General features: G+C 41.7%; 28 non-coding genes and 1 pseudogene across 28 annotated transcripts; all 29 read right to left on the bottom strand.

The window, feature by feature from the left end:
- Nucleotides 1-51,970: 51,970 nt before the first annotated feature.
- On the bottom strand, nt 51,971-52,043 carry trnaa-agc. The gene has a single exon. It is a non-coding gene; the product is annotated as a tRNA-Ala (tRNA).
- Nucleotides 52,044-52,182: 139 nt separating this feature from the next.
- Nucleotides 52,183-52,264, bottom strand: trnas-gcu. Its single transcript has one exon. It is a non-coding gene; the product is annotated as a tRNA-Ser (tRNA).
- Nucleotides 52,265-52,886: 622 nt separating this feature from the next.
- trnaa-agc lies at nt 52,887-52,959 on the bottom strand. The gene has a single exon. It is a non-coding gene; the product is annotated as a tRNA-Ala (tRNA).
- Nucleotides 52,960-53,098: 139 nt separating this feature from the next.
- On the bottom strand, nt 53,099-53,179 carry trnas-gcu. Its single transcript has one exon. It is a non-coding gene; the product is annotated as a tRNA-Ser (tRNA).
- A 2,352-nt stretch (nt 53,180-55,531) lies between these two features.
- trnaa-agc lies at nt 55,532-55,604 on the bottom strand. The gene has a single exon. It is a non-coding gene; the product is annotated as a tRNA-Ala (tRNA).
- A 139-nt stretch (nt 55,605-55,743) lies between these two features.
- Nucleotides 55,744-55,825, bottom strand: trnas-gcu. Its single transcript has one exon. It is a non-coding gene; the product is annotated as a tRNA-Ser (tRNA).
- Nucleotides 55,826-56,423: 598 nt separating this feature from the next.
- On the bottom strand, nt 56,424-56,496 carry trnaa-agc. Its single transcript has one exon. It is a non-coding gene; the product is annotated as a tRNA-Ala (tRNA).
- Nucleotides 56,497-56,635: 139 nt separating this feature from the next.
- trnas-gcu lies at nt 56,636-56,717 on the bottom strand. The gene has a single exon. It is a non-coding gene; the product is annotated as a tRNA-Ser (tRNA).
- Nucleotides 56,718-57,339: 622 nt separating this feature from the next.
- On the bottom strand, nt 57,340-57,412 carry trnaa-agc. The gene has a single exon. It is a non-coding gene; the product is annotated as a tRNA-Ala (tRNA).
- A 139-nt stretch (nt 57,413-57,551) lies between these two features.
- On the bottom strand, nt 57,552-57,633 carry trnas-gcu. Its single transcript has one exon. It is a non-coding gene; the product is annotated as a tRNA-Ser (tRNA).
- A 604-nt stretch (nt 57,634-58,237) lies between these two features.
- trnaa-agc lies at nt 58,238-58,310 on the bottom strand. The gene has a single exon. It is a non-coding gene; the product is annotated as a tRNA-Ala (tRNA).
- A 408-nt stretch (nt 58,311-58,718) lies between these two features.
- On the bottom strand, nt 58,719-58,791 carry trnaa-agc. The gene has a single exon. It is a non-coding gene; the product is annotated as a tRNA-Ala (tRNA).
- A 215-nt stretch (nt 58,792-59,006) lies between these two features.
- Nucleotides 59,007-62,921, bottom strand: LOC111226149 (annotated as a pseudogene).
- Nucleotides 62,922-63,355: 434 nt separating this feature from the next.
- trnaa-agc lies at nt 63,356-63,428 on the bottom strand. The gene has a single exon. It is a non-coding gene; the product is annotated as a tRNA-Ala (tRNA).
- Nucleotides 63,429-63,640: 212 nt separating this feature from the next.
- trnaa-agc lies at nt 63,641-63,713 on the bottom strand. Its single transcript has one exon. It is a non-coding gene; the product is annotated as a tRNA-Ala (tRNA).
- A 139-nt stretch (nt 63,714-63,852) lies between these two features.
- On the bottom strand, nt 63,853-63,934 carry trnas-gcu. The gene has a single exon. It is a non-coding gene; the product is annotated as a tRNA-Ser (tRNA).
- A 605-nt stretch (nt 63,935-64,539) lies between these two features.
- trnaa-agc lies at nt 64,540-64,612 on the bottom strand. Its single transcript has one exon. It is a non-coding gene; the product is annotated as a tRNA-Ala (tRNA).
- Nucleotides 64,613-75,042: 10,430 nt separating this feature from the next.
- On the bottom strand, nt 75,043-75,115 carry trnaa-agc. Its single transcript has one exon. It is a non-coding gene; the product is annotated as a tRNA-Ala (tRNA).
- A 139-nt stretch (nt 75,116-75,254) lies between these two features.
- Nucleotides 75,255-75,336, bottom strand: trnas-gcu. Its single transcript has one exon. It is a non-coding gene; the product is annotated as a tRNA-Ser (tRNA).
- Nucleotides 75,337-75,955: 619 nt separating this feature from the next.
- On the bottom strand, nt 75,956-76,028 carry trnaa-agc. Its single transcript has one exon. It is a non-coding gene; the product is annotated as a tRNA-Ala (tRNA).
- Nucleotides 76,029-76,167: 139 nt separating this feature from the next.
- trnas-gcu lies at nt 76,168-76,249 on the bottom strand. Its single transcript has one exon. It is a non-coding gene; the product is annotated as a tRNA-Ser (tRNA).
- Nucleotides 76,250-76,868: 619 nt separating this feature from the next.
- trnaa-agc lies at nt 76,869-76,941 on the bottom strand. Its single transcript has one exon. It is a non-coding gene; the product is annotated as a tRNA-Ala (tRNA).
- A 139-nt stretch (nt 76,942-77,080) lies between these two features.
- trnas-gcu lies at nt 77,081-77,162 on the bottom strand. Its single transcript has one exon. It is a non-coding gene; the product is annotated as a tRNA-Ser (tRNA).
- A 619-nt stretch (nt 77,163-77,781) lies between these two features.
- trnaa-agc lies at nt 77,782-77,854 on the bottom strand. Its single transcript has one exon. It is a non-coding gene; the product is annotated as a tRNA-Ala (tRNA).
- A 139-nt stretch (nt 77,855-77,993) lies between these two features.
- Nucleotides 77,994-78,075, bottom strand: trnas-gcu. Its single transcript has one exon. It is a non-coding gene; the product is annotated as a tRNA-Ser (tRNA).
- An 819-nt stretch (nt 78,076-78,894) lies between these two features.
- Nucleotides 78,895-78,976, bottom strand: trnas-gcu. Its single transcript has one exon. It is a non-coding gene; the product is annotated as a tRNA-Ser (tRNA).
- A 628-nt stretch (nt 78,977-79,604) lies between these two features.
- Nucleotides 79,605-79,677, bottom strand: trnaa-agc. Its single transcript has one exon. It is a non-coding gene; the product is annotated as a tRNA-Ala (tRNA).
- Nucleotides 79,678-79,816: 139 nt separating this feature from the next.
- trnas-gcu lies at nt 79,817-79,898 on the bottom strand. Its single transcript has one exon. It is a non-coding gene; the product is annotated as a tRNA-Ser (tRNA).
- Nucleotides 79,899-80,716: 818 nt separating this feature from the next.
- trnas-gcu lies at nt 80,717-80,798 on the bottom strand. The gene has a single exon. It is a non-coding gene; the product is annotated as a tRNA-Ser (tRNA).
- Between the last annotated feature and the right edge of the window lie 63,381 nt (nt 80,799-144,179).

Genomic DNA, 144,179 nt, shown 5'->3' with positions numbered 1-144,179 from the left:
GTGCTGAGCAGAGAAGCTTCAGAGGGAACAACATGTCCAACCTACAACAGCAGAAGACCACGTCAGGTTCCACTTCCTGTCACCAAGACCAGAATCCTGAGGCTGCAGTGGACACAGACTCACCAACACTAGACAGTTTAAGACCTGGTCTGATGGATCTGGATTTGTGCTGATGCAGCAGATGATAGAGTCAGAGTCTGAATCCTGAGTGTGCTGCAGCACCCTCTTTTGACAAGGGGTGGAACACAAATAGTCGGCTATTTTAGCATAACTAATTGCCTATCTGAACATTCACTTTCAATTTTGAACAGTGTATGAGAAGGTGCCTGTTGGGAAATATATAAAAAGAAGTTTAAAAATGTGCACGTTTAATGAAATCACATCAGGTCTAAGTGTAAGTGATGGGGTCAGATTTTGGGAGCTAATCAGTGGCGCAGAAAAGAACAAATATCACACTTACTGACAGACACGGAGGAGGTGAGAGCAAAGCAGTGTGTGGAAAATGATCAATGCCAGTCTAGACCTCAAGCATGGGCAAAAATGTAATATTCATGTAATGTGATTCAGTTTCCTCTGTTGTCTGAACTGCAGCTCACACAACTTAATGTTGTCCATACCAGCAGGTTTTGTTGTACTGTGTTGATATCAAGCCACCAAAAAAACAGACATCAGGAGCTTTTTCACCTCCCAGAGTGTCAGTAACAGGTAGTAAACTAGCTAGCCAGCAGCCACGGTGATTTAAAATGAAAACCTGCTATAGCTAGCTAACTGTTGTAGCTGGTCAAGGTAGTTTTAAATGTTAAATCAAGTGGAAAAGGGGAACTGTAACACTGTTTAGGCCTACTGAATATAAACATGTTGATGTTGGATGAAAAAATATTGTTAGATTTTTTTGTAGATTTTTTTCTGTTAACAAGTAATTTCCTAAAGTTTAGTTTCAGCCCTATTTAAATGTAAATACAGATCTTATATGTTAATAAACCATTCGGTTGACAACATTAAAAAAAATTGTGTCCTCACTAATGTTGGGACCAAACGTGCGCCCTTGTGGTACTTAAGAATTTAAAAACTATTTGATTTTCTAAAAACAATTTAATTCATTTGACAGTTAAGATGTATATTGTGTTTTGTATTTTTCATAGTTCATAGTTTCATTTGCATCTTGGTTATGCTGATAAAGTTATTAGTTCAGATAATATGAGTGACAGGTTGTTGACAGATTCCAGGTTGATTGTGCATTGATTTATTAGTAATGCCTTGAGGCTGCAGTAGGGGGAAGTCGCGCTTCTCTCCCTCACTTAATACACACGAGTGAAGACGAGAACAGTGCAGTGTTTTCATCCCTCTTCCCTTGCTATTCCGCCTATTTTAAAGGTAATTACCATACAGGAAACATAAATGTAGCGACGTGTTGATAATTGTTCATTTGTCATTGCTTGTCATTACGAGAGAAAGGCTGTGAGTTTTATACACATTTATTTTGCTTAAGAGTTTCAGGCTAACTTCATTGCTGTGTAAGCTAGCTACTGTTATCTTCCCGCTCGAGCGTCAGACGGTTGTTACGCCATTGTTTGTATTTGAGACTCTTGATATATTGAGATATGCTTGTACTGTATGTAATTCCTCACTTAACACACACGAGTGAAGACAAGAGCAGTGTAGTGTTTTCATCCCTCTTCCCTCGCTATTCTGCCTATTTTAAAGGCGCAACACCCTTGTCTGTTACGCCTGCTCAATCTTCCTCCACCAAACAAAAAACAGAAGCATCAACCTTCGCTGATGGAAGAGACAGCGACTCAGGCCGCATCTATGAATCACCCACTGCTGGATTTAAGAAGCCATGTCAGCCAAACTCAAACTTTCTAGGTAGGAGATTTGGGACAGAAACATTTAAAATGGTGGCAGTGGCTTCACTGTGTGTCAGATAAAAATTGTGTTTTTTGGTTTATTTGCTGCAAGCCAAGATAGAAGGGTTTCCACCACATTGACAGAAACATCAGTCCCTTCATAGGAGACCACCGAGTTTGCCCACCATGATCGATCTGACATGCATCTGGAATCAGTCAGAAAGCTGTCATCTCTCAGCCACAAACCTACAGCTGCATTGTTTTCTGAGCAAGCTGAAAAAGATAGGAAAAATACCAGGACGGTTTTGGAGCTCCTTTTTAGATCCATAAAACGTGTGTAGACAGAAAGTGTGAAAGTGTTCACATACATAATCAACAGGCTTTGTAACCTCATCAAAGTGGCCAGTAAAAGTTCAGGGAGGAGTAAAGTCCAGCTTACAGACCTCTGTAACAGGCAGGTGGTCTGAAAGGCTACTTCCCTTCCGGAGGGGCCAAGACCTCCCTCTTCAGACAGAGTTTGAACTGTTACCCACAGGTCGTTGGTTTAGGGTTCCTGTATGAGAACCAAGAGATCCAAGTTTTCCTTTGTTCCCGCAGCTGTTCAGTTGTTAAATGTTCAGATAGGATTTAACTGTTGTCTGGAGATCACTTATTTCCACAGACTGCTTACTTGGCTTTTGCACTTTGACCTTGATGAATGAACTCCTACTCTGATAAATATGCCATAAGTGTTGGTGCTGTGTGTGTCTTCGTGTGTGCGTTTTTGTGTAGGCTGTCTGCAATCAATTTCCCTGTAAGGGACAATAAAGATGCTTTGAATGGTCATGCACACATTTATTCTGCGCAGCATCTCAAGAGAAAGTTTCCAACATCTTGTGGAATCCATGACACGAAGATCTGAGGCTGGTTGAGAACAAAGCAGACTTGGACTCGAGAAAGTTAAAATAGACTTCCACCTTGACTTTGACTTTATCATCAAAGACTTGTCACATGGCTGAACCCAGAAATCCCCTGGTTTCCATCATCACTGCAATTTATTAGGATATTTACTGAGACCTCAGATGTAAATGAGTTCATCTGATTTACATAAAGAGCAGCTCATTAAGACCTGATGCCATGCTGTTTTGACATGTGTTTCACGTGTGTGAAAAGGTATGGAGCTTTGCTGATGACCTTGAAAGCTTTCCTCTGATGGTTTCTCCTGTAAACAGATATTATCATGGTTTACTTAATGAGCCTGGAGCTTCTGTGAAACATTAAAATAACACACTGTTCCTGCACTTTTGTCTTGTGTCGTGGTGCTGAACTGACAGCTGCTCTAAAATAGCTTGTAATATAATGGCATGTGTTGTCATGCATTTTTCTGTCTTTCTCTGTCCATCTCACTCCCTGTCTGTTCTGACCTGGCTGCTCTCCCAGTCTCTTCCTCTGTGGTGATGAATTAGCTGCAGCCTCAATGTAATTATGTTTCCAGTCTCATCTCCTGGGTTTTGTTCCTCTAAACAGGAACGCCTGAAACTACATGTTGAATGAGACCGAACATGTGATCATCAGCTCTACTGCTTTCCTTTTTTTTCCTTATGAAGCTGGAAGTAGGAACCAAGGTGCTTTGGGCTGAATGCCGAACTTTGTTTAATTATTTAAATATTTACCTCCTGATGATGGTGCTTGATGAAAAGTCAAGGGATCAATAAAGTTATTGCAATTCATCCCAAGGGGGGCGAGAACATGTGTACCAAATCCATCCAGAGGGTTGTTTTGACATTTCACTCAAAAAAAAAAAGAAAAAGAAAGAAAAAAACTCACTCATTTTGTAATTCAAGCTGTGAATAATATATTTCTTTCAGATTCAATATATATCTGCTGGGCTTTAGCAACCACAGTACAGAGCTGTAAATTTTAGCCACCCCATGCATAATCCCTGTAGCACCACTAGCAGCCCCTACAGGCTATAGTGTGTACTACGTGATGAAACTGTTGCCGGTGAGCGTCAGTGGCAGGGATCAGAAATGTAAAATGCCTCCTATGGATGACACTTGGGGAAAATGAATGTGCTCAGTAAAGTTTGTCCCGATGGTGGTACTATATGAAAAGTAACAAGGTCACCGAAATCAGTAGCATCCTCTGGGGATACATTCATCCATCTTCTTCCAGTTATCCGGGGTTGGGTCGTGGTGGCAGCAGGTTATGTAGGGGAGTTCAATGGATCCCCCTCTCCAGCAACATGGGGGGAACCAGAGCCATTCCAAAGCCAGATGGGATATGTAATCCCTCCAGTGAGTTCTAGGGTCTACCCCGGGGTCTTCTCCAAGTTGGATGTGGCCAGAGAACTTCAAAAGGAAGGCACCCAGCAGGCATCATTATCAGATGCTACCTCAACTGGCTCCTTTTGACGTGAAGGAGCAGCGACTCTACTCTGAGCTCCTCACCCTATCTCTAAGGCTGAATCCTAACACCTTACGGAGGAAACCCATTTCAGCCACTTGGATCCACAATCTCATTCTTTTGCTCACTACCCAAAGCTCATGACCAGAGGCGAGGATCAGAGCAAAGATCGACTGGCAATCAAGAGCTTTGCCCTCCGGCTCGGGACGCAGGTCAGCACCTCCCAGTCTGAGGCCATGGTGCTCAGCCAGAAAATGGGGGACTGCTCCCTCCGGGTTGGGGGAGAGTTGTTGCCCATAGTGAGAGAGTTCAAGTATCTCAGGGGTCTCGTTCACGAGTGAGGCTGAGATAGAGGGGTAAATCCTCTGGGGATCATGAACGTATACCACAGTTTATGCACAGCCAGGCTGCCCAAAGTTGCCTTTGTTTTAGATTCAATTGAACAAACTAATACTGAAATAAGGGGGTGCCATTTTAATTTGGAGTCAGCCAGAGTTTTATCTTGAGAAGCCTGACCTGACTGCTCTGACAGTCCTCACATTATCTCATTAAAGCCTTTATCTTGCTACACATCTCCTGGACAACAAGATTAACGACATAAACTCCAAAGACAAGCAGCAGTTTCCCTTCAAGACATTTCACCAATCAACACTGAGAAATTCTATGAACAGTGGAATGGACACTATAAATAATCGTTTGAACCAACACATCATTAAAAATCTCATTATGGAAACTTTTGCCAGGGACGTCTTCTCCCGTTGGGCTCAAAGGGGCAAGGTGTGCTCCCGATGGCTCATGGGAGATGCTCATCATCAGTGGGCTTACACTCATTCTGAGGTCTTTCAAGGTTATACACACTCATACCAGGTGGATATGGCTGGGGGGGGGGGCTGCAGAAGCTCCTCACATGTCAGTCTGACTACGGGGGAGAGGACAGTAGTGTAGTGAAGTGGAGTGTGTGTGGCATACAGTTATAGTGTTTCAGGGTGCTTTCACACTAAACCTGGTTCAGTTGAGATTTTTCTATTAAATGTATTAATATTTTATTTATTATCATTATAAGCCAGAGGGGGCTGGGGCCCATGCATGCAAGGCAGCCTGACTCCAAGTTCCACTGGTGCTGGCAACCTTCTCGTAATTGCTCAGATTTTTTTTTATTTTTCCATTAGTAGAAATGGTCCAGCAGCATTCTGTACACTGTAAAAGTTATGTACCACCAGCAGGTGGTGCTGTAATCAAGGTAAGGGTGTTTTGGCAAGAGTTTAGCTGAATCTCGTGATATAGGCCACACCCATCATTTTATTTTTCACCAAATTGCAAAATCTACTTCACCGAACTTCTCCTCAGCTGAAAGTCCGATCTGCATGAAGCTCTACATTCTGGACTCTCATTATCACTTGTTGTAAAAAGAAATGTGATTATCCAAAATATGTGCAAGTTATAAAGGAAGAACAGGAAGTGTTCCATGTCTTCTATCTAATACTTCATTAGGTTATATAAGAAAATTGCAACTGGTCCTGAAGCAGTACGTGAAGCTCTTTCTTGTGGGTTGAGAACAATTATTAGCAAAATGCACAAATGTCTGTCTCAGTTTGAAATAAAAAATAAATTGATGTATTCATTAATGGTTTTCATTAGGTCTGTCATTACATCAAGGATTATATTTATTTCTTATGAAGAACGATCCTTGTTGGAGCCATATTAAGAGTTTTGAAGTTGAATGAAAAAATCTGTAGATCTGTGGATGAAGAATTTTAAGTTGGAGTTTGAAATATGTTATTTTGACTTCTGAAATTCCAATATCAATTTCAATAAACTGGCCATTGGGACCCTGGATGATGTGATTACTGGATACTTGTCTGTGTAGGTGCTCATTACCTGACATGATACTGCTGTGTTTCTTCTGCTCTAACAGCCTATAAGGTTTGGGGTTTGTTGGCTGTCAGGTGAGAGGACAGAGAACAACAGTTTTCCGACCACGCACATGTTCAATCATGTCAAAATCCTGTTTTGAATATTATTTTCTTTTGGAAAGTCAACTGGAGTATATTATTTAATAAAATCCAGTTTCAGTTATTGGAAATATTATACATCTGTGCATGCTTTATAAGTGTGTGTTGTTTACTCCACCTAAGCTCCGGTTGTCATCAAATCATTTTAATGGATTAGCCATTACTATTCTTTAGTACAAGTATACATAATTATTCAACAAGGCATGCTACTAGAGGTTGTTTTACTTTGCCAAAATCTAAAACAATATCAATTCAGTGTACAGTAACTTACATAGCAATGCAGGAATGGAATTCACTCCCAAATCATAATATTCAACAAAATAATATATATGGTTTAAAACACCCAGAGTGCATTACTTAAGAAGACATTTTAGTAAGTAATCAGTGCACTTTTGTGTTATATTTACATGGGCATGCCATGTTGTAAGATATTTATCTGTTAGATAATGATAGGTTTTGTTGGAGTTTGCTCATTTTCTTTGTGTTTGTGTTATTTAAATTGAGTCAGCTGTCATTGTCATGTGCATTGTTGGGTCTGAGCTCTACCTCATGAGCTGGACACCAAATATGTTGGATTTCGGTTGTCTATCAATTTATTGGCTATCATAAATTAAGAAAATATTAATATTAAAAATATTAATAGTAAATAATAACTCTAAAATTAATTAAAGTCCTCGGGGCACCAGCCTAAACTAATAGGCAAAATAGCCAATATGGTTTTAGTCTCAATTTATTACCATTAATCTGGAACTCTGATTAACCAGTATCTTACTAACTATAACCAAATTACCATATCAACAGTAAGTTAAAGTTGAAGGATTGGAATTCTACCAAGTAGAGGTTGGCAATATTCACGCTTGTGCAACATTAAACACACCAGTAGTTATACTTACGGGCATTTATTTACAATGGAGCAGAGTAAAACACAATGTCTTATCTAGTATATACAGGTGTGTGTATGTGTGTGTGTAGGGGTATGTGTGTGTGTCTGTGGGGACACAAACAAAGGCAAGATGGCCGATTCAAAGTGATCACTGTGACCACATGACCTGAACAAAGAAGACTACACAAGATGGCGGTAAACAAAGAAACTACTCAAAATGGCCGCTGAGACCACCTGGTGTGTGTGAGAGGGAAGGTGTGAGTTTCTTTGTTAGCCTAGCTCATGTAATCTAAAGGTACCAGGTTAGAGGGAGGAGGTTAGCTTCATGCAGGTTCTAGAACTGAGACGTACTACTATGTGTGTGAACATACGAGTACCTGATTAACTGTATGACTGACCACAACCTAAGCAAACATTACAACAACAAGACATCAATCAACAAGTACATTAACAAAGTTAAGACTTCTGCTGCTTAGCTATGCTGTGCTGTGCTGTGCCATGCTGTGCTAGGAAAGGTTAGGCCCAGTCAGTTAACGTTACCCAGTCCTTGGAACAAACAAAGAGGTCCTTTCCAGTGTTGTTGTAAAGTCCAGTGAGTTGGGAGGTTTCCTGGTGGAGTAAAGTCCTGTCTGGCTGTGTTGCTTTGCTGTTATCTCCTTTGTTCTCCTCACAGAGCTAGCTGTTCCCCACTATCTCTGCTATGACTCCTGTTGCTTGGAAAATCAGCTGGCCTTGTGTCGTAGCTGCTGATTCTGAAGAGAACTTGGTTCACTCTCAGTTAATCCGAAGCAGGTCGCTGCTGTTGAGGAGAAGAGTGTTTGCAGGCTGCTGTGAGCAGGCCGGGCGAGAGAGCTGGTTTCTCAGGTAGCAGGGCTGACCTGGGCTGGGGCCTTGTTGCCCTTTGAAGAGCCGAGAGGAGAGAGCAGGAGCTGCTCTCCAGAGCAAGCCGAGAAGAGAAGAGAGAGAGAAGAAGGCCAGAGGACTGGTTTTGTTTGGTGACACCCTTGGGGGTCACCAAACAAAACCGTGGGGGGAAGGGTCGTCCCCAGGTGTGAACGGTGAGGAACTGTGGAGTGTTAGTTCCTTTGTCCAGTGGAGCAAAGAAACATCTGGTCTCTTGAATGATGAGTCCCAACAGCATTATTGTATGTTATGTGTGTTATGTGTATTGTGGTGAGTATTGTCAACATCAAACGTGTATAGACACCTATAGATCTTACTACTGAACATAACATCTATGTCCTCTCATCAAGAGTTGTGATACTTCAAAAAGTGCAGAAGTTAATATAATATATAATAAAAATATAACAAAGAACAAAGGAAAACTTGCACTCATACAAAGGAAGCAATGTCGTATCTTTGTATAGGTTTGTTCAATTAACATGAATATTGAACCACTAGTTTGTCATGCCAAACTGAGGCTCTGTACAATATTCTCAACCAGTCCTCCAACCTGAGCAACCATATAGGTTGTTTTGTTATTTGTTTTGTTTTTTGTTGTTGTCATGGTTACAATAACAAACACACTGACTGGACTAACAGCGGCATACCTACTTTTGTTACCATGGTTATTATAATAACAGTCATGGCTTGGTTAGAGTTGGGAAAAGATGGTGATTTGGGATAAATAAGTACTTCCTCAACATTAGACCATCTTTGTTGGTTGGTTACAATATAAACAGCTGGTTTTAAAGGGGAATCAAACACCACTCTCCTGCATTATATTCATCCATCCGCCACAACCTCCTCCTGACGTGGACTTTGTCTCTCATTATACTACATAACCATATTTTCCCTTTACTCCTGTCATAATTACTACGACCACTAGATGTCACCTAGCAACAAAACCTAACTATGAGTCATAATAACCTGCTTCACAGATGACCTTTGGGCTTGAGGACAGTCAAAGTTGAAAAACATGCAAAACCTACTTCTTCGAACACTTAGAGCTGCCACCTTGTACTCTCTACAGGGGTCACTTTTCCAATCACCGTAGAAGCAAATGACGGCATATGACAATTCATAGAGTTCATCTTCAAACTTAAGACCTGCTGAGTCCATGGTTGGTTTGTACTGTCACCAATGACCCAAATGCAGACACGATTCAGGATAATGCAGTGAAGGAGCTGTTACTAGATGACAAAAGGCCATTGAGCAGGAACAAGCAGGTAACAAAATTCAGATACATGTCATAAGGGAAAATACTAGGAAACTGTGTTAGTGACAATGGTAGGTATAGTGCCTAGGTGATGAGGGAACCGGGTGGAAGGGGAAGCTATGTGATTACAAATGAAAACAACTGAGTAAGTGGAACAAGAAAAAAGTGCGGGAACATCTGGTGGGAGGATGGAAAATAATTGTTTTAATGACCCTGTGGTGGAACTTGTAGCAACACCCTCAGGACAAATCTACCATTCTGGTAAAGCTCTAAGAACAGCAAAGTGATTAGCATATTATTAATTATTCTATCCACAACTTTGGTGTGGTGAGTATAATGATCAGTGTAGCCTCTAGGGTCAGTTTTCATACACAGTGTATGTCACTTTCATGAACTTCAGTTCTATGAGCCTTAATATCTGCCGCAGTCTGTTATGCAAATACAAAAAAAAAACTTGGGTAAACCGACTTTAGAGTCGGGCTTCCCTCAGATGCGTCGTTGGAGGCACTCGAGTTCAAAGGGAATAGAAGAGTTGTATGGCTGAGACTTGTGGGGAGCATCCACCCATCTCTTCAATCTGAATTCACACATGTCTAGCAGACACATCTGCTACATACAGCACATGCATTCAGAAATCACTGCGTATAGCTCCTGCTCTTGCTTTGTGAATATTGAAAACCCCTTTGAAGCACAGAGTATACTTCTCCAACAAGTTCAAAGATGTGTTAGAGGGTTCTACATGTGGTCAGGGATCTACATGTGTAAAGCACTCTAAACTTACAGTTTGCCAGAAATATATAAAAAGTGTACACAAGCCTTCTACAATCACCAAGCACCTGTCCGCCTTCTTATCCGTGCCATCACCCTGTAGTATAAGTGTCTTCAATAACATGTTGAGTGCATACAGGTAAAGTCAAGTCTCTGGATATTCATCATATACAACAAGTCTCAAAGTTCCTCCAGACATGTTTTAAACTCTGTAAAAATCCTCTGCTATGATTAATATTTTGTTTAACATGGTTTTCCCACATAAAAAGAGAAAAATGGATAACTGGGGCTAGAAGCTCATCTATGCTTATGCTAGGTTGATGAGTGAAAGAGCAGAGAGTATCAAGATAGTTAGAGGAGGGGAACATCAGAGAGACTTTATGTATGTTTATGTTGTTTGTAACTATCTTGATAATGCACTACTCTTTCGCCAGTCACCAAAATCTTCTCAGTACAGAGACGAGAGTTTTTATTAGCACAGCCGCTAATACTGTGTCAGCAACTGCAGGAAAAAACATCAGCTTTGAATTGATTTTAAGATCCTACTGTTGACTTTTGAAGCTCTTCACAGCCTCTCTCCATGCTTTATATCTGACCTCTTAACAACTAATGAACCAGCTCATAGCCTGAGATTATCGGGCAGAGGTCTGTTAGTTGTTCCTGTGGCAAAGCTAAAAACTAGAGGTGACAGATGTTTCACAGTCAGATCTGAAACTCTGGAATGAGCTGCCTGAGGAAATAAGGTGAGCAGAGTCAGTGACTTCTTTAAATCTCTTCTTAAACTTTTATCGTAGAGCTTTTCCTGATTTTACTTTATGTTATTGACTACTTTTCCTTTTACTGACAACCCTTTATTTTTTGATGTTATTGATTTTTTACTAATTGCCCTCTTGCTGGTGACACTGCCTTCGGTCTATTTGGACTAAAACACTTTAATTGTATTTCTCATTTGCGTGTTTTAATTGTTGCCTTTTATGACCTGCATGTTTTACTTTGCTGCCTGTAAAGCACTTTGTAACATGGATTTAGAAAAGTTCTCTATGAATTAAGATTATATATATCTATATGACCATGTGTGCTGCAGACATTTAGGAGGAGAACACACATGCAAAAAAAGTTACATTTGCAGTAGGTGATCAAGGGAGGCAGTGGACTGACGCACTGGCAGGGAAGCACTTGGAGCACTGGCATGGGCCCGGAATGACAAGGGATATAGAACAAATGGTTGAGAGTTGTGGAAACATTTCAGCAGATTCAGCCCAGGAACCAGAGGGAACCATTAATCCTTTCACAACATCCCTGAGCTTCCTTGGTTTAAAGTGGGGGCTGATATTCTTTGAAATAAAAGACCAGCCATTCCTGCTGATGGTGGACTATATCTCGAGATACGTTCTGAAGAAAGTGCAACAAACACAGACCCTCCATCTCGTACTGTGCTCACCCTGAGGAGCACACCTAACGCTCATGTGCAGAGTCCTCAGAAGCACTGCTCTGAGCTCCAGCTCTGTTCTCCAGCCTGAAGATGTTTACTCAACTCTCCAAAATCTGAAAACAGAAAACACAACTTTTTTTTATTATAGCAACGGTAAAGCTTCACTTTCCTGTTGAGAGAGAAGGATTTGGTAAAGTATATAGTGTTCTGCACTTATACTGATGTGATGTAGTTACTGAGATGTAGGGGGAGTAACAGTATATATGTATATATATATATATATGTGTGTGTGTGTGTGTGTGATCCAGTGTCTTCTATAAATTGTGGAGCACAGCTGAAGTCAAGTCTCTGGATATTTATCATATACAACAAGAATATCACTCAGTAGAGCATAAACCTCCACCAAGGCTAAACAATACTACACATGTCCCAGTGTTCCTAATAAAGTGCTCCCTGAGCACTACACTACACAGTACATAAACTATGATGAAGTGTAATCTCTGCTGAATATACTGTTGGCCCAGTTTCCCTCGTGTTCCCTGTTGTTCCCTTCCCTCATGTGTCCCCAGTCTGTTCTCTATGTCTGTGTGTGTGTGTGTGTGTGTGCAGCTGTGGGCGTGGCCTCCTGAGTCCCCTGCTCCCACCAGTCTCCTTCCACACCTGATCTTCATCTTGCCAATCAACACCACACCCTGCTGCAGCATTTAAGGTGGGTTCACCCACAGTGGTGTCGTCCTACAGCCAGCTCTTGTTTTTTTGGATTCTAGTCTTGCTGTTATGGATTTTTGAGAGCTGGGACTTTCTCCTGTGCTTCAGGTTCAGTATCCTGTCTCTCTGCTGTGTGCCATGTCCAGCTCTGCTTTTTGTCAGCCTGTTTAGTTTTTGTGCTCATCTGTCTGTGCAGTCAAGTGATTTCCAAACTCACTTCACCTATCTGTCGGGACTCGAGTCACCTGCCTTCTCTGCTCCAGTGACAGCATCGTCCTGCGAGGAATCCCCTTCACCGCCTGCAGCCAGCCACAGCCCAATCCTCTTCCCTCTCCAGCATCCTGCCCTGTGCCCCGAGCCTTTTCTTCCCCCATCATCAGCACAACTTCAATAAAAGCATATAAAGCGATAAAGAACCTATTTTCACCTTTTACTTGTGGCTTGTGCTCTGCTTTCGGGTCCAGAATTACAAAAACCCTTATACATATACAACCTGTGTCATGTGATCACAGACAGTTGGATAGTAAACCTGATTAATAATCAGCGCACAGTAATTGGTGTACACTATGTCTGTCACAGGACTACTACCACAAAATACCATGTGAGATATAATACATGTGAGAAAACACTGTAAAGTGATGATGCTTCCTGTAGCGGGACTGCTGGTTCTGTATGATCTCACAGCCCCAGCTGGAATATTCAACCACAATATTCTCACCAGCTGTGACAAACAATCAGATGCCAACATCACAATTTTAACTCAACCACTACTTGCAACATAAAGACCAGTGATGAGGACCCTCCTACACAGAGTACTACGTCTTAAAGGTGCAGACGGTTCAAGGAGCACTCTGAGATGAGATGATGAGAATCCCACCCAGACTTAAGACCAGGACCGAGACTGCTAACGCAACAGGGACCACCAGAGGCATCTGAGGGGGGGAGACACCGTTACATGCCTGACAATGAGACCATGTGACAGACAAGTGTCAGTGCACCACAAACCATTCAACACTTTAATCTCTATTCTGGTACACCCTAAAACACAGGACCCCACCCCCCACCCCACCCGGTCCCCGAGAGGAATCCTCCAGTGGTGTCTGACATCATAACCTACATGTGACATCTCAATATCCGCTGATCAGAGGTCATTGACAAGGAAAGACGATCACAGATCATCACTGAGCATAGGTGAGTTCACCTTCTTCCCCTATACAACCACATATCATCTTACCAAAGGTTCATGGTGTAATGACACCTGAGATACCTCCAGCTAATTCCATCTGCTAATGAAGACCATGACATGTGGTTGAAAGCTCCACAATAAACTAGTACCTGTATTAAGAATATTTTATCAAAGGATCTTGGTAGGTTTTTTTTTAATCTTTTTTTACAAAAATAAATGTAACATTCATCAATTTAAATTCTTCACAGGGCTGAACTGAACAGAACATATTACAAAAGAAATACAAAATTCAAAATAAAAAAATTATGGGTTGTGCATCTTTATTTTAAGGGCAGAATCCAGCCTTTGTTTTCCCTCTCAACTTGGTCCAGGCTGAGAGCAGCGATCTTCCAACGTAAGATCACGACATCAATGCATTAGCGTCAGTTAGAGGGAGTGTGAGCTATAACACAGAGTTAGCAGAGTCTGAGAGAGAGAAGCTGCAGGATGTACTGGTTTGAGTCATGTAGTGTAAATATTTTACGTCTTGGCTCCTTCTCTGCTCTGTTTTGTGTTTTATACACAATTAACAACAGCACTTTTTGAAGAAAACAGTTGGCGCAGAACGAATATGATACAAAGACTGAACCTCTGTGTTTCATCCTATTCAGCTCATATCAAAAGAATTTAGATCGTAGGACTGAGGGCCTTTGTGAGTGTGTGAAAGCTTGGATTACTCCACTTTAACAGTCGGGCTCGAGGAGTCGATCAAACGTAATCCAGACAGTGTCGACTCTATATGTGTAAAGAACTTCTTGCGCTTTGATCTCGGCGCTTTCGTGACAGTAAAACACAGAGGACAAAGACACCACCACCTCCTGAGAGCTGAAAGAAGTCACATCTCACTGCGTCACACACATATCATTACATCACAACACTACCAGCAGAGCCGCGCTGTCTTATCTGTGCACTATCTATTCTGAGGGGTATAATACCACGCTCTGGGCTGTCACTGAACCATTGTACGGCGGCATATTTGCTCTCAGCGACGCCTCTGTGTTTCCTCAGCCGAGGTGTGAAACCGATTCCTCCTTAAGACGCGGCGCTGCATCAGACTGCACAGATAAACTGCTGCTCCTATAGAAACAGGCGTCACACTGTACATCTTACAAGAAAAAAAAGGTCAACACAAAACAAGGATTAAGGACACGGTATTCTTCTTTTCAGATTCATCGCAGCGAAAATAAACCAAAGATGCAGATCTCTGCAGTCCCAGAGCTGTCGAGTGTATCGCGGGCTGAGTTCAGTTTAGAGGTTTTATATAAATGTTGCACATGGTTTGTTCCTGATAAGAGACAGAAATGCTTTAGAGTGTGTAAATCCTATTTATCAGGAGTTATTATTATAAAGAAGAATAACAAACACTCAAAGCCCTGAGTTCTGTCATGAGGCTGTTTTCTAAGGAAACACTGGGCGATTCGACATGTCACAGTTTACAGCTCAGAAACAAACCAAATGTGGAGCAAAGGCTGCATTTCAAAAGTCAAAAAAATCTCCTCTCTAAAACTTCTCCTTTGATCTCCATGGAAAACGTGATGAGGTCAAGGAAAGATGACTTAGGAAAAGACTTCTACGGTGTGAGAGAATCGGACTGCACTTACAGTAAGCTTTTCCTTTTTTTTCTAAATCAACTTTATTTAAAACACATGGACGATAAATACGAATAATACAAACAGGATTGAAATGTTGAAATAAGATTACATGAAAGGATTATACAAGAGGAGCCATTTTAAATAAAAACAAGGAACTGAGCAAAGGATCAGAAAACATGATATTCAGACATGAGTATATGGTTCCTGGTCAATCAGACAAGGATTTCCATCAGTTCTGGATGGTGTCACAAACATAAAACAGCTGCTCTGATGTTTCTACATTTATGTGGGTCTGCGGTGGTGAAACTACAATGTTGCTGTGGCAAGGAATTGTGGGATGGCATTTCTCCTTTCCTTTCGTAAAGGAAGGTCCATCGTCTCCTATACTGAAGGAGATAAGATAGGAAGCATTGAAGCTTCTTTCCTTATCACTTAGAGAAATGGTTTCCAACCTTTTCCAAATCATGGCCCACCAAGACACCATCCGCCGACTCATCAGTAGCACGCCCAGACGTTGTTGGGAGTGTATACAGGCACACGAGCCATACACACTACTGAGTCACATTATGAGATGCCATGATGAAATTCATGCAAGTTGGATCAGCGTATATATATATATATATATATATATATATATATATATCAGTGCATATTTGACAATAGTCCCGACCTGAAGACATGTATATGCTAATATTCAGTTATCATTATAGTGCCACCTAATGGCAACAGGAAATGACTTGTTTTATTAATAAATGTATTCCTCCCAGAGTGTTGACCACACCCACATCAAACCTGGTCAGAAAATGCTTAAGACAAAACAGGAAGTTGATTCAATTCAAATATACATTGATAATATACATTGTGCTTGATTGACAGTCCCACATGGAAGACATCTGTATGCATGAAAAGAGGAAGCAACCGTTGAGTGACAATCATCATTTCATTTGCAATAAGTTTTCATAGTCTGGTTACACTTGATATACAGGAACGTAATGCATGTTGGCTACGTCAAGTCCCACCCAGCACCTCCAATGTGTGCGACAAGGCAAGGGCCTGCTCAGCGCTGCTGGCAGCTTTAATTAGAGCCTGAGCACCGTTAACATACCCAGACTACATTTGAATACCAGGTGTAAATAAGATTTTAGTTTGACTAGAGAAATTATGTTGAAAGAAACTAAGAAAAAAACCCTGCTTCCATTTGTTGTGCCCCATTAACTTGAATAAAAAGCTTTTCATGTCCTTTTATGTGTGTGTGTGTGTGTGTGTGTGTGTGTGTGTGTGTGTGTGGAAACTACATTACACAATTTCATCTTCCAAATCCCAAATCAATAGCACACAATCCACTTGCAATCTACTTTCCAAATGGCCTCCTGAGGACAAAGAAAACAGGAGGTGAACTAAGTGAAGTGGCTGCTGGAGGAGTCCCCGCAGAGGAAGTTTTTTTTATTTCATTTTCTTTATCCACAGTCTGCTTTCTACAGAGTGTGTGCTGATATGTTCTGCAGAGTGGGCATTTGTTAAAAAACAGTTAACAAATCATACACATACTTGGATTGGAGGGAACTGCAGAATTACTGGTAATGTCCACTGTAATTCATATGGTTGAAGGTAAAGATGATGCTTTATGCTTTATGCAGTACACACTCACTCAGTACACAACCAGTGACCCACAACATCCCCGCTTCCACTTTAGTTTCCCCTCAAGTTGCTTCAGAGTTTCATAAGACTGTTTAAACATATTCATGTGTTTCCGTATCAACTATAACCATAGTGACAGATTCCAACCCTCTTCATACTATATCCGACACTGATGTTCATGAATATATAACAGACCACTCTGTCCCCAGTGTGTGTGTGGCTCTGCAGAAAGTGATGTTAAGTCTAAATCAAGAAAGGTAAAGAAGATTTTCTCATTCAGGAATCTGATGTGTATGAAGACCAGGAGACACAGGTCATTTTCAAAGAATATACTGTATTTCAATGATATTTAAAAAAAAAAAGAAAAAAAGGAAAAACACAGAAACCAAAATCAAGTCATCACTTCATTTTTTGAGGTATTCAAAGTTACTTTGAGAAGGGGAAAAAATAGTGATAATAATACAGTTCAGTGCAGTATTTATTCACCACACACTGTGGAGATCAGTTCATTGACTCCGCTCCTACCATGCTGTGGAAGTGGGGTTCCTTATCTAGGGCCATCTATTTCATTTCTAAAGTTTGCTGTACACCACGTTCAGATTCTCACTTAAAAAAGTCAAAATTATAATTGGAGATAAGGGATTACCTTTTTGTTAAGGTTTACACACAGCTGATGATACAACTAATCATTCAGTCACAAACAACAGAACAGAAATACACACAGTTTAAGCCCTACACAGGTTTCAGTACTTAATACATGATTTTACAATCAACTACAATTATACCTGAGTACCTTAAATCGGCAGTTTCCCTTCGGGAGTTCTGCATTGCTGCCATGACGCTAATTAGCACCAAGTGGTCTATTGTTATGCTAGTGGGAGCTATTTAATGACATTTTAACCACATTGCGCAAATACAACTCGCTGTTGAGTGTAGAAAGTTTACCAAAACACCAAAAGTCACGTTGGGAAACCACACAGTGTGTTCAGCTTTGCTCTTACGGTTGAGTGAGAGGAAGAGAGGACGTCACCTTGCCTAACCTGGCCCTGGCCGCTGTAAATGTGCAGGGCTGTTATACACATACACAACGCAATGTTCCTGTTGTAATGTAAGTAGGTAAACTTTATGTATAGAGCACCTTAACAAACTCGTATCACAAGGTGCTGTGCAGTGGAAACATTTGAGAAAATACAAAGTTAAAAATAGGAAATCACAATATAAAAGCAATAAAAGTTGCACAGAGGACAATGGCACATTACGGGATAAAGTGCATATGAAACAGGTGAGTTTTTAGCAGCTTCTTAAAACTGTTGACTAAGTCAGCAAATAAAGAGAGTGTAGGAATGTTAATACTTGATTAATATTACATCATTAAACAGATGGCTGCACTACATGGGGGGAAATAAAGGTTCAGGTAATCATCTATAAATCCACCAAATGTGAAATAAAACAACAAAATATGCATCAGTCCTTACCCATAAAGATGAATCATGTCTTGTAAACAAAGGTGGATGCAAAGGCTTAAACAGAGAGCAAGACAAAGTGGCCAGTCTCTATCATTTCTGTAATGAAACAAAGAGGGACAAGCAGTAATGCAACTTTGTGCAAAAAGCTCACAAATGTTTAAAAAGTAAGTGAACTTTAACTGCACTTTAATATTTCATAGGAATAAAAATACATTTTTATTTTACATTATGTTTGGATTGAGATTTTGTGAAATGATCTTACTTTGACACTCTCAGTGTCTTTGGACAGACGACTCATCTCCTCATCTGGCTCACTGGAGAAGGTTTTAGTGGTTAACTATAGCCATGTTATTAACAGTCATGCATCATTAATGTTATGTTATGGTTTGGCAGGTCCCTCCTCCCTCTCTCTTCATTCCCCCCTTCCTTGTGTTTCTTGTTATCACTTTATGTTCCTCTTCACCTCTTCAGACTTCTTGTTCTCAGCTGCTGCAAAAGTTAACTTCAACTAAGTAAAAGCCAAAATCATTTGCTCCATGAAATCAATTTTACTTTCATAACTCTCCATTAAGTCCTTAAAGATATTTGTCTGCTGCAAAGAACTGACCAGGGACCGGAAAAGACCCAGTGATCTGCCAGCATGGGATCAAAATTCAACTTTTACAGCATCATGTCCTTCCAGTTTGTATTTAATGATGCATTTCTTCTGATAAATGAAAGAAGCGATGGAGTTTGATGAAGCCAAGAGGTAATACCTGCAGGGTGTAACGAGCCCCTCCACACAGCACTCACACATTCAGACTGCGGTCAGACAGAACCTCTACATCCAGATATATATATTTTTTTTTTTTACCAAAGCCTGTGTCATAACCAATTTCAGACACAGACTGCCTCACCTGTCCACTGTGATCAACACAAACGTCTCTGCTCTCACTGTCGGTGTGAATGTGTTCAGGTCCACCTGCCACCGTTGTACTGGGGGAGTATAACGCATATAGCCTCTCAGCTGGTGGATTTGTCTACAGGGGGCTCTGTACCCTGTATTTCTGAGGTCTGTGTGTGTGTGTGGCTGTTCAGCTGTTGGTCGGTCCAGAGCAAAACAAAGAGGAGGATTCACATTAACATGGTGAACCCACTAACCCTTTACATCACTGGTCAAACTGAATATCAGGGGGTCAACTACGTATTTCTCCAGGGTGAAAGTGAACCCAGTGCAGCACAGGCTCGTGCTTCAGTGAACTGAGGTGTTGGACACACATGTATTTTAATACATTTTAATATTGTTTAATGATGTTCAAACATCATCATGACATTTTATATTGGTAATGAAAAATGACAAGGCACGCTATCAGCTAGCTAACAGTAGTTAGCTTAACTGTAACTTAAGGTAAAGTTAGAAACTAGCTAACATTACTTAGCTGAACTGTGACTTAAGGCTAAACGTAGAAACGAGCTAACCTTATCGTTCATCTGTAGATAATTGACACAATGTAATTCAGAAACTCTGATGGTAAGAAAGGGTTAAGCTACTGTAAGCTACTGCTACTTACATTTACCTCTGTCTGTGAGACAGAGGTAAATGTCAGCCCTGCGATGGACTGGCTGCCTGTCCAGGGTGTACCCCACCTCTCACTCATAATCAGCTGGGGTTGGCTCCAGCCCCCGAATCGACCCTCGAGGATGAGTGGTGCCGCTAATGGATGGATGAGAATGGGAGAACTGGCACGAACCTTAGTGAGCACATTTACTGTACGGACATCAGAGTGTTGTGTGCAAGTCTGTAATGCGGGATGTGATGAACATTATGGCTTTTAATTTTTGTCTTATTAAATAGTTAAAAACATTCCTCTTTTCACGTAACCACAGTTACAGGCAATGAGTTCATATGTTCTTCAGGGTTTCCTGAACGGCATTCTGGGAGATTAAGGAGATCACTCACTGAAATATAAATATAGAGTATATAAGTATTTCTGATTCTGATTCTTAAATTCTGGATTTGTGCAATAGAAATACACTTCCTGGGTAAGGATATATTAAAACGTGTTGCACAATACTACACTGTGCTATTTTAATATTTAGAGTAAGTTAGTGGAGAGAGAGAAGTTGTAATCAGTGTAGCAGCTGCACACATAGTAAAACAAAATGCCTCTGGATGTGTGTGTGTGTGTGTGTGTGTGCGTGTGGCTGTGGTGATGATATGTGCTGTGAGCAGTGTGGTGTGAAGTGGATGGTGGTCTTGCTGGGTACTAATCATCCCCCTATGGAGGGAGCAGCCAGCTCCAGAGCCAGGCAGCCCACAGTTACGAATGATTAACCTCCCAAAATCTCCCAAACATAAGACACAGTGAGAAACTGTTCCCCTGCACCATCCCTCACCTCAGCACCACGCATGTTTTAATATTAGTCGTTTTTCTTCCTTCACTGCATCTTTCTGTGATAAAACTCAAGAAACCAAAGGTATACATCTTCATCCTACCGAATAAACTCAGACTGGGTTCATGTTGTCTTCTACCTGCTGTGCATTCTGTCAAACTGGACTCACTGGGAGCTGTAGTGGGAGCTGTGGCCCTGAACCCACACGCTCCACCAGAATTACTGCCAATAGCTGCACAGCTATTTGAGGCATTAAAACAAGTCAGCAACAGTCCACTGCTGCCTCAAAGGTTCAATTTGTTTGAGTGCATTTTAAGGCTTGTGTCGTACAGAAAAGGCTGTTCCTCTAACAAACTTGACCAGCTGAGTCGTGGGCGACGCCACCAGCTGGCTTGAGTTGAGCTGAGATGGGCCAGTATACACCACTGCAACTTCTCCCTGTGGCAGTCTGAGATGGTTTGGTCTCATAGTGAGTCTTTGGTCTGAAATGGCCTCTGAAGAAGACTAGAAAAACACTATGTTCCTGAAAGTAAATCTACTGTTTACCTGCTGAGCTCTGTTTCTCTGTTTCTCTGTCCCTCGTACTTTTATGTTTAAAGCTATTGATATTAGATCCATTTCATCATCACTTATACTCTCTACTCTCTGCCTGAATGCATCCTGTGTAAACACAGAGGGACCTTTTGAAGCTGCTGCTACACAGGTACAGTATCGTCTTCTTACTCTGAGATGTTATCATGAAGTTGTCACTGTTTATACCTGATTGTACGTTATTGTTTTTTTTCATCTGTATAACAAACCCCCAAGAGGCAAGAGAATCTTTTTCCTGTGATGAAAGAAAAAAAGTTTGAAAAATGAAAAAAACTTTTTGGTTGTTTAGACAGATCAGAAAAAGACCTCCAGGGCTTCCATACACTTTACTGTCATTAATGTTTGTGTTTTTCTTGTCTGTTGTCTGTCTGCACTTTACTTTATTGATGTGATAATTGTGGGGTGTCAGGTCCAAGCATCAACTTCTGAAAAAAAAAAAGCCAACACTGAAGAACTTTCCAGCAGAAATAAACATGTTTACAGCCTGGTACAAAAACTGTTTTGGTTTCTAGAGCTAATTTCCTCCTTCATGACAACTGGTTTATATAACTCAACCTGTTTACATTTTATTAAGGCTTAAAGTTATACATAATTGAGGGCGTGGCTTCTTTGAGTGACAGATGGGTGAGCGTATCCTTGTCACAAACCATCATGTACCAAAGTCTCAGCTCCCCACGCTCCTCCTCTTTGCCCATTTATGGATTAGCTGGGAGTTAGGGGCGGAGTAAGATACTGCCAAGATGGCGACGGTGGAGCAGCTCCCTCTGAGCTTTAAAACAGCTACTCAGAAATCTGTGGGTGATGTCACAGAGGCTACGTCACATGCTACATCTCAAGGACTTTGTCCTAATAAATATCTTGTTTTTTGTGGGGAGCAGGTGGTGGTGGTTGTCCCTTGACAAGAGCGTCAGCCATTGTTGCGTTCACACGTCCTTTGGGGCGACCTGATGGCAGACACACTGAATTCATTAGGAGTCAAGTTTCTGGTCCACTTATGAAATAGCCCAGTCTCTATATCAAGAGTGATGTTGCCATATATTTGTCACCTCTAAGGGGATATATTATTATCACATATATACATCCTCAGGATACATGAAGATATAAGTTTAAAACATAGATTAAATACCCATAGTAAAATTTGTATATTTACATATATTTAAAATATCTATATGATGAATTTTTATATGGTGTAACATGTTGTGTCTATTAAAAATAACATACATTTAAAAATTCTACATGATTGTTTATGTTTATTAATTTCTCATTAATCTTAATCGTGTCTCTCCTATAATATAACATCAACAAGCTTTGGGATGGATGTATATTTATGTAACATATGTCTATAATATAAGCATACATACATAAACATAAATATTTATATGGGCTTAACATATATGTCAATGAAGGAAAATTGTTACATATTGTTACATAAGTGTTTTAATTTTATATGTACATATATTTCATATATGGAAATTCAATATATGTACATATATTACATTTGCATATGGAGTCTGAGCCGCTCGTCAGCTGCTAAATGCTCCACTATGTTCAACTGTGTCTCTAACTGTGTTTGCTGCTAGGTTATGAGAGCTCGTTCAGTGTAAACAGCTGCTGCTGGAGACCAAGTTGTTGAGAGAAAAAGAAGAGGTGATGTATTTTGTAGAGTTGAGTAATGATTATCTGTGACCATCTACAAAATGCAAAAGTGCCAAGCTTCATGCAGTATGTGTCAAACACTTGAACAGCCCTGACCCAGAATGACACGTGTTCAGTGATGACCTGTCCCATCATCACGAGCCGACTGCGCTCTGCGTTTCAGCTCTCAGAAACATGATGCTGCTTTTTCTTGGTTTGCCAAAAATGTAAATTTCCACAAGCTATTTTCATCTTTCATAACTTGTCTCCCCTGATCTCAGTCCGTCAGACTTTTCCCTCCACATACATCCTTATTATTATTGGCTGACATTTGCCAAGTACAGCCCTCTGAGTGTTTCCTTGACCTTACAGCACTCAGCACGAGTGGATATGAATAACAGTGATTGCCACATCTTCGATCGTGCTGCCCTTGGAGCTTATCCTAAATAGAGTTACTATTAACCTTAACATGGAACAGTATGGGAGTCAGTGCACTTTAATGTAAGCTCTTGGCTCTGGGCCCAAAATAAAAGCCCTCAGAGAGGAAAACTGCACAGCGGTCACTGGATGTGGAGGAGGAAATGCCAGTGGTATGTGTAAGCCAAGACAAGCCGACGTGGTGGGCTACATTCTAATAACCCACCTCTGACTGGGAGACGAGTGGGGGGGGGGCAACAGCCTCTTAATCCCAGCTTGGCTCTTTTGACTCTGTCAGACAGTGTTTCCTGCAGTTTCTGATAGCCTGACAACTTGTATAAATCAAATGTCCATGGTTCAACAGCTCTGTGTGAACGATGTGTTTATAGAAACTGTATATCCATGTGAAATTGTAGCTGGCTAAACCCTGTGTCTTTTTGTCATGTTGTAGCTGCTCCAACCCCACAGGAGTTCATTTGCTTCCTGGTTTAAAGACTTGGCCTCTCTACCTCTATTATTTTACAGTGTGTTCTGTGGAAGAAGATGATCTGTGGTTGAGTCTCCAAATCCTGCACATCAGGAGACATATGTTATGCACGGGGTGAGCTTGAGGAGAACATGTTCACCCTGTGTTTCCTCTCAGAAACCAGTGGGTTTTACATATGGAAGAGTGATTCAACATTTCCAGTGTTCCAACACAGCAGGGCTCTTGATTTAATGATGCATATACACCATGTACAGTTCACTCAGTGCACCGCTCACTCAGGAGCAGCGATTTCCTACGTATCATTTAGGATAAGATCAGATTTATGAGAGCAAACAGAATCATGTCAACCACAACGCATCGACCTGCACTCGTTCACCTAAACATTCAAGACCGAACCGACGTGAAATATCAGAATGCTGCTCACTGGTTGATAAACTTAAACTCAGAAGTAAGTAAGTTAAACACGAAAAAACTCTCAAAGGTCGCAAAAAAATGTATAGCTCAAGTTCAAGAGAGACAATCCTGGTTCTCAGGGTCCATCAGAGTGGGATGTCCGATACTTAGACAAGACCGTTATCCTATAACATTTGCACTAAGGTTTCTTGTGGAACTCCACCTCTTCTGCTACACATCTCAGAAAAAGTCTCCAGATTTTATGGAATTTATCAGGTGAGCCTCGCAGTGTGTGCCTCATTTTTTCTAACCTCATATAATATAAGATATTCTTGATCCACTGTGTATGATTTAGAGGAATTACATCCTTAGAAACACTTCTTTTGGACTCAAGTCTGCCACATCAGGCCCCTGGGAGTCAGTTCCGAACCGAGAGGCAGATGCTGGAAATCTGTCGTCATGAGATATCATGAAAGGAGAAAACCCAGCTTTATTCACATGACATCACTCAAAGGAAATACAGACCATTCACTATTGTTTTCTGTCAACTTTTCTAAAATAATCGCTTCTATTTAGCACAACACTGCAATGGAAACCAGGCTAGCGAAGATCTGGAACAAACGATCTAGGGCTTTCACACCTAACCTGTTTGATTCGGTTCCAATGAATTCCTGTGTGGTTGGTGCAGTCTGTTCAGACTGGTGTGAAACCAGTCAATCAGACTATGGTGTGGACCAAACTACCAGAATGAGGCCACCTGAAAAGGTTCTAGTACAGCCCAGTTCCAGTCAGTGTCTGGTGTGGGCCATCCAATGGGATTTCAACATGAATTCGAAAAGCTAAACTGGTTTTAATTTATCTTCTGATTGTGTTCTGTGTAGGAAGTGTGGCTCAAGGGCAGGTCGCCCTCACATCAGAAGACCGGTGGTTCAATTCCTCGCTCATCAAGTCCACATGTCGTGAAATGTTTGTGAAAAGATAGTGTGAACAAAGAAAAGGACCAGAGCTGAAAAGCAAAGATTTATCTGTTTTTTTTTTTTTTGTTTTGTTTTGTTTCCTTTGGTTTGGACACACGCCCTGAGAGAACTTAGCCAGCAGTTGGGTCCTGGACTGGATCGAGACCTGGAACCTGGCCTGGAAGTGATGTTCTCAGAGGAATATCTGACAGCTGGCAGTAAGCCCGCCTGAGAACAGACTAAAACAACAATGTGGGACTAATACCACCATGATAGGTTTTGGCAACAATCATTGTCATCACCCAAAGAGTAGAGCAAAGAATAGACAAACATCAGCACCATTTTCCAAGGTGTGATTTATTTACATTAAGAACTTGAACTTAATTTAAATTAAACTTGCACACAGATACACTCATGCTCTCCCCTTGCCAGCACCTACAACCAACTGCTTAAATAGCTCCTTCTAGCAACTGGAGCCAACCTGGACTGTGCCGTATCTGCCATCCATATTCCTTGAAAACAGGGGTATGACAAAGTTAATGCTTTTCAATAAGCTTCCTAAACGGCCCCTTTACCTCCTTTCATAAATGACTCAAACTAAATATTCACTAAATAAACACTCAATTAGTCCACTTTCCCTACTCACTTCCCCCCACTCTCTGTTTACCCCATCGATATCACTGATGATGTGCCCAGTGTATAAATACAGGAAGTGTTTGGGCACTTCCTCCTTTACTCCCTGGAGCGTATGGTGCATAGTAAGTAACAAAGAAAACCATTAATTTGTGGAACTGTACCAATAAAGAATATCTTAACTTTACAATAGTTGTCCGTGTTTTATTTTAGCCAGAAGTAATGATGATGTGTGAACTGTAACCAAACAAAACACAATACACAAAAAAAACCCGGGATAGTTGTGCATCTGCAAATTCTTGGTTAATGATTAAACTATGGTGGAAACAAGTAACGTTCAGGCAACATTGGGGACAAATGATGTGTTCTCATCCACTTTGTCACATGGCTTATCAGAGACTTCATAGAGAAGGAATATAGGAACATTTAATATAAACACTACATTTAACGCCTGTTAAATTTCCTTCCAGTTCCTTTTCCTTTCTCAAAGTCAGATTCTAATGATTTTCACCGTCTCTATACAGTCCTATATTTAGTTCTATTTTGGAGAGGTCAGTCCACGTAAAATCACTGTGACATGATTTTACTTTTTCACTTTTTCATCGGCCGGTATCATTCTCCGAATGATGGGCTTGTGTTTGCTTTCTGCACATGTACTGTATTTCCTGCATCACACATGGTGCTGGTTTCACTGTCTCTAGGACAGTAAACCCTTTTCTGCTTCTTGCCACCAACTGAATTATACATATAAAGAAATAATTCTTTTCCTTTCTGGACAAATTATGGCACTTTGTCTAAATACCACCCTCAGGACAGATTATCACCACTGAGCAAAAGATGTCCTAATCTAATGGCATTCACTGAGCACACTGTATTCCCACAACCAGGATACATTCATACTCTCAGAGGCTAATGTGTGTAACCTTTGGCCTTGGCTGAATAATGAAAACAGCTGCCCCCCCCCCACCCCCATCATCACCCTTTACCATAATAACCATCATTCAATTCATATTGAAAGTCAAAATATTGCCACAGTTCTGTGTAAAGCAAAACCAAATGATTTTTATTGCATCAATATTTTCTATTCATATTAGATCCAAGAATAGGTTTGAGCAGCTTGTCTGAGCCTGAAGTCGCTCACTTCATTTCTCTTGCTGCCGGCCAAGCGTGTGATGTGGCTCAGCAAAGAGGTTGATTGTTCAAACATTGATACCACAAGGTCACAGAGCGTCATGTCAGAGCTCTGTTAAACAGTTTAACCAAAGACCGGATGGCCAGCTTTAGGGGGGAAAAAAAACAAACAAAAAAAACATTCTTCCTTTGAAAACCTTTTGTTTCCTTAGACTGATGAAAATGATGTCATTGTACCCACAAGGAACGCTGGAAATGAAAAGTCCCTTTGTGACATTTCATTAAAACAAATATGTTCTAATCAATATTATGTTAAGTATCAATACTTTCATTCATGCGTTCATGACGGAGTATACGTTGAAAATTGTGGACATCTACCAGGTCATTTGAAATATTGCAGCAGCGGTCCGTGTGTATTCATTCACAGTAATGTGTTTTGGACTTAAAACTTTACTGGACTGGATTAACTGGACCTTTGCGAACATTACAAGACCCTTTTTGTCTCGTCCCTTTTCTGAGGTTTAACGATCGGTGGAGGAGTATGAGACTTCAAAGGTGAGTTGCCTGATTTTTTAATAGTTTGTGTGTTAGTTGTTGGTCTGACAGAGGCGTTGATTTTACCCGTTGGTATGACTGCATCTTGAAATGTTTGCATCAGTGGAAATACATGACTCTTAGCTTTCCAAAGATATGTCACAGGGGTACATGGCTACACACTGGAGTTGTGTACAGACTGGAGTTGTGTACTTAACATTCTTGTCTCATTAGACACTGCAGTGGGTATCAGCCCCTCTTAAATCTGCACCACTCTCTAACTCTGACCTAACTTACCTCTGAGCTGTCTGGTCAAGTCAAGGCAAACTTTGTTTATCCAGCCCAATATCACAAATCACAAATTAACCTCAAAGTGCTGAGCAATCTGTGCAGCATTAAGACATCCTCTGTCCTTAGACCCTCAAACTGGATCAGGAGAAACTTCCCCAAAAAGGACAGATAGACAGACCTGTGTTCTGAGAGAGAATAGCATTTAATGCATTACAGTTCATCCTCTGGAGAAAATGAATGTGTGTACCAAATTTCATGACAATATATTCAATAGTTATTGCGACATTTTACTGAAAACCAATCATTTGTAGTTCAAGGCGGTGCCCGAGGAGAAGATCACCAGGTCATTAGGGTTCATCCTCTCGAGACATGAATGTCTATATATAAAACTTCACAGCATTAATTGGAGTATGTTGCTTGATGACTCATATTTAAAATCTCATCACCAAACTGCAGCAAAAACTCAGATTTTTATACAGAAACAGATCCAGCTTCCGTTTGCATTGTGGGAAAAGTACAGTTGAGGCAGTCTTTCTATCAGTCTTAGATTATGATGGTATTATCTACAGACGTGCTGCAGCTTCCAACCTCAAACCCCCGGACTCAGTTTATCACTCTGCCTCAGATTCATTAGCAGAGATCCCTCCGACACTCACAACTGTACTCTGTAGAACAAAGCTGGTTGGTCCTCTCTTATATGATTAACACCTATAACTTTTCATCAATAAAGCGCTTGTTGGACATTCATCTCCCGATATAACATCTACGCTGGACTGGACCATGGGACCAGACCAAACTCTACTAATTGTCTAATGCTTCAAGTCCTGCAGGTTTACTCAACCTGGAAAATCTCACTTTAGTTTTTGTGCACCAAATTTTAACTGTGTATTTCGATGCATCTCGACATCACTGTGGTTCAGGTTTCCCTTCAATGATCTTCAAGGTTTAAATATATAAATGAGGGGATTAATACGAGATGAGAAACAAGCCCATAAACTGGAATTCACAATTGCGTGACCTCGCCCTTCTGTGAGCCTAATGTAGCTCATATGAATACCAAACTGTACATTACATGGATGTGGTGTGTGTGTGTTCATTACCCAATCCTCTAACATACGTCTCAACCATCTGCTGTCATATGAATTCCCGGCGGTCCATGACCACCAGATGAAGTACGACACAGTACATGGGCTAAGCATCTTTTATCATTATTACCAGGCTTTCCACAGTCCAGAGGAATGGAGGCAGAGCTGATGAACTGGATTTCTCACACCACCACAGTCTAATCCGTGAACCGCCTCGATGTGGCGTGAAGAAGCTCTACCTCGGAGCGAGAGCGGGGCTCTGCAGGTGTCATTTCTCTTCATGCACATCCACCTGCCTCTGCACAACGTTCAAGAGTGGAGCCATTAATCATCTTCTTTTTTTTTTTCTTCTGTTGAGCAGATGAAGTGTTTAGATTGCAAATACCGTTGAGATTCCCGTGCCGGCTGAAAGCATGTTCATCATTATCAGCCTTCAGAGGGCAGGAATTACTTAAGCAGCCATGTCTGAAGCAAACAGCATAATCAGGGAGCCAGAAGCGTTTCCCGGCAGCGGGGCGATGAAGCCGGAATATTTCTCGCAGCTCTCTGTGACATGTGAAACAGAAGTGGCAGGGAATCACATCACTATAATAGGGTACACTTTCATGAGATACATATGGGACTTTACAGCATAGAGCAGCACTTCTCACTCTAATGAGATAATGTACGAGAACCCACTCTCATGATGGTGCAGCAGCACATTGTTACAGATTCTATGCACAGTTTTAGAGCTTTTGAAATCTCTTTAAAGGGCTTTTTTTTTCTTTTCCCAAATGGTGCTCTGTCAGCTTTAAAAAGCCTCCTCAGCCGCAGCAGAGGCTAACAATCAGCTAATGCAGCACTCGGCACACTACAGAGCGCTGGTGATGGGTGGAGGAGTTTGTGGTTGCTGTATTCCATCTGTGTTTTCATTTTTGGTCTAACTTTAAAAATTTTTTTTTCTATTTTGTTTTTTTTGACAGCTACAATTCAAAAGGTCCTGCTGGTCCTCAAACCTGAACATGTGCTTTTTCCCTCTTCTGTCTGTTGGCATCACAAGTTCATGAATTTATTCTTCAGGGGTGCTGTGGGGTTGGATCATATCCAGGCATACATCAGGTATAAGTCAGGCACATATCCCAGGGTAAAATTTATTCTTTAGGTTAGCATATCATATGTTTTCTGATTCAGACCTTCCAGGCAGCATCTCCACATCCATCCATTCATCTCATTTCATTTTCAGTTTAGGCAGGTAATCCATCAGAGTGACAAGTTTCTATTTTTTTACTCTCATATATTTGCTGTTAAGGTGTATTGTTGTCACCTGATAATGCAGTTGCAAGCAACTCGTTTTGAAAAGTTCCCTCACCCAACATTTTTTTTTAGATCAATAACAGCTAACCTTATTTTTCTGCTTTTCGGATGTTGAGGGTTTACGTGTGTTTCACTATAATATGTGAACTACGAAGACACCTTCAATGTGCTGAGAGTATATTTCAGGTAAAGTGTTCAGGTTTACTGGTCATGTGGATGGTGCATTGGTTTCATTCTATTTCCAAATCCTAAAACAAATCTAGTTAAAGGTTCTGCAAAGGAGATTTAAAAAAAAAAACATATATATAATACAGCAGCAAACAACTACTTTCTGTGTAAAGATATAGTGGAGTAATGGCATCATGAGCTGAGCTGAATTTCTTTCTCAGTCCAGTACTGGTCTGGATTTACTGAGAGGATCAGGATCAGTTTTGGCTTCAGAGATGTAATGAACGTAATGAAGCTCTTCATAATAATGGTAGCATTTTTTTTTTTAGGTGAGGGAATTTCTTCAGATTTGGCACAAACATTAATTTGGACTCAATGATGAACTAATTAGAATTTGGTGGTCAAAGGTCAAAGGTCACTGTGACCTCACATGAGTAATTATGATACTACTTAACACAAATTAGTTAAATTGTGATAAAATGAAGTGATGATATTTTATATCCAGAAGGTCAAAGGTCAACTTCACTCTGACATCATAACATTCTGCAAAAACACTTCTAGTCATTGTAACTCAGGAAGGAGAGACTGTGACCATATTTCCTGTAACTTGACTGGTTGGTGGAGGGAAACAACCAGGAGGTGATTCTAGTTGTCATTGCTCTTACACAGTATAATGTAAATCTCTGCATTGTTATTGCACTGACTCACTTAACATCATGCTTAGTTTCCTACATTCAATCCTCAAGTAGAATCTCCACTAACAAGGCAGGGGAACATGTATCCAACCTGAGTGGCAAAACCCAGGACAGGTGTGATGCAGGACGCATTAATGCTGTATATTGATATTGTCATATGTCTCTTCCACATGAGTTGTCTGAAATACAGTTTGAGTGTTTCATGAGAAGGACAGCTCTATGTGCAGACCAGCCTCAGCAGTTCATGGAGATGGAAAAGGTCTCTCTCAGAGACTGCTGGCTGTAAACCAGAGCTTGTCCAGGGGTTAGCCACTGTCAATCAGCCTGAATCTATATCTCTCCTCGGCGGCTGTCTCCAGTTCTGAGGCCTGTTGGCAGACAGAGGCAGAGAGGGTGTGTTTTTGACCCTTAAGCCCTTAGACTGTGTGTGAGTGTGTACGTATATCCACTGATGTTGGGAAGATTTAAAATAATCTATACTATTATTATTATTTAGTTCCAAGTTTCAAGTTTGAATCCATCACGGATTAAGTTTTTGGAGATGGGGACATGGATGTAGCCTCTGCGACGTCACCCACAGGTTTCTGTAGAGCGGTTTTTTGAGCTCAGAGTGAGCTGCTTCATTGTCGCCATCTTGGCAGTGTCTGACTCTGCCACTAACTCCCAGCTAACCCAAAAATGGACAAAGAGGTGGGGCGTGTGTGAAGCTGAGACTTAGTGCATGATGGTTTGTGGTAAGCATACGCTCACCCACCTGTCACTCAAAGAGGCCACGCCCTCAATTATAAAAAACTTTAAGCCGTAATAAAATGTAAACAGGTGAGTTATATAAACAGTTGTCATGAAGGAGGAAATTAGCTCTAGAGACCCAAACAGTTTCTGTACCAGGCTGTAAACATGTTTATTTCTGCTGTAAAGTTGGACATTTTAACATGGGAGTCTATGGGGATTGACTCACTGTTGGAGCCAGACTCTAGTGGTCATTAGAGGAACTGCAGGTTTTGGCACTAAAGTGTTGGCTTCATCTCTCAGCCCCAGAGGTTGATGCTTGATGGAACATGAAGATGGAGATCTGAGCAGCATTGTTTAGGGAATAGTTTAATAGAAATGATTTTGTGTTGACAGTTTGATGTAAACATCACATTATCTACTGTACAAATTAAACATGTTAACGGACACTGCAACTTCTCATGTGTTCTGTGGCTTGGTTATTATTTCCTCTTCCGTTCTGTCGTCTGTTTAGCGTTTGACTTTGCTCTGTCAGCTTTTCTGAAAAAAAAACAAAACCTTTTTGACAACCAGTTCTCAAGTGTCAGCTCTCAGAGCGTCTCTGAACACAACAACAAGGGGAACTTCTCTAAACAACTGTCTAAAGGACGACACAGAGATAACATACGTTTGACAAATAAATAAATAAATAAATAAATAAATAAAGGTGTCAGTGAAAGTTCAGCGTGGTGTATTATCGATTTTCATTCTGCCGGTTGATTTTTAAATCAGTGTGAGCTGACGCTGCCTCAAAGGGAGCCCACCAAGCTGCAGACACTGTCTCTAAATCATCAGTCATGTCAGATAATTCTTCACAACATACACACCTGACAGCCATGTCAGCTGAAACTCAGCTCTCTGTAAAAGCTCACAAAGAGAACTACGCTACTGTCTGAAAATCCCTCTAATACCTGAATATTATGAGTAATAAGTTGTGCTGGAAAGCTATGATATGGAAATGATTTCAATATTCTCTTTTTGTGTAGTTCGACTAACAGAAGTTGTAATCGTATCCATCTGGCACATCCCGTGAATATCACTCTGCAGAGCAACGTGTCACATTTAAATATTAACTCCACTCCAGGGGACGAGCTGCGTTTTACAAACTGAAGAAAAAAAAAACGTTTGAAGGCTGTAAAGTTCATTTATTCATTTTAACCAGATTTTAACAGCACACTGCTCGGCCCGCTCACTGAGGCGAGTCTGTGTGAGCCGCTGCTGCTCACATGATGACATCTGGTCTTCAGCGAAAAACTCCCTGGTTCAGTTTAGAGGAGGGAGACGTGATTCCTGAGCTCTGGCAGCATGATGATGATAACAGCAACACGGTCCACTGAGGCAAGAAACAAGCAGGCGATCAGACAGTTGTAAACAAACAGGCAGTGTTCACGGATTATCTGACTGTATTTTGGAGGTTGAACTAAAAATGAACATAGTCAAAGTATTATTAATTAGCCCTCAGCTCACAGGGAGACTGTGTACAGGTAACGTAGTCAGATCAGCTCAGATCTACACAGTTTCATTACTGTAAGATCCAGTGAAGGAAGAAAAACTACTAGAATTCAAATATGTGCAGTACTGTCTCTCTATAGCTGCTGACTCATACAGAGGAAGGTGAAAACAGAACTACAGTGTAATGTGCCAGTTGTTCTATTTCATGAATTGTTCTCTTGTTCATTATAATTAATTTCCCCTCTGTTTGCAGTATGATTCTTGCACAGTGTGACACAGGCTGTGGCCTATGTGATGGTGTCTCCTGATGGGTTTTTGTTGTTCCGGTCCAAGTCAGAAGTCTCAGAGCTCTGTACTGAGCTCATTCTCTAGTTATTATGTTTTTGGTGCATTAACATTAAGGAAATGTCTGACGAGCTGAATCTCATCCCCTCCATTGGTATCAGGATAACTTGATAGATAAGGGAGTGATGAGAATGCAGCCGCATGCTCTGAATTCCTAAGATAAGGTGATGCAGTGTGACTGGATGCAGCAGATGATAGAACGCTCATCACAGCAGTGAGAGACTTGAGTTGAGTGAGCATCTCTGGGCCAGCGACATGATACAGAAAAAACCTGAGTTCATCCCTAAATTATCTGGCTAACCCACTAACCTGGATCTGTGCTGCAGGCCGCTGAGGCCAAGGGGTTAGAGGAGCTGGTTTATGAGTGGAGGCAGCAGGATTAATGTAGGTGAGTCCCTGAGATCAGGATGAGCATGAAGTTCCCTTAACAAACATTTTACTGGGTAAACAAACAGTGCACAGATAACTTCTTGGTTCCTGAATACATGCGATAAAAAGATTAAAAAATCGACAGTTTTAATAAAACAAAACAGTTTTAATAACAGAAAAAAGCAGCAAAACACCTTAAGTTTTCTACTTAAGAGTAACACTTTCATTTTTCCTTAGCTGATGGAGTTACTTAAGGGTGTTGCATAGAATCTCTTAAAAGGTTTGCTTAGTTAAGAAAAAAAGTTGAGGCTTAACTAAGAAAACCTAAGTAACTCCATCAGCTAAGGAGAAATTGAAGTGTTATTTTCGGCATTTGCAGCAGTGAAAGAGATATTCTACTGTTTCCATGGAGATTGTTCATTTGCTGCCATTAGCACTTGCTGTTATCAGTCGGGAAGCAGGTAATATTAAAGACGCATGCCACTATCTCATCCTCCTGTTGTCTTGATGGGAACTTGTGTGGTGAAGTTTAGTCACTAAGATCTTTTGTGCAACATTTTACTGACTTTAAGTGATTCCTCGAAGTTGAAGACTAAGATACAGAGAAATCCTTCACTATTTAAGTGAACATTTTAAGGTGCTTTGTGCAACCGGCCCCAGGAGCCTAGGGCAGAACCATGCAGGTTTTTTTTTTTTTATTCCAATCACAGACTCCACCAACTGATCAGCTCCTCTGGAAATACAGAAGAAGAATTCAGCTGTTCAGGTGACAGGCTGGACTGAAAACCTGCAGACTCTGGGTTTCCCGTGGCACATGGTCCTGGTGTTAGGTTCATATATCCTCTCTGCAGGTCTGTGTGAGATAAACTGTGACAGCTGCACATGTCACTCAGGCTGCATGCCAACAAAACTGCGAACACCTCTGTGTATATTGTGTACATGACTATACAGTAAGACAAACAGTGTTTTAGGGTAAGTGAAAGTAACATAAGATGAACAGATGAGCGGCAAAACTTTGACTAAGCTGCTTTACAACAATAATTAATGTAATTAACATTAAATAACATTAAATATGACTGTGTTTCATTCTGGCCTGGAGCAACACACATGTTGCAAGGATCCTAAAACTTCCCAAACTCTTCACACAGCTCAAAGTGTCTTCTAGCTGAGCTGCGCAGGTTTTAATTATCTTTTACCAGACTGGAGTCGGTCATTATACGTGTCTGATTATTGTGGAAGTGTAAACTGTGGCGCTTTGCAGAGTGTCCATGAAAAATGAAACGCACAGTCAGTGTGCTCACAGTAACAGAGCTGTTAACATAATTGTTTCTTCAATAATTATGTTGATGCAGCACTTCCCCCCCCTCACACAGCCCTAATTAATTCAATACCTCGGGTTGTTGGAGCACTTTGATTCTATAGGCCACTCAGATGATCAATATACTGTATTTGGAGCTCCATGCTCGGCTGCACCTTGAGGGTGTCTGTGCCTCTGGATCTTCCAGACACTGGAGCAACTCTGTTTTCACTGTTCAGCAGAAACAACAGAGGATGTTTATGTTCTTATATAAAAAAAAATTTTAAAAAATCACAAGCAAGCAATTATTGGAAATACATTAAAAATACAACATTAAGATGATGTTAAAAAAGCATTTAAAAACAATAAAAAAAAACTAATTTGAAAAAATACAAAATATTTGAATGAGTCATATCACGTTTTCCTAATATCAGGTAAGAAACTCAGGAAACCACTTTAAAAGAAGAGCTGAAGTGATAAAAGACATCAAAAACAAGCACATGCAAACATGGCACGAGATTAAAAAGGTGTGATGCGTGTGATTTATTGGTAAGATGCAGTAAACTGTGCTCATTTAAATCAGGGCTAAAAAACATCAGACAGTTTGAGCAGATCTCAGGTGTTCAGGAAGCTGGTTCCACAGGTGAGGAGCAGAGGAACTAAAAGCTGCTTCACTTTGTTTGGTTCTGGTTCTGGGAACACTGAGTGAACCTGTCCTGGATCACCTGAGGGGTCTGGGTGTTTCATATCGTACAGGTGGATCAGAGATGTGTTTGGGTCTTAGACCGTTTAGAGCTTCATAGACCAGTAGTAGGATGCAGTGATGTGCAGTTACAATGAGCAATGAGATGTCACTTGTGTTTATACTCCATCCACAAACACTGCTATTTCTGGACTTAAATCTAATGTAATGGTTAAATCAATGTCATTATATATCGACCATTGAATGTACAAACAACTCTTTATTGTTTTCATCTCAATCCACACAAAGACATTGGTATTGATTCTGACTCTGCCAGTGGGGAAACCTCAGGGAGACCCAAACACATCAGAATTTAAATGTTATATTTAATCTGTTTCCTAAATCATTATTCTCCTCTAATTCTAGCTTGCTTCAGAAATGAGTTATCCAAGCAGATTTTTTTTTTTTTGTTGCCCAGCCAGAGTAAAGGTTAGCTAGCCCACTCACTGGTTTGGGCTTTGTAACTGGGACAGAAGGTGGATAACGGCCTCCTATTTATAATATGATTTGTTTATTTGTTGAAATGTTGGAATACAACTTCGAAGACGTACTGAAGCACCAGAGAGGAGAACCCACAGGTCAAGGCTGATAAAAGCAAAGATTTTACATAGGAACTCTCAAATAACTGAGACGTCTTAATTAAAATGATGTACAGTAACCAGGCAGCATTTACATTTCTGCTTCCAGCTGCACTGACTAAAAATGAATCATTCATTTTTAAGTATTTGGATGGATTTGTCTACATCAGATGTGAACAAATCAGGCTATTTCCTCTCACTTTTTTTTTCCTTAATCACTGGGAAATAAATCGCTACGGTGCTAAAAACTAAATTTGACTTCCTCAGCCTGCCTGGAGGTTTCGTGGCTTTTCATTAGGTATTTGTTGATTCAATAACTCGACAATTCCCTGATCTGGCAAAAAAACAAAAAACATATTAACTCAAGTTTCTAATCTATCTGAGCAGAAAACTACACTGCTGATCCCAAATTTGGCCTTTTTCAGAACACAATGTAAGACAAAGGAAAATCACACTGCAGATTATTTGAGGAAACAGGGGCTGGTTGCACAAAACACCTTAAGTTAGGATTTTTAAAGTCTGAGTTACAGTTTCCTTAACATAACTACAATTACCACCTTGCAGTTGTATGCCTCTGTGACCCACACAAGATATTTTGGTCACATTATTATATATACAGTGATTTAATTAAGTCCTTCAAGGCTTTTGTGTTAACAAAAAATGTAATAATATATAGAGTATATACATATATATATATATATGTATTTACTACTCCAGGCAGCAGAGGGCGGTAGAGTGCTGATCGTAACAGGACTGCCTTGATGGCGTAGCTGTCGTAAGCTCGCCGTTCTGGCCAGAGCGACCAGACGAACAGCAGCGTGTTTCCTCTGCTTCATTATTTCTCCTGTTTTACTGGTTAGTGATGTGCACAAACTGTATCTGTAAATAAGCACAGTGAAATGCTGTCTCTTGTGTTCTTATGATATGTTTACAATGTGCCGCTTGTGCAGTGGTGGTACTGTGTGCTGCCTCACGCGGGCTCTTCCGGCTCCATGACATTGGAGGAGGCCGTGTTGTGAGTGTGTGTAATGGCGAGCAGTATTTTCATTTAGCATTTAGCATTTAGCCGCTCCCTGACCGATGTAGAACCCCAGTTTTTATGTTTATTGACAGCCCGAGTGCTAATGAATGTTCTGTTTATGAAAATCCATGCTGTACTGGTCTGAGGCCAAGCTGATAGATATCTGTTGCATGCTCATATGACACTGTTAGCTGTTGTGTTGCCTTGGAACATGTAGAACCAGTAGGTTTAAAGTGATTACAGGCAACAGGAATGTGGGTGACTAATGAGACAGAACTAATATGCCGTATATAGAGGAGGGTTACTGTCCCTTCATTATGAGTTGTAGTAGTGATGAGATGTAAAGGAAGACTAGTCTCCTATTTTACATTTTATTTTTTTATGGGATTTGTTTATTTTTGGAGGATGTGTGATGAGTGAGAAAAATAAGAAAATAATTTGACAATATGTATGTAATAAATTCTGTTAGGACCGACCAGACGAACGGCAGCAAGTTTGCTCTGCTTCATTATTTCTCCTGTTTTACAGGATCTTATAATCTGAGTACATCCCCAGTCCACTCTAGTTTCACATTATATCCCTGTTTATCCCTGTTTATCCAGAGTCGTATAAAATATGAACCATTACGTCATAATTATTGTGTGAAGTCTTGAGCAATGGCTAAAAAGTGTTTTGTGAGGTCAACAAGACCTTGACATTTGACCTTGGACCACCAAAATCGAATCAGTTTGTCCTTGAGTTCTAGTTAATATTTGTGCCAAATTTGAAGAAGTTCCCTCCAGGCGTTACTGAGATATCTTGTCCACAGGAATGGGACGGACGTACAGACAGACACCTTGAAAAGAATATAGCACATAGGAACATCTGTACAGCTGCTTTTTCATGCAATTATCCAATCAGCCAGACTGCAGTGGACACAGACTCACCAACACTGGACAGCTGAAGAACTGGTCTGATGGATCTGGATTTGTGCTGTCTACAGGTGTCGGAGGATGCCCATGCCAGCGTGGTACCCAGGATTTAATCTATCCTTTAACGTTCCCGTGTGTCTGTGCTGCATATTCTTTCTGCAGAGGTGAGGAGAATGGTGTCGCTCAATATCAGTGTTTTTCCTCATTTGTCTCCTTGTAGCCTCCTGGACGACCGTCCCTTTGGCTTTGCCAGATCTTCTTTTTGCTTTTCTCAGAAGATAATGAGACTCTCTCTCTCTTTGTTATGGCCAGAATGACTCGTCAAAAGAGCCACCGGCTCACTGTCAGGCAATTGTTTAATCAGATGATCAACTGAGAGCACCCTGTTTATCCCTCTTGGGATGGCTGCCGGCCTGTGACAGTACCTCACTCAACTTTGTTTTGTTTTTTGTTTTTTATTTGAAATGCTTACAGGAAGTGATGGGTTTGTATTAAGGTTTAACAGGGCAAATGGGAACGGATCAAAACGAAGCTTTGTACTAAAATATGACCAATAACACTTATCAAACAAAGGGAATTCAAAATAAACAATGGCCTGCTACCTTCTGAAGTGGAGGTAAATAAAGGCCCTGACCACTATTTCATAATACAGTAGTCTTCTCGTTTTCTCCCTCTCTCACCCAACTCCTTGTAATCAGCTGACTTCAGGTGTTCAGAAACCAATCAGATCTCGCAACGATCTCAACCAGACAATCATGTTGTCCCTGTCTTACTTTAAAATCTCTTCTCCTCCCTCCTGCTGTCAGCCGTCATTTCAGTGCGTTATGCCTCCTCCACCCCTCCTACCTGCGGTCTTCATATCCAGCCAGGCCGAGCTCATCATCACTCCTCATCACATCCAGACCTCCATCTTCTCCTCTTCCTATCTCCAGGATCACCACCAGTGTTTAAACCCTGGGGCGGTTTCCTATGTTTTTATTTATTAGTATTTCGCACAGCCTCGCCCCCTTTTCACATATGATGACGTCACAATAGGGTCTAATCGCCAAAGACTCACATCCCTCACTTTTCCTCTCTTGTTTTGCACCAGACAATAAAAGTATATTCATTAACACAAATGAGTCTCTCCTGATTGAATGAAAATAGTGGTTTCTTGCCTGTTTACACGGTTTGACTGGACAACCAGCTCTAGGAAAAGTCCTGGCGGGTCTCAACTTCTTCCATTTCACTGTTATTGAGGCCACTGCGCTGCTGGGAAAACTCAGAGCCTTCGAAATGGTTTTATACCCTGGTCTAAGCTGTACAATTTATCACAGAGGTCTACAGAGAGTTCACTGGACTTCATGGTTTCATGGTGTGCCTTTCTAAACTATGTCCAAATAATTCAGTTCTTCACAGGCGGACTGCAGTCAAGTTCTCAAGGATAATCAAAGCAAACAGGAAGCACCTGACCACAGTTTGGAGCCACAGAAAGAGTCTGAAGACTATTGTAAAAGAGAGATTTCTGTTTTAGTTTTTTTATAAATTTGCAAAAAATTCTATAAACATGTTTTCAGTTCGTCATTATGGGTTACTGAGAGCAGCTTGATGAGGAAAAATGCACTTTTATACTTTAAAAATCTACAACAATAAAGTGTGTAAAAAGTGAAGTCTGAATACTTTCTGAAGCCACTGTATCTGATATATGTATGAGTGCATAACTTCACACTTGGTTCTGAGTGTTTAGAGCTAAAATAAATTTAAAAAAACCAAAATTACTGCAAAATATGTGTTGATGTGAGAGAGCCTCGGGCAGCCCATACACTTTCTGTGGTACTCTTTGAAAACCGTGTAGTCAATATGTCAGGCTCCATTGATTAACCTGACTGGTAGAAGTGGCGAGTTCTAAGCACCCTTCATGCCACTGACGATGAACCTCGACTCGGCTGATTAATTAATGAGCCTTGACTGGTGCCGCTTCCAAAACAAAAAAAAAAAATTGTCTTTGAAGTTTCGGAGTCAGCAGTTCCCCTGATAAATAATTCATTGATAATTCTGGGGAAGAAATGGGAAGAGGGGGGAAGGTTATGTTGGTTTTGATTACTTACCTTCTAAAACGTCCACATCAGCCAACACAACAAAGCAATTTAGATTTCAGTGAGCTTCACAAGTAATCTCCGAGCGCAACACTTTTATTTTAAGCTGAAATCAAGTCAGGTGTAATTTGACAGGCTGCAGGAAACGTTACTGTTTATACACACACCTCGTCTCTCACACTCACAGAGGACAAACACAGGACGTCACACGGACAACGCGTGTTCAAAACTGCACTAATCAATACATTTCATATTAACGATTACTCTTAAAATGATCATCCAACTCTGCAGCTGGATTTTATAGCACATTTACTGTTTTGGTTCGGACCTCGTCGACCTGGTTTCCAGCAGCTGTCTACACTGGAGTCGCTGATAAACCCAAACAGCAGACACCGATAGAGACGAGCTGGTGAACATGGTGGAGCATTTAGCTTGAAGAGAGTGAATAGAAGAGGTTACTGTTACTGTTTACTCAGCAACTGAATCAGCAAAACGAACACACCACTCATCCAACAGCTCAGCTTGGCTACCTAACCTAACACTCTCCTCTCTGACAGAGCAGAAGAAGAAGAAGAGAAGAAGAAATGTTTTTTATCCCGTTATGTTAAGATAACAGAATAATTATCTTCCTATAACGGGGTCATTATTCTGTTATCTCCGTTATCTCGAGATGACAGGATAAAAAAAAAAAAAAAGTTCAAGTATGGCCTTTCTCAGATTCGGTATATTTGTCACAAGCCAACATGCACTGAAGTCAGACATGCCCCACCCTTTTGACCATTTTTGGATTAGCTGGGATTTAAGGACAGAGTCAGACACTGCCAAGATGGTGACTGTGGAGCAGCTCACTCTGAACTTCAAAACCGCTCTTCAGAAGCCTGTGTGTGATGTCACAGAGGATACATCCATCTTTGTTAGTCTATTGTATCCACAGGTTGGAGCCACATTGGACTAATGTAATATTGTCAAAAGACAGTCAAGAGAAACTGTTTGAACGTTCAGCCTCATTTGAAGCCAACTGAATAACAAGAGCAGTAGGTTTGATGCCTGTAACTGTTTTTTCATGTTGCTTTTTTTGGAAGTTTATGCTGCAGAGCTAGCTCAGTTAACATTAGCTTTGTTGTTACAAGAAAGACAGAAAGAAATGATCAAACTGCAGGAATTCCTTTGCTTAGTAACAGTGTATACTTTTGATTAGCACATAGCAGCTAACTTGCTCAGACCATAAAGTTACAACATCATTAACATTACTGCCAGAGGCTGATTTTGACCATTCTGATCCTCAGTCAAGCTACACTGAGTGTTACTGTAACACTATAGGGACTTGAAGCAGCGACAGTTGAAAGGGCGGCTAGGACGTGATGTGAACATAAAGTCTATGTCTACTCTTCCTACCACTGCAGCCCAGCTGTCCACTATGGGAGAAAGACTAATTTGCTAATTTTGTTAATGTGTTAGTGGGTAATTATACTTTTTTGTCATATTTAACTCTTTCATTCAATTTATACTCAATTATACCATTAGCAGTTTTATGGATTATGAGTACATTTCTTAATGCTAATTAACAAATATATCTGCTAATTTGACTGATTTTTCCAGTTTGTTCATCCTTTGCCAGCAGCGCTCGAGATGCTGAGAGGCGAGCACAGAAAGTAGCGAGGCCAGGATCATGTTCCAGGAGGTAATTTTGGGGGGGGGGGCGATGTTAACCCCTTTGTTAACACAAACTGTTGTTAACCTCCATCCTCCCTCTCAAGCCCTCAACCTCACTGTGCTGTGTGTTGATGAAACCATGACGCTGTCCATGGTGCTGAAGTAACAGATGGATTTAAACAAACTCCTCATCTTATATAAAATTGTCCCTAAAGTAAATATCAAGAGCTCTCAGGTCCTTTGAGAGATATATTGTAGCAATGTTCAGAGCGACCTTGGTTACCTTAAGAACTGAAATAGCTGTTGTTAGAGTTAAATGTTGCTTAGTGATTTCCATTACTTCAGCAACGTGTTGGAATGTATATGGCTGTCGTGTTCAATCGTTGCTGCTTAAAGTGCAGTTCCAGTATGAATATGAAAACTGTCAACAGTCCTCAGTCTCTCCTGTTGTGATCATATAATTGTTCGTTGTATGACCAACACTGAAACTCTCTGGGTAAATGTCACTTTTTGTACCAGGACCTTATAACCTACTGTACAAGCTTTTGGTCTGTTGATGTTCTCTCTACTGTACCTCAGGTTTCTACCTGGCTGCCCAACACTACCATGAAAATGCTGACCAACCACAAACCACCACATCTGCTGGAGCTCCTCTCTTTAAAGTGCACTTTTTCTTCTTTTTTTTCCCCATCCCATGAGAATGGGACAGAGGGACAGACGGACAACCCAAAAACAATATACCTCCAGCTCTGGCTGAGAGGTGTTAACAGTACAAGGCTATGGTGAGTGAATAAATGAGAAAATCTATCTTGGAGATGATGTACACGGCCGATGAAGCACTGAGTCAAATCAATGACTTATTAACATCTTATTATTGAATTGCCATTTGAAATGACCAGATTATGAAAACACCAGGGTTTAAGCAAGTTGACTGGAGGATTGTGGGAAACTCGATTCCTTAGAGTCCAACGTCTTTCTGATGTTACATTGACTCTGGGATGTTTTTCCATTTTATTGCCAGTTTAAATTCACTCCATAACAAATGCATGAGCTGTACTTACATTGAGGGTAACATTCACAGGGAATGGAGATTCAGAATAGAGCCGTGTCCTCTATTGTGTAGGAAATGTCTACACATAGTATAGAAACTGACTGACTATTCAAGCCAGGAGCACAGCTCACAGTGGTAAATAAGAGGAAGAAGAAGAATTATGATCATGATAATAAACTGTATCTATATATCACCTTTCATACAAGACATGCAGCTCAAAGTGCTTTTCACATGCAATGAGGAATTCATATGAAAATTGAAAGAATGAAGATAAGAAGAGGAATAGGAATAATTAATGTAAGATAAGATGGAAACTTAACCCCACTTGATAATAATAATAATGATGATATTATAAAATAAGGATTAATAGCAAACAGAGCAAATAGGAGATCAGGAAGCAGGGAGGCTTTGACTAAAATCTGGTTAAAACCTAAAGTTGTGTGGAGAAAATAAATAAATAAATAAATAAATAAATAGCAATAAAGGGAACTTTCTAAAATAAAAATACAGTCCAGGTCAAAATTATTAACACTCAAGTACATAATTCACAATATCTTCAGAATGAAATGCAAATGAACAAATTTGTATAATACGATTATTTTAATAAAATGTCCAAGGTTACTGGGCAACAAAAAAAAAACTATAGTGAAACAACACAAACACAAAAATGTTCCCGAGACACAGTTATTGACAGCTTTTGATGAAATTAAATTGCTTCATCAAACAAATTTAAAAATGAGGAGACTCACCTGTGCTGAAGTTTCAGTGGTTACATGACCTGCATTAACCAATGAATGATGGTTTTACTGAGAGCATTAAAAAGCTTTTATCAACAAAAAACATAACAATTCCAAAGGCTATAAGGCCAAGTGTTTCTTAATGTTGTAGTAAATGGACTATCTGACCACTCTGAATTATGTGCTTGGAATTCAGGGTTGACTATAATTTTCACCAGGGCTGTAGCCTGGATCAGACCTTTCAATTGAGGTCATTACACCCTGATATGTCTTTTCTTGCAGGTTGTGGCAGACCCTGTCAAAATGGAGGACTGTCCTGCACAAACTGAGATGTAGGTCACTTTAATCCATAACCGTGGATACACACTGCTTGAGTAAAGTGGACTGTAGCAGAGCTGGAGGCTGTGGAAGACTCAGTGTGAAACTGTGGGTTAAAGCAGAGAGAGGAGATGGCCAGCTGAGATCTGGATAAACAGGTCTGATCCAGCCAACAAACAGTTGTCCAGGAACTGCAGGGACTCAATGCAATGCAAGAGAGAAGTGGACACACATGGACACACAAATGACAGTGCGCACACACACACACATATAGCACAAACAACCACGGGTTCTTTTTCCCTGATAGGATTTAAAGGAGGTTGCCTAGTGCAATTCAGATGACCGCTCACATGTCAGAACAGTCATGGTAAGTGATTTCATGGTAGAGCTCCTGGTAGAGCACATACCACTTAGGCTGAGTCCTTACCAAAGCGTCCCGCGTTTGAATGGCTCGGGCCTTTTGCTGCATGTCATCCCCTCTCCCTCTCCCCTAACTTTCCTGGCCCTATCTCATTAAAGGCCAAAAACTGCCCCCCCCCCCCCCCAAAAAAACAAAAAAAACAAAAAAAAAAGTATTACATTGAAATGATTTTAATTAATCTTCAATTTATATCTAATGTTTCCCCTCTGGTCCTCACACATCAGAAAAATCAGCCTTCTTGTGTCAAATGTTTGCAGAGGACTGTGGGTATTAATGTGTTTCTATGATACACTGAGGAGTTCTTCCTGATTCAGTGTAATACTAGATATTGTCCATGCTTTCTAAATCTATTGGTCATTTAAGATACATGGCAATTTCTTTGCCATCTGCGAGCGTGCTAATGAAGCAAAGGTCCCAGCCTCTTGGCACAGCGGGTTTTTAGCGCTGTTTGTTTTGATCAGCTGTTAATGCATTATTCACCCTCCGCCGCGTGGCGCTGATTGTGCCTGCTTCAATATGTTGCCAAGGTTAGAGCATTCATTAGGCATGCGGTGCATAAATCAATACCCAAATTAGGTCTTCCTGACATGACCTCCCCCGGTGAATATGGGATGATGAATGGATTTCCAGCCACGAGAGCAAAGAGCCACCGCATGTTTGATGAATGTGTCTCGTTATGAGTTATGACTGTATATACAGTCACATCCAGTCTCTTCTCTAAATCAGACATTAAAGCTGGTAATGGACGGGTCAGCACACAGGAGATGATGCTGCAGATGAAACAGCCAGGGGACAAATGTCCATTGAACTTAAAGTTTATTGATGAAATGAACATGAAATATAGTGATTTTTTTTAAATATGTGTTTGATTAATGCAGTAACAGGTTGCTCCAACATTTGAAATCAACCTGTAGGCAGTTCTTCTTCATGTGCACCATCACCTCCCACAGTGAAGCTCGTACGCACCTGTCTCAGTGGTGAGATTGTCCTTGTTGAGTCACATCACTTGCTCGATGAAGCATTAAATGGTCAAAATCAAGCTGCAGCTGTGACTGCGCAGTTGATAACTTCAGTTGAGCTGACGCCACAGGTGTCCAGTTTTACATCCATCCATTTTTCTGATGCTTATCGGAGGTCAGGTCGCGTTGGCAGCAGATCAAGTAAAGCAGTCCAGACGTCCCTCTGTCCAACAACGTCTTCCAGCTCCTCCTTGGGGATCCTGAGATGTGATCCTGGTACAACTTCGCCTACTTCCAAGGAGCATGGAGAAGAGAAAAGTCCAGCAACACTTGTATTAAAAAGAAGAACTTTATTAGACTGACACGTTTCGGTTTGTGGCCTTCATCAGAGTCACCATCACAAAACATATCCAAGGTCTCACATATATAAGGTAAGCATGAGACAGAAGAAATACAAAACAGCCAATCATATGTGAACACACATATCTGCCTATGGGGCTTCTTCAAAGATGGGTTGGGCACAAACATATATAAGTGTATATAAGTGTGTATATGTGTGCGCGCACTTGTAATTATACAAAAAAAAGGAATGGTGGTGGGGGTGGGGTTGTGGGGCCCATAACGGGAATAGGGACCAGATCTGGCCATGGGGGTGGCTGAGCGGTGGAGAAGGAGGCTGGACAGTAACTGAGGGTTGTTTTTTTTTCTTTTTTTTTCCCTCCTTTGCACGGGTTTACTCAACCTGGTTGGGTGACTGTGGTAGTGGGTGAGAGTGTTGGTGGGAAATCCTCAGATCCTGGGGAAGAGGGTCTGCCAATCCTAACAACATGTAGCACCTTGTAGCTACGTCTGTGGCAACCCCGGTGAACACCTGGGACCAGGGCCTGCACCGCCGCTGCTGCCAAAAGCAGGAACCAGAGGATTGTTGGATGAGAGGTCGTCAATTCAATATGTTTGTGTTGATTGGCTTTATGTGTGTGTGTGTGTGTGTGTGCGTGTGTGTGTGAGTTTAACAGATTTCCTCATCCCTGTGGTTCCACGTTTGTTACAAAGCATACCACCATGAATTAGAAAGAATGAATGTTTAAGAAGAGAGGTGCATGTGATAAATGTAATAAAGAAGAAATCTCTCCACTTTTCAACATCATGTTTCTGTCATCCTCATGTGGAGCTGTCAATCAAAGCTGCTGACTGTAGTAAACATCATACAGGCTGCGTGTGTGTGCTGAAAGATTCACCACACTGAATAATGGATCAACACTGTAACCATCAAATGGTCATAAATACAGTAAAAAATAATACACAGCCTCAAGACGTGATGATGTGGTCCAGATTCAGAATGTATGTCTGACAATCATTAGGATTTATGTAGCGATGAATACATTACATGCTTGGGAAACTACATCTACACAATTGTAGTCTCATTTCCTCACCTCTCTCTACTGCTTTGAATTTCTCAGACCAGCTCCACACAGTGATTTAAAGCCTCATTTAAAAACTATGGACAGTAACCACACTGACAGTGATCAGGCTGGATTTACTGCATCAGAGTCGTACGTCCTGTTCATTCATCTGTGTTTATCTTTTTTTGTGCTGGAGTTTCATCACGTTTCCATGACGAACGACGGCCTTGAAGATCGTCTATCCTAGGAGGATTTAGCAAATGACTGGATGGGCAGAATTGTTTTACGGCTACGCAGCAGTCCCTCACTTAGTGCTCAGATCCATCACTCAAACATCTCCTTTCTCTGAGTAATGGAGAGATTGAGAAGAGCTGAAGTACAGCAAAATAAAACACACTCAGCCTTGTGTTCAGAAGTGGAGGTGAAGTGGTGTCTTTTGATGTGCACATTTCCTGTGTGATTTTTGTTTGTTTCTCTTCTGCATTACAACTACAGACAGTTACCACCCGGCTCAAGGCTGGCAACAAAGCAGGAGGCCGCGCACTGATGTATCCTACAGGAAGTTATTTATTCAACATAAATGAGGTAACAAACTAACTGCATGGTCACACGTGAATGTAGATGAGGAAGTAAAAGTCATGTTAGAAGTGTGTGGATCAGGGACGTGCGCAGGCATTTTCGGGGGGCAGGGGCTCAAGTGAGAAAAAGGCCACCTCTCATAATTATTTATTTAAAAAATTGTTTTAAAACACAAAGTTAAATATAGTAGCACATGTCTGACTTACTTACCGTTTTATTTTATTAATGCCCTTACACTCACACAGATGTTTAATACACATTTCTACAAAATTAACAGTCTGCTAGTTTCTAGTATATATTGAGAATAACTGACTGCAGCAGGAAGAGGGACATAGTGAACTAAGGGTTTTCAAGAATTGCACCTAATACTTTATATTTGCATATGACAACAAGGACTCAGTTACACTGTGTACCTGCAATTCCTTCCTCTCACATCTGAGGGAGGGCTGTCTGTATCTTGTATCTGTTGTCACTGATAACAATCCATTAACATACAACAAACCAACAGAGTGAATAGTTATTCAATTAAGAGCCGACAATTAAAATGAGGCAGTTACTGTTTAAGACAGGACACTACAGGCAAAAACACTAATGGAAAGAAAACGTCCAAATACACATTCAGGTGGTGTGTTTTACGACCCTCTGTCTGCTTGCATTTGTACATTTTTCCCCTAAGTTCACCAAACACACTCAAGTTCTGTGGTGAGAACCTGCAGTGCCGTGGCAAATGTGTGCAAATTGGTGCATTTTAATTAGATAACGCCTCGTTTGCATATAAACGTGGTGATAGTGATAACGTCATTAGATACAAATTTTACGACATTCACCTGTAGTGTCTCCCCTTAAGTCCAGTACATTAGCCTGTATGCCCTCCATGATAAATCACGATGGAGAACATTTATTTTCTTTAATAGGACTGACAGAGTGAGAAAGGGAGAGAGCTAACCTTAGCCAATTAACTTATAACATTAGCTAAGAAGCTAAAAGGGCATCGTCACTCGCCAGAGCCAAATCTCCTGACCTGATATTTAGATTTTTTATTCAATCAGTGTATTTGTTTGACAGAGAAGCTGTGCACAAACAGGAATATATGTATTCATTTATTTAAAAAAAGCAGCCCAGGAAAAGGTGTGTGCACGTGCCAGGTGTGCACGACGTGGATGATGATGAAAATATAAGCTGGGTCTCAATTCAGGGGCCGCATCTTCCACGCCTTCATTGACAGCGATGGCTGAACTGAAATGAGACGGTCTGGTCTACAAAGGATTTCACCAGCTGTGTCCATCCTTACTGTTGCGTCACAAAGCACTGCCCCTGTCGCCTAGCAACCTTGACAAAACATAACTTTGTTTTACAAAATCTTGATGTTTTCTGGCTCTTGGTTTTAACAGTTGTACCGTTAGCTGTTGCTGCAACAAACCAAACAAAGGAAGGAGGCTGCAGCAGGCCAGACTGAGAGAGAGTAAGACCACCAGTGGGTAGTCCTCTATGCCTTTTGAAAGCCCCACACACGCACACGCTCCATCTTTGTCCATTTTGGATTAGCCGGGAGGTAGGTGGAGTCAGGCACTACCAAGATGGCAACGGTGGAGCAGCTCACTCAGAGCCTGGGAAACCGGCGGGTAACATCACGGAGGCTATGTCCATCTTTGTGTGGGAGGGGTCGTCCTCATTAGGATACCCAAACTTAATTACAGCTAACAAATAACTTGCCACAATTCAAAATGAATATATTTCATCTAAAGAGCTGTTAGCTGTGGAACACATCACCAACTGATATCAAATTAACTCCAGATATAAAATCTCTGACAGCAAAGCCTAAGTGCTACTAAGAGCAAACCAGGGCTGTGCCCATTTCTAGGTAATTGCATTGTATTGTTAATTGTTTTTGTTTTGTTTTTTTAGACTGTACATCACAATCAATCCATTTCAGTACAGTATTTTACTCTACTTCCACATCTGCGCCTCTTCAGCTTTCAACCGACACCAGCACTTATAACGGTTTTGTCATAAGTGACAACTCTGTGCCGTCAGTGTAGTTAGACTGACCACTTTCTTTTCATACCGTGATTTTCGGGAAGGGGCATTATTGATGTTTTTTGCACAAAATTGTTAATAAGTGCAACTGTAATGCAGTGGTTTCATTGACTAGACTAAAAATACAACGTGTGCATGAATTGTTTTAACAAGAGAACCACATATATACATATACATTCAATATTATGAATTTTGCATAAGGGTCATGATACAGTTCAAATTTAAAAGAAAAAAAATCATCAGTGTCTCCCTGATTTCTGCCTGAGGGGAGCCTTTTATTTACCACAGTCTTATGTATTCATGGTCATGCTAAACTAGGCTGAATACTTTCTCACACTGGTCTTCAGGGGCATGTGAGCGGACTGCACGAGTACAACAGTCGAACACACATTAACGTGTGCATGTGTTTTCTTTTCCGCACTTCATGGCGGACCTTTTTGCTGCAGCCGTGCTTTCCACATGTTGTTTTCATTGTTCACTTTACCTGCCTCCCTCTTCTCTTTAAGTTTGATGTCTGACTAGAAGGCTTGTAGCTTTATTATGCTGCCCTCATCAATTACAGAAGAATCACATCAAAGTATCGGTTCTTGTTAAATCCCTACTCTTTTGAGCACTCACTGGGATATTAACTCAAATGGTAAAGGATTCTCCAGAGGACTTCAAATTCCTCTTTTCTGTTTTTGATAATTGGGGATAATGTGTGAATAACAAGGTATATATCTTGCTGCTGTCAAGGCTGGGCATCGATCCCATTACCTCTCGCATGCCTAGCGAGTGCTCTACCACTTGAGCTAATTCCCCTGTGGAATATAGGTTCTTTCCAAATACATGTCACAGTGTATCAATGAGGAGGAGAACGTTTGGGATACAATCTGATCTTGCTGACATGGAAACATTGCAGACTAAAGAAAACTCTATCCTGATGAGGATGGTATTCGAACCCACACGTGCAGAGCACAATGGATTAGCACCATCGCCTTAACCACTCGGCCACCTCGTCCTCTGCTTAATGAGTTTCAAGGGAAAAAGCCGGTCCGGGTCATGAACTCAGGAGCGTTTCCAGATAAACAGCTCAGGTTTTTACGTAGGTATAGGAACATTTGAGAGATAAATTTAGCCCTTACGCCAAGTAAATCTAGTCTGTCAGACTAGAAGGCTTGTAGCGTTATTATGCTGCCCTCATCAATTACAGAAGAATCTCATCTCTAGCACCAAGAGAATTTTGGCACTAAAATACCAAAGTATCGGTTCTTGTTAAATCCCTACTTTTTTGAGAATCAAATGGTAAAGCACTCTCCAGAAGACTTCAGATTCCTCTTTTCTGTTTTTGATGATTGGTTATTATGTGTGAATAACATGGTATATATCTTCCTGCTGTCACATTAATGACTACAAATCAAAATGCACTTTTCTCCACCCTGAAAACCGACAAGTAATCTTAAGTAAGTGTTCAAATAACTGCCTTGAATACAGGTGCTTTTCTTTTAAGGAAACAAATGTAAAGTGACCAGCATATTTATGCTGTTTGACTGTCAATCATCATAGGAAATGACAAAATATTTGCCGAAATGATACATTTTTACAGTTGTATAAATTGTTTGTGGAGTACCATAAACAATGAGCAGTGTTAACGTGCCCTTCACAGCCATTGATCTTTACTTCAAACTGGACTTATGGCGTTTTATTGTCACTCAGGTACCTGAGTACTCACTTATTTGTCCACTGGGCTGGTGTATAAAGACTCACTGCTTTGCACAAAACGCCTCCTCTTCAAGAACAGAAGTTTACTGGAGAATGTGGGTATCGATCCCACTACCTCTCAGTAGGGATTTAACAATAACCGAGAATTTTGGCACTAATATACCAAAGTATCAGTTCTTGTTAAATTCCTATTTTTTTGAGATTCAAATGGTAAAGCACTCTCCAGAAGACTTCAGATTCCTCTTTTCTGTTTTTGATGATTGGTTATTATGTGTGAATAACACGGTATATATCTTCCTGCTGTCACATTAATGACTACAAATCAAAATGCACTTTTCTCCACCCTGAAAAACGACAAGTAATCTTAAGTAAGTGTTCAAACAGCTGCCTTAAATACAGGTGCATTTCTTTTGGGGAAACGAATGTAACGTGACCAGCATATTTATGCTGTTTGACTGTCAATTGTCATAGGAAATGTCAAAATATTTGCCAAATGACACATTTTTACAGTACCATAAACCCCTGAGCCGTGTTACCGTGCCTGATGATGATTCACAAGCATTGATCTTAACCTCCTACTGGACTTATGGCATTTCATTGTCTCTCTGATACCTCTGGTAGCCTTTACGCCAAGTAAATCAGATGGCATTTAATTGTCTCTCTGGTACCTGAGTACTCATTTATTTGTCCACTGGGCTGTTGTGTAAAGACTCATTGCTTCGCACATGATGCCTCTTCTTCAAGAAGAGGGGCTTACTGGAGAATGTGGGCATCGATCCCACTACCTCTCGCATGCTAAGCGAGCGCTCTACCATTTGAGCTAATTCCCCTGTGAAATACTGCAAGTCCTTGGTTTTGCCAGCTTCGTGTCAAGAACATGTCACAGCGTATTAATGAGGAGGAGAACATTTTGGATAGAATCTGATCTTGCAGACATGGAAACATGGCGGACTAAAGAAAACTCTATCCCGACGAGGATGGGATTTGAACCCACGCGTGCAAAACACAACGGATTAGCAGTCCATCACCTTAACCACTTGGCCACCTCGTCCTCTGGTTAACAAGATTCAGAGGAAAAAGCCGGTCCGGGTCATGACCTCAGGAACGTTTCCAGATAAACAGCTCAGGTTTTTACGTAGGTATAGGAACATTTGAGAGATAAATTTAGCCCTTACGCCAAGTAAATCTAGTCTGTCAGACTAGAAGGCTTGTAGCGTTATTATGCTGCCCTCATCAATTACAGAAGAATCACATCTCTAGCACCAAGACAATTTTGGAACTAAAATACCAAAGTATCGGTCATTGTTAAATCCCTACTTATTTGAACTCAAATGGTGAAGCATTCTCCAGAAGACTTCAATATAGGTGCATTTCTTTTGGGGAAAGGAATGTAACGTGACCAGTATATTGATGCTGTTTGACTGTCAATCATCATAGGAAATGTCAAAATATTTGCAGAAATGATACATTTTTACAGTACCATAAACCCCTGAGCAGTGTTAACGTGCGTGATGACCTTTCAACAACATTGATCTTTACCTCATACTGGACTTAAAGGATGGCATTTAATTGTCTCTCTGGTACCTGAGTACTCATTTATTTGTCCACTGGGCTGTTGTGTAAAGACTCATTGCTTTGCACACGATGCCTCTTCTTCAAGAAGAGGGGCTTACTGGAGAATGTGGGCATCGATCCCACTACCTCTCGCATGCTAAGCAAGCGCTCTACCATTTGAGCTAATTCCCCTGTGAAGTACTGTAAGTCCTTGGTTTTGCCAGGTTCGTGTCAAGTACATGTCACAGCGTATTAATGAGGAGGAGAACATTTTGGATAGAATCTGATCTTGCAGATATGGAAACATGGCGGACTAAAGAAAAAACTCTCCCGACGAGGACGGGATTCGAACCCACGCGTGCAGAGCACAATGGATTAGCAGTCCATCGCCTTAACCACTCTGCACCTCGTCCTCTTGTTAAGAGGATTCAGAGGAAAAAGCCGGTCCGGGTCATGAGCTCAGGAGCGTTTCCAGATAAACAGCTCAGGTTTTTACGTAGATATAGGAACATTTGAGAGCTAAATTTAGCCCTTACGCCAAGTAAATCTAGTCTGTCAGACTAGAAGGCTCATAGTGTTATTATGCTTTACTACCTCTCGCATGCTAAGCGAGCGGTGTACCATTTGGCCAATTTCCCCTATGAAGTACTGCAACTCTTTGGTTTTGCCAGGTTATTTACAAGTACATGTCACAGTGTATCAATGAGGAGGAGAACATTTGGGATAGAAACTGATCTCTGTAGACATGGCTCAGTTCTCATTACATCACTATTTCCTCTGGTAGAGCATTCTTCAAAAGACTTCAGAAACCTCTTTTCGGTTGTTGATGACAGGGGATAATGTTTGAAAAACAGAGAACTAAACTCCTTTCTAATGAGGATGGGATTCAAACCCACACATGCAGAGCACAATGGTCAAGCAGTCCATCGTCCTAACGACTCAGTCACCTCCTCCTCTCTTCAATACATTTCAGACAGGACATAATGTGTGAAGAACACGTTATAGCTTCCTGCTGTCGCATTAATAAATACAAATCGAAAAGACTTTTTCTCCACCCTGAAAACCAAAGAGTAATCTTAAGTAAGCATTTCAACAACTGGCTTGAATTCTTCAGAGTTTTATTAAACAGGAAAACTTTTTAATCAACATCATATCTTCTACATTATTATTACTGCTGAAACATTACATTTTATTCTACCTTGATATGGCCAGAGCTGTGCTCATTTCTAGGTAATTGCATTGTATTGTTAGGTGTTTTTGTTTTGTTTTTTTAGACTGTATATCACAATCAGTCCATATTTGTATGACTTCTGTTCTCTGCAAGCCTGTTGATCTGTTTGGTCAGGTTTATGTTGGATTCAGCTTCTTCAGCTTTCAACCGAGAACAGCACTTAAAACGGTTTTGTCATAAGTGACTTTTCCTTTTTGCTGCAGCCATGCTTTCCACATATTGTTTTCATTGTTCACTTTACCTGACTCCTTCTTCTCTTTAAGTTTGATGTCTGACTAGAAAGCTTATAGTGTTATTATGCTGCCCTCATCAATTACAGAAGAATCACATCTCTAGCACCAAGAGAATTTTGGCACTAAAATACCAAAGTATCGGTTCTTGTTACATCACTACTTTTCTGAGCACTTACTGGGATATTAGCTCAAATGGTAAAGCATTCTCCAGAAGACTTCAGATTGCTCTTTTCTGTTTTTGATGATTGTGGATTATGAGTGAATGACACGATATATATCTTCCTGCTGTCACATTAATGACTACAAATCAAAATGCACTTTTCTCCACCCTGAAAACCGAAGAGTAATCTTAAGTAAGTGTTCAAACATCTGCCTTTAATACAAGTGCATTTGTTTTGGGGAAACAAATGTAACGTGACCAGCATATTTATGCTGTTTGACTGTCAATTGTCATAGGAAATGACAAAATAATTACCAAAATATTAATTTTTACAGTACCATAAACCCCTGAGCAGTGTTAACGTGCGTGATGACCCTTCAAAACCATTGATCTTTACCTCATACTGGACTTATAGGATGGCATTTCATTGTCTCTCTGGTACCTGAGTACTCATTTATTTGTCCACTGGGCTGGTGTGTAAAGACTCATTGCTTTGCACACGATGCCTCATCTTCAAGAAGAGGGGCTTACTGGAGAATGTGGGCATCGATCCCACTACCATGACCTCAGGAACGTTTCCAGATAAACAGCTCAGGTTTTCACGTAGGTGCAGGAACATTTGAGAGCTAAATTTAGCCCTTACGCCAAGTAAATCTAGTCTGTCAGACTAGAAGGCTTGTAGCGTTATTATGCTGCCCTCATCAATTACAGAAGAATCACATCTCTAGCACCAAGAGAATTTTGGAACTAAAATACCAAAGTATCGGTTATTGTTAAATCCCTACTTATTTGAACTCAAATGGTGAAGCATTCTCCAGAAGACTTAAATATAGTTGCATTTCTTTTGGGGAAAGGAATGTAACGTGACCAGTATATTTATGCTGTTTGACTGTCAATCGTCATAGGAAATGTCAAAAAATTTGCCAAAGGATACATTTTTACAGTACCATAAACCCCTGAGCAGTTTTGACGTGCGTGATGACCCCTCAAAAACATTGATCTTTACCTCATACTGGACTTATAGGATGGCATTTAATTGTCTCTCTGGTACCTGAGTCCTCATTTATTTGTTCACTGGGCTGTTGTGTAAAGACTCATTGCTTTGCACACGATGCCTCTTCTTCAAGAAGAGGGGCTTACTGGAGAATGTGGGTATCGATCCCACTACCTCTCGCATGCTAAGCGAGCGCTCTACCATTTGAGCTAATTCCCCTGTGAAGTACTGTAAGTCCTTGGTTTTGCCAGGTTCGTGTCAAGTACATGTCACAGCGTATTAATGAGGAGGAGAACATTTTGGATAGAATCTGATCTTGCAGACATGGAAACATGGCGGACTAAAGAAAACTCTATCCCGACGAGGATGGGATTCGAACCCACGCGTGCAGAGCACAATGGATTAGCAGTCCATCGCCTTAACCACTCGTCCACCTCGTACTCTAGTTAATAAGTGTCAGAGAAAAAGACGGTCCGGGTCATGACCTCAGGAACATTTCCAGATAAACAACTCAGGTTTTTACGTAGATATAGGAACATTTGAGAGCTAAATTTAGCCTTTACGCCAAGTAAATCTAGTCTGTCAGACTAGAAGGCTTGTAGCGTTATTATGCTGCCCTCATCAATTACAGAAGAATCACATCTCTAGCACCAAGAGAATTTTGGCACTAAAATACCAAAGTATCGGGTCTTGTTAAATCCCTACTTATTTGAGCTCAAATGGTGAAGCATTCTCCAGAAGACTTCAATATAGGTGCATTTCTTTTGGGGAAAGGAATGTAACGTGACCAACATATTTATGCTGTTTGATTGTCAATCGTCATAGGAAATGTCAAAAAATTTGCCAAAGGACACATTTTTACAGTAGCATAAACCCCTGAGCCGTGTTACCGTGCCAGATGATGGTTTACAACCATTGATCTTAACCTCCTACTTGACTTATGGCATTTCATTGTCTCTCTGGTACCTGAGAACTCACTTGTGTGTAAAGACTCACTGCTTTGCACACAATGACTTGTCTTCAAGAAGAGGGGCTTACTGGAGAATGTGGGCATCGATCCCACTACCTCTCGCATGCTAAGCGAGCGCTCTACCATTTGAGCTAATTCCCCTGTGAAGTATTGCAAGTCCTTGGTTTTGCCAGGTTCGTGTCAAGTACATGTCACAGGGTATTAATGAGGAGGAGAACATTTTGGATAGAATCTGATCTTGCAGACATGGAAACATGGCGGACTAAAGAAAACTCTATCCCGACGAGAATGGGATTCGAACCCACGCGTGCAGAGCACAATGGATTAGCAGTCCATCGCCTTAACCGCTCGGCCACCTCGTCCTCTGGTTTATAAGTTTCAGAGGAAAAAGCCGGTCGGGGTCATGACCTCAGGAACGTTTCCAGATAAACAGCTCAGGTATTTACGTAGGTGCAGGAACATTTGAGAGATAAATTTAGCCCTTACGCCAAGTAAATCTAGTCTGTCAGACTAGAAGGCTTGTAGCGTTATTATGCTGCCCTCATCAATTACAGAAGAATCACATCTCTAGCACCAAGAGAATTTTGGAACTAAAATACCAAAGTATCGGTCATTGTTAAATCCCTACTTATTTGAGCTCAAATGGTGAAGCATTCTCCAGAAGACTTAAATATAGTTGCATTTCTTTTGGGGAAAGGAATGTAACATGACCAGTATATTTATGCTGTTTGACTGTCAATCGTCATAGGAAATGTCAAAATATTTGCCAAAATGATACATTTTTACAGTACCATAAACACATGAGCCGTGTTAACGTGCGTGATGACCTTTCAAAAACAGTGATCTTTACCTCATATTGGACTTATAGGATGACATTTAATTGTTTCTCTGGTACCTGAGTACTGATTTCTTTGTCCACTGGGCTGGTGTGTAAAGACTCATTGCTTCGCACATGATGCCTCTTCTTCAAGAAGAGGGGCTTACTGGAGAATGTGGGCATCGATCCCACTACCTCTCGCATGCTAAGCGAGCGCTCTACCATTTGAGCTAATTCCCCTGTGAAGTACTGTAAGTCCTTGGTTTTGCCAGCTTCGTGTCAAGAACATGTCACAGCGTATTAATGAGGAGGAGAACATTTTGGATAGAATCTGATCTTGCAGACATGGAAACATGGCGGACTAAAGAAAACTCTATCCCGACGAGGATGGGATTCGAACCCACGCGTGCAGAGCACAATGGATTAGCAGTCCATCGCCTTAACCACTCGGCCACCTCGTCCTCTGGTTAATAAGTTTCAGAGGAAAAAGCCGGTCGGGGTCATGACCTCAGGAACGTTTCCAGATAAACAGCTCAGGTATTTACGTAGGTGCAGGAACATTTGAGAGATAAATTTAGCCCTTACGCCAAGTAAATCTAGTCTGTCAGACTAGAAGGCTTGTAGCGTTATTATGCTGCCCTCATCAATTACAGAAGAATCACATCTCTAGCACCAAGAGAATTTTGGAAGTAAAATACCAAAGTATCGGTCATTGTTAAATCCCTACTTATTTGAGCTCAAATGGTGAAGCATTCTCCAGAAGACTTCAATATAGTTGTATTTCTTTTGGGGAAAGGAATGTAACTTGACCAGTATATTTATGCTGTTTGACTGTCAATCGTCATAGGATTGATGATGCATTTTTACAGTACCATAAACCCCTGAGCAGTGTTAAGGTGCGGGATGACCTTTCAGAAACATTGATCTTTACCTCATACTGGACTTATAGGATGGCATTTAATTGTCTCTCTGGTACCTGAGTACTCATTTCTTTGTCCACTGGGCTGGTGTGTAAAGACTCACTGCTTTGCACACGATGCCTCGTTTTCAAGAAGAGGGGCTTACTGGAGAATGTGGGCATCGATCCCACTACCTCTCGCATGCTAAGCGAGCGCTCTACCATTTGAGCTAATTCCCCTGTGAGATACGGCAAGTCCTTGGTTTTGCGAAGTTCGAGTCAAGAACATGTCACAGCGTATTAATGAGGGGGAGAACTGTGGTAACTTCAGCTAGAAAATAACGACTCGACAACGTCTTGGCCGTATTTGCCCTTTATATAAGGATGGCGAAATGAACTTTACATCCAGCGCTAATCTGTAGACATCTCTGTCGGCGGCAGATCAAGCATACAACAACGCCGGGGTGGAAGTGTCCTTCAAAATAAATGCAACATATGCAACATCGACCCCTGGTGGGTGCATAGCTCTAACTCTGATAAGGACTACTTAACTTAATAATGTTCACATTATAACACTTCTCCCCCTTTAAATTCCAACATTCCCCCCAAATTAACAGCTTACTTCTTTCTTGAAGAAGAAGAGCTTACTGGAGAATGTGGGCATCGATCCCACTACCTCTCGCATGCTAAGCGAGCGCTCTACCATTTGAGCTAATTCCCCTGTGAAGTACTGCAAGTCCTTGGTTTTGCCAAGTTCGAGTCAAGTACATGTCACAGCGTAATATATAAAAAAAATATATAAAAATTAACTAGGAGAAACCAAACAGTGGTGTCTTTAGCTTGCGTACACTCAGAACTTAAAGTATTGTCTCAACAACTGTAAATACCAACCCCTGGAAAACATGACAGCTTTAACATTCAGTCCACTTAAACTGTTCAAACATTCAGTCTGTCTGGAGGTCTGCGAGTGCGCTGTGACCTTCGCACCACCCCCGGTGACCCAGCACTCACTGCTGGTGTGGGAGTTTTGGGTGGATCTGGTGTAGGGACACTGAGAGGGGTCTGGGTGTCAGTGTGAGAGTGTTCATCCTCTCTGGAGGACCCAGAGGTCTCTGCCTGTGACTCTCTCTCTTGTGGACCCACCTCCACAGTTGTTGATCTCACCACTGAACACTCAGCGGCACTGTCTGTCTCCAAACCTGCATCCTGCCGCAGGCATACATGATCCTGATGTCTGCGGAACATACGTCCATCAGTCAGCTTAACAACATATGAGACTGGCCCACTCCGCTTGAGAATAATCCCAGGTAGCCACTGCTGGTTGTTATTGCTGCTGAAATTCCTCACATAGACACAGTCATCTGGTTTTAGCTGTCTCTCACGTGCATGTTGATCATGTCTTTCTTTCTGTTTTTCCTGCTTTCCCTCCACTTTTGCCTTCATGTCTGGACGCAGCAGGTCCAGTCTCGACTTGGGCCTATGCCCCATCAGCATCTCTGCTGGCGTGCATCCCGTTGTAGATTGTGGCGTGAGGCGGTATTTAAACAGGAAACGTGAAAGCTGAGTGCTGAGTGAATCTCCTGTCATCGGCTTCAGGCCCTCCTTCACTATCTGAACAGCCCGCTAACCCATTTGAGGCTGGATGGAAAGGAGCTGTCCGTATGTGATGAATGCCATTCTGCTGCATGAACTCACTGAACAGCTCACTGGTGAATGTCGGCCATTATCAGTGACCAGTTTGTCAGGCAACCTGTGGACTGCAAACACTTGCCTGAGTTTGTCAATGGTGGTGGGGGCTGTGATATTGCTCATGATGTGGGCCTCTATCCATTTAGAGTGTGCATCCACCATTATAAGAAACATCTGCCCCATGAAAGGACCAGCAAAGTCCAAATGTAACCTAGACCAGGGGCGGTCTGGCCACTCCCATGGGTGCAAGAGAGCAGGTTGAGGCATGTTCTGATTGGTCTGACACTGTGTGCATGATTTCACCTTGTTCTCCACATCCTGATCCAGTCGATGTAGGATCTCGCAAGGCTTTTCATCCGAGATACACCTGGATGAGTCTCGTGTAATTCTTCCACGATCTGTGCACGGCCTGGGGGAGGCACGATGACCCTCGCACCCCAAAAGTTGCAGCCATCCTGCAGACTCAGTTCTGTTTTGCGTTTAGCATAAGGCCTCAACTCCTCTCCTTCCACCACACTGGGCCAGCCCTGTAAAAGGAAAGTTCTGACCTGGGACAGTACTGGGTCCCTCTCTGTCCACCGCTTTATACAGGATGCTTTTACAGGTGTCTCTGCCAGCCTCTCCAGTGAGAAAACAGTCTCTGGCGGTACATATGTAACAGCAGGTTTTTCAGGTAACGGCAGCCTACTCAGTGCATCGGCGTTTGCATTATCCTTACCTGCTCTGTACACTATAGTGTACTGGTAGGCTGACAGTGTGAGCGCCCAGCGCTGTATCCTGGCTGAGGCTAGCGGCAGGATGCATCTGGTCTCGCTGAACAGGCTCATCAGTGGTTTATGGTCCGTATAGATTTTAAATGCACGGCCATAGAGATACTGATGAAAGCGCTTGACAGCAAAAACGATGGCTAGGCCTCCTTTGTCCAGCTGAGAATATCCCTTCTCCGCTGCTGTCAGCGTACGTGAAACAAAACCAACCGGCTTCTCTGACCCATCTTCCATAATATATGAAAGAACTGCCCCGACGCCATATGGTGAAGCGTCACATGAAAGGGTTATCTCCTTATCTGGGTCATAGTGAACGAGGAGTGTCGCTGAGTGGAGGAGCTCTTTCACTTCCTTAAAAGCTCCCTCCTGCTCTTCACACCACTGCCAGTTAGTGTCATTGTGCAGCAGCTTGTACAGTGGGGCCAAAACCTTTGAGAGGTCAGGCAGAAATTTGCCATAATAATTTACCATGCCCAAAAATGATCTTAGTTCAGTGACACACTTGGGGCCTCCTTAATAGCTCTCACTTTATCTTCCACTGGGCAGAGACCTTCTGCTGTGATCTTGTGTCACAGGTAGGTCACACTTGGTGCTAGGAACACACATTTGCTGCGCTTTAATCGCAGCCCTGCCTCTGAGAACCTCTTCAGCACCTGTTCCAAGTTAGCCAGATGCTCGGCCTCCGTGGCTCCTGTGATCAAAATATCGTCCAGGTAGACTGCTACATGCGAAATCCCCTGCAGCAGAGTGTCCATTGTTCGCTGGAAAATGGCGGGACTGGACGCCACTCCAAACACCAGGCGATTGTACTTGAATAATCCCTTGTGTGTATTAATTGTAACATACACTTTTGAATCCTCATCAAGTAGCAGCTGTTGGTACGCCTGGCTCATGTCAAGCTTCGTGAATAGCTTACCTCCTGCCAGGGTCGCAAACAGGTCATCTATGCGTGGCAACGGATACTCCTCCAGCTTCGAGACCTGATTCACTGTGAGCTTGTAGTCTCCGCATATCCGTGCAGTTTTGTCCTCTTTCAAAACTGGAACAATGGGCGCCGCCCACCTTGAAAACTGGACTGGTTCAATGATGCCCAGCTTCTGCAACTGCTCCAGCTCTTCCTCAACTTTGCCTTTCATGGCATAAGGCACAGATCTGGATTTGAAAAACCGAGGCGTGGCCTCAGGGTCGACATGGAGCTTTACTGTCGCGTCCTTAAGTGTGCCCAGTTCATCCCTGAATACGTCACTGTACTGTTTCAGAATGTCCTCTGTTGTGCGCAGATACTTTATGTCATGCCAGTTGAATCGAATTCGAAAAGACTGGGCCCACTGCCTTTAGCTACCACCAGTCTGGCTTTCGCCTTTTGACCCTCTGCTGAAATGTCCACAAAGATCACTCCTAAGTGAGGAATGGGCTGCCCTGTGTAGGTCCTGAGAGGAGGCAGGTCAGACCCCCACGTTCTCCTGTACGTCTCCTCACTGATGACGGATGCAGTAGCTCTTGAATCAGTCTCAAATGTAATGTCCTGCCCTCTGACATTCACTGTGGCATAATTGGGTTCAGGTGGTTCCTCGTCTGTTTCCACCCCAAATATGTTGTAGGAACACACACCTTCTTCCTCTAGATGGTGAGTGGTTGCCTGAGCCCGATGCGTTTTTTCCAACCCAGGCTTCCCCTTTCCCTTTGAACTTCTGCACTTTTTAGCTAAGTGCCCCTTTTTATTACAAGCATGGCAAACAGCGTCTTTAAATTTGCAATCATTGGCATAGTGTGCCCCCCCACACCGAAAACACTCCACCCGCTTGGCATGCTTAACAGTCTCTCTCTTGACTTGGTGCACTGCTGCTGTCTGTGCTCCTCCATTTCCTTTCTGAATGTCTTTTGCATTATTAGCAGCCATCTCCATACCTTGGGAAATCTCCAGGGCTTTCTTGAAAGTCAGTGGTGGGGTTTCCGCCAGCAAGCGGCGCTGTATAGCATCATTATTAATGCCGCACACAAGTCTGTCACGGAGCATATCATCTAACACTGTCCCGAAATCACAATGCTCTGACAGCTGCCGCAACTCAGCCACAAAGTCAGCTACAGACTGACTTTGCTTCCTGAAATGGCTGTGAAACTTGAATCGTTGGACTATCACAGAAGGTTTTGGATTATGGTGGTTCGCCACGAGCTTGACCAGTTCATCATATGGGATATCCCCTGGTTTCCGCTGTGGGGCCAAGTTCCTTATCAGCTTATAAGTCTTTGCTCCACACGCACTAAGGAGAATAGAGCGCTTTTTAGCCTCCTCTGTGATCTCATTAGCAGAGAAAAAGTGTCCCAGCCTTTCTTCATACTCTGTCCAGTCCTCGTTTCCCTCCACAAATTCACCGATAGTCCCGTATGTAGCCATCCGAGCGTGAGGCTCCCTGTCCCCCTGCAGCTCCTCTGCAGCCACAGGTGCTTCTCTCTCGTCCTCGAGCTGCTCCTCTGCAGTCGCCGACGCTGTGCCTGCTGTCCTCGCAATGGATCGTGTCTCCCCTTCTGGCGCTGTTCTGTCCGCGGGTCACTTGTAACCGCCGCCTAGCCAGNCCTCGAGCTGCTCCTCTGCAGTCGCCGACGCTGTGCCTGCTGTCCTCGCAATGGATCGTGTCTCCCCTTCTGGTGCTGTTCTAACTAGCACACTTTAGCCTAGCTTAGCTAAAACAACAAAACAGAGACTACACGTCCAAAAAATAAGTTTCACCTCGTCGCCAAAAATATGTGGTAACTTCAGCTAGAAAATAACCACTCGACAACGTCTTGTAAATTAAGAGCTTGCTTCTTTCTTGAAGAAGAGGGGCTTACTGGAGAATGTGGGCATCGATCCCACTACCTCTCGCATGCTAAGCGAGCGCTCTACCATTTGAGCTAATTCCCCTGTGAAATACTGCAAGTCCTTGGTTTTGCCATCTTCGANCTTCAAAATAAATGCAACATCTGCAACATCGACCCCTGGTGGGTGCATAGCTCTTACTCTGATAAGGACTACTTAACTTAATAATGTTCACATTGTAACACTTCTCCCCCTTTAAATTCCAACATTCCTCCCAAATTAACAGCTTACTTCTTTCTTGAAGAAGAGGAGCTTACTGGAGAATGTGGGCATCGATCCCACTACCTCTCGCATGCTAAGCGAGCGCTCTACCATTTGAGCTAATTCCCCTGTGAAATACTGCAAGTCCTTGGTTTTGCCAGCTTCGTGTCAAGAACATGTCACAGCGTATTGATGAGGAGGAGAAAATTTTGGATAGAATCTGATCTTGCAGACATGGAAACATGGCGGACTAAAGAAAACTCTATCCCGACGAGGATGGGATTCGAACCCACGCGTGCAGAGCACAATGGATTAGCAGTCCATCGCCTTAACCACTCGGCCACCTCGTCCTCTAGTTAATAAGTGTCAGAGGAAAAAGCCGGTCCGGGTCATGACCTCAGGAACGTTTCCAGATAAACAGCTCAGGTTTTTACGTCGGTGCAGGAACATTTGAGAGATAAATTTAGCCCTTACGCCAAGTAAATCTAGTCTGTCAGACTAGAAGGCTTGTAGCGTTATTATGCTGCCCTCATCAATTACAGAAGAATCACATCTCTAGCACCAAGAGAATTTTGGAACTAAACTACCAAAGTATCAGCCATTGTTAAATCCCTACTTATTTGAACTCAAATGGTGAAGCATTCTCCAGAAGACTTAAATATAGTTGCATTTCTTTTGGGGAAAGGAATGTAACGTGACCAGTATAGTTATGCTGTTTGACTGTCAATCGTCATAGGAAATGTCAAAATATTTGCCGAAATGATACATTTTTACAGTACCATAAACCCCTGAGCAGTGTTAACCTTTCAAAAACATTGATCTTTACCTCATACTGAACTTATAGGATGGCATGTAATTGTCTCTCTGGTACCTGAGTACTCATTTATTTGTCCACTGGGCTGTAAAGACTCATTGCTTTGCACATGATGCCTCTTCTTGAAGAAGAGGGGCTTACTGGAGAATGTGGGCATCGATCCCACTACCTCTCGCATGCTAAGCGAGCGCTCTACCATTTGAGCTAATTCCCCTGTGAAGTACTGTAAGTCCTTGGTTTTGCCAGGTTCGTGTCAAGTACATGTCACAGCGTATTAATGAGGAGGAGAACATTTGGGATAGAATCTGATCTTGCTGACATGGAAACATTGCAGACTAAAGAAAACTTTATTCTGACGAAGATGGGATTTGAACCCACGCAGAGCACAATGGACAAGCAGTCCATCGTCCTAAACACTCAGCCACCGCCTCCTCTCTTCAGTATATTTCAGACAGGACATGAAGAACATGTTATATCTTACTGCTGTCCCATTAATGAATACAAATCGAAAAGACTTTTTCTGCACCCTGAAAACCAAAGAGTAATCTTAAGTAAGCATTTCAACAACTGGCTTGAATTCTTCAGCATTTTATTAAACAGTAAAACTTTTTAATCAACATATTTTCTACATTATTATTACTGCTGAAACATTACATTTTATTCTACCTTGATATGTCTGCCTTTGGCACTGAAACACTATACAGTGACTATGCTTGACAACATGGCAGCTAGCACACAGATAGCATGTTGCTATTGCCACTCAGCAGATTTAAAACTGCTCGTTCCCCTTCATTTACCACTTCACAGGGCCCTCTTGGAACCAGTGATATCTGTTCTGTGTCTTTATGCACCTGAATCACTGACAATAAATCTGTTAACGTCACCACTTAAACATAAAACACAGAGTTATCACTCTATCAGGCTTTATTTTGATTCCTGCACTGCTGTGGCATGGCCATAAATCATATCTGCATGGCACTGTGGCGGGCCTACAGTATAATCTACACACTGAAGTTCAGCAATACCAGAAGCTGCCATCACTGATGTGCACTGACAGTGTCTCCATGGCAACTATATAAATGTTTTTCCTTGCACACACATACACACACAGATACTACCCTTCACAGGCAACCATGCTGAAAAATGTGCTTCCATCTGGTGACAGGTCTGTATTCTGTGCTGCAGTCATCGCCACTGAGCACACTGTCACAACCGGTGATCTTCACCGTGCAGGTCTCTGCGCTCACACACAGCCGCTGGATTTATTTTCTCTGCCGCATCTACTGTTCCCACTCTAAACAAGTCTAATGTTGCTCCATTCACCTGATGCATGGCAGAGAAATAAGCCCGGCCTCGCCTCGTGAATGTTTCTGATTCCTGCAGATCTGCTCTCATCTTTCATGCATGACCGGCTCAGGAACTTACCTGGATCAGGGAAGACCCCCAGGCTGTGGCCTGAAATATGACACAACTAATTTTTCTGACCTCACAGTCTCAAGTAAATAAAGATGTATACACAATCCCACAGAGATGTGGACCACCGTACGTCTCATTCGTCACACAGTGACAGAGACACTCAGACATTTTTACCAGTGTAACAACAGAATGGTGTTGCCAAGAAAAGAAAGCCTGTGTTTTCCAATACAGCCTCATTGGTGGATTTAGATAGCAACATGTGGACAGCCACCCATGGCGACATCTTGTTGGGGGGTTGTGTGGGTGCTCAAAAAAAAAGGTTGTTACATTTGCACGACCAGTTTTCCATCGACCATTTTCACATGACGTCATTGACATCATGTCATCGGGTGGGTCAGAGTCGGCACACTTTCTAGTTTGTGCAGGCTTCTGCTGAGAAGGTCTCTTCTCATTCTCAGAGGTGGTGGTAGATGGGGAGGGGGGCTGGGTCAGGGGGTAGTTTGACCACAGGTCTCCCCATACATACATATATATATGAAGGGGATATTCACCCTGGGCACCAAAGAAGCTAGAACCACCACTGTCCAGCCTCCAGCAGGACTGAAAGAAGTATGGACAGTTTTTTTATTTATTTTTTTCAAGATAACATGCAGTTTGTATGAATATAAGCTTCAGGTGCCCAGTTTGGATAAACCCCTTATTTACAGCTGGAGAGAAACCAAAATAATAATATTCCACTGAGCCAATTAATAGTTGATGGAAGTATTATAGAGTCCAATGTACGGGGGCCGACGAGGCTGCAATGGCCTAAAACACTTCTGATCGGAGAAACAAGCTGAAAATTCATAAATGATGCAGATTCAAAAACACATACGAAAATACAAAACAAATACAACAGAGGGAACGTGCTTGCAAATGAAAAACGTGCTGCAGGAAGACAAAACAAAATTAACAGCAAACACGCTGTAAAATACAGAAAGGATGCGACAACAAAAACACAAACCACCAAAACAAATGCAACAGAAAAAAGAGCTGCATATTCAGATAACACAACTGAAGTGCTGCAGGCCTCTAGGGGGAGCTAGACCTTGACCATAAGCTTGAGCTTTGACCTGAGAGGCCAGACCAAAGACAGTTGAGAAAGGAGACGGTTTTGCAGTTTATATATTTATATATAGATTAAGATTAAAAGATTAAACTACAGTGTTCTCGGTTTCACAAAGATATTTCAGACTGGTCTGTAGTGTTGGTCCGGTCTTAATTGTGCTCATAGATTAGTTGAACACAAGTAATCAAAGTAAAGACTGACCAATTTTAAGCCAAAAACGTCTAACTCAGGCCTAAGGCCAATGTTACCATGGTAACAATCAATGACACCTGCACTGACCAGTATTACCCAATAACAAAAAAAAGGAAATCATGGCTTATAATTTGTGGTTTGCTGAAATTGTTATGGAGAAAGCAAAGAGAGGGGAGATTTTTTTTTATTGTTTCACGCTGAATTTCCAAAGTAAAACATCCTTGTAAGTGTTGAATTCTTCCAAAAGACATTTTCTGCTGGGGTAAACAGAGCTGAGAGGTTGGATGCAGTTCCATCTGCCATTTTTTTTTTTTTTAATATTCCCCCAAAATTCAACGCACTACAGTCCATCTTAAGATAATGAAAAACCAAACTGCCTTGTGCAACAAATAAACTGAAGTCTGACTATTTGTTATATCTAAGACACAGTCAGTCTATCTTTGTGAAACCTGACTCAGATATTGTTTGGGGCCCGTGCTTCTTGGGAGGACAGTCTCCAGTTTGCTTTGAAAAGTTTGTACAAAATAGGTTATGGCACGTTACAACATTGAAAGACGTGCAGACTGTGTAAACTGGAAACACTGAACTCCCTGTGGGTTTGAATGTGATGAGGCTGCAGCGACACTGACCGAATGAATGGATGGAAATAAAATGTGAGGTCGTGGGTGGGCCGTTTTATTTTCTCAATACTTGTAACTCAGGATCTTCACACTGATCTAAACCACCTCATTTAGGGGTAAAACTGAGAGCAGTCATTTTTGACTTTTTCTCTATGGAAGCAGAGAACGATCATACTCCGAAATATTTTTTGTGAGATAATGGGATAAAACGATTTTTTTTTATCATCCCGAGATAATGAGATATTATCAGGAGAAATTGATTTTGACTGAACCTCATACGCTACGTCACAGATCCAGATATCAGTCCAGATAATCTGTATCTCTCGTGCATCATTCGTTAACCATGAAGACAACGAATTAAGTATTAAAAGACACAGCGTGATTTCTGCCTCAATTAGACCTTGATTAAAATATTCTCTGATGCGTTGATCAATGCGTAGTCCTGACATTTTCAGTTTACAGCACTAGGAGTTAGCATCTGTATCTGATCTCTGATTAACAAAGTAATTATAAGGAGAAAACAAGGCTCATTATCTCGAGATAACAGGATGCAAGTATGGCCTTCCGTATATCTCCGGTCATCCCTGTTCTAACTGTTAAACTGCTTGTGTTTCTTGCTCTGAACTCATTTTAGCAACTTTCATTTCCACATCTCAGCAAATACAGTAGTGAGAACAGTGTTTTCATAACTGATGGTGGCCAGCCCACAAAAATAAGAACAGAGCTGTAATAAACCAGAATTATCCTTTAAACCTGTTTGGTTAAACATGTCTGACACTGTGTCCCTAGTTTCCTTTAAAGTCCATTCCGCAGTTATTGCACTCCACATGCGGCAAAAGCAGTTGGTTAATAATTCATTTCCAAGGGTATAAGTGTGTATCTAAGGCCATTTAAGAGATCATCTGAAGACAAATGTGAAACGAGCAGGAATCAGACATAATGACCCTAATATCCCTGATTATAGGAAGTGCTATTTCCCCCTCTGAGGCCCCTCAAATCATTTGAATTCATACGTCATTAATCAGTCTGGCCCGAGACTTGCGCTGCGAAATGTTCAAAAAGCTCCTATTAATCAAGTGCTATTATAAGCCCTGACAGGTGCCCACCTGCTGCAGCATACCTCACATCTCCTTCCTAACACTCATTAAACAATGTTGTACGATCAACTGCAGGGAGCGGTTCATCAGAGGTCAGTTTATCAGCTTTCAGTTCCAGACTTCTTAGCAGTAACAGAAATCTCCAGGGTGAGTTAGGAAAGCAAGTGGAAGAGTAGATTCTCAGGTTGGTGCATATTTCCATGTGCATCATGCATCTGTTATACAAACTCGTGGTTCTACATTCACACAGATGTTGTCACTTTTCAAGCCAGAGGTGCATCAGGTGTTGTTCTAGTCACACTGGACTGGAATTTACAAGGGACCTCATGATTTACGAAACACAATGTCTCTAAAGCTACAATATGCATCAGCTTTTCTTAGGAACATTATCATTAGCGGTTTGACAATTTGACACTTGCTTTGTCCAGAGCTTTCAATTGCATTGCCAGGTTTTCATCAGCAGAGTCTGCTCAGTGAGGTCATTGATCCTGCTTTAACACTTGAATTTGATCAATAAAGTCCTATTTCATCACATCCTTTCACATCTCAACTATCACAATTCTAAGCAACTAGAGACAAACCTTTTATTTTTACTCCACATAGATCAGAAACCTTTTGATATAAAATTAGTCACTGAAATCAGTTGAGAAATATAAATATTATAGAGCTTCTTATCCAGAAAAACCACAGCTCCTCTGTTTATTCATATTTGTTTACTGGGCAGTCTAGCCTGGTCAGATATGGCTGTGAGGTTGACATTTGATCCAGCAGCCAACGCATATGGTGCAAGCTTGCAGAAAATGTCCAACTTGCAGGTGGGTGAAATGCAAATGAGAAAAGTGTGTTTTTAATGGGACAAAGTGTAAGAACTGGTCAAATGTGGTAGATAAATAGGGGGCAGCATTTTGCCTCTCTGCCTCTTCAGTCCCATCTCTCCTTCCCCCTGTGCAATAGTGGGACTGGCCATTAAACATCCTGTCATTCAGGGTCTGCATGAGCGTGCGCATGTTTTGTGACTGAGCCCACCAGCCTATGTTATTCTGTAGTTTGCTGAAGGTCTCAGAGGTGGTGATGTTGTACTGGACTGTGTTACACTCACACAGTCTTTATAATAGCTGCAGCTGCAGCATTTAAATAAACATGTAAATATTTGTAACCTCTTTGCAAGCAACACAAGGTACGGACTAGACAGCTGCTACTGCCCAAAATAATCTGCTACATGATGTGTTGTGCATTTTAATAATCAGTAGATATTGCAGATAGATATGTAGCTGCAGAGACTCATTCAAAATCAACAAGACCTGACTATCAAATATGTATGGCAGTTAAGTTGTGCATCACTGTCTGTTGTCCGAGCTCCTACAGACAGTCAGCAGACAGCAGCTGTGTCCAGGCTATTGCTGTTCGAGGAGAAATGTATAGTACAGCCATTCAAAGAGGGACATTTGTAATTTTGTTTCTATGGAGCGTTTTCATGACTCTTTGTCAATGATATTGTATGAAGATTAGTCATAGTTAATGATTAATGATGTCAGTGTTCTCATGGTAATAAAGGTTGTCAACACCAGTTGTTAGTCTGGTCCATTCATTAATTTCTGACTGCTTAATGCTGAGATAACTAGCATCTGGAAAGCACTGAAGAAGTGGCAATAAAACATACACTAAATAAAGATGGACGTAGCCTCTGTGTGTCTGGAGCTGGGACTTCATACATGCCGGTTTGTGGCAAGCATATGCTAACCCACCTGTCAATCAAAGTGGCCACTCCCTTAATTATTTGTATATTATAATTATATTATATTCATATTTATTAAGAAGCGTTAATAAAATGTAAACAGGTGAGTTATATAAACAGTTGTCATGAAGGAGTAATGTAACTATAGAAACCAAAACTGTTTATGTACTAGGTTGTAAACATGTTGATTTCACCTGTAAAGTTGGACATTTTAACATGGGAGTCTATGGGGATTGACTCATGGTTGGAGCCAGCCTCTAGTGGTCATTGGAGGAACTGCCGGTTTTGGTTCTTCAGGGTTGGTTCCATTTTTCAGCCCTGGATGTTGATGCTTGGAGTAAAACATCACTAGAGGCCTTTGTGTTTTTACCATCCATCACTGTTGATCTTCCCTTTCACCATAAAAGCCACAATTTCGCTGACTGCTGCACCCACCAATGTTCACTTAGATATCATTAAAAGGGGATTGATGTTCACACATCTCATTTGTCCATCTGCTGCTATTAGGGATGTACTGGAAGTCACATAAAGTAGCTACAAGCTAATTCAGAATAGTCAGTGAACGCCTCCTCCACAATCATAATTTATGAACATCCCGCCACTGCAGTGGCTCGACACTCAGTTCCAGCTACAGTATATATGCTCCACATCCTCCAGATCAAGGTTTCAGTGTCCTGTCCTCGGGGAGCAAGCAGGCATTGTTATGCTTGTTGTCTCTCACAGAGGAGGCGAAAGAACCTGAGGAGCCCCTGAATCTGAATCATATAGACTCTACTGGAGCTCAGCTGGCTCCTCACACAAAGCCATAATATCTGTTTGTTTTCACAGTTATTGGGAAATTGATAAAAACAAACAAACAAACAAAAACTGTCTGACAAACAACAGTTTATGATTCTTGTTCAGCAGGATAATCTTCACTAATGAACAGTTCTTTTATGATTGTTGAAGCTTAAATACAATCAGCAGAATAACTGACGTGATGACGTTTAACGTCCCCGATAACCTCTGTAGTCTCATTTAGGCACTTACTGGCAACCGGCCCTTTTTAAATCCTTGTACTGGTGTGTAATTACTGTAACAGACTTGATGTTCACAGGGAGGCTAAACAAACACTTACATGTACCTCACACTGACAGAGTTTGAGCTGCTTCTGTCTGGCCGGCGATTCAGGGCCCCAAGGGCCAGCTGGAGCATATACAAAAGGTCTTTTATTTCCTATGCTATGAAGGAACACAGAATGACTGAATCCAGGAACACCGGTCACTGGTATTTCTGTAACGGATCTGCTGGTACCTGCTCCTTGGTACTGATGTATGTTGTATATGTCATATGTTTTTAATGGTGTGCTCCGTTATGTGGAGTGTATGTACTTGTACTGTACTCTTGGTGAAGATAAAGACAAATTTCACCTGAGGTGGACAATAAAGTAAATCAATCAATTACTATCTGATTATAATTACTATATCAATTACTATTTGAGGTTGTGTGTCCCCTCAGAGTTGCCGTGAAGGTTTTTTCTGCAACCAACCATTTAATCAAAACTTGGTCGACTAAGACTCTTCAAATCAACTAATGTTTGGTCAATTATTAGAGGGCAACCCTAACACTGTAATTGAGGATTTTTCTGCTTTGTGTTACCTTAGTGAGTGAACAGTCAGTAATAGATCAAAAAAAGCAAAAATATACTGTAGCTGTCACCTTTGGGTCAAGTCTGTAATTTGAGCGGACACTAATAATTGGGACAATAGTCGGACAGACAGACATAAGACTGGACAGCATCACCCAACTCTGCTGCTATAAGGCCAAATGTCAGGGCCTTGCATCATTATAGAAGTTCAAAGTAGCAGTTATTTTGCCAGGTTAGAAAACATAGAAAACAGACTCTCTCTTGAAGAGCTGTGATGTAAATTTTACCATCAATATCCACAAACCTTTCACAGACATACAGCCGATGTGGTCTCAGGACAGAGCACTTTACCCTGCCCTTGTGTTCATGGAGCTCATTGTTCATAGTTATCTTTGCTGTATCTGCCCAAAGACACTAATGCCATTAGTCAGCAGTCTTACGTGTGACACACACTTTCATCCGCCAGCAATAAAGTCCAACCACTCCTGTTAGTGTGAGGGACAGCAGTCTGTGTTTTGTTAGTGCTGAAGAAAGAGTGTGTGCTGTCAGGGCTGTGCATGTGTGTGAGCTTTTCAGTGTTTGGCGTCCTGGTAAAATAAGAGGGATACAATTTTCCATCCTAAGACACCTTGAGGGAGAAAAGGAAAAAAAGTGAGCTCATAAGAGACGCAATGTGAGGTCTGCTTCCCCGTGCCAGCATTTGTCTCTCGTTCTCTCCAAGTGCCCTGGAGCAAAACAATGAGAAGTGCTCATATTGAAAAGTATACCTGGCATCATGTTTTCCTTGGTGATGAAAAATATACTCCTGGCTTACGCTGGTGCCCAGAAAACTTATCCACACATGCCCCTCAACAGAACCTGAATGCAGGTCTTGGATATTTTATTTGAACTTTATTTGAAGGCCATGTGTCCAATTGGCAGGAAATGTGTTCTTGGCTCCGATTACTTTGCCAGGAACCAGAATAAGGCACAACCTTTAGTGTAGCCCCCCTCCCCCCCTCAGACTGCAAGGCTGCCAGGAAGCTTTTAGCAGAAGCTTCTGCTTCCAAACTTGCTCAGACTGAGCTTCTGTCACCTTGAACCACTGTGCACACAATTACTGTCGCACAAACAGCATCATTACCTGAATGCACACACTGCTAACCACAGTAATCTAAGGTAGTTTCTAGATAGCTCTGTCACAGTGCAGCTGGAGTGACTCACTTTGTTTGACATGATGTTCTGAAGGGCTGACAGTGAGGTTTCCCACATTTAGACTTTACTTGGGCAGACCACCAAGGTATGTTAATGGCCGACTCTCGTTGACATTGTATTTGTATGTATGTTTTTTTTTAAATCTTTTTAAACTATTCTCTACTCATTCCCTCTACTTGAGAAAGAGGGAGACGCATGGTATTACATTAGAAGACGTGGACCCCGGTGGCTCAACTGGTAGAGTGCATACCACTTAGGCTTATCTCATCTTATGTCATCCCCTCTCTCTCTCCAACTTTCCTGTCACTCGCTCACTGTCCCTATCTGAATATCTAAATCCAAAAAATATAACTTAGAAAAAAAAAGAAGACGTGGACACGGTGGATACTGAACGGACAAGTCAGTTCACAATTCCAGTCAGTGGTCGGCGAAGCTGCAGGCACAGGTAAAGACACAGCTGAGGGAGAGGCAGAAGCAGCAGATCCCAGTGTGGTGAGAGGTATATGTCACTGAGGAATATTAAATGAATGCAAGTGTTGTGTTGACATTCACACAGTCTTTCTATTTATATTAGCCACGTTTAAGTTCCTTGTGAAATACTCAAAGCAGGAAGCTTACCTGCAATAACTGATCCTTGCAAATTTGACATATTAATACCCATGCTAAAGTAGACGTTTTGGTTCAATCTAGTGTTCCATAGACAATCAGTAATATTAACTAGTGATGGGTCGGTCGCGAACAAGAGCCGGATTAGAGCCGGCTCTTTGAAGTGAACGACGGGAGCCGGCTCCCGATCGAGAGCATTTTTTTTTTTTTTTTTAATTGTCTTTTAAAGCCGCATTGGTCAACATGTGAGGCTGTGGCAGCGTCTGTGTGACTACACTGAGCAGGAGGGGGGAGGGGAGGGGTTACAGAATCTCGCATTTTGTGTTTTGTTTTTCACTGTACATGGTTGCACATTTTAATTTATATTTTCTTGCGTGATGTTTAGTTCATTTTGTGTTTTTTCACAAATTAAAATGGGTCTTTTTTATTTAAAATTTATTTATGTATATGTTAAGTTATGTTACGTTTATTAATAAAGCCATATACATACTATACATATGTTATATTTTATGTTTTTTTACATTAGTTATTCATTTTACACATAATTTGGTAATAAATTAATTTAAGTAACAAAAAATCTGAGGAGCCACTTGGGAGCGGAAAGAACCGGCTCTTTTTAGTGAACCAAGCCAAAAGAGCCGGCTCTCCACAAAGAGCCGGAATTCCCATCACTATAAAATACCAAAGTATCGGTTCTTGTTAAATCCCTACTTATTTGAGCTCAAATGGTGAAGCATTCTCCAGAAGACTTCAATATAGGTGCATTTCTTTTGGGGAAAGGAATGTAACGTGACCAGTATATTTATGCTGTTTGACTGTCAATCGTCATAGGATTGATGATGCATTTTTACAGTACCATAAACCCCTGAGCAGTGTTAATGTGCGTGATGACCCTTCAAATCCACTGATCTTTTCCTCATACTGGACTTATAGGATGGCATTTCATTGTCTCTCTGGTACCTGAGTACTCATTTATTTGTCCACTGGGCTGTTGTGTAAAGACTCACTGCTTCGCACACAATGACTTGTCTTCAAGAAGAGGGGCTTACTGGAGAATGTGGGCATCGATCCCACTACCTCTCGCATGCTAAGCGAGCACTCTACCATTTGAGCTAATTCCCCTGTAGAGTACTCTGACTCCTTGGTTTTGCCAGCTTTGTGTCAAGTACATGTCACAGCATATAAATGAGGAGGAGAACATTTTGGATAGAATCTGATCTTGCAGACATGGAAACATGGCGGACTAAAGAAAACTCTATCCCGACGAGGATGGGATTCGAACCCACGCGTGCAGAGCACAATGGATTAGCAGTCCATCGCCTTAACCACTCGGCCACCTCGTCCTCTAGTTAATAAGTGTCAGAGGAAAAAGCCGGTCCGGGTCATGACCTCAGGAACGTTTCCAGATAAACAGCTCAGGTTTTTACATTGGTGCAGGAACATTTGAGAGATAAATTTAGCCCTTACGCCAAGTAAATCTAGTCTGTCAGACTAGAAGGCTTGTAGCGTTATTATGCTGCCCTCATCAATTACAGAAGAATCACATCTCTAGCACCAAGAGAATTTTGGAACTAAAATACCAAAGTATCGGTTATTGTTAAATCCCTACTTATTTGAGCTCAAATGGTGAAGCATTCTCCAGACTTCAATATAGGTGCATTTCTTTTGGGGAAAGGAATGTAACATGACCAGTATATTTATGCTGTTTGACTGTCAATCGTCATAGGAAATGTCAAAATATTTGCCAAAATGATACATTTTTACAGTACCATAAACCCATGAGCCGTGTTAACGTGCGTGATGACCCTTCAAAAACATTGATCTTTACCTCATACTGGACTTATAGGATGGCATTTCATTGTCTCTCTGGTACCTGAGTACTCATTTATTTGTCCACTGGGCTGTTGTGTAAAGACTCATTGCTTTGCACACGATGCCTCTTCTTCAAGAAGAGGGGCTTACTGGAGAATGTGGGCATCGATCCCACTACCTCTCGCATGCTAAGCGAGCGCTCTACCATTTGAGCTAATTCCCCTGTGAAGTATTGCAAGTCCTTGGTTTTGCCAGGTTCGTGTCAAGTACATGTCACAGGGTATTAATGAGGAGGAGAACATTTTGGATAGAATCTGATCTTGCAGACATGGAAACATGGCGGACTAAAGAAAACTCTATCCCGACGAGGATGGGATTCGAACCCACGCGTGCAGAGCACAATGGATTAGCAGTCCATCGCCTTAACCACTCGGCCACCTCGTCCTCTAGTTAATAAGTGTCAGAGGAAAAAGCCGGTCCGGGTCATGACCTCAGGAACGTTTCCAGATAAACAGCTCAGGTTTTTACATTGGTGCAGGAACATTTGAGAGATAAATTTAGCCCTTACGCCAAGTAAATCTAGTCTGTCAGACTAGAAGGCTTGTAGCGTTATTATGCTGCCCTCATCAATTACAGAAGAATCACATCTCTAGCACCAAGAGAATTTTGGAACTAAAATACCAAAGTATCGGTTATTGTTAAATCCCTACTTATTTGAGCTCAAATGGTGAAGCATTCTCCAGACTTCAATATAGGTGCATTTCTTTTGGGGAAAGGAATGTAACATGACCAGTATATTTATGCTGTTTGACTGTCAATCGTCATAGGAAATGTCAAAATATTTGCCAAAATGATACATTTTTACAGTACCATAAACCCATGAGCCGTGTTAACGTGCGTGATGACCCTTCAAAAACATTGATCTTTACCTCATACTGGACTTATAGGATGGCATTTCATTGTCTCTCTGGTACCTGAGTACTCATTTATTTGTCCACTGGGCTGTTGTGTAAAGACTCATTGCTTTGCACACGATGCCTCTTCTTCAAGAAGAGGGGCTTACTGGAGAATGTGGGCATCGATCCCACTACCTCTCGCATGCTAAGCGAGCGCTCTACCATTTGAGCTAATTCCCCTGTGAAGTATTGCAAGTCCTTGGTTTTGCCAGGTTCGTGTCAAGTACATGTCACAGGGTATTAATGAGGAGGAGAACATTTTGGATAGAATCTGATCTTGCAGACATGGAAACATGGCGGACTAAAGAAAACTCTATCCCGACGAGGATGGGATTCGAACCAACGCGTGCAGAGCACAATGGATTAGCAGTCCATCGCCTTAACCACTCGGCCACCTCGTCCTCTGGTTAACAAGATTCAGAGGAAAAAGCCGGTCCGGGTCATGACCTCGGGAACGTTTCCAGATAAACAGCTCAGGTTTTTACATTGGTGCAGGAACATTTGAGAGATAAATTTAGCCCTTACGCCAAGTAAATCTAGTCTGTCAGACTAGAAGGCTTGTAGCGTTATTATGCTGCCCTCATCAATTACAGAAGAATCACATCTCTAGCACCAAGAGAATTTTGGAACTAAAATACCAAAGTATCGGTTATTGTTAAATCCCTACTTATTTGAGCTCAAATGGTGAAGCATTCTCCAGACTTCAATATAGGTGCATTTCTTTTGGGGAAAGGAATGTAACATGACCAGTATATTTATGCTGTTTGACTGTCAATCGTCATAGGAAATGTCAAAATATTTGCCAAAATGATACATTTTTACAGTACCATAAACCCATGAGCCGTGTTAACGTGCGTGATGACCCTTCAAAAACATTGATCTTTACCTCATACTGGACTTATAGGATGGCATTTCATTGTCTCTCTGGTACCTGAGTACTCATTTATTTGTCCACTGGGCTGTTGTGTAAAGACTCATTGCTTTGCACACGATGCCTCTTCTTCAAGAAGAGGGGCTTACTGGAGAATGTGGGCATCGATCCCACTACCTCTCGCATGCTAAGCGAGCGCTCTACCATTTGAGCTAATTCCCCTGTGAAGTATTGCAAGTCCTTGGTTTTGCCAGGTTCGTGTCAAGTACATGTCACAGGGTATTAATGAGGAGGAGAACATTTTGGATAGAATCTGATCTTGCAGACATGGAAACATGGCGGACTAAAGAAAACTCTATCCCGACGAGGATGGGATTCGAACCAACGCGTGCAGAGCACAATGGATTAGCAGTCCATCGCCTTAACCACTCGGCCACCTCGTCCTCTGGTTAACAAGATTCAGAGGAAAAAGCCGGTCCGGGTCATGACCTCGGGAACGTTTCCAGATAAACAGCTCAGGTTTTTACGTAGGTATAGGAACATTTGAGAGATAAATTTAGCCCTTACGCCAAGTAAATCTAGTCTGTCAGACTAGAAGGCTTGTAGCGTTATCATGCTGCCCTCATCAATGACAGAAGAATCACATCTCTAGCACCAAGAGAATTTTGGAACTAAAATACCAAAGTATCGGTTATTGTTAAATCCCTATTTATTTGAGCTCAAATGGTGAAGCATTCTCCAGACTTCAATATAGGTGCATTTCTTTTGGGGAAAGGAATGTAACATGACCAGTATATTTATGCTGTTTGACTATCAATCGTCATAGGAAATGTCAAAATATTTGCCAAAATGATACATTTTTACAGTACCATAAACCCCTGAGCAGTGTTAACCATTCAAAACTATTGATCTTTACCTCATACTGGACTTATAGGATGGCATTTCATTGTCTCTCTGGTACCTGAGTACTCATTTATTTGTCCACTGGGCTGTTGTGTAAAGACTCTTTGCTTTGCACACGATGCCTTGTCTTCAAGAAGACGGGCTAACTGGAAAATGTGGGCATCGATCCCACTACCTCTCGCATGCTAAGCAAGAGCTGTACCATTTGAGCTAATTCCCCTGTGAAGTACTACACGTCCTTGGTTTTGGTAGGTTCGTGTCAAGTACATGTCACAGCATATAAATGAGGAGGAGAACCTTTGGGCTAGAATCTGATCTTGCAGACATGGAAACATGGCGGACTAAAGAAAACTCTATCCCGACGAGGATGGGATTCGAACCCACGCGTACAGAGCACAATGGATTAGCAGTCCATCGCCTTAACCACTCGGCCACCTCGTCCTCTGGTTAACAAATTTCAAGCGAAAAGACAGGTCCGGGTCATGAACTCAGGAGCGTTTCCAGGTAAACACCTCAGGTTTTAACGTAGTGCGGGGACATTTGAGAGCTTAATTTAGGCCTTATGCCTAGTAAATCTAGCCTGTCAGACGAGAAGGCTTGTAGCGTTATTATGCTGGCCTCGTCAATTACAGGAGAATCACATGTTCAGCACCTGTGACTACAAATTGAAAAGACCAAGTTTGGTCTTTTCAATTTTTTCTAATTTTTTTTCACCACCCTGCAAACTGACAAGTAATCTTAACTAAATTTTCAAACAACTTCCTTGAAGACAGGTGCATTTGTTTTGTGGAGCTAAATGAAGTGAGAATAGCGTATTTATGATGTTAACTATCAATCCGCATAGGAAATGCCAAAATATTTGCCGAAATGATGCATTTTTACAGTACCATAAACCCCTGAGCAGTGTTAATGTGCGTGATGACCATTCAAGAACATTGATTTTTACCTCATACTGGACTTATAGGATGGCATTTCATTGTCTCTCTGGTACCTGGGTACTCATTTATTTGTCTACCGGGCTGGTGACTGCTTTGCACACAATGCCTTGTCTTCAAGAAGAGGGGCTTACTGGAGAATGTGGGCATCGATCCCACTACCTCTCGCATGCTAAGCGAGCGCTCTACCATTTGAGCTAATTCCCCTGTAGAGCACTCTGACTCCTTGGTTTTGCCAGCTTTGTGTCAAGTACATGTCACAGCATATAAATGAGGAGGAGAACATTTGGGACAGAATCTGATCTTGCTGACATGTAAACATGACGGAATAAAGAAAACTCTATCACGACGAGGATGGGATTCGAACCCATGCGTGCAGAGCACAATGGATTAGCAGTCCATCGCCTTAACCACTCGGCCACCTCGTCCTCTGGTTAACAAGTTTTAGAGGAGAAAGCCGGTCCGGGTCATGAACTCAGGCATGTTTCCAGATAAACAGTTCAGGTTTTTACGTCGGTGCAGGAACATTTGAGAGATAAATTTAGCCCTTACGCCAAGTAAATCTAGTCTGTCAGACTAGAAGGCTTGTAGCGTTATCATGCTGCCCTCATCAATTACAGAAGAATCACATTTCTAGCACCAAGAGAATTTTGGCACTAAAATACCAAAGTATCGGTTCTTGTTAAATCCCTACTTATTTGAGCTCAAATGGTGAAGCATTCTCCAGAAGACTTCAATATAGGTGCATTTCTTTTGGGGAAAGGAATGTAACGTGACCAGTATATTTATGCTGACTGTCAATCGTCATAGGAAGTGTCAAAATATTTGCCCAAATGATACATTTTTACAGTACCATAAACCCCTGAGCCGTGTTAACCATTCAAAAATATTGATCTTTACCTCATTCTGGACTTATAGGATGGCATTTCATTGTCTCTCTGGTACCTGAGTCCTCATTTATTTGTCCACTGGGCTGTTGTGTAAAGACTCATTGCTTTGCACACGATGCCTCGTCTTCAAGAAGACGGGCTAGCTGGAGAATGTGGGCATCGATTCCACTACCTCTCGCATGCTAAGCGAGCGCTCTACCATTTGAGCTAATTCCCCTGTGAAGTACTGTAAGTCCTTGGTTTTGCCAGGTTCGTGTCAAGTACATGTCACAGCATATTAATGAGGAGGAGAACCTTTGGGCTAGAATCTGATTTTGCAGACATGGAAACATGGCGGACTAAAGAAAACTCTATCCCGACGAGGATGGGATTCAAACCCACGCGTGCAGAGCACAATGGATTAGCAGTCCATCGCCTTAACCACTCGGCCACCTCGTCCTCTGGTTAATAAGTTTCAGAGGAAAAAGCCCGTCCGGGTCATGACCTCGGGAACGTTTCCAGATAAACAGCTCAGGTTTTTACGTCGGTGCAGGAACATTTGAGAGCTAAATTTAGCCCTTACGCCAAGTAAATCTAGTCTGTCAGACTAGAAGGCTTGTAGCGTTATTATGCTGCCCTCATCAATTACAGCAGAATCACATCTCTAGCACCAAGAGAATTTTGGCACTAAAATACTAGTGATGGGTCGGTCGCGAACCAGAGCCGGATTAGAGCCGGCTCTTTGAAGTGAACGACGGGAGCCGGCTCTCGATCGAGAGCGATTTTCTTTTTTAATTTTAATTGTCTTTTAAAGCCGCATTGGTCAACATGTGAGGCTGTGGCAGCGTCTGTGTGCCTACACTGAGCAGGAGGGGGGAGGGGAGGGGTTATAGAATCTCGCATTTTGTGTTTTGTTTGTCACTGTACATGGTTGCACATTTTAATTTATATTTTGTTGCGTGATGTTTAGTTGATTTTGTGTTTTTTCACAAATTAAAATGGGTCTTTTTTATTTAAAATTTATTTATGTATATGTTAAGTTATGTTACGTTTATTAATAAAGCCATATACATACTATACATATGTTATATTTTATGTTTTTTTTACATTAGTTATTCATTTTACACATAATTTGGTAATAAATTAATTTAAGTAACAAAAAATCTGAGGAGCCACTTGGGAGCCGAAAGAACCGGCTCTTTTTAGTGAGCCGAGCCAAAAGAGCCGGCTCTCCACAAAGAGCCGGAATTCCCATCACTAATATTAACCATCCATTGTTGACAAGCGGAAAGTGAAGAATTGTAACCACAGAGTAGTCAAGTGATTTTTGTACCAGGCTGTAAACATGTTTATTTCTGCTGTAAAGTTGGACATTTTAACATGGGAGTCTATGGAGACTGACTCACTGTTGGAGCCAGACTCTAGTAGTCACTAGAGGAACTGCAGGTTTTGCTTCTTCAGTGTCGGCTTCAGCTTTTGCTGCTGGAATTAAACTGAGTAAAAGTAACTTTTAAAAAAAACTTGGGCGGTATATTTTGGAATTCATTTAATTATATAAGTAGAATTAAACAAAACATAAAAATCTATCAAACAAGCTTGATTAAAACAGTATAACATAAGCACAGTATCTACATGTTATAGCTAGGCAGTATATTGTTATTATTGCCAACAGATGTGTTCTGATTTGACTGAGTTATGTCTCTGAAAAAAGGGCTGTGATGTCAGATGCAGTTCAAAGTAACCACGGCTACTCTGATGATTATGATGATGTTGACTAATAACTGATGTGCATGAACAAGGCATTCACCAAAGGACTAGATGGTCATCATCAGACTATTTCTGTCACACTGTCTGACCTGATGACACACACTTTATCTTACAAACACATCTGGATTCAAAGCCGACCACTAATCTCCTTTAAGAGCATAAGTGACCTTGTAATTTACAGGAATGTGTGTTTATGTTCAGCATCAGGAAGTGTTGCCATGAAGTCATTTGACAGATGAGAAGAAAGTAATAAAACTAGAATCACCTCCTCCTCGTGGTCGTCTGCCTCCTCCACTCAGACTAGTTTCAGGTTACATCCCTGTTTATCCAGTCAGAGAAAATTTGAACCATTTGTGTGAAATTTTGTCATAGCTGCTGTGTGAAGTCTTGAGTAATGGCTAATAAGTGTTTTGTGAGGTCACACTGACATTGACCTTTGACCACCAAAATATACTCATTTCATTCTTGAGTCCAAGTGAATGTTTGTGCCAAATTTGAGTTGCACCAAGGCGTTACTGAGCTATCGTGTCCAAAAAATAATGGAGGCATAAAAAACTGACAGAGAAGTGAAATCCTTCCTCTGGGGCATTTTTGGGACGAGGCCACGATTACAGTCACGGCAGAAAGAGAAGTGCAGGTAATTTTTGAAACTCTATCTTTTCTGTTAACTCGGAGGAAAAGCATCGTGGGAATGGATTGCCTTGTGTGCAACTTCTGGCCACTGAGATACACAAGCCCAGACTGCTGTTATCTTCTCTGTAAATGTGATGTATGCTGGTGTAAAAACAGATGCGTGGGTCCAGGCATTATATTATCTTTCCTGTGACATTTACATGTCCAGAAAGGCATTATTACCCTAAAGGTTATTGATTTCCCAGTATATGTTTACTTTTCTCTCTTGTCTCTCTTTCTCTCTCTCTCTCTCAGCCAGCAGGGCAACTTGTAAAGTTTCATTTGGCTTAAACCTATGGCTCCCCATATCCTCCGCCGTCTGTGTGCTGCAGCTGCGACGGTTTCCCTCCTTGTTTGAGTAAACCCTGGGAGCAGCAGATAAATCTCCCCCTGCTCTTGAGGAGGTTTGGCTTTTATTGCAGCCCTCTCCTTTGTCTGCCTGATGGATTATACTGGAGAATTTATGCACACTTGACTTAAAAATCTTGATCAGTCGCTCTTAAGCATCATGAATCACTACTTACGCCATTGTCTGTGCCTGACTGTGGAAAGGCTGAAGGGATGAGGAGGAGAAGTGTTTGGGAACACTTTTTTAAATATTTAGCATGTCCCCATTCATGTATTAATTCAGTCATCATAGATCAAATTACACTGTCATTATAAGTTTCTTGACTCTTATTGTATTTTCTTCATCTTGGATTTTTTTAAAACACCTTTCTTGGCCATGATTCACCTTGTTAGCCCAGGGAAAGGCTCACCACCTACAGGGCCCCGTCCACAAATAAATGTCTCACTCTGTGGGGCCGACATCTGTATTTGAACTGGCCCGGAGCCCAGCTCTTGGCCCCGGCTTCAAGCATAATATGCCCACACCTCCATCCTCGGATTAAATAGAAAGTGCTATTGAAGCAAAAGCTGCTCCAGCAAAACCAGCAGCTGTCTGTTCCAGTCGCCTCCATGCTCAGTCTCTCTGTGTGCCGACCATGTGCTGTGGTTATTTGGTTTGGCACGCGGATCATGTTCACATCCCTGCTTCACTGTACATCCTGAAGATGAAACACGGCCAATGGTTATGCCAGACGTTTGGCGGCTGTGTGTTTAAAAAGTCAGGACATGCGAGATCCTCGCCGCTCTCCCGCCGGGGTGTTTGTTGTACTTGCTTGCAGTCCCACAGTCGGCGGATACGGGTGGAATTTCCAAGAAGAGAGACGAGAGCGAGGGGGAAAGTGACGCTCGCTGCTCTGGTGGAAAGTTTTGGGCTGATTACGGTGTGGTTAACTTAGTGCATTTTGCAGATCTGGCTTCAGAATGAAAGCCTGGCTTGGGCCTGAAGGGAAAAGACAGATGCTGAGTCTGCTGAAGGCATTTTTAAGATCTCGCTCCAACTTCCCGGTGTTGTTCCCTGTAAAACTCTGCTGGTCCATGCGACGCAGCAGCAGTAGCGCTGACTAATTAGACTCCCAGCTTCCTAGAGTATAACATTATAACGAGGCATCTAGCATGTTGTTCTGATTGATCTTTTACTGTAGTTCTGAATAATTTCCCCTCTACAGCAAAATAGCACATTTATGCAAATATTTATGTTTGGCATCTGGTCATGTTTGCATCATTTACCAGCAAATTAAAAGCTCTTGTATATACCACTATCAGCTCCAGCTACCAAACTGATCGGGATTCCATTAAAATCACAAGGAACAGGAATCTAATCTGTCTCATGATTGGGATGTGATGAGTGTAAATGGAAAGCTTGTGCTGTTGTGAGGGGAGATGAGATGTTTGTGTCTGTGACTGAACCTCAGCCAAGAATCTACGGCCGTGCGTTGCTGACAGCAGGCCGGGGAGGATGTCTGATAAAAGGCCACATTAGGCGTGAAATAATCTCTCAATCACCCAACGCGTCTCAGGATCAAAACAGGTTGGGCGAGGAAGATGGAGGGAGGGGTGATGCGGGTGATGATTAAAGGGGAGGGAGGGCAGGGGTGTGTCAGGCAGACACAAATAAATGTCAAATGAAAGAAAAACACATGTTAACACTGCAAAGCTTTTTTTTTTAACTGACAAGAGACACAAGATATTTCTCACAGCTTCTGTACTGACTGTCACAGGGATGAGGTGCAGTGACGAGTGAGTGTCGATAACGGATGAATGATAAGGACGAGGTATCAAGGTGAGCAAGATCAGATCTGGTTTGCTGCGTCTTAGTAACCGATGACTTCTGGGAACGAAGGGACATGACCACAAAATAAATAAATAACTAACTAAAAAGCTTCAACATCGTCACATTGTAAATAAACCCTCATTGTAAGGCTGGTGCTCATCAACAACAACAAGTTTTCTACTGAGATCTCATTGCAGATCGTCCATTGGTTGTTTAATGGGGAGGAAGCTGCATTTTGAGACGTGGCTATGCGGTAAAGTTTGTCAGCCCTCAGGGGCCCCCCTATCAGCCTGGGGCCCCGAGCATTGCCTGCCTTGCCTGCTGCGCCTTGCAAGCTGGGTCCCTGAGCGCTTTGTACTTTACTCCAACATTCTGTATTTGTTCACTACACAAACAAAAGAGGAGAAGTCAAAACACAGTTTGTTTAACCCATTTTATTTCAGCCACAGGTTGTTTATTCGAAGCTATTTTTTGTGTGATCCCACGTGTCTTCTGTTTGTCTGGGTCAAAACCACTGTTGAAATCCTATAATTTTGCTGTGGCACGGCTAACACCTTAGATTTAACATACAATATTCCAATAAAGAAGGAAAAGCAGAATCTGTGAAACTGAACACTGGTTTTGCTCTGGACAAAGATTTTAAAGTAGACAACTGTGGGTTCATGAAAACACTGTTGAACATACAGCCCACCACTGAATGACAGGTTGAAACAACATTTTCACTTTGTCCTTGTGGAACATTTCGTCAGTGCTGAGGCCACAAACGATGATGAGATCAAAACCACTCTATTATTTCCATTGTTCTTCCTGATACTAATCTGTGACAGTTTTTATTTAAAAGTAGCGACAGGTAGGAAACACAGGGAGAGAACACTAAGCCATCAGGACCACCAGCTGACCAATCAGTTTTGTCAGAATTAACTGTCACAAACGATAGATAAACAATTTTCATGCCTGCCTATTAAAGAAACTCAACCCCTCCCTCATACATCACACTTCCCTGAAACCATGTTCTGCAGAACAGACCTCATCTTGACCATTGCAGATCTTAATGTGTATATGTGGCACCCTGCAGTCATGCTGTAGATTTCATTGTCAAGTGATGACATTATGACATGGTGTCTATGAGATGAAAGAATTATAGCCTCCTCTGTTACAATGGCAGATCCAAATAAGACTTATCTTTAAGTAAAGTAATGAGACCGGAGGCTGTGAGGGAATGTGGAGGGCACATCTTGGGAACGCCTGTTGCTAGTGTGTCAATTAAATCAATTCAAACTGTGTGTTAAGATTAGGACCTCTGGTCCTCGTGGTCCTTTTCTTTCTTTCCCTGTTATTTAACCCGCTGTATTACTGTCCCTCTTGTGGTTGGTTGTCCCTAGTTTGCATATGTGTGTGTATATGTGTGTATGTGTGTGTGTGTGTGTGTGTTTTCAATCGGGGCGTGGCTTCCTAGATCCTGCTCCCTCCAGTCTCCATGCGCACCTGCTGTTCATCACACAATCAGCTCCACACCCACCTGCAGTATAAAGCCCGGTTCAACTCATCACTTGTCGCCAGATTGTTCTGACTCATCGACTCATCAAACTTTTTTTTGCTCTGTCTTACTGAACTGCTCATTTACCCTGTTATTCCTGTGCCTTAGGTCCGTTCCTCTGCCAGCCTTCTACGCTCAGCCCCCATCTCGTCTCGTCAGTTTGTCACACCTGCATGCCCAACTCCACTACTCCCCAACTATATTTAAAATAAAATAATTATTTTCCATCACTCCTCTGTGTTCCGCTTTGTGGGCCCAGATCCTCACTAAAACCTCACACTGCGAGGAACTAGGAAACTTTCAGAGGCATCTGTAAGACAGGTCTACCAGGTGAAGGTGGTCATTAGCGCTAGGGATGGCAATGTGATGGATCTATTGGTCCGGACTGAAGTGTTCCAGCAACAATGGATGGATTTCCGTTCAAAATGTAGTACAGATATCCATGTTCCCCAGAGGAAGTAACCTAGTGACTCTGGTGATCCCTGACCTTAAAAACCTCCAATGATGAGGTTGACAATTTCGGATTTTATTTAAAACGTCTCCACCAGTATTGGATAGGTTGGCATGAAATTTGGTAGCGACATTCATGTTCCACACAGGATGGATCCTACTAACTTTGGAAATACTTTCCTTTGACATGTACAGCCAACAGCAGGTCAAAGGTTCCATTTCTTTGTGAAATATGTGACCAACCTTTTGGCTTGATATGGATTCATGACTCCCAGAGGATGAATCTTGGTTCTGAATGATTGCAGTGAAATTTAGTGCAGATATTCAAGGTCCCTGAGAATGTATGCATCTTACTGACTTTGGTGATCCTCTGACCTTTCATCTATAGCGTCAACAGCAGGCATAGGTGGTTTTGGAGAGGGGCAAAAACCGGGGGCAGTGCCCCTTTAACACTAAACTTGAAATTCCCTGTGGCCCCGTAGAGTCTACAAGGTGGAACCAACGTAGCTCGACATAGTTGGATCCCTACGACGATACACCGCCACGGTCTAGAATACAAAAACACCCTTGCAGGCCAGGCATATGGCGGTGCTGCTGTCATGAGTGGTAAACATTCTGGGCCCAGGGTAGAATCAAAGAGCAAGCTAAATATGCCTTTTACATTCACTGCGATTCCCACTGTGGAAATGTAGTTGTAGTAGATACAGTTGAAGCTGTCCCAGAGGCAGAGGAGTTCTTCTCCTTACTAGACAAACTATATATATGTTTACATCTGGGCCATACGTCCATCCTGATAGCTGACTATACAAAGACAGATGTATGAAGGTGGACCAAGACAACTCCAGCGATTTAACGATGGGCATGTTGAATTATCTCTCTACGTAACATTAGATCTTGAATTTATTGAGGATGTTGTTAAACTCCGAAAAGTGTTTGAAATGTGGAAAAACAAAATCTCTCTCTGATCTTCCGCAGTCTTCATCACTGTTGACTTACTTGAAGCTTTAGTTCAGACACTGAATTACTTCAGGCAGGACAAAGCTCTAAACTGGGTGAAAGCTGTGCACTGCTGTTGGTCAGAGAGAATCAGAACCAGATAAAACTGGTCTCATTCAGATGCTCAATGAGCATCACAGACGCGTTTCAAAGACAAACTGTGACATAAGGAGGAGCCGTCTCAGCTCTAAACCCCCGACAGTGAAGCCTTTCTGAAAGACACAGCTCCGCTTTCTATTGTTCGATCCTATCATTCAAAAATTGATGACTTGGGGCATCAGATCAGCTGAATTTTAGAAAGGAAAGACTGGGGTACAGAGAGTCTCTAGTACAGTAGACAGCTGGTACTGTACTGCAGAGTCTCATGAATCAGTACTAGCTGAAGCTGGTGAAAACTTACCTCAGGACCAGCATTACCATTGAGAGATTGAGCAGGCTGGGACCTAAGGTCTAGAGAAAACAAAATGTTATGTTGATGTTGATGATCAGTAAACTGTGATGCTGAGCAAGAGAACTGTGCAGGATATTCTTCTTTTCAAGACTGAACGGACACTTTCCAACACACGTGCACCTGAGACATTTGGATGTGTGAATATCATCATTGAGAAAGTTGTCTACATTCATGGTTCCCAGATGATGTATCAAAATTACCTTGGTGATTCCCTGACATTAAATCTAGCACAACCAGCAGGCTGGCATTTTTGATTTCAGAAATGTCTACAATTGCCGCGAAACACACACATTCAGGTTTCCCCCACAGGACTGGTTCGTATACCTTAGTTGACACATTGACTTTGTTGCAATCTGCACCTAAAATACGCACCCTACATCACACACACACACACACACACACACACTCTGATTCAGAAATGGAGGAGAGTTCAAAAAGTCATAGGCATACCCCAACACAGACGGGAGTGGCTATTTCGTCCGCCGCACGTCATTAGTCTGCCTGTCCCTGGCACTCAACACTGCAACCCAGATCCCACTCATCTCCGTAGCCATCCAGTCTTCACCCGTCCACCTCATCCAAGACCATCCCAGTCGGCACCTCTCAGGAGCTAGCAGCCTCACTACACCAAGAGGAGGAGGTGATTCTCTGGCCTCCTGGACGGCGCTACGCAGCTTCAGTGCACAAGAGTTATCACTCGAACACACTCGAACTTTTGCTTGACTGTTATTTTGTGTGTTCATCCTGTGTATACCCAGGTAGTGAGGGTTGGTACGTTCATATCCTTTGTATGATTTTGCTGGATTTCCCTCTTTTGACAGACTAAGACTCTGACTTCTTCTATTGCTTTTCGTAAGATCAAGATTTTGTCCAAAATTTGATGAACTGACTGATGAATGATGAATGACTTTTTGTGTAAATTGTTGATTGGCTGTGGATCACAGATGACTGCAAAAAGCGTTCATTGGTCAACTTCTCTGAGCTGGAAAGCTGTGGACTGTTTTAACCACAGTGTGAATGAAGCAGAACAGACAGAAGAAAAGCATCTGTGCAGCTGACTCATATTGTCCAGATGTCTCTTAACATGGCTCTCGAATGTGCCAAATTCCTTTGCCACAGTGCAGCAGACCTGTCTGTGTACCCGATCACAGAGCGCTCACGTCCCGCTGTGAGGGAAAGCAATAACACAGGGCTGGAGACCAGACTGGACATTTGGAAAATATTATTCCAGCTCCATGCTGCTCCTTGAACTGCCTCCTCCATCCCTAACTGCTTATTTATCTTCATATTAATTTGTGTTGGTCTTCCGACTGGTTTCCCCTATCTGGTTTCGCCCCCCCCCCCATATTGTCTTGGTTTATTTTTAGGGCTGCACGCTGTGTAGGCAATCACTGCGCTCCATGAACTCCCGCCCTGTCCATCAGCTCTGAACCTGCATGGATTAAAAACATGCCGTTAACCTGATAATGGAAAAACATGAGACTATAGTGATCCTGCACCCTCCGGCCTCTTTGTCTCATGTTTTTCCATGTGAAGCCAGTGAAGTCCGACATCAGCTTATTACCAGCACTGACTGACTGACTCAGTTGGCTGTGCAGCGTACCTGGCTGCTCTTTTTAAAGTTTGCACAGGGAGAAATCTGTTGCTTCTTGTCAAACTTCTTCAAAGTCCCTGCTGAAAGTCTGTACAGTACAGACTCTGCAGGCTTCTTCTCCCACATAGATCGGCCTTCAGTGAATTGAAAGATTTAGGTTTGGCTTAGTTCTGTAAAATAGTCAAGACACAATTAGTGACTAATTATTGTTTGGATTTTTGTGTTTAAAACTTGGCTTACTACTACCCCATGCGTTTACATTTACTCTTGTAAATACACAGTAAAAGTGACTTTCTATTCTCACTTTATAAAAGATTTATTATTTGAAACTAATGAACCCTCAGTCAGTCATGAATAAAGAAGGAGGTGGTTGAGGTGAATGTCGGGCACACAGCTCTCAACTGTCAGACCAGGGTTCACATCTAGTGTTCTGTCCCTGAACTCTTTCTGTATTAAACCAGACCAGGATCTTTCCCTGACCCTGCACCAAGAGCTGTGAGAGTCTGAGCAGAACCGTGAAAAAGTTCAATAAAGCTGGAGTCACCACAGGTGGAGATTGTACTGCAGGATCAGATCTACTGGGGGAAAACAAACACCGTTAACAGCTTCTTCTCCGCTGCAGCTGCTGATTTGACTTTTTTCATTTGTTGCAGTTCATTATAATTTCATCATGTGACTTTTGTTTGTGCTCAGTAACGATTTTGACTTTAAATGTAGATGTAAAATGATGTAAAACACTTAGTCACAGTTAAGAAATACTTCAGTACAAGTAACGTTACTGATTTTTAAAAATTCCTTTTAAAAAGTACAAGTACACAAAAAAAAAACGACTTTGTTACAGTAACGACAGTAAATGTAATTTGTTACTTCCACCCATGGCTAAAGGGCTTCAGTCGTGAGATGATGCCGTGGATTTAAAACTTTAAGTGTTCACAGTTGGAATATGAGCTTGAATTAGGGTCAAAAAGATGTGTAGTTGTAAATCAGCCTGTAAATTAAATCTGGAGGAGAAATTCAAACTTACTTCTACATGTGTAGAAAAGAGGGAAAAGAGAGACAGTGTGAATAAAATGTGTGGACGAATGATGTGTGTGTGAGAAGGTACAAAGGAGAAAACCGTGTAAAACTCAGCACTCAAAGTTCCCACACTGTGTTCGACCCTGAACTTACAAGTACAAATTGTGACCTAGGTCTCGAACGAGGACAGGCTCCTCAGGTGGGTTTAATTATCTTGAACTGAAAATATTATATATATTGGTGATGCTGTAGAAAATGCTTAATGTGCTGAATGTGTCTGCTAACACACCTGAGCCACGGTCCATCTCCAAAATGAGGTTAACGGAACTACCTGCTTTCTGATTGGACTCTGCTTTGTGATTTGATTGTCACTGTCAAATCAGATTCAGGGACAACCAAAGCTGTTGAAAGCACAAGATTCGAGCAGCCAGAGTGACAATGTGCACACCCTGCATGGAAGGGCACCAGCTTTCCCATCTGACATTCCTGACCCCCCCCCATCAAAACTCAACCCCACCCACAATTCAGGGTTCAGCTGCAGCGGTTTCACTCCCAGATCACCATCATGCATGGACCTCACACACACACACACACACACACACACAGCAATTAGTTCCCCCTTTGAGAGGCCTTTGTGTTCGTCAGATAAAATTGCACAGCGGCTGCCAGTGTGTGCACTTCTGCTCTGATTTCTCATAGAAGTGATGCTGCACATTCAAGGAGGTCATTTTGAATGTCGGCGCTCATCGAGGGGGTTTTTCTCTGGCTCATGTTCACAAATCAGTTTAATTAGAATTATTTAAATTTAATTAAATTAAAAATTTAGCAACGTTTCCTCTGTTCATGCTGTCTGTCCTAGTGACCACATACTGCAGTTTGTGTGTGTTTGTCTTTGTGACCTGAAGCATATTTTCACCTTTTTCAGCCCCTCTAATGTCCATGAAGCCTTTGTGTCTTTCCACAGCAGCAACATGAGTTTCACGTTTATAGAAAACTATCCTGCTGCTTGTCCTCCTTGACATACAGCGTCCTGTTTAATGCTCTACGGCAGTGTCTGGGACTCACTTCAGGCAGTCATGCAGGTTTGTTTCCTGCTGACAGATCTGTAGTGTAGCTCTGCGTCTTCTGAATCTCAACCTGGTTCCACAGGAGCTGGTCCTGAAGCAGCTGCACTTGAAACATAGGTTGCTTTGGACCTTGTGTCTGTCCGCTCATCAATGCAGCAACGAGGTGAGCAGCCGGTGTTCTAGCATTAGTTTCAGGCTTTTGCATTGTTTACTAGTTAAACAGAAATTTCTGACGAGATGCTGGCATTGGGTCAAAGGTCAACAGCTGCGTGTGGATGTATCAACAGGTTGTGCATGTTGGCGGATGTTTTTTTCTGAAATGAATGTAGAATTTATTTTATAATCAACAATTATTATAATTAGATGATAAAAGCCAGAGTTTTGAACAAAGGTTTTTTGCCTCTATCGGTAGCCTCACCATTTTACTGATACGTTCAGCGTCAACATATATACTTGCCAAATGCATAAATTAACAACATATCGTCATTACGTCTCCTTCAGAGTGTAGAAATGTAATTACTAGGAGACAGGGTTGTTTATTCAAAGTCTCATTAAAATTTCCTGATCAATACAGGCTGCAGCTACAATAAATTACAGACTTACAACATACAACAAACATAACAATATGGATAATTATTATTACACTGTATATAGCAGTACATATGTCAACATATAAAATATGTCACAAGATTATTTCAATTCAATAAATTAAATCAATTTTGTTCATATTGAGTCAAATCATAACATACATCATCATTATTCTGGTTATTGATGATGACCATGATATTTAAGAAATGAAATATTGATATAATGTTAATGCTACTCATGTGATAATATGGTGAAGGCAGATGTTTGGTATAAACCTGGATAGTGGCACTGAAGCACTTATTTATAAATGTCACTATTTCATAGAAAACACTCTCAAAGTGCAATGTGCTGTCACCATAATAATAGGCTATTGTCATTGTCATATTTCATTTTCATAAATGTGTTGGCACAACAGTGGTGTGAGCCGTGGTGTTAGGGCTACGCCTGTTGTCACAGGCAGTCAACCAGCTGCCGGAAGAGCACTTCCAGTTCATTGAGCCTCCTCTCCATTATGGCAAATAAACTACATGAACTGCTGGCGCTAAAGGAGGAAGAGGAATAACTAAACGTAAGGTCAAGAAGTCAAGGAAACTTGCAGATCTGAATAGCATGTAAACAACAGAAATGACAACAACAGCAAATGAGAAAATACTCTTACTGCCCTGTTAAGAAAAATAATAAAGACCTGTTACCTTCTGGGGTCGATGTAAATAAAGGGCCCAGTCACTCTATAAGGTAATGAAGTCACTGGAAAGTGAAAACGCCCGCTGATGACATCATAGAAACTGGCCTCGTTGTTTTCTGTTTTGGCAGTAGAGCACAACGCTGCAGCGGAGGCTCCCAGCCACCTCTGATCCCGCCCACCTGTTCACCACAGGTTACTGTTATCCACTATCCACCCGGCAGCACCTCATCATGGACTCTAAAGAGAGGTTTGTAGCTTAAAACAGACGCAACGTTTCGAAGTGACACAATTAAACACCAGAAAGTTTTATATACTTTAGATATATCAGGCTGTGAAGCTGATACTGCTCCAGTTCTTTATATAGACCTCTGCTGGTGAAGAGGTCACTCACTCGGGGAACTCAGGTACAGTAAAATTGGCTCCTGAATCGATTCCCTCACTGTATTCTCTGTGGTTGCCGTGGTTACACGACAAGCCACATCAACCATCATGAACTCCCCCGTGTTTACACTGAAAAAAAAACGGAGGCGGCAGCGGCAGCAAACCCCTCACTGTCTGACAAGCACCTCGCTACATCAAAGTCAGGCTACCTCCTGTCCACCTTCACCTCTGACAGACATCGGTCAATATTTCATGGACCCAAGAGGTTTAAGTTTTTAAGTGTTCAGCGCTGGAGAGCAGAACAGAGCAGTTTTGAGAACCAATAGTCTTAAGAATCAATAGCTGGTCTTGATTGAAAGACAAGGACACACTGTGTGTTGTGTGCTGCCAAGCCTGACATGTTCACACCTCAGCTTGTTCAGCATCACATACCAGCCTGTTCCTGTCAGCTCAGTGTTTCAGAGGCTGTATGACACCAGCCAGCTGGATGACCAAACAGCCAGGGTCTGGTTTTCATAATGTTTGTATACATTTCGCTCGGCACAACACTGGCCCCTCAGGTTTGACGGGTCCTCTGAGTAAACTCCCAGCACTCCATGGGGCCAGTCAGCCGAGGGTGAGAGGATTAGGGAAAGCGGTGGGAGTTTATATTCTACAATTTGAAGACTTACACATGGTGGCTGATTCCAGTCTGTATAGATGATTTTTAAATATGACTAGTTATACCTCCACGCCCGCCGCAGTCAGAGCCAGAGCCATACTGTTTGTGTCCATCCGTACGTCCGTCCGTCCCATTCTCGTGGACGCGATATCTCAGTAAACATTCACTTGGACTAGCAGATGAACTGATTGGATTTTAGTGATCAAAGGTCAAAGGTCAAGGTCATGGTGACCTCAGAAAATGCTGTTCTTGCCTTCTGAACACGATATCTCCGTAATGCCTTGAAGGCACGTCTTCACATTTGACACAGATGTCCACTTGCACTCCAGGATGAAATGAGTATTTTTTGGTGGTCAAAGGTCAAGGTCACAGTGACCTCATTAAACATGATTTTGGCCTTGTGAACACCATATCTCACTAATGCCTTAAGGGAATTTCTTCAAATTTTGCACAAATATCCACTGGGACACAAGGATGAACTGATTCGATTTTGGTGGTTAAAAGTCAAAGGTCAAGGTCAATGTGACCTCACAAAACACAAGCCTTAACTCAAGGCTTCACACAGCAACATTTCACACATATGGTTGATATTTTCTATGACTCTGGATAAACAGGGATGTAAGCTGAAGCTAGTCTCAGTGGCGGAGGCAGACACCCATGATGAGGTGATTCTAGTTTTTGAATATGACTTGCAGGACACATTGATCATCAACACTTCAAACATACCTCATGGGTCCTGGGTATATAAATACAGTATAAATCACTGCAATCAGTGAGAACTGACTTCAAGAATTTAAAAAAAGAAGATTTTTCCTGACCTTGTGCTGAAATGACTGCAGCAACTGTCAGATAATGAAGATGAGAACAATTTTTCTCACCCCCTTCTGAGGATTGGACATCCCACCGGGACTGATCCCAGAGTCCCACAGGAATCACAGGACTGTGCACCAGCACCAGAGCATTCACATTATCTGAATAATCCAAAGGGAGGACTGTAGCAGTGGACTGACATGAGACTGACTCTCACTCATCTGACTTGCAGTTGAACTTGAAGGCTGCACACATGTGAGTGGTGGAAGCCTCTCTCAGACTGAGGGGGGATCTGGACTGAAAGCCGAAGGTGAGGAGAGTGATCTGCCTACTTCTCTAATGTATAATTCATCCTCTGCCGGTGAGACAGTGAACTGTGGGCGTTAGAATGTGTCTTTCAAATGTCATCATAAGATATGTATTTAGTCAGTGGAGTAAAACAAGAAAGGCCTAGCAACTCATGTACACAGACATGTGGTAACACTAATGTCAAGAAAAAAAGATTTTAGACCATGTCAGCTGGAGGTGAAGTCAGACAGAGAGGGGGTTAGCTGCGCTGCTATAAATGCTGCTCTCAAGTGGTTTGTAGTCTTGGGGTTTTGCACAGGGCGCTGTGTTGCAGTTTGGCTTTAGAAGAAAGAGGTGGAGCAAGTCAGAGGAATCATGCTCGGCTCACATGTAGACGTGGACCTCTTGCGATCTGTATCTGGATACATTATCTTTGCATTTACCCGTATGAATAGCTGGACAGACCTCTCATGATGTTGTCTGGGCTCTGCTCTTTTCTCCTTTGCTGAATAAAGGCTCGTCTGTGGTTATTATTGAGTCCGATTTTTAGCACTGCTGGACGCACATCTCTAGGGACGGCAAGTGTGTGTCCACAGCTTACCCCACGTTACACACACACACACACACACACACACCCACACACACCTCCCCCTCCGGCGACATCAATCCTTTACATGTAATGTATAGGCATCCCCTTGACTGCACACATCAATTTGCCTGACAGGCTGAACGTATCGCCTTTCATATTGAAAATCAAAATGTGCTTTTTCATTAAAGCTCCCGACAAACGCAAATATGGCACCGTGAGCAATCTGTCACCGCCGCGTCACTCGGCTCCATCAGAGAATGAAGTCGCGTTCCAGTCCCTCATTGTTTTGCATGTAAACATCCACATCAGCACATGTTCTCATGTCTTCATGTATGAATAAAACTAATATAAATACATGATACCGATTCAGCAGGCGGTGAGCTGCAACACACAACACCATACTCATACTGATGGAAACATACACTCTAAGAAAGCTTTAGCAGCATCCTTCTATGGCTTCACAGTTTACCACCTTCCACCCCCCCCCAGTCTCCAAACCTGGATCCAGAAGAACACCTTTGGGGTGTGGTAGAACAGGAGATTGGCAGCATGGATGAAATGATGTGATGCATCATGTCAACATGGAGTCTCAGAGGAAAGTTTCAACATCTGGTGGATCCATGACATGAAGAAGGAAGGAGGAGGAACTACCCAGTGTTCTGTGTGCTGTTCCTAATAAAGTGCTCACTGAGTGTAGTGTAATATTAATTGTGTGACCATCAGTATTTAAGTGTATGCAGCTTCTAGGTTTTTCAGGTGAGAAGATTAACACTAACGATGAGGCAGCCTTTACAAAGGGTTTATAAGTTAAGAATTGATTTCATTAATGATTATATCAATCATTAATTAAAGTTTTATAGATCAGTTATAAGTCATTAATGACAAAAACCTTTGGGTTACAAACTTTGTAAGACAGAATCACTTTAGCTGGTGATTATTCTGGTCCATGACACATAGTTTTAAATAATAAAGCCCTTCATTTATCACGTTAACGACTATTTCATTAACTTTACATTTGCTGATGGAAACACGTACTGTTGGCTAAATACTGTGAAACTGTGACATCATATAGATGAACTATTATTACCCAATTTATACAAAAATGAACACGTGATTGACTCCTTCTACACTGCCAGACGAGTTTGCCTCTCTGAGAGTAAGACACACACGACACTTCAATCGGATATTGTGTGTTTTTGAAACTTATTTCTTGGCAGGAGCTCACTCTTTCATCCCCGAGAGCGGTGTAGCCGCTTTGTTTCTGGTTTAACAGAAACTGTGCTGGAAAGGTGACAGGTGTGTTTAATCACAACACAGAAAACGGATGAAAACCTGCGAGTTGACCCAGGTGTTGTGTTTACATCACTGCTGATACGAGATGGAACTGATAAGTCTACTTATTTGACCCGAGAGTGAATGCCAAAGGAAAAGGGGCTTAAGTCAAGTCAAAGTAATTTACACAGCACATTTAAAAAGAATAAGATTTTGAAGGAGAAATGTAAAATATAATTACACGCTAATAAGAGGACAATTGAATATATTAGTGGAGAAATTCTCAGGACTGATAATAAGAACTTCTGTCCTGGTCTCATGAAGCTAGAAATGTTTTTTTTGGCCATCCAACAAGAACAACTTCTAAACCTCAGCATGCTAATGTCGTCATTGTGAGCTGGTTAGCATATACTGACATAAACATTTAACTAAAATCATCATTAATAAATGATTTATTAACCATTGATGAAGCCATTGTAACATAAACCTGTGTAGAGGGCGGGTTATTAGAAAGTGGACCCCAGGTTCCTCTCAGTGTGTCCACTTGGGTGTGAAATACATTTAGCTTAGCTCAGCAGAAAAACAAAGCCTGTGGAAATTAGCAGTGTATCCATAAAACTAGCACTAACTAAGGTTGAACAAGGCAGATGTATTTCCACATAAATACCTTGTCTGTGAAAGAAGCAATGGTTGCCATAAGCTAAATGTTACAGGGACGTTATCCCCATAACAGGTAGCCCGTCCTTGTAAGAACTTATCCTAGATCAGCTGAGACCGGAGCACGTGTACCTGATGAAGTCACAGACAGATGGTTGGTGTCATTCACTTTACACCACCCAATGGGCTGGATACATCTGTCCTGGCTCTGAGCGCTGAGCAGCAGCAGCTGTGGAGCCGTGTATACCTGTCAGTCAGCAGCAGGGCTGCCACATAAGAGCATCATTTAGCCTCACAGCATCTTTTAAAAGTCCCACTGGGGAGATGGAGACATAAACCTTGTTGTAATAGGGAGGTCAAAACAGGGCTGGGCAGGTTACTGCAGTCAGAGGTGTTTTATGATGACAGTGGGGAAGGTAGAGAAGACCAACAAAGCTTTAAGTGACGATGGCAAACAGTTATTTTGTTGCAGGACCACAATAGGTCCAGTGACTGACAACTTCTGGGTCAGGACCTTTGCAGGGGGTCAGATGATTATCTCCCAGGGAGGAAATAAGACTAAACATCAGCTCTGATTCACAAAATTATATTTAGTTTTCAGGCTTTTCTAATTAAAATAATCTTCATTCACACAATTTATAGACATGAGATGTTTCAGATTACGGGGTCACATGGTAATAAATGTTTTGAACCGCTATTACAGTCCATTTACTCCATTTATTTATCATTAAGTTTATGTTATGCTGTGACTCAGGAGGTAGAGCATGTTGTCCACAGCTTGTTTTTAAGTGTCCTTGACCCCAGCGTTGTTAATTTATAGCATTGTCTCCACATTATTTTTCATCCAGACTGGGTATAAACCTGGTTCAGGTCTGGACCGTGTATGGATGCAGACCAGGGTTTAGGTCTACACTTGGTACTTAGTCCGTTGCCCCCACGGCCCAGGACTGAGTACAGACTGAACGCTTTGCTGCATCTTCTTTCTCTCTCTCTCTCTCTCTCTCTCTCTCTCTCTATCAGTGTAATAAAGGCAAAAGCCTAAAAAAATACAGCTGAAATCACAGCTCAGTATTTGTCTTTAATTTACCTGTTTGGTGATTTTGTCAGACGATGTCACAGTTATAAAATCGGGATTTGACCAGAGGTCCAGACATGTACAAGGTGTAGACCGAGTCTTTTTAGAAGAGGAGAAGAAGAAGGGCACCGTGGCTTTTCTTGGTTGACATCACTTCACAGCTGAACAAACTAATTTAAAGCTACAGAGAAAAGACAATTCATTTAGTCTGTATTCTCTCATTCAGGGAAAGTCTGCACACAGGTCATTCACATGTCATTTACTATTAGACAACAGTTCACTGTCTGTTTCTAGGACAGCTGTGAAGGCACTGAAGGTGAAGGTAGACGCCCATAACAAACAGCCAGTCCAGCCTCTCTGTCTCATGGTCAGTCTGTCTCTCAGTGGGACAGAGGGAACTGGGATCTGAGTCAGGTTCAGATGTGAGTTCAGGATACTGGGTTTAAACACCAGAATCATCAGTGTGTGAATAACTGAAGATGTAAAACATTCAAATTAAAAAGATCAATCTGCCACAAAATCACAGTGTAAAGCCACAAGAAGGCCTGCAGGAATAGTGTGTGTGTGTGTGTGTGTGTGTGTGAGAGAGAGAGAGAGAGAGAGAGAGAGAGAGAGAGAGAGAGGTCTTCTGAGGGATGGAGGCTGCAGATAAATGAAGTGATGACAGATTCTCTGAGACAGAGCTCAGGATTTTTTTTTTTTTTTTTTGACCCATTAAAGGAAATCCAGCCTGGGATTTCAGTTACATGAGAGAGTTTGAGGAGGACTGTGGGAGGAAAATGAGCAGTGAGGAGGTTGAGGATGAGGATCATGATGTATTCACACCCTTTACTTCAGTAAAAGTACAAATACAGCAAAGTAAAAATAACAGTCCTGCATAAAAAATCCCACTGAAGTCAAAGTACATTAATCTTAGAATCAAAATGTAGTTAAAGTATTACAGAAAAAGTCTGATATATGATTATATATGACATCATTAGATGATTAATAATAATTAATACTGCAGCATCAGTGTGTCAGCAGCATGATACTGTTGTAGCTGCTGCAGGTGGAGCTGCTCTGATCTACTTTCTATACAGTTTTATAAACAGGGACACAGATAAATGTGAGGGGTCGTCAGGTGATTAATGACAGAGGAAAGAAGAAAAATCTCTTTCAGTTTGTGGACTTGTTCTTTCATTATTTATCGAAACTAGAATCACCTCCTCGTGATTGTCTGCCTCCTCCACTCAGACTAGTTTCAGTTTACATCCCTGTTCATCCAGAGTCATAAAATATGAACCGTTTGTATGAAATGTTGCTGTGTGAAGTTTTGAGTAATGGCTAAAAATTATCCTTTGATCACCAAATTCTATTGACATCATGCTTGAGTCCAGGTGAATGTTTGTGCCAGAGTTGAAGATGTTCTTTCAAGGTGTTATTGAGATATCGTGTCTACGACAATTTGACGGATGGACGGACAACCTGAAAACAATATGTCTGTCTGTCGCCGCCGAGGAATAATGAAAACATGTGAGAAGTTTAGAAGGAAAAATCACTGATTGGTGAAACTGTGACCCTGACCACATTCACGCTCTTTGTAAGACGTCTGACACAAGAAAGCTTGTTATATCCATCACTGTCAAAAGCCGCATCTCAACAATAACTGGTAACTAGAGCTGTCAGATAAATGTAGAGGAGTGGAAAGATACACTAACATCAAGGACCTCAAAGTTCTCTCTGCTAACCACTGTACACACCGGTCAGGCCCACACTGGCTCTCACCCCCTCACTCTCCTCCTCTAACCAGGTCTCATGATAAAAATAGAAGCTATCACACGTGTAACAACAGCTCACAGTAATGTCACTAATTTTGGACAGTACATTGCTGCAGCCTAGAAAATATCTGTTGCTGATTGGATAATAATCATAAATAAACAGTAAACAAATAGAAAAAATGTGCAAATGCAAATGCAAAAAGATAAAATAATGGGTTTACACAGAAACCAAGTCTTCTGGTCCCAAACAGATGATGCAACATAATCCCTGACAACAAGGAGGGAGCACAGTATCTTTTAATGAAACAATAACAGGCAGCAACACTTCAGCTTTTTTACAGTGAGGTTAATGGTACTGCAGATGTTCTGGTAGATAGTGGAGCTATTGTTCCAGCACTTAAAGCTAATGACAAGTGTGAACACCAACTTCTAATGGTGTTACTGCTGTTAGAGTTTAAGTTTTTCCTACTGCGGAGCCATTACCGTCATTGCACAGCAGCATTTAACCCCCTCACATGAATATAAGCCGTTGGCGGATGCAGTTCAGAACACACAAGATTGATCATGAAGTGTGTGAACATATGTTTTTTGTGGGTGCACAGGGGGTGAGCTTTAACCAGTTCATCTGTCCGATCTACACACTGAGCAATTGGCTGAAGGTCAAAGACTCGTCTCGACATGTCGCCGCAGCAGTGACACCTGGACATGAACCAAAACATGCTGGAGAAAACGGAGGCACGGTGCCAACTGAGGAGAGGTGCTGCAGCAGACTCTCAGAAGCACAGTGGTCAACAAGCCTGGGTGATGACCTTTACATCTAAGTGAACTACTTTCACTGCTGCACAGCACATTCACACGGGGGCAACCACCTCTTCAGTGTAATATGGAGTCTCTCTGAGACATTTTAGAATCAGGTGGGACTTGCTCTGCTTACAGAGCTAATGCTAACACTTTGCAACATAAAAAAATCGAAGTGTGTTGGTTAACACTACCAGTCCATGCAACAATATTTTACCCATTTCAAAACCAGGCCAGATGAATGGAGATGTGTCCAGGAGTCAGTAATAACATTGTGATGCCAACGGCTTCAATCGGCCCATGTACTGCACTGTCCAAGGCACTGAGTCGTCTTCAACACTTTTAATCAATTCCTTTGTATCCAGGACATATTCTGTAAATAAAGATCGTCGTAGCCTCTGTGACGTCACCCACAGGTTTCTGAAGAGCGGTTTTGAAGCTAGGAGCGAGCTGCTCAACTGTCGCCATCTTGGCAGTGTCTGATTCTGCCCCTAACTCCCAGCTCATCCAAAAATGGTAAAAGAGGAGGGGCGTGTGGAGCAGAAAGTTTGTTGGATGTCGGTTTGTGGCTAGCATAGGCTCACCCAACTGTCACTCAAACAGGCCACACTCTCAATTCTCCATAACTTTAAGCCTTAATAAAATATGAACAGGTGAGTTATATAAACAGTTGTCATGAAGGAGGAAATTAGCTCTAGAGCCCAAAACAGTTTCTGTACCAGGCTGTAAACATGTTTATTTCTGCTGTAAAGCTGGACATTTTAACATGGGAGTCTATGGGGATTGACTCACTGTTGGAGCCAGACTCCAGTGGTCACTAAAGGAACTGCCAGTTTCGGTTCTTCAGTGTTAGCTTGTTCTGTCTGCGACAGTCAAATCGACTGAAAAGTTGTTAGGTGTGAGACCTGCAGCTTACACAGCTTACAGTGCACCATAAAGAGGGAGTGATTTTAAACTGCCTTAGCTTAGCTTCAGCTTATCCCACACAACTAGATATTATTCCTCAAAATGAACAAATGCTAAAATCATCACTGTTTTTTTATATCATATATTATAATGATTCATTTTATAAAAGATAAAATGTCTTCCTCACTTTTTATATGACACATCACAGGTTGGGAAACATGAAGCACAGAACCGAGTTAGTGAGGATTCTTCTTTACTGACTGTGCAGGCTACAGAAAACAACATTATGCCAAATAATTGATGGAGCGTCCTTGTTACTATGATTTAGACTTGCCTAATTGCACACCTTCACTGAGGAGCATATGGCACATAACAGCCAAAAAATGACTCCTCCTCAGCAGAGTGGGACATTAAATCTACCCATTACTTACTGTCTGTGAGAAACCAACCACTGCTCCTCCGTGTACTGATGAAAACAGTTTGTCAGCAACACATAATGCAGTTTATTTACAGCAGGTAGAGTCATGTAAAGATTAAGACTCCCAGACTTCTCGGTTTGACAGAAGTGATGTATACAGCACCATAAAGGTTTTTCTTATGATATCGCTCACATGCTGTACACATGCTGAGAGACTGGTTGCTGGCTGTAATCATTCCTCCTATAGATACTGTGAGATATCCTTTTTGCACACCTATACTGTAAAGCTCCTTCTGTGTGTTTCAGTGTGAAGACATCCTGATAGTAGTATGACCTGCACACAGCCACCAGCAGGAAGATCACAATTTGATTTCACCAACACACATCGCTGAATACTTGTCTAAGGAAGAATGTGTTTTAGCTAAATGATGGCAATGGGCTGAAGCAAGCAAAACGGTGCACTGCGGATTGCTGTACTTGTTGGTGGCCTTTGTGCACATGCTACTGTCAAAATGTTGAGGTTCCTTTTAAAAGCGTCACTGCAGCAGTCCTTGCAGCTTGGATTGGTTGCGTGTATATACTACACTGATAATTTCTAACTATAGCTAACTCCTTGCTCCTGTTGCCAGCATCTCCGCTCTCTCTCTCTATCTCTCTCTCTCTCTATGCAAACAACCTACGTACTGATATATTCCTGAAAGGAGCTGCTCTACTCCTGTCAGTCTCAAACTTCTCAAACTTACAGCAGATCTCATTTGCTAGTTTACTAGCTACTGCTGCCCTGTTAATGTTAGTTTCCACACGTCTGCACATGGGTATAATGCTGCAATATCATAACTGATCTCAGAGCAGTAGAAGCTGAGTCAAGGACAGCTTGACAAGCTTCAGTTTCTGTCAATGGGACACAGTCACGCCCACGAAAATGACAGAAACTATAGATATAATATTCAACTTTTAATAACTTTTCTGTGCAACATTATTTGACACTTGAACTGTTCTTAAATTCATCTGCTGAACGTGATAAGTTTCTCTGAAATTAAATATATTTACATAAGCTATTTATAGATTCTAAATTGATACATAATAACAGACTACATTTTAAGATATGTCTTTTTTATATTAAAAAGTAAATAATTTATTATTTTCATGTCATTTGTATTATTTTCTTATTTTTTTCTTATCAGAAAGTCAAGTTATTTATTGAGGCATCAAATCACTTAATTGCCTTTGTGCCCTACAAATTTTTGGTTCACGAAGGCCAAATGGCCTCGCCCATAAAATGACCAAATTCCTGGCCTGGTTCGTGGTAATGAAGGAAGATGTCACTCCGTGCAGCAGTGTGGCCCGATGATGTGTATTTGGACACAGCGGAGCTCTGTGGCTCTACACAGCAGCACGTTACATGTTATAAAGACGATCTATAAAGTGACGTGACCTTGTTTCATCACCTGAACTCAACATGGAGTTCATCAACTTTTACTCTACTTCCATGAACACTTGTCTCTTGTAATTGATTGTATAATGTCATTTAGTCCTCCCTTGAGAAAGGTGCTGTGCAGTACAATATATCACAGTGTTGTACCAGATGGCCTGTCTGTGACAAGGGGTACATAATCTAGCAATCTCACACTGGCAAATGACACGACCATGGCTGAAACAGACAGATAACTGAGAGCTACACAGAAATATGTAATTAAAGGCACACGAATACGGTTGTGGAACCAATAACAACTGCATTGTCCTGTATATACAATATATGAAGGAAGTATTTGGACATCCGTCCACAGGAAGGTGGAAAATGTCATTGATTGGGTTTTTTTAACTGAGGGTGGTGCTAGAAGTGAGCTGATAGCAAAGTAGGAAAGGGTCATCCTCTAGAGTGTGCTAAAATCAGGTAGATACTTTTGCCTCCAAGAAATGTTGAACCATCACTAAAAACATTAGGAGTAATACCCTGGAGAACATGAATATTCAGGGCACTTCTGTTAGTTTTCAAGCTACAACACTGAGTTAATCAAGGGGAAATTTTGACCTGAGGATGGAACAAGGTTAAAGTCATGGAGTCATCAAAATCATTAGCAATTATCCCCCAGCTGTCATAAATATTCATAGCTGCAAAATTTCAATCTTGCTGTGGAGGCATTTATTTGTGGACCAGTGTGAGACTGTCAGGTCCGTCCTCAGAGCCCACAGCTGGTGGGAACGTGTCACAGATGTCACACTGACTGACAAGAGAAGGAAAGGGGATTGAAAAAAAAAAAAAAAAAAAATGCAGCATATATGTTTGAGGTGAGCTCTTCCTGATGAGACGGCACAAGCACACAGCTCTTTGGAGAGGGAAAAAGTTTGAAATAGGCTCTAGATGTCCCAACAGAATCATGGCAATAGCACAAGCATGCAAGCTAGCGTACAAGTACAGGTGAGTCTGAGGGGATTTATCTTTGCAGGCTGATCTGATAAAGCACCATGTGAAAAGTCAGAGAATCACCAAATTTAATGCAATTCATCCTGTGGGGAGCATGAATGTCTGATCCACATTTTTTGCTGGACCACAACAGCAGGTTCAGACTGACTGACTGACTGACTGATCATATTTCCACCACTGGTCAGTTTCTGGATCAAACAGGTTCTATCAGGGAAGTGTAGTTTTGCCAACTTAGCTCACTGTCTCTAGATTTAGAGACTTCAACCAGACTGGGTATAAACCTGGTTCAGGTGTTTGGATGCTGACCAGGGGTTCAGGGTCTTGTTACAGGCAGTCAACCAAGCCGCTCTGGTTTCTCAGCTGCTCGGGACCTGCAGGGAATAGGAGGAGCACTTCCAATACACTGAGACTCGCCTCCATTACAGCAAATAAATTACTTTCATTCCATGTATCATTATCACTAAAGGAGGCAGAGGAATAATTAAAAATAAGACACACCGAGCAGAGAGAGAGAAGGAGAGAGAGAGATGTCGTTGCTAACTGCTAAAGAAGCTTGTGTGTCTGAATAGCATGTAAACAACAGAAACACTAGCAAATGGAAATGATAAATTACTCTTATTGCAGCACAGCAATAAAAGAAAGAAATGGTTTCTGCCCACTGAAACGTTAGAGGGCTTTTAATGTGAAATGATTACAGGAAGTGTTGGGTTTGTATTAACACATAATGCAGTACAAGACAGATGGAGGCGATTGAAAATGAGGCTTCGTACTATGACCAACTCTACATATCGAACAGAGGGAGTTAGACAAAAAGACCTGCCTCTAATAAAATTCTGTTATGTTCTGGAGTCGAAGTAAATAAAGACTAAACTATAGTGGATCCAGACGGAGGCTGTGCTTTGTGTGAGAGACTAAATAAGAAACAGTCTGTCATGATCATGTTACAGTAAATACAGCTGTAATCACAACCAAGTCTTTGTCTTTCATTTATGTGTGTGATGATTTTGTCAGATGACATCACTGTTATAAAATCAGGATTTGACCATTGGGGGTCCAGACATATAGTTTAGACCTAGTCTTGTTATATTTCACTGGATAGTTCAGCTGTAGTGCAGGCACCAAATCAATGTTAGAGGATCAAAAAAAGTGACCAAGGACTTGCAAATGACATGGATACAGTATTTTATTAAAACCATATGATGGGTTGATCAACACTNATTCCATGTATCATTATCACTAAAGGAGGCAGAGGAATAATTAAAAATAAGACACACCGAGCAGAGAGAGAGAAGGAGAGAGAGAGATGTCGTTGCTAACTGCTAAAGAAGCTTGTGTGTCTGAATAGCATGTAAACAACAGAAACACTAGCAAATGGAAATGATAAATTACTCTTATTGCAGCACAGCAATAAAAGAAAGAAATGGTTTCTGCCCACTGAAACGTTAGAGGGCTTTTAATGTGAAATGATTACAGGAAGTGTTGGGTTTGTATTAACACATAATGCAGTACAAGACAGATGGAGGCGATTGAAAATGAGGCTTCGTACTATGACCAACTCTACATATCGAACAGAGGGAGTTAGACAAAAAGACCTGCCTCTAATAAAATTCTGTTATGTTCTGGAGTCGAAGTAAATAAAGACTAAACTATAGTGGATCCAGACGGAGGCTGTGCTTTGTGTGAGAGACTAAATAAGAAACAGTCTGTCATGATCATGTTACAGTAAATACAGCTGTAATCACAACCAAGTCTTTGTCTTTCATTTATGTGTGTGATGATTTTGTCAGATGACATCACTGTTATAAAATCAGGATTTGACCATTGGGGGTCCAGACATATAGTTTAGACCTAGTCTTGTTATATTTCACTGGATAGTTCAGCTGTAGTGCAGGCACCAAATCAATGTTAGAGGATCAAAAAAAGTGACCAAGGACTTGCAAATGACATGGATACAGTATTTTATTAAAACCATATGATGGGTTGATCAACACTGCCATCCATGAGCCATGTCAAGCTGAGCACACTGTACAATTTAATTACCTTGACAAATTCCAGCTCATACTGTCCGAATAAAGCTCCCAATTTATGTGCTCACACTGTACATGTGAAGCATGCCCTCAGACCCTGTAGAAAGATCCTCCAATCAGGTGGAATTTTGTTCTGACTACCAAACAAAGATCATATTATCGCTCTCTCGCTCCCTGTCCCTCTCTCTCACACACACACACACACACACACACACTAGTCATCAGGGTGAACAAACTAAGCAACTAGCAGCTAAATCACAACAAAAATACCTGAAGATCGGCAGCTGTTTCCTGCCAACATTTCTCTCTGGCATATCAGCGGTTATAGGAGGACAAGGAAACATCGAACAGGCAGGTGAGCCGTTGCTACAGCTCAACCAGCCTGGCCTTCACATTTTCTGTCCATATCATGTGTCATGTCTCCATGTCCTGGTTTTAGTTTCACTCTGTTTGCCACTTTGCACACTGAGAAAAAGGGCAGTGAGTTTGGAGAATCAAGTCGTGGCTCTGCTTCAACTGCGCGATCACTCGGCGATCCTGTACACTGCACGACAAACGACACACGACAAAACTGAAATTCGATCCGACTCTAAAATGAGTCATACAGCTCAGAAAAAAAAGAAGCTCATATCATAAAGTGAATGCCCAGCATGACTAAAAGACAACAAGGGCAACAAAATTCATCAGTTTGTAGTAATCATCACACTATTTGAAAGCTACTTCACACTGATTTATTAAAGAGGTCCTTATTAAAGATTTTGCAGTTGCTAGCCAATAAGCTAATTTTCTAAAATGTGGAACTGGCCCTTTAAACCTGGATGGAACATAACCAGAATGTAGATCAGAAGTCTACAGGACTGACATTGATTTTTTGTCAGTTTATCACATTTTGCAAAGCTCCACTGCCCTGAGACAAACAACTGTACTTGTGTTTCAGTTTTATACCTGTCCTCCAGAATAACCTGAGAGCCCTGCAGTAGTGTGATAATTGGAAAAGGGCAGCGATAAAGATGTACTTGCTGTGTTTTTGGAAATGTCTGGTCCCAACCTGATTTGCCATTTACAGGTGACATTTTAAACTTCTCAACAACTGAAGGAACATATGAAGGTTTGTGTGTGTGTGTGTGTGTGTGTGTGTGTGTGTACGCGCGTGTGTATGTGTGGTGACTTTTCAGGGTAGTGTGTGTTAGCTGTGCCTGTTTCTAAAGTCCTAACAACTGCAATGCAATTATTGATCTGTTATTTGAATGAGGCAAATGATCTTGCTGGGTATTGACAGACTGTTTTAGCTTCAGTTTGAAGTTGCAAGTTTACTGGTGATTAAATCTCCCGGTGTGTGTGTGTGTGCGTGCGTGCGTGCGTGCATGTGTGGCTGTGTGTGTGTGTGTGTGTGGCTGTGTGCTTCCCCGACAGTTCACAACCACACCTGCAATCTATTACTCATCACCTGTAGTATCTACCCTGGCCATCCATCCATTCATCGCCGGATTGTCCGCTCTTCACAGTGGTAGTACTCTCTCGGCCGCTCTGATTAGTTTTTGTGACTAAGGAGTTATATTGTGATATTCTCAGTGATTTTGTCTGTAGTAACTTTCATTCTCCTGTGCTCCAGAAGAAATCCTGATTTGTGGGCTGCTTGTCCTGCCACACACCGCTGTCGCCTCGCCGCACCACCCACTTGCTTTTGGTCTCCAGCTGTCCCTCGTGTTTTCCAGAGTGTGTTACTCACCTGCCTTTGGCTTCCAGTGTTCCCCATACTCCTGTCTTGTGTTCTCTACAGCCACCTGGATTCTTCGGACCCACTCACCCTCCACATTCACCATCACCATTGCTCTGGGGTCCCACATCAGTGTTGACAAAAACGTAACAGAACAGTCTGCCCTGACCGTGCAGGGGAACCTGGTCAGACAGCACAAAAAGACACTTGAGGACTTGATTGATTCCGTGAATTCCATCGGAACTATGGTGGCACAGCTCCATGCACAAAGGGACAAGGTACTGCACCACAACCCCTTAGTCCATTTGAAGCCACAGCAGAGGAACGAGAGTTAAAATTGCTTCTGTCGTGAGCCTCCTCTCAGGTCAGGCCGCACAATGGGCCACCTCCAACGAGACTCATGGTTCAGTTAAGGTTGAAGAAGGTTTTTGACCCAGTTCGGGGCAAGGAGGCAGCTAATCACTTGCTTTCGCTCCGACAGGGTACACAGTTCAGCATCCTGGCCGCCAAGAGCTGTTGGGATTAAATCTCTTTACAGGGAGTATTCTCACATAGTTTAGCAGATTACATCAAGGATGAGTTAGCTGTTAAAGACGACACAGAGTCCCTAGATGGGCTCATTTCAATAGCTACCAGACTCGACAATCGCATCAGGGAGACATAGAGAGAAAGCTGGATGCCTGCAGACCCCAGTACCCTCACCCAAACCACCAACCAGACCCCTTCCATTTCAGTCTCTGTCTGAGCAAGCCATCAGCCTCTGCTCCTCCTCGCCTGCTGAGGAACCTATGCTGCTGGGAAGGACCCGGTTGACAACGCCAGAGCGCCAACGGAGGTTCAGAGAGGGTCTCTCTCTGTACTGCAGGTTGCCAGGACATACATGAGCCCAATGCACCACTCAAAGTCTAGGCTCTTCAGGTAACAGAGGCATCCTGTTGAGCCAAACCAAGGCCTCCAACAATGGCACTCCTGCCAGGACCCAGCTAGATATCACACTGGTGTTTGATCAGCTCTCTCTGCCCCTGAGGGCCTTGGTGGATTCTGGGGCTGACGACAGTTTTATAGACACTAATTTGGTAGCCCAGAGTAACATCCAAGTCATCTTACTCCCTAAACCCAAAGACGTGGATGCCCTGGATGGGAGTCACCTGGCCTGAACCGCCCACCAGACAGCTCCCTTTACTCTAGTCACATCTGGTTTTGAGTGAACCATGGCTCAGACTCCACAACCCACATATTGACTGGAGACGCAGTCGCACCATTGGATGTGTGTTAACTGTCACTCGAACTGCCTGAGATCAGCCTGTCCCCCTTCTGGTGCCCTTCACTCTCCTCCTCTGGGCTTCTCCAAAGTTCCGGTCACTTACCATGACCTGGCCGAGGCTTTGGTAAGGAGAGGGCCCTCACCTTACCCCCACACTGACCCTACTACTGCACTATAGAACTCCCCATGGTGCTGCACATCCCTCTAGTTCTAGTTCCCACTCTTTAATCTTTCAAACCCCAAAAGAGAGGCCATGGAGCAGTGCTTTGGCTGCAGGACTTATCCGCCTCTCTTTCTCTCCTGTGCGGCTGGGATTTTTTTTTTTTTGTGAAAAAGAAGGATGATTCACTCAGGCCATGCACTGATGACAGACTGCTCAATAATATCACCATTAAGAATAAGTACCCACTTCCCCTGTTGGACGCTGCTTTTGGTCCTCTTCATCAAGCCACCATATTCTCCAAGCTGGATCTCCGTAACGCTTACCATCTGGTACGCATCAAGGAGGGTGACGAATGGAAGACAGCCTTCATGTGTTACTCACTTGCCTCTGGCTTCCAGTGTTCCCTATACTCCTGTCTCATGTTCTCTCCAGCCACCTGGATTCCCCAGACCCACTCCCCCTACACATTCACTATCACCATTGCCTTCTCCCCAATAAACTCCCTTGCATGTTATTGCTGGTGTGTTTCTTGTTCTCTGCTCTGGGGTCCAACATCAGCTTTGACTAAGACTCCGGTACGTAGACAAACATCCCTACACCTCTGCACGCGAGAGACTAAAACATAACAGACAAAGTTCCAATAAAGGCACCGGCAAGTCGTAAGAGAGATGTGTGGCTGCATTTCAAATTGAAAAACTATGTAGACAGTGAAGAGCTGGACAAAAGCAAAGCTATATGTAAGATGTGAAGAAGAAGCTGTGTGTACCTGTTCATATACTGTGTAGCGGGGCACTGGGGTACAGCAACAACGCACATTACATCTATTATTTCTTGAGATGTGTCTAAACTGTTGATCATGTTAAATAGAAAGTACATTAATGTAACCACTTTGTGTCCATTCATAATGTGAGCATTAATGTTTTTGATGATGCACGAGGTTAGAGGAACACTTTACAGCATTAGTTCTCTGAGAATCTCATCGATATCCAAGAAAAATTGATATCGTAATGAAATATCTCATTAGCGCTGTCGCCTCACAGCAAGAAGGTTCCGGGTTCGAGTCCCGGCTCGGACGCGGGGTCTTTCTGTGTGGAGTTTGCATGTTCTCCCCGTGCTTGTGTGGGTTCTCTCCGGGTACTCCGGCTTCCTCCCACAGTCCAAAGACATGCAAATGGGGACTAGGCTAATTGGTTACTCCAAATTGACCATAGGTATGAATGTGAGAGTGAATGGTTGTTTGTCTCTGTGTGCCCTGCGATGGACTGGCGACCTGTCCAGGGTGTACCCCGCCTCTCGCCCGAAAGGATGCTGGGATAGGCTCCAGCCCCCCCGCGACCCTACTAGAGGATAAGCGGTAGAAAATGGATGGATGGATGGATGAAATATCTCTGACTGAATTGATATCGAATTGATTTGAATTGGCAATTGAATCAAATTGGGACCTTGTGAATCAGAATCGAAATCAATTCAGGAAATCAGTGGCAATACCCAGCCCTAATATAAAGTAAAGTTAACCTGTGCTTGAGTGATACTACTCTGCCTTGCTGTCCTTCCTCCAGCCTCTCCCGCTGTTCACTTTGCAGACCTCTCCCCTTTTCACTCTTGCTGTAATCCTCACAACATTTCTGATGGAGTGGATATCTCAACACTCTCCACACTTCTGTTCCTGAGTGAAATCTCCAAGTAGCACCTTGCTACCTGCTCTGATATCTGGTGGAACAAGAGGATCACCAACATAAACAGATGGGAACTTGGATGGATTTACCAAGGTTGGCACAACTGCTCAGCCAATCAAAGAGCTGCACCTGGTGCTTCATTAGCTCTTAATCTTTGTCTCTACCCTGTGTTGGCGAGTTCACACAGAAATCCCAACAATGTATACACTGTCAAGAGCCTGCACCACCGCTGATAATAATGTGCAAGAGCAAGAAACCTTCTAAGAAGAAAAGTTTAGTTGCAGAACAGTAGCATGCATTGATCAGCGCTATGAATATAAATGTGACATTTGACATAAAGCTGTATGTGCACCGTCTTTTGTGTAACCAAGCTCTCTGTTGTTTAGGGGTTTAATTCCTGTCTTCTTAGCAAAGCCTCTTCCTGTTCTCTTGTTGGTATGAATGTCACTCTTTTGATGTTTGAGAAACAGTTTACTGTCTCTGAATAACATGGTGCAGCACCCAAGATAACTGACTGATGACAACACCAGAGCTTTAGAGAAACAAGAAACATGTACTATAAACCTCATGTAGAGGTTTCTACATCTTTTCTAGACCCCTGACTAGGGCTGGGATGGGTACTTTGACTTCGATACTGATTCTTTATATTTGAGTTATTTTTTGGACACTGTTACAACCGGGCTCACAATTGGGGAGGAGGGAAGCAACATCGGCCATTGGAATTGGTTAAGCAAAATTTATTATGTAGTAAGGAGGATAACAAAGGTAAACAAAATGTGATGATAACTAAACACAGGGCCCAGGGGGAACAGGGCAAGCAGATGCTGCTCAAATCAAAGATATGATACAATGAAAAAAGGACTCAAACTTAACTTGGCAGTTTCACAAAAAAACTGAGAAACAAAAACTTTTCTACACACATAATGAACGAAAACACGAGAAGCAGCACCCCTGTTCCTATGTGTCACTCACAATTCTTAGCTTAAGTCTGGGTGCAATCAGTTCTGGTTAAAGCTAAAACCTAGTCCAGATCCCTTCAATACAAACGGGTACCTCAAATCACGGAAAACTATTCATACATTTTCTCAAGGTTTCACAAAGTTTACAAAGGACATTAAGTAACTCAGCCGCCCCCGAGCAACTGGCTGGACTGGCCTTTTCAATCTTGGTCTTCCAAGGGGCTTGAGCTGCTTCGTCGTGGTGACTTAGCCACTCAAATCAGCAATGTGGCTGCAGACAGTTGACAGACCCCCCGAGTAACAGCAACCAATCCCGAAGTGGAGCCTCAGCCTACTTTGCATAGAAATCAACCGGAAACAGGGCCATAACAGGCATCTTGGTGCCTTTATTTCTAAACGATACTTTTTTCGATACCGATTTCATCAAATCATTTTAACAAAAAAAAAGACAAAATTACAACACACATTACAGTGCAAATTATAGGTTAGTTTTATATTAAAGCTCGGTCTCTTCACTCGAATGTGTTTGTGTAAATAAACAGCCAATCATCAATCATTATAAGATCTTAGTCTCTAGCCCGGACCTGGACCTTTTTTCCTCCAAACTAAGTCTAGACCTCTTCATCAACACTTAACAAAACTGCACTCTTACTGGAGTCAAAAAAAGATTAAAAAAATAAGTCACTGGAGATGATCGGAGTCATCTTTCACAAGAACAAGAAGAATTAATTCTTTCACAAGAACAAAAGCGAGATCAGATCTGGATCCAAACTAAAGACAGAGAGCATGTGCACAATCATATATAATTCTTTCTTAGGTGGATTCTCCACCTATTTTCTGAATTGAACCTATCACCGCCTTGGGAACAATGGTGTTCAGCCCTGTGCGGACCCTCCCCAAACCAGGTCTGCTAGGGTAGTGTAGCAGGACAAGGTGTCCAAAAGCCCCTCGTCCAGCCTGACCAAGTCTCCTGTGCAAAGGCATTGTAGTAGGGCCAGGGATCCAAAATCCTCCCCTCTACCCTAAACCTAAGGCTCTCGTCTATCCTCAACCTGGGCCTCGCTACGGCTGCTCCTCCACCAACACTGCTTCCAGGCCCTTCAGACCATTTTTTTTTAAACATCATTCCCTCCAGGTTCCACTCTATAGCAATCCTACTTCAGTAAAGGCTGTTTCACATACAAATCTAACCTCAGTCGTGAGTATAGCTATTCCGTTGGATTATGTAAGTTTAACATTCAGTATATTTATAATGCATAGTATATTTTATTGAAAATTTACTACAACATTAGTCCAAGCATGCTGCATGCTGATTGGCTCACGGACGCTGAAGAGATTTACTCCTTAGATATTGAAATTTGGAATCGAATGACAAGGCATCATTCGATCCTCAATAGTATCAAACCAATTCAGTCAGTCCAGTGTTGAAGTTGGAAAACTAGCCCGACTCCTGACACACTGTACCTAGGTCCCTGTGTTTTCAGGACCACAGCATTTCCAGTTTTCAAGTTGTTTGTCATCAACTGTCCAAAGCTGCATGTAGCACGCTATCTAGTGCACCTCAGATAACAGGCACACGAGAGGGTCAGTAAAGACACAGACAGGGACGGTGAAAACTTTAAGTATTTTTTTGACAGTCCACCGAGCCATTAATGCAGTGGCCCACTGGCATTCGTCCTGGTGCTCTTTGGGACATACAGAGACAGAGAGAGAGAGAGATTAACATTGGTAATGATGACAAACAGGTCACAGTGCCTCTGCTGGTGCTTTTAGCTGCACAAACCAAGGTGGGGTGGTGGGGGCTTGTCTCTGCTCTGCATCTAAGTCTCTATTTTTACCATATTCAAAACACACAAATTTTATTTGAAATATTCACAATATTCAACAAAAACAACAAAAAGCATTTTAAGTAGGACAGACTGGTGAGCCTGTGAAGAACTGTGGCCCCAGGGCAGCTGCACTCTCTGGCCCCTTGCTCGCTCCACTACAGGCACTGAAAGGTCACAACCCAAAAGTTGTTCTTGTTAAATGCTCAGAACTGATCTATGAAGAACTGGTAAATGTTTTATCATCATTATTAAAGCCATTAGTTGCAACTTATAAACCAGCTGGGAGCCGTGTTAGAAAGTGGTGTATAAACTCTAAATATAAAAATGTATTTATGTTCAGCTAGTTTTTTTTACAGGTTTTTTGCTGGAGCCGTTTTTCCAGCTGTGATTAGCTCTTACATACAATCCCACACTGTATCAAAGCCCACACGCTGACTGTGTCCAGGAACAACACACTCAAATCTAGAACTATTTTTTCATTTGTTTTCTCCTTCTCCGTTTTGCCTTTTCTTAATCTGAACATATTAAAAAAATAGAAAAACAGTTGTTAATGCAAATGGAACAGATTTTTTATTTTGTCTCATTAGATGTACAACACCAAAAACTTGTTCAACAAAGCAATTATAGTAGATACAGCATTTGTTAGTTTGGTTCATAGACTGTAGATAAAGATGAGTCTCTGACTCCGCCCCTAACTCCCAGCTAATCCAAAAATGGACAAAGAGGAGGGGCATGTGTGGAGCTGAGACTTCAGTACATGACGGTTTGTGGCAAGCATACACTCACCCACCTGTCACTCAAAGAGGCCACGCCCTCAATTATACATAACTTTAAGTCTTAATAAAATGTAAACAGGTGAGTTATATAAACAGTTGTCATGAAGAAGGAAATTAGCTGTAGAGACAAAAACAGTTTTTGTACCAGGCTGTAAACATGTTTATTTCTGCTGTAAATTTGGACATTTTAACATGGGAGTCTATGGAGACTGCCTCACTGTTGGAGCCAGACTCTAGTGGTCATTAGCGGAACTGCAGGTTTTCGGCTTCATTTTTCAGTCCCGAATGTTGATGTTTGGTTTGACACAAACACCTGTGTATGGATCTTTCTGTGAAATATTCATACTGTTGTATTCAGACAGGAAACGTTCATACTACATTTACATTTGTTCTATACATTTTTAATTATTTGATTTAGAGCCAAAACAATGGGAGCTACACTGTTGATGCGAGTGGGAAATGTTGGGTTTCTAATCCTTGGATTGTGTGTAGTAACACTGTGAGGAGAATGACAGCGAGAGGAAGGTGCTGTTATCCTCAGTGTGTCCCAGTCAGCTGCTGTCAGCGAACACTTTGTGCTCACTGTGCAGTATTGTCGACTTGGACGGCCTCCAGATGTATTTGCTCCTTGTTGCTGGAATATATTGTGCTGGCACACCTTTACTCATTATGCTGTTTCATCACAGCATAAGCAATATGTAATCCAGTTTGTCACAGCACAGATGCCATCATTTACATCACAGAGGACACTCGCTCATAAAAGTGCCACTGCCCAGAGGCCACATAGACCCACACTGCTGCAGTGTGCTGTCAGAACACTCACCGTACAGCAGCCGTACAAGTGTTAGAGGAGAACAGCTGGACCAGCACTGCTGCTGTTATTCTGTCAGTCTTGTTTTTTTTTTTTTTTTTACCTCTGTTTATAAATGAAAGTGTCACAGTAAGCAAACTCCACACTGACAGAACAAGGCTGTTTTTCTGCATTCAGTCCAGGCCTCTCTGCTTTTTACACTCTTTATAATTTCCTGTACTCTAGAACATGACATCACTCCTAGCTTCCTGAGAGGAGTTTTGGTTTACCCATTGGTTACAATACAAACTGCTCACCCTGTGCAAATGCTATAAGTATATAGAAGTAGTTAAGGCTCCTCCATTTTAGACAACAGCTGAGCCACACTTACTGCCCACACACTGACCCCAGAAATATACCAGACTGTCAGACAGAGTCCCTTTGGAAACAGACTGGACCAAATTCTTCAAATTGTGGATTTAGAGAATAAATGCTGCATTGTGTGAAGCTCAAGGAAATTTCCTTTAAATCAGGGGTCAGCAAGTAAGTTTTTTTCTAATCCATTAGATTGAGAGAGAGTTTCAATATTTTTACCAAAGTGTACAGCAAACCATCCATTAGGTTGTTGAGGACATGGATCAAAGAGGTGGACCAACTAACAGACCAGCTAACCTACAGTCATGTTACTAGAATTAGTTACAAGTCTGGATCAGTGGGTGTCACATGACCTGCAGTTCTAACATTTGCCACTGCTTCAAAGCCACCCCACCACCCCGGAGTTGCACCTGCAGGGGTTTGGTTTTACTGTTTTGTTGTCTTGGAGCCAGAAAACAGTGTTTTGCCACCAGGGAGAAAATCAGGATGAAAAACTGTCACTGTTCTGCAGTTGGTGCAAATTCTGCTAAACAAAGGTAACACCCAGACAGTCTGATAATGTGTTTGAAATTTCTGTTTTTGTCATTTTTCTGAAACTAAATCACATTACACCAACACACATAATGAATAAAAAAACCCTCAAGCTTGCTCTTTATTCTGTTCAGAGGCCTCGGTGATGAGTGTCATCCCTGTTGCCTGTTAATATATTTTCCAGAATGTGTTTAGCAGGCCATAAAAGCTCTGCAGTCACTGGCACAGTGTGTGAATTGGCAGCCACTAATGAAGCGGGACAAGTGGCACAATGATAAAAGCCTCGGGCTGTGCCAGAATGGCACCCTGGTTGATCCTGTAGTTTAATCCTGCACTTTGGGGTAGACAAACAGCAATCACTGTTTAAGCCCAACTATTCCAAACACACAATAAGAGACCATCTGGATTCTGCAGTGTTGGGATAGCTTTTTAATTCATGTCTGCTGATTTGAAGGGTTGTGGACTGATCGTTAGACAGACAGACGGAGGAGAGAGACACAGTGGGAGTGTGAAGGTGGTGGTGGTTTTGTGTTTAAGGCCCACAGTCATCACACTGTAGCCGGGTTTCCATTGCACTTTTGCGCAAAATAACATATTTTTTTTTGAGAAAAGTCAACAAGACAAAGTTGAATGTTTTGTGTTTCCACTGAGTGATGTTATATGACTAAAGCTGGGTCTTCTCCTCTCTCGACATCATTCTAATTAAACATGGGGCGCCATGACTTGAATACGAAAAAAGTTTTTCCATTTCACTTTTACAAAGTATTGCTCTATTCAATAGTCTGAAAAATGACCCCATGTGACTGTATACATTTTTGGCTGGACCGTAATAGCGGGGCAAGCACTATTATCATGGATGTCACTAACTTACTGACTGACTGACTGACTGACTGATGATATATCCACTACTGGTCAGCGGTGTGCCGAGTCACAGTTTACTGAGCCACTCTGGTTTCCCAGCTGCTCGGGAACTTCAGGGAAGAGGAGAAGCGCTTCCAATACACTGAGCCTCGCCTCCATTATAGCAAATAAACTACTTTCATTACATGTATCATTATTACTCAAGGGGGCAGAGGAATAACTAAACATAAGACTCACCGAGCAGAGAGAGCAGGAGAGAGGGAGGGAGAGAGAGAAGTCATCGGAAACGAGGCTAAGAAGGACAGTCTGTCTCGGCCACAGTGACTCACTTGGTGGTGTTCGAAATAACTCTCTTCTAACTTTCTCTCTGAGTGATAATGTTACAAATACAGCTGAAATCACATCTCCGCTTTGTCTTTCATTTAATGATCAATTAATCAATTGATTAATCAGTGTTAGGTAAATACATGAATACTGCTATGAAATTAATCCTGAAATAAATAAGTTAGGTAATAAATATAAAAAAAAGTAAATAAATGTAAATATAAATATATAAGTGAGTCAATAAATAGATTAATAGCTATACAAATAAATAAATAATTGTTTTTTATTTTAAAAATGACCTTAGAGTCATACAGTAGCCAACATCATACAGAGATGACTCATCTGCCAGAATTTTAGAGCTTCTTCTTCTACTGTTTCTTCTTCCTCCTCTTCTTTGGTTGTTGCATTACTGCCACCCTCAGGTTTTAATCTTGTTCAGTGTGATTGACTGCTGTTCTGATGCTGTTGCTTTGGTCTTAATCTGTGAGATAACCAAGCCCTCTCATTTGAATACAGCAGGTGGAAATAAAAAGAGCTGGGAAATAAATAAATGTGGAATTATAAAAAAAAGTCCCTGAAATACTGTAAATAAAATCACAAAAGCCAAAGGCAAATTTATTTACTTATTCAGTTATTCATTTATTTATTCATTTATATAGCTATTTATTCATTTATATTTACATTTATTTATATATTTATAACCTAACTTATTAATTTCAGGATTTATTTCATAGCTGTATTTATTTATGTATTTATTTATTTATTTAATATTGATTTAGATGGCGTTAAATGCTCATGCTCCTTAAGCAGGTTGATGGAAACACACCTGTAGATTTACATCTTTAATGGTGTAGCGTACATACCTGGCCTGGCATCAGTCATAAGCCATTAAGGAAGTTCATTGTAAGGACATGCAGAGACAAAGGACCCCTCTTCCACAAACAGACCATGCTTTTAGCATGCCTGAACAACACAGAACACAGAAATACCGCCAAAAGGTCTAAAGGGTCAACTCCAGAGGATCAACCAATGACACCAGACAACTAGAGAACATAGGTTAAATCTCCAGTTTTGTAACATATAGACTCTGTCTAATGATATTTGATGTTTCTTATAGAGGACGAAGTAACAACAAAAAGGATGATTAAACACTAAGGTGTGAATCCTGGCCTCTCTGTGCCCATGCATGAACACACACACCAACCTCCCTTCCTCTGTCCCTCTCTAGATAAGACTCATAAACTACAACCCAACATTCCAATCCTGGGTAGTGACCAGCAAGAACTCTCTTCACAGACACAGATCTGAGAAAGAAGAAAAGTAAGATTAAATATCTAACTGTTCTGTAACTCATAGAGATGTTCCTAATGCAATAGTTTAATTCCAAAACTTCTATCCCATAGAATGTTTGAAATGTAACATGTAGATTTTAAAGACAACGTCCTTCATGTGACCGATACTGTCAGCCATCCTTCACACAAGGTAACACACACTACATGACATCCAGCCATGTCCATATTATATTTATTACAAGCTCAAAGAACTGCTGTGTAATCCACATTTATATGGACTATTAGCTTTAGTAAATGTTTATATTGTTGTTTGATCAATTAACCACTTGTATTCATGATTAATTCCAGGTTTGAAGGATGTATGAATGAAATCAACACTCCTAGATTACTCTCTCTCTGCCATTATTAGTGCAAGTAAGTTTTATAAAGTTATTTCGCACTTAATTGTTTTGTGGTCATGGTTGGAAGACGGATGTGCAATTTATAAGTAAACTTATAGAATTAAAATTATTCCAAAGTTCAGTGCAAAATTACTCTAGCAGGTAAGAAGATGTGACGCCCCTAGAAACATGCGCCAGTCCCCAGGGAGTTAAAACAGTCATGAAACAATTCACACTGTTTCAGAAAAAAAAAGCCAGAAAGGTTAGAAGTCAGAAATGTTAGAAACGCGAAAAAGTTAGAACGCATGCGAGATTGCTTAAGAGGGAAAGAGTATGCGAGAAAACGAAGCTAAAAGATAGAGGCCAAAAAGCTGAAGCTTGAGAAACGATGCAGAAACTAGAAGCTGAGATCTTTGCTCAAAGCTCAGAGTCCCGGCTCAAAGCCCGGCTCTGTAGCCATGTAAACTCTTAGCTCTAAGCTGCTAGCCACAAACTCATGGCTCCTAGTCACATCATTTTTGTCTACATGCGCGATCTTTTATTTTTATAAGCCAAGTCAAAACCAACTGAACCAAAATAACAGAAGTGCCTCAGAGTAATTTTGTTACTTTTAAATCATCGATCCGATGCGGGACTCGAACCGGGGCTAACCGTCTCTGTACATGGAGCGGATGCTCATCCAACTGAGCTACTCGACGCTCCATCATCATCGAGTTTAACTTTTTGAAGATTTTGGAAACTTTAGAGTCATCTGGTCAACGCCAGTCTCCTCTAGAGTAATCCAGCCAAAGTGAAGAGCATTAGAGTTTATTTCACATCAACCCACAAGAGACCCCGGCAGATAACACCTCTGCAGAGAAGCCGAGCAGAAATCAAGAGTGCCCGAGACAGAGAGTCTCCTGGCAAACTCCACCAGAGCTGAACCGCTGAGACACCGGCAGAATCCGTCATCGTGATAACGGGACACGGCCTCCAGGAGAATCCAGGGTTACCACGGCAACCACAGCCACCTGGGTTCCAGCCGAGGGTCCTCAGCTACAGCGCAACTCACAGTAGGCCGGTCTTAACACTCTGCTCAGGACTGGGTTGATGTCGAAATATATTAATATTTAATCATCAAACCTAATTCGTAGATGTAGCATCATTAGCTGTATAGCCATAGTGTATAGCCATAATATATTCTCTCCCACCATTGCCAACTCATCACACTGCTCATTTCATTATTATTTTCATCTTTATGATTATTACACCTTGCATTTACTCTGTAGATAGTAGTTTAGTTAAACTCCTTTATTTACACCCAGTTGTTGTCCTGTCGTATTCTTTTGACGTAGAGACTGGAGATCCATTGAATCAAGAAGTCATGGCTTCTGATATGAGATTGATAAATTTGTCAATGAAGTAATTCATTGTTGTCCTCCCAGAGGACTGGTGCCCCTTTTCAGCGAGAGTAAATTCTAAAATATGGCGTTAACGCTACAATGGACAAAGCATTTTCATCAAATATAAATGTCAAAGCCCTGACAGCATATACAAGGGTTTGGACTAATTGTTTATATCATGATATATTGTAATAAAACCTCTCGTAATCAACAAGTGCTGAGACATAAACAACAAATTAAGTCATATGATCATTTCCAAAAAAGGATTCATATCACTTTTATAACTTTGTTAAGAAAAGTGCTTCATAATTAACGTTTATAATAGTAATTATTATTATTATCTATGATAAAGGTGACACCAACATATAAGTGTCAAACTGAAGCCAGTTGCAGACCACAAGACTTCTAAAGTGAGGCAAATGATGATGATGATGATGATGATGATGATGCCTGCACCACATAGAGACACTTCAGTCCTACACTGCTGCCCACGGCTGATTACAGTATCCCACAGGAAAAAAAACAAAAAAAACATGCAGGGAGTCAGTGTGGGGTAAACTGTGTCAGCTTCTCGGGTGCAGATGTGATGTATTCTGCTCCCGGCTCTCTGTGTATGTATCAAACAGAAGGTGTAGAAGGTTTGTTTTGTCAGGTTCAACCTGCAGCTGTGTTTAGCTGAACCTCTTCTAAACCTCAGCCGAGCCACTCAGATGTAAAATAACAACCCTGAGTCGTTCATCTGAGGGTTTGAACAGACAATCGATGCTGTTGTTTTTCTGGTGGAAACACTAATGCAGGACCTCACTGTAATAAACACTGTGACAGATGTAACCCTGCTCTTTCCTGCAGACATTTACAGTTCCAGTTTCAGCCTTTCTGATGGTGAGTGTGTTAAAAAGACTCTCTGCTTTTCAATCAGAAGCTTCACAATACAGATTAACTGCAGGGCTGATGTTCTGGATCAGATGTTAGACACGCTCTTTACCCAGTGGCTCTTCAGCTGACAGCGCTGACTGAATTTTATCAGTGGGAATGATCCAGAGCGCAACAGAGGTGTTTTTGCTTTTTTCCAAAGAATAGACGTAGCCTCTGTGAAGTTGAGTCAGTTTGACTTTTTAAGTTCTGATTTCTACCTTTTATTTCATTAGGGGTGTCAGCAGCTCTCTCTCCTGGCATTTCAGCTAGGTCAAGTTTTGTTTTGGTGGTTTTTCTCCCTTTTACAATGTGAACATCAAAATACACACAGGATGCACACACCAAATGAACCCTCCTACACACTGAATGGCTGTATTTAGATCCCACAAAGAAAAACATAAGCACAATTTACTGCAAAAACAAAAAAATGCCTGTATATTTAAAGATATTCACAAAGTAATCCCAAATCCCACAGTCCCAAAGCCACAAAACTGAAAAAGAACAATTTCAACAGCAATTTCTACTTCACAGCTGTTTGTTTTTTTTTTTTTTTTTTGTCATTTTCAGTCCAGACAAAACACTGTTAACAAATGGATGAATGACCAACCTCCATAAACAACAGACGGAGTGGTTGTGGAGCGATTTGTGTTAATGTGGAGGTGTTTACCGGAGGCCGCGATCAAAAGCGGATTGATAACAAAATCAAAAAGGGATTAAACAACCTTACTTGTGTCTACCGCAAAAGAGCGTGTTGCTCCATGTCGTTCCTGCTGACCTTCTCTCTCCTCCTCTCCTAAAATTAAGTGAGGCGATAAAGGGAAGGGTTTCATGGTGGTGCGTCACTTGGACAAATATGTGAGTGCCCTGTAGCAAACGCCGTTCCCAGGGTGTGTACACTATCGTGACGTCCAGGTTGTCACAATGCCACCCACAGGTTTCTGTAGAGCGGTTTTGACGCTCACAGTGAGCTGCTTCACTGTCATCATCTTGGCAGGGTCTGACTCCCGTCCAGCTTTCATACTGTAAATTATTAAACAAATACACTTGAGCCCATCTGAGCACCCGTGGGTGTGTCGGTCTTAAAATGAGGTGTGGTCAGGTGAGTTGTTATTTTAAAGGCACATCCTGACATAACTGTACCACTTTCAGCATTGTGTGGCTGTTTCAGACCATTACACATGAGTATTCACTGTGTTTACCTTCATTAAATCACCTGAAAAAATGACACCAGGCTGCACTACAACCACACACACCTCTTCATACATCAGACTGATATAACTCGATATAACATGGAGACACCCACACAGTCTGTGCACCTACCACCTTGTGCCTAGCATTTATTATTCAAATTTCAACTGAGGGTGCAAAATATTAAATTGTCCCAGTTCAAGTGTTGTTTGATTATAAAGCAGGTCTAGGTTCTATATTAATACTGTGAAAGTATCAAAGCCTCAGTCCACAGAGAAATGCACACAGCCTGTATTCAGAAACTGAGCCTTAAAACCAGCCGTCAGGACCGTCGGGAACTTTGTGATGTCACAACAAAGCAGTCACTGCCCTCAGCCACGCCCCAAGCCCCACCCAGCAGGAACCAGGATTTTGTTTCTTTGTGTGTTTACCTGAAATCTGCTATATTTTAATTGGATCACTCAGAAAACAGCCAGCCAATCAATGAGAGAGGAGATGTAAAACTACACTGAGATGGTTTTTGGATCTTAAAACCACAAATATATCTTCTTATGGATCAACACTTCAAATAAAACAATGAAGAAGAGGAAAACAAGGGGCTTTAAAGTTCAATATTAGTGCACTCAGACCTGTTTGGTGGTATCCTGCTGTTGCCGTAGACGTTCTGCACATGAGCAGTTTCCTCTGCAGAGGAGAGCTCTTTCTTATAACCTGGGAAATTGGCCATTTTAATAGCAATCCACGAAGGTACAGATGTACCTGGCTTTCAAAGGGAATGGTTTATTGCATGTTACGTCCAAAACACCCATGATTAATTAGGAGACAAAGTACAACCCTTTTGAACCATGCACACCTGGTATAGTTTTTTCTGCAGTCAAACTTGCAAAAGTAGATTTGGACACGTCCTAAATGCACTTGCTCCATGCACTTATGTCATTTAAGTGTCTCATCTACTCCCTTTGTCCACATGTCCCTCATTTAACACACATTTAACACATGCAGCCCCCCTCCCTCAGTTACATTCATTAAGCACCCTGGGTGTTCGGGTGGAGGGTTGTGAGAAAATCCATTAGAACTGAAGCAGCTTTCGGCCCTTTGAAGTGAAAGACAGAATACAAAGTGTCTCAAGCAGTTTTATCATTAAACCTCAACTCTCATCTCTGTGTCCATCAGCAAAGTTTTCCTTCATTAATCCTCATTAGTCTAATATCAGTCATACCTATAATCATTTTTTTGTTACTGTTGTTAATTATGGCTGCGGTGCTGGTTCCGATTACGCTCTCTCTGAAATGTTGAGTGGGCAGAGGCAGAAGGAGCACGCCGTCATTGACTGAGAATAATGCAGAGTGCTGGCTATCGACATCTCCGAGGACCACTTCCTTTGATTTACCTGCGGCCGAATGAGTTCCTGTCCCCGCCACGTGAAATACAACTGGTGAAACAGCGCTGTATTTTCTTAGGTGCGAGCGCAAACACACAACAGCCCCATAAACACCCCCTCTCTTCTCTCTCACACACACACACACACACACTCTGATAAATTATTTGTGATGGCTCTTCAATTTTCAAAGATGTGAATTCTGTATTGATTCTCTGCTCGACAGCGTGCCTGTGGACGGAGAGGCAACCTCTTATTTCAGCTGCAAGATGGAAGCAATTAGATACGGTCCAGCTGCTAGGAGGGTGAGCAACAACACACACACACACACACTAGCACACACACACACACACAAACCCTGGATTAATTAACATTTTTCACACAGGTTACGGACGGACACACACATGAAACAGGAGGCCATCTAGTGGAGACTTCACAGTTTAATGACTCTGGTGGTGATCGGGTAAAAAAAGTAAGTGTTGTACGAACAAAGTATTATTACTAGTAGTTGTAGTAGTAGTACTACATCAAATACAGTTCACTGTAACCTCTGAAGACTATTATCTTTATAAAACTAGAGTTTATGGCTAAACATCAATCACTCCATCAATCAATCAGACTTTATTTGTATAGCACTTTTCAAACAATATAACAAACTTTACACTTTACAGAATAAAAGCAATAAAAAAGGAGAACCCCCCCCCACTCAAACACACACGCAAACACACACACACACACACACACACACACACACATATTTACTCACAGAACAATAAATGACCAAGTAACAAATAAAAACTATAGAAATAAGATAATGATAACAGGAAGTGAGGAAATGCTGAAGACTGCAAAGCAAAGATAACAACAGAGTGATAAAGATAAAGTGATAAAATACTAAAACAGAGGACATGCTTTACAGTGAGTAAAACCAGAAACAAAAATATAAATTAAAATAAATAACCAGAAATAAAAGTAAGATATTAAAAGGAAATCCAGAAAATAATCATAGGACAACCCAGTGAAACAGCTTTGAATATATAAATAAATAGAACGATAAATAAATAAAATTTAATTAAAAGCCAGATCAGGAGGGTAGGTTTTGTTGCCCTCAGGTCTACAGGGAGGCTGTTCCACAGACGTGGACCATAGTAATAAAAAGACAAAATAAATACAATAAGAAATAACTACATAATGACACCAAATTCTATGACAAATATAACCAAATCCTTCAGCTTTGAGCAAATATCCCACACAAGAGCTAATAAATGAACGTTTACATTACATTCTGCCACAGAATGAACAAACTGCACATTATGGCCCATCTGTGGAGCTCTGTCATCTGGTGGCACCGGTTGTTGTTTTGGGATCCAGGGGGGGGGAGGGGCAGCACACTGTAGGTTAGATTCAGGCTACATCCACACTACTATGTTTTAGTTTTAAAACTCATCTCTTTTGCTAGGTTTACTCCTCCCATCCAGAATACTCTGGAGTTTCTGAGCCTCTAAAAGAGAGACTTTCCGAATCTCTGCTGGACCCCTTTTATTTTGACAACTCTGTGGTTGTGTTTTATTTTGAAAACTCTGGGGTTGTGTTTTCTTCTGGATGTACAGAAACTTTGGAAACGATGATGTAGACACACACGGTCGCTCCCTGATTGGCTCTCATCAGCTTCGACCACCAGTGGTGAAAACAACATGATAATGAATCACAAGTGTTACCGACCTTGTTGTCTTTGCTAGCAGCTGCTGTGTCCTCCCCGAAAACAATTAAAAACACAAACAATTCATCTGTGTATAAAAAGACTTCTATATTTCCTCCATGTACAAACGATATATTTATCTAAGTACACCAAAGAGGAATATAGCAACAAGTGAATCAGTGAGCAACTACTCTTTGCTTCTGATAGACAGCAGTCATTATTTGCACGACCCAGAGGTTTCTGGTCAGGTGGACGTGAACATACAGTAAGCTTTATGATCTCAGCTCTGATAGAAACCCAGCAACCAGACATGTTCTGGCTGCCTTGACCCCACCGTCCTCCACTCCTGCCCCATGTGTTCTTGTTCTGAATGGGCCTTTGTGAGGAGCATCAGCAGCACATTGAGATGCCGAGGCACTCAGGTTTTTTTTTTCTTCTGCTGAATGCTGATTAGTGCTGAGGAGCTTTGGTTATCTGGATGGCATTTAAATCTTTTTCGTGTCGATTGAGATCAGAGTCACAAAGGGAAGCTCAATCCAGCCCTGCTTAAGTAATGAGATTCTTATAAACGCATACATTACTGCCAGGCGTCAGCAGCCTCTGCATTATGACTCATTTATGCATGTCATATCTCATTTCAAAGCACCTTCTTACACCCATTGATTTAAGCGACTTGCCTCGGTTTGTCCTTTGGGCTTTTTTCACAACAATGTCATTTCAATTACTTCTCTCTTTAAAAGAAAAGGTAATGTCATTTTCAGCGGTGATGTAGTTGGAGGAGACGGCTGAAGGGTCACTCAGACTTCATCCTGCCTGCAGATGCCGTCTGCCGGTGGGTAGATCAGTCAGGTGTTCTCTGGCTGAAAGCCACCGCTTTGACCTCAAAGAGATTTTACTGATTTTTGAGTTTGCTGCTGAGAATCAATGACTTGTTCTTTATATAAACATGCATTACTACCACGTGTTCCATATTCAAAGTCTTTTGTCGACAATTAGTAGAAAACTGTTCAATATTTCAGGCACTGTTCAAGTGCCTAAAATATCCCATATGTTCCTCTACCTCTTGTGACTGTGAATACTGACTGATGACTAAGAAATTTCGCTTTTTATGAGACGTCCTTCCTTCTCAACCAACCCCTGAGGCAATGTCAGTTCCTGGCGACTGTAATTTTAGTATCATCATTAATAGTGTGCTGAAATAGCAATCAGCAGCTCCTATTTACAGTGTACCTAAGGAGGTTCAGACAGCTGTCACTGGATCACTGCGATACTGAGGAAAAGTTCTGGACGTCTATTTTCTTTCTTTTTTAAAGCAGATTAACTGACGTTTATTCAAGTGATAGAGATATAATTATATTCTTGGAAAGTGTCAGTCAGTCAGTATGAGTCTAAACATATCATTTACAGATTTGAGTTGTGACTAAGAGAAGTAGAACGCTATACAAATGGTGGCTATTAAGCAGGGATGGAGCATCCATCCATCCATTTACACAAATGGTAACCTGGAACTAGTCTGAGTGGCCGAGGCAGAGAAACGTCAGGCGGTGATTCCAGTTCCACCTTCTTCACCGCCATATTTGAGTTCAACATGTACACCACAGCCTTCACTCCAAGATACTGTATTCACCAACATTCACATAGAATAGTATGAAGCAATGACTTTAGACTTTTTAGTGTCAGTTAAAAAAAACACATTTCACAAAAATAAATGATAAAGAATAACACTTAAATTCTCTTTTCTTGTTCCATCTGTGACATGTAATATGCCATTCATTATTTCATTATATTATTTCAGTAAAAACAGGTCAACAGTCAGCAACAACAGGAGAGGATGAAAGACAAGGAGAGACAGACAATGCACAGAGACAATAAAAAACACATGTAGCAAAAAACATATAGCGAAAAGTACAAAATACCATCAAACCCTGATTCCACTGTTGTGTTCTTCAGGTGAAATTGTTACGTAGTGTCGGGCAGAGGTAAAACGCACCTCCCCTTGTATCATACACACTTGAGTGGATCTATCTAATCATACCGTGTCAAACGCCAAAACCGTAGCGAGCCAGATCAAGCGCATACAAGTGGTTTTACTTCCTCAAACTTTAAATTGGGTGTGAAACATCCTGGTTCACTGAAACATCAAGCCTGAGCAGTTTTCACTGCCCGTGTCCCATTTAACACGGCTGCTATCTTCACTGTTTGTTTTCAGCCTGTTAAAGTAGCCATCTGTGAAAACAGGGGTCCTTGTAAAAGCATCCTCTAGTGATGCGGCTGTCTACAGCCAGACACACAGTTTCGCTCATCTTCATCTGGTTTTACATGACATTTGTTCAATCCAGAGGAAAGAAGACAGTGGCCAATGTAAAACAGAGGGTTTGGTCCGGACCTTGACCTGCAGCATCAGTATGAATCATGATGTGGGTCGTTTTAGTTCTGTAAAAACGTCTGGGTCTTATCAGGGCAATTCTTTTTGGTACAAGCAAGACTTTTGTTGCACATATGATGACACTATAAAGACTAAAGGCCTCAGTACACAACAAGAAAAGTGTCTTTCAGAACTTCCTCCCTCCACACCTTCCAGCAGACTCAGGGCAGCTGCATCCAAAATCTTTTTTGGAACAGAAACAAACAAACCTGACAATCTGCTGACTTCACACTATCACCGACCAGGTGTTCAGATGAATTAAAGTTGGCAGGGTTCGATCTTCTCTCGAGCGCTCTCTTTTTAATTTTTCTATGAGCTTTTAGACCCCATCTATATGATTTATTACATCATGACTACATCATGATAACCTCCTCATGGTCGTCTGCCTCCGCCACTCAGACTAGTTCCAGGTCACATCCCTGTTTATCCAGAGTCAGAGAAAATATCAACCATTTGTGTGAAATTCTGTCATAATTGCTGTGAAGTTTTGAGTTATGGCTAAAAGAGTGTTTTGTGAGGTCACACTGACTTTGACCTTTGACTTTTAGCCTAATGAATGCAGCTCTTGGAGGGACGTTGATGAGAGTTAGCTTTTAGCCCCATCACTGAGTATCGCCATTTGGAAGGACTGCAAGCATCCTTTGCTTTTAGACGTAATCAAACAACACTTGGCTACTTTGTTTGAAGCTGGGATCTTGAAGGAATGATAAGAACTGAGCAGTAAAAACACTACTAACCATGTTTCAAAAGTCATTGTTAAACAAGTCCTCCCAACTTAACTGTTACTGTCCCCAAATATGTCCAAGGCTCAGAGGAACTCATGAGATTCCCAGCTGAACCAACCACTGGGAGAAGACTTGAACCAAATCACACAATGTGCAGTCCGTCCAAGGATCCCATACCTGGATCAAATAAGTCGTTTGTCCCTAAGCTCTAACACAACCCATAGGAGTGTCTCCTGGAACATTGCGCTATGGTGACAGCAGCGTGGTTTTAATGCACAGTCTAACCAGGTCTCGAGCCCCGGTGCTGGAAAAAAGTTGTCCCAGGGGTCATGGGGGGACCTTCGTCGTCATGGTTCCAATAATAAACATGCGGGGTGTACTGGGAGCTGTACCCTTGCTACATTGCCCCTGGTCATAACCCGGCTCGCAGTCGAGGAGCAAGGAAGCAACATAACCAGCAGGAAATGGTAAAGCAACATTTCGTGGGAAGGAAGGAGGGTAAAATAAGGTGATCGAAGTGTGAGGAGGGGAATAGGGTCAGTGGATGCTGCTGAACTCAAAAACAAAGTACAACAAAAAGGGGACATACATGAGTAGAGACAATTTTACATTCTTATCATTAAACTTCTAAGCATTAGTAATGCGTTAGTCTTTGTCTCACCTTGTATATTTTATTCTGGCTGTTTTTACGTCCCTGCACTCGTCTACACTTGTTTTGTTATCACTCTGTTGCAGAAGTGTTCACTTGAGATTCACAGAGGTCCAGTTAGAAAACATTTCCTCAAGCAAAAGTCACAAAGGTCATAACAGAGCTTTTCAAAAAAAAAGTTTAACTTTAGAACAACTGAGCAGCCTTAAAACCTTGTTTTCTCTTTCTTTCTCTCTTATGTCCTGCTTTTCACACTTCTCTGACTATTGTCCGTCTGTGTGTGTGTGTGTGTGTGTCTCACTCACTGACTCGAGTCTCAATGATTGGCTGAGTAGCATCACACAGAATCACGGGCTAGAAAAGATGCGCCGATTAAAACAGAAATGCTCCATCAAAATGTAGTAGTTCTCAATAATTTATAGGTTATAGGTGTGGGTCCAGATGGGACAGCGTCTGGGTGCGGATCTGGACCAAGGCCCGCCTATTAACGACCTCTGGTCTACTCCAAAAAAATATATATAGAGGAAGAATCACTGCCTCACAGTTGTTTCCCTCCACCAACCAGTCAAGTTACAGGAAATATGGTCGCAGTCTCTCCTTCCTGAGTTACAGCATTGAATAATGGCCAGAGGTTTTTGCAAAACATTATCATGTCACAGTGAAGTTGACCTTTGACCCTTTGGATATAAAATGACGTAATATAAAACTGATTTCTGAGGAGCTAAGTTAATGGGAAGATGACATCATCGGATGACGTCAACGTAAATACAGATTTGTGACAGCAGCTGTGTGATCACATTTAAAATGAGTGTAGCCTACATCATGTTTAATATTTCCATGATTTAAATTTCTGAAACCTGGTGTAAGACACAACTTTGTGAGGTCTGGTGCTGGAGAACAGGACAGAGACGGAGTTGCAGTTGCACTGCAGGGTGGTTGCTATTAAGTATGATGTATGACGCTTTTATTGCTGCCACTATACTAGATGTACAAAAGCCTGAGGAAGACCTAGTATAGACCTTGAGTGTACAATATTTTATTATTATTTCATTTATATTCCCAAGGTCATGAATGACTCCAATGCTAAACTTTACACTTACATCAGTGTAAATTTCTGGCTCTTTGTTTTCTAAATCACTGAGTTACTAAATATGATTTGTAAAGTAACCTCAGTAAAAATCCATTAAGTAAAAACTGAACCTAACAGGAAAAAGCATAATGTCTTTGACAGTTGCTACTTAACCTAGAATGACAAGCCCTTCTTTTTAATTGGAGTCAGTGTTTTGACCCAGTTGTTTTTATGCCCCAAGTGAAATGTGGGCACTTATCTGAAGTACTGTATGTAAACACACGCCAACAAACTAATGAATTCACAGACTCCAGATGAAATATGTCATAAACCCGACTGAATTTGACAACTTTTGACACTATGGCAAACTTAAAACCAATTAAAAAAGTGCATAATTAGGACATGCTGCAGTATAGCAACCAAAATGATGCCTCTCTTTCTCTCTCTCTCTCTCTTTTTTTTCTTATTTTGGAGAAAATCCTGTTTGTCAGGCCTGTAAAACCGAAGTCATGTTGTTTTAATGAGCGCCGCTGCCTTTGCATACCCATGAGCTTTCTAATTGCCTGGATGACCTGACGTTCACACCTGTAGGGCACGAGGGGTCGCAGCACAAAGAGCGAAGCCAGCTGGATGTCCACATCAGCTGGATATGACGGCGGTGGCGGGTCAGTGACTGTGACCTCTGCGGTGACCTCTTCAATAAGTACAGAAATAATAAGTGGATGTGACAGTGGTGGAGAGAGCCGGGTGGAGTTACCTCTGAAGGTTAGACCCAACGTCTCAGCAGCGTCTTTGCAAATGAGCCGGAGGTCTCCACGCCTGGGACAGAAAGCGTTATGTTTCTGCAGCCTGTTCTGCAGGTGACTCTAACCATGGTCAACTGCATCATGAAGATTCAGTGGTAAAATAATGAATGAATCAATACAATATCTGGCAAGGACTGTGGTGTGTGAGATGTGCCTATGCTTGCCAAAGGTGATGACCACTAATGAAGACCTCTGGTTCTGGTAGATTAGTGGCTTGACATGACAAACAGACAATAAGAGTCCGTACATACACTAATGATGTGTTTCATGGAAGCATTTTGTGTGCACAGACAGATAATGGTGCCAGCTCCCATTCCACAAATAACATTCATCCATCCATCCAGTTTCAACCGCTTAATCCAGGGGTCAGGTCACCAAGCAGGGTGGTTCAGACATCCCCCCCCTCCCCCCGCTAATTTGTTCCAGCTCCTCCTGGAGTGGAGAGAGGCGTTCCAGAATATACAAAAATTGTTGCAGATAAATTTCCTACAGTCCTACAGTCACTCTCACATGCTCATGTAGATGACGGTCTCACTCCCAAGTTGTCACATACGGATGGATGGTCAGGACTCCTCGGCGTTGATTGGGTACCCATTTAGCGTCGGGGTAGTCATGCATGAGTCAGGCACACCGCAGTCCATTGTCTGCTGACGAACATGAGATGAGGCTGCGCTGTGGTTTTGAACTCGCAGTGAACTTTTTCTGCATTAAACCAAACCACCGTCTTTCTTTAACCTTAACCAAAGTGACTAAACCACAGACAGGAGTCTGGATGCGAACCCTGGTCTCTGGTGTGACAGTTTTGTACGCCCGCCATCCACCTCAGCCACCTCCTCCAACTCCGCTGTCTTAAGTAAATGCGGCACTTCATTCATTCAAAAAGACGTTTCCAAATATATTGCCTCTGGATGTTGAAAAATGACACTAACGGAGTACCCAGTGAGTTACTAAGTGACACCAAGGGGTCCGGACCAAGCGTCCATATGTGACGATTTTAGTCATGTATGGGTCACAAGCCTGACGTTCGAGAAATCATCTCATACCGCAGGTTACAGGTTGAAAATATAGTGCAATAACTTCCTGACAGATAAGCGCCTGGTTCATCAGGAACAAGTGTGGCATGAACCTGGGATGAGAGGCGGCTGTGCTGGCGAGCGTGGAGATCAGGTGACTGGGAAGGCAGGAATAGTCAGAGTGTACATCTGATGGACAAGAAGTGAACGGCAGATCGGAGGAGATGTGCAGGGGCCCTGGAATTAAGAAGCTGCTAACGAGTGGGGCACGGAGACAAAATGTGTCAGGTGGAAAGAAACAGTAATGTTTCTCTCTGTCTGCTGGATGAAGTTACAAACAGGCCTTTGGTTACACATTCACAATATAAACTTTGAGAATATGGTTTGTGATGGTTAAGGTTAGGGTAAGGAGCAAAGGGATGCATTATGTCAGTGAGTGTCCTCATAGTGAAAGGAAGACAAGAATGTGCATCTGTTTGTGTGTGTGTGAGAGAGAGAGAGAGAGAGAGAGAGAGAGAGAGAGAGAGAGAGAGAGAGAGGGAGACAGAGAGAGAGAGAGAGGGAGACAGTAGGAGTTAGACCTGAGCCTCCAGAGGTTCATCTTGGCCTAGAATACATTGAAATTTAAATTCAGAACTTTGCTCTCCTCAATATTCAAAGCACCAGAAGTGTGTAGAGCAAAGGCCTGTCGGTCACTACACACTGAGCGGCTCAGAGGAGCACCATTGATCCCAGGCTTTGAAGCATTGTATGCCACATGGGGCAGACAGGAGCGCGCAGGAAGTGAGGCGATCACTCCTTTACCTCCTCCCTCAGGTCCAAAGTCTTCCATTATTTCAGTCAGGCAGCCTTCAAAGAGTGTCCTCTCCCTGTTCCCGGAGCACTGCCCTGAATAGGTGAGGCAGACAAGTGCAGTGGTAAATGTGTTCATTTGTGGGAGGCCCCTAGTTTTATCGACTTTTTGGAGTCTGGTTGATAGATGCTGCACAGGGCTAGCTCAGCAGAGGGAGTCACTTAACCAAAGGGCATCTGTCAACCCCAAAAATGGGATCATGCATTCACAGGCAAAGCTGATGAATCTTTTAATAAGAAAAGTCATATTAAGAAATAAGTTTGCAAAAGAGTAAGGGAGACTTTTCAACCACTTACACATTGTTGGGCTAACTCTTAAATAATCAGCCATAGTGGCATCATCTAAGATTTGAGCACAACCCAGAAAGTCTAATTTAATAATACATAGGACATTTTTAATTTAACCTGGAATTAAATGAGTGTTTTCTTCTGCTTCAGGCAATGCCTGTGCAGCATGTGTGGTTGACTAATACAGTAGAGTAGGCTACTCTGTAATTTCACACTGCGGATGTAATTGCATGAAAGTAAGGTGTGGTAGTCTTGAGGTTAGCAAAAGTTACAGAGGGTTGCTGCAGTGTCTAAAATAATGCGACAGTCACATCCACTTTATGCTTTGATTGGCAGGTCTGTGTTGCATTTGTTACACAAGTACACTGTGTGGGTCCCTACAAAAGCCTTCAAGGGGAGACTTCATCTCCATTTGTCCTGTCCAATATCTCCACTTTCTCTGTGCTGCCTTTAAATCAGGGGTCAGCAAGTCATTTCGTCCTTGGGCTAATTTTTTTCTAATCCATTAGATGGCGGCCAGAACATAATCAAAGACTAATTTAAAAAAAATGAATTGATAAAAATACAACTGGAATTTCCTTTGTTACTGTTCACATGTGGAGCTGTGGTCCACAGTCACATTATATGTTTGACTGATTCACTGAACTGGTGTTATTTTTCTCATATCACACATCCGCTATTGCAGAGGTCTGTCAAGTAAGAAACAGAACCTTTGGAACTTCCTGTCAGAACATTTCATAATAAAAGCCCACGATTGCTTGAAAAACTTTCTTGAGCTTTTATTTAGGGCGAATCGCTAAAGAGGAAGTGATTCAGTTGGTAACAGCTGAAATAATGGAGATCTATTTTAGCTCCAGGCACTGTGCACTGACTACTGTGTAGCCTGCAGACTGATGCCTGACTGTTTGTCAGTCATTAGCATTCCTCAGGTGGGGGTATTTGGGAATTATAGCAAAACATGGGACTGTTTGTCTGATATTGTTTGATGAAAATAAAAAAAAAACAGGTTATCAAAACAACCTCACAGGCAAGATATTATTGCTGGAGCACCAGTTTTGTCTTGTGTCACCAGTTGCTGATCACTGCTTTAGAGTAAGGTGCAAAAAACACGTCCTACAACGTGGTTCAGTTAAAGCACACTGAAACCTTAAGCTACACAGACTTCTACCTCTCCACCTGCATGTCTCCAGGTACAGCTAGCAAGTTATTACCAGGTGGAAACAGGCTCTAAATGGACCAGCACTCAAATAATCATGGTAAATATTTTACAACTTCATTGCATGTTTGACCCATCTATTGCAATAGTTGTGTGTAATTAGTGACGGTCTCAGGAGTCAAGCTGGGTTAACGCAGAAGTAGATCCCATTGTAGAGACAGTGATCTGCGGACACATGATGAAATTAGAATGAAAGACAAGCCTCTTCCTTATCGCCGCTCACCCAGGAACTCCTTTTTTTCCTGGTGAATAATGCAATTAACATTCAGTTAATGCTTTTGTGTAAGCCACTGAGGGCAGAACGCTACTTTTCATTCTTTCCCTGAATTATTAATCAAGCAAAATTATTCATTTGCTTTCCAGCAAAAGAGATTTGACTTCTGAAAAGGCTGTGAATTGGACCACGAGAGCGGAGGGCCTTCGCTGGCTGTCACACCCAGCAGATGTACTCATAATGTAATCTCAGACATGCAGCAGCAGAAATGGACCTGTCACAGCTCTGATGAGCGAACTGCAGGCGCCAGATAGGACGAATCGAGTCGGGACGCTGAGCTTCAGCCTCGGATTAAGATTAAATCTACATCCTGCGCGCGGCGCGTAGTGAGATGTCAGTCATACATTAGCACATTATTTTCACTATTTTCAAGGCTGTTTATTATCATGGGAAACAGCAGCCTGGCCTGTGTTAACTTGTCTGTCAAGCCAGTGCTTTCCTGATCAGATTTACAGTGGATACGTAACACAACATTCAGAGGCTTCAAAAGGCTTTCAGGGACGCTGTAATGAAGGAATGTTTCTGTGAATATTTGTTAATGTCTGTAAACTACTGAGTGATTTAGGAGGGAAGCAGTCTCCAGCCTTTAATATACATATTGCATGTAAAAAGTAATATAAACTTCCCGCTTAGATGTGAAGACTTTTCGCAAAGTATCCTCATTTGTCAAGGCAGAGGAATTCATTCAGCCATAACCCGATTCTTCCCAGTGGCAAAATTTCAAAATACGGTTATTTCCCTCCACACATGTGGGCTTTGCACTGTTGTTGTTATTGTGAGTGTTGCGTGGAGGGCAAAGCAAGGATATGATGCGCACACTGTAGCGCTGTAAATCCAACACTTAGCCGAGTCTATGGTCTAATTCAAATTAAGTAACAAAGGTACCTCAGCAGAAGGTGAATGCTGAATCTTAATTAAATCTCCGGTTCCAGCTGCTCTTTAATTCATCTTAATATGAGAGGATCACAAAGTGTAATAAAGTCGGTTGCAGAATTAATCACAGCGTAGGGGCTGTCTCGTCTCCGTGGCTGCTGTTGTTGTGTTTCCTCTCGCTCGGACTCGTGTCTTTATGACTTGGTCATTCTGTCTGTTGCTCAGCAGGCTGCAGGCGAGTGCTGGGGCCGAGGGCGCTGACAAACACTGCCCTGACTCTGTGAGAGCCTCTCAAAATAAGCTTTTATGATTCAATCTTTAGAAATTTAATTAAATGAAAAAATAGAAAATAAGAGTTTTATTTCTTATCATTGTATTGGAGATTACCACAGGTCCATATTAATCACAACCCAGAGGCCAAAAACAGTTGTGGGACCCTGCTGATCCCTGAGGTAGTTTGATTAAACACATGCTTGTTTAAGAAAACACACTATGTAGATTTTGACACATGTACAAGACAGGTAATAATTCATTACCTGCCTTAGGGCCATCGATGTGTTGTAGAGGTGTTTATTCCCAAACTCATTTATAATTAGTCAAATTAACACACACAAGGCCCCTCATGTTCTTGTGTCCCAGGACAGTTTACCTGGTCGGGGATTCAGACTCGTCACTTTAATTGGCTCAAGTGTTCCTCCTGTGATGACAGAGAATCTGTGTCCAACCAAAGGTGTAATCATAACTTCTTTTTCACACAGGATATTTTAACATGTGACAGCAGGAAAAGCACAGGTGTAAATGATAAAGGTAACGATGGCTGGAAGACATTTAGCTGCTCCAGCTGGTGTTACTGTTTAATTAGTAACACCTGTGCTTTAAATACTGTGACAAGTGTAAATATCTGTTGATAAAAAGAACTGATATATTGAAGAAATGTGAAAAACCAGTGACAGTGCAGCAACATCTAACCCTTACGCAAATGTACATATATTGAATTTCTATGAATGAAACATATAGAAATTCCACACATTTAAAATAAGAAATATAAAATAAAAACATAGCTTATGTAAAAGGTACATGTAAAACCTATTAGGGCTAATGACTATTGAATAGGCCTATATGAAATAAGCCTGTTAATATATGTTGATATTAGTCTATATACAGTAGGGTCCTAAAGACCACTTTCCCAGGAAGGCAAGATACACATTAAAATTAGTAAGAAATTAGTAAGAAGAACATGTACATGTAGCAAATAGAATTTTCATATGTATGTTGTTTTAATAAACTTGCATATATACATTGAATATATATTGTTAACATATAGATATGCTCTTGACATGTTATACCATACCAAAATTGTATGTATTGTCAATTGTATGTACGCTTGCATGAGGTGGTTTTTCAGACTATTCCACAAAGCAATATTTTGCAAAAGTGAAATGGAAACAATTTTTCCGTATTTCAGTCACATGGCATGACTTGAGTAGTCACATTACACCCAAAAACATTGCAGACTGTTATCAAAAATCCCTGATATGTAGCCAGATATAAGAGGTTTGCCTGTCTGTCATTACATGCACCAGATGTCCTCATCACCTTTGATAAAATACCACAACGCTACTGCAGTTGATGCAACCGTCCCAACACGTGAGCTGGTAAACTGGTAATCGCAATGTTTAATTTGATTGATAAGAGAAGAACTGAATAGGAAACACAGCTAGTGAGTCAGCAGCATGTCACTGTGTGAAGATGGTGTCATCTACTTCATATTCAGTATACTTTATATACTGTACAGTTATATACAGGGACACACATAAATGTGAGGGGTTGTCAAGTGAATAATGAGAGAGGAGAGAAGAGAAATCTGCTTTCAGTATGGATATTGTGTACTCCACAGCCACATGATTGCCAGGGAGTCAGTCAACAGTAAGTGAGTATACTGGTACACTTGCACTGGTGCACTTGTCCATGGCACAAAAAACACATCTGTAGTCCAATACACATATGGTGTTCAACCGATTTAGAGGGGGCCGGTCCGGGCCAAAAGTGCCAGGGCTGTTTTTTTTTTTGTCCCAGTCCAGCCCTGGTAGAATCTAGTACACTAACATATGTCACATTTGAAAATCTCCCACATTTACTATTAGAAACTTTATTTATTTGTGACCAAATAAGCATCAGATTTTGATTCGAGCTCCACCCACTTCAAAACACTGAGGAAAGACGGGACACAGAGATAAATCTCTAATGTGAAATAACTCTTTCTCTTCAGATTTAGTAAGAACACTGTGTGTTCATGTGGGACTACATCAGCCATAGTAAGCAGCTGATGGAGAAACCAGGTTGTGGGTGATAGTAGTGTTTTGTGCAATATAACACATACTTCTCATATAGAATCAATTTAACTCTAGTCTTAATTAGACTAATTATACTGCATTAGCTTCAAGTATGATAATTATTGTGGGAGTATGAGGTTGCTGTGGACATTTAAAATGGAAATTCATCCACATGTGTGTATCACATTCTACGTGCTGTCAAGACTTCAATCCTGACCATCATCAAAGCTGTAGACATGAAAGTGTAGAATCTTCTGTCAATGTGTGGAATTAGATATGTGTCAGACCGGCTCTCTTGGTAGGAGAGCCCAAATATTGATTCAACACTGTTTCAGAACTCCAGTGTTCAGCAGTTGAAGGAAATTACTGAACCTTTTAAAAAAAAAAAAAATGAAACTGTAAATAACCTCATCAAATGGAAATATTCTAGATTTTTGTGCATCATTTTAGACAAATTTCCCTTGAATTCAGTGCGACATGTTTAGTATATAGTGAGGGTTTACTAACACTACACGAGTTAGTCCAGTTCTAATTTATCAAAGTATTGTCTGTCGTAATATTTGAATGTAAGGACAGAGATCTAATATACTTCAGTATGGGCTTTGATGTGGAAAAAAAAGTCTGTAAACATTTTGCTGATACGTTCAATATCAACATATTTACCAAAAGTGTAATATCAACACATGTCATTACAAGAATAGCTTATTTAATCTGATCTCATTCACATTTCCCAATCAGTTGTAGATAAATGTTATTTCCAGGAGACATGGCTGATCAGTGAATCTTGTTAACCCAAGATAATGTATATCAGAAAAGACTTAAAATAAAATAAAGAAAATGAATTTATTACAAGAGACGCCCCCATACAACAGAGCAAAATGAAGATGTGAGACAAGAAGCGTAAAAAAAAGTATTTGAGTTGAAACCTTTGTAAACGCACACATGCCTGTGGTGTGGATGGTTAACTCCGTCTCTGTGACTGTGAGGTGATGCAGGCTTTCTGCTTGTCTGCAGTATCTCAGCTAAGGTTCAATTTAACTCTCTGCCACTTGAGCCGGCATTCTTATGAATACAAAACAGTTTTCACATGGCAGTTCCATGTGTGGCTTTGTATCCATCCAATTTTCCCGAGCCATTTTGTAATTTTACACTTAATGTAAATGTCGCCGAGCCTTCCCGTTTGTGTGAAAGCACAGACAAACCAACGCAGATGAGTATAGGAAAGGAACCTGTGATATATGTAATGTATGCATTTGATCCCCCCCCCCCCCATACATCCACCACAGACTTGTTCTGTCAGCACACAGTGCATTCATCTGTGTAAGATGTTACAGAATGGTTAATTTTTCCCCGTGGCACTTGCACAGGGCAAAGAAATGCATATAGAGAGACATGTCTAGAGAGCTGGGGCCTCATGTACAAATGTTGCGTACGCACAAAACTGTCGTATATACCACCTTTCCAAGTTAAAATAATGCGAGAATTCTTTTTACGCTACCTTCATGTCTGGTGTATGTACGTTTCTAATGGTTTCAGTCAATTGGCGACACCTAGAGGCGATGCAGTGAAACTACAAACATTAGGAATTGGTTTACAAGTCTGTTGAACCACATGCAAAAACATTTACTCTTCAAACTGATTTGTATAGCATATACACATGGGCCTTAACAATAACACAGTTAAATTAAGTGCACATAGGATGCACATGAAGATGCAAAATATATTTATATTTATATATATATTAGAGGACATAGCAAATGGCAGAATTAGAAGAGAACAAGTATTTGGTGACCACACTGATTTTTTGGACCATGATGATGACTGGCTTATTAGCTGTTTGAGATTTCCTAGAGTAATGTATGATCATGTTGGAGTGCAGTTTGTGTCGCTGGTGAATTCGACTCTAAAATTGTCTCAAAACAAAAGGCGAGTCCTTCAGAACAACTGCAGGAGTCCTACAGAGATGCCTCCTCTCTGCTGTTCAACATCTTCTTGGAACTATCATGGCAGAGACAAAGTTTGGCTTCCAACCATCTTACTGTTGTAACGCAAGGTGTTGCTCCTGTCACCTAGCAACCTTGACAACAAACTTGAGGTTTTAAAGCCCTTGGTTTTTAACAGTTGTACCTTTAGCTGTTGAGCTAAGCCGAAACTCAATACTTAGATTTAAAAGTGTAATCCTCAGGCTCTCTGTCAGCGGTGTTTGGTGCCATATTATTTTCATTGCCGGCGTGCAATAATCCTTGGGATAAGTTGGGCCACGAGGGATCCACATGTTGGAGAAAGCTGCATGTTTTGGCAACATTTTAAGGAACCTTTGAAATGGGAAAATATAGTCACATCGCTTGTGATGCAATTGGTTTTCAAATGCAGCCTGAATTGGAACACCTAGAAGTTGAAGCAAAAGCCTTCGGAGTGCAAGTCAGTGCGGAGAAAAGTTAAATCCTGGTCAACAGCACCGGCAAGCAGGCACTGACCAACATTATGGTGACTGAAAGATGGATTCAAGTGCTACAGGAAGCAGCTAGACATCCACTACACTGAGCACAAGACCAACGAGTACATCAGGCAGCAAATCGACGAACTTTCTGGCAAGCACAAATCACTTCTGGCCGGTGAGAGGCACCGCAAGTTTGCTTGGTTTGGCCATGTTAATTACCATGACTCTCTGGCCAAAAGCATCCTCCAGGGCACAGTAGAGGGCAAACTCCGAAGAGGCGGACAATGTAATGTTAAAAAGTGGACTGGCCAAAGCCTTGACAAACTGTTGGGAACATCAGAGGATAGAGTAAGACGGAGATCCCTGAAGTGAAAATATCAATTATTGACTGCAAACCACATTGATGAAAGATCCTGGAAGCAGTTACTGTGGTAATTACAGCAGACTGTGGGTTTTTGCACTGGGCCCTCTATGGTCAGATTGATGAAACCGCCATACATACACGCACATGCACACACACACACACACACACACACACACACACACACACACACACACACAAACACACACACACACACATGCTCTCTCTCTCTCTCTAAAGGGTGTGTCCTCTGAAGGGCAATTCCTGCTGTCCCAAAAAACAATATGCAATGGATGAGATGCCTCAGTCCCTCCTGATTCTTCCTCACCTTCTCCTCCAGCTGTGAATCCACTTGTGTCCTCTGAAGTTTTTAAATGAACCACAGTCATTAGATGTCAAGCTCTGGTGTTTGTTGGCGTTGGTTAAGGTGTTCAGACAGCCAAAACCAGTAGGATTCCACGGACCACAATAGTTTTTTTTGGCACTTGTCATTAGCCAGCCGTAGCTGTTGTAGTTCGCTTTGGTAGAGTGCCTTTCAAAGAATTTGTCCGCCTTGTGAGCCCTTTGAATTTAGGTCTTAGTCTCTTCCTTTCAGATATTTCTGTTTTAACTTGAAAACCACCTGGGAACCTGAAGCAAATCAGCCACAATGTCAATTTCATTGTTAGCTGCCATTCTTCAATTGCAGGTTAGCTAGATAACATTACCACAAATCAAAATTGATTGGTTAATTTTGGTGTCACTCTATATTTCTCAAGTACACTTTCATAGAAACCCAATAAAATTAATGGAAGTATAGGTACCAGTAGACAAAGGTGTAGCACTTTTAATAACATAATAAAGAGGTAATATCAAGTAATGACAGGTAATTACAGAGGTACGAATTTCCTAATATCTTCGTTATAGGCACCCAGTGGTGGAAAGTAAGAAGTAAGGTTACATTAACCAGCAACAACATTAAAATGCTTCTTATACATTAATGTTTTGGTAATAATAATACAGTATATATAATAATCATAAAGTCTAAAAAACATTCTACTTAACTTTTCCTTTTCCTTTTCATACTTACATAGTTCCTATTCATGCAAAACTGTGACTGTGGGGCCAGTAATTGAGAATTTGTACTTTGTGGTATTACTACTTGAGGTGATCTGAATTCTTCCACTGCTGAAAAAATGAAATGCTAGCAGGTGGGGTTAGTGAGTGCCAGCAGGGTCTAAAAGCTTATTAGAGAATATGGAAAACTCATGAGAGGACAGAGCTCAGTTTGAAACATTTAGGCCATGACACACTGTTGTCATTCCCAAATCCCCACCAGTGTCTGTGGTCCACATGTGCTGTCGTTCTCTCATAAGCAGCTTTTTGATTGAGCTGATGTCACATTTTAATGTCGTTACAGGACAACATAAGCCTTTGAGCCAGAAAACATCCAAATGATGTGCCACAGTAAACTGTCTGAAAGTGGAGACTGACCATCAGTTCTGCTGCTTCATTAAGAAACCTCCACTTTATCCATGTGTCACTTAAACAGCTGGACACACACAGAGGGGAATAATTAGTGAACTAAACGAATGAACATGTCAGTTAAGCCTGATTGTTGGGTCAAAGATAAATTTGATCATCAGTATAAACTTTAATGAAGGTTATTGACTTTCACAAATAATGTGTTTAAAAGTGGCTTAAATGAATAGAATTGGTCTAGAGGTTTAACCTCTATATGTCTGTGTGTGTGTGTGTGTGTGTATTATGTGTGGCAAAATCCGTAGTTATTTTCAGATCACCCCGGTTTACCAATAGTAGTAGTAGTCAAAACATCACTTTACCATTTCATATTTAACACTTAGCTACTATGGTGAACAAGTGGAAAATAAATAAAAATTATAGTTTACAGGACATTTTTATGTTTTCATTATGTTTTTTTTATGTTTTCATGTATGTAAAGCTGGGCTTTAAAATCAAGTTGAATCAGGC

The sequence above is a fragment of the Seriola dumerili genome, unplaced genomic scaffold, assembly GCF_002260705.1.
Source record: "Seriola dumerili isolate Sdu_G_001 unplaced genomic scaffold, Sdu_1.0 BDQW01000149.1, whole genome shotgun sequence".
Taxonomy (NCBI): Eukaryota; Metazoa; Chordata; class Actinopteri; order Carangiformes; family Carangidae; genus Seriola; species Seriola dumerili.
The sequence above is the reverse complement of the archived record's forward strand: the minus strand, read 5'-3'. Positions and strand labels throughout refer to the sequence as shown.